This window comes from Ruditapes philippinarum, unplaced genomic scaffold (assembly GCF_026571515.1).
Source record: "Ruditapes philippinarum isolate M1 unplaced genomic scaffold, ASM2657151v2 ctg1806_1_1_1_1, whole genome shotgun sequence".
NCBI classification, from domain to species: Eukaryota; Metazoa; Mollusca; class Bivalvia; order Venerida; family Veneridae; genus Ruditapes; species Ruditapes philippinarum.
Window position 1 is genome coordinate 543683 of NW_026852524.1, and position 144179 is coordinate 687861.

The 144179-nt window shown below is 33.2% G+C and overlaps 3 protein-coding genes across 4 annotated transcripts; all 3 read right to left on the reverse strand.

Annotated features, from left to right (window-relative positions):
• Positions 1 to 614: 614 nt before the first annotated feature.
• On the reverse strand, positions 615 to 5719 carry LOC132716112 (uncharacterized). The gene is made up of 6 exons (XM_060699293.1): positions 5535 to 5719; positions 3279 to 3859; positions 2847 to 3005; positions 2436 to 2534; positions 1206 to 1296; positions 615 to 981 (listed from the first exon to the last, which is right to left on the reverse strand). The coding sequence occupies exons 2-6, from the start codon at positions 3837 to 3839 to the stop codon at positions 617 to 619; spliced, it is 1275 nt and encodes a 424-aa protein (XP_060555276.1). The 5' UTR covers positions 3840 to 3859; positions 5535 to 5719; the 3' UTR covers positions 615 to 616.
• Positions 5720 to 20853: 15134 nt separating this feature from the next.
• Positions 20854 to 24299, reverse strand: LOC132716121 (uncharacterized). The gene is made up of 2 exons (XM_060699303.1): positions 24141 to 24299; positions 20854 to 23417 (listed from the first exon to the last, which is right to left on the reverse strand). Exon 2 carries the CDS (start codon positions 23147 to 23149, stop codon positions 22514 to 22516), a length of 636 nt encoding a protein of 211 aa, XP_060555286.1. The 5' UTR covers positions 23150 to 23417; positions 24141 to 24299; the 3' UTR covers positions 20854 to 22513.
• Positions 24300 to 27363: 3064 nt separating this feature from the next.
• On the reverse strand, positions 27364 to 114213 carry LOC132716131 (uncharacterized). Of its 2 annotated transcripts, XM_060699314.1 has the most exons (34): positions 114068 to 114213; positions 102468 to 102531; positions 102070 to 102135; positions 100749 to 100794; positions 99766 to 99848; positions 98755 to 98800; positions 97209 to 97387; positions 94687 to 94732; positions 92063 to 92151; positions 91552 to 91597; positions 90330 to 90450; positions 86353 to 86448; positions 84656 to 84825; positions 82221 to 82287; positions 80709 to 80903; positions 79650 to 79870; positions 73146 to 73257; positions 70216 to 70416; positions 69427 to 69642; positions 68021 to 68182; positions 67219 to 67286; positions 66014 to 66146; positions 65051 to 65175; positions 63198 to 63330; positions 55401 to 55597; positions 54269 to 54359; positions 52980 to 53184; positions 52238 to 52410; positions 50273 to 50428; positions 42457 to 42602; positions 41697 to 41842; positions 35728 to 35825; positions 28509 to 28680; positions 27364 to 27581 (listed from the first exon to the last, which is right to left on the reverse strand). In XM_060699314.1, the coding sequence occupies exons 2-34, from the start codon at positions 102514 to 102516 to the stop codon at positions 27511 to 27513; spliced, it is 4125 nt and encodes a 1374-aa protein (XP_060555297.1). In that variant the 5' UTR covers positions 102517 to 102531; positions 114068 to 114213; the 3' UTR covers positions 27364 to 27510. The 2 variants fall into 2 exon arrangements, with proteins under 2 accessions (XP_060555297.1, XP_060555306.1); XM_060699323.1 differs by lacking the exons at positions 27364 to 27581; positions 28509 to 28680; positions 35728 to 35825; positions 41697 to 41842 and adding an exon at positions 49360 to 49386 and having other exon boundaries at positions 42502 to 42602.
• Positions 114214 to 144179: the final 29966 nt, after the last annotated feature.

A 144179-nucleotide genomic window follows, 5' to 3' on the forward strand; every position in this document is an offset into this window, starting at 1 on the left:
GACATTTGGTCTGAAGTCATTGTCAAATGGATTCCTCTTTATTGCCCATTCAATCATTAAATCTAACATACTTCTGAAAATGGCACAAGTCGATGTCGACGGTAGCCTGTCATCGAACGACAGACATATCAACTGTTGTAAAATGACTGGGATATTTTTCATTTCTGATAACTGGCTATACATAACAACATTCATGACACTTTCGTAAGATTTGTTTTTTTCCGACACTTTGTTGAGCTCATTTATATATTTCATTGACATATCGGCAATCGCGTCATTGTCAATACCACGTAGTTTAATCACGTGATTCTGCTCCGAATCAGTCAGGTTTAAATGTTCAATCTTCCACGGCCTAGATGTAGTGACAACAGTATATCCTTTAATGTAATTCCTGTCGGGTATACCTTCCATTTGAAACTGGTTTGTCATTTCCTGGTTAGAGGGTTTCGACCATTCGTCGAGCCCATCCATCAGAATCAGACAGGATCGTGAATCCTTTTCAAGTATTTGTTCAAGAATAGGTTCGCCGTACTGCTCCTGTAGCATTGATTGTATACTGCGTTGGTGCGAGTTATGACGCAAAGAAATGAAAAATAGAAAGTCAAAATATTTTAATTCATCTCTTACAACGAGTGCTTGGGGATCGTTTCCATTGCACTGTAAGTGTGCTAAGCACCAAGCGTGTACAATATATTTGCAGAATGCACTTTTTCCTGAGCCTGCTGCCCCTAATATATAAACGTTTTGGATTCTTCGTTCCGTTTTTGTAGAAAATATCATTAGAAGACTTGACTAGAACATCCCTTGACACCGAAACGTTTCTTTCATCTCTATCTAAGTTTTCGTCTATTAATGAAAATGTCATCCAAGGACTGGCATAAAGTTGGCCAATATCTGTGCAGTGCCGATCGGATTGCAGAGGCAACGGAGAAACTTTTACAACTCTTTCCATGTAAAGGTTAATCAAACCTTGTTGAAAAGCTTTAATAAAAATTGTTTACATTACAACATAATTATTAGATATTGATGTCAATAGGGTTTAAAAATGAGATCAAATAAATAACATATAAACAAAAATTAATATATTAACTATTAAGATATTGAATTATAATTCCAACCAAAAAAATATTTGGGATGGACTTTGAAAATATCTTACCATATAAATGCGAATTAATTAAGATTAAATTAGTCTGTAATTTAAATACCTTGTTTTTTGTTCAAATAGCTGATGTGCTCTTGCTGAAAAACACGTGCATTCTTTATTTCTACCAGCTCGTTCTGAATCTCTACCATTTTCTGGAAATTAAGTAAAAATAAATCAAAACTTAATTTAAGAATAACTGTCAGTCCATTCGAAATGGACAGGTATCTATGTATATCACTCTACCTATAGTATTATATAAACATATAGTCCTTATTTTAGATTCAAACATAGATGAGTTTTATTTTTATAAAACATACATAAAACATACTTTAAAGAACTTTCAAAATTTATAAGGGGGAAAACTCAACAGCACACACATGTCTAATGTCTATATGAAAATTGTTGAATTATCTCCCTTAATTACACACACATATAAACAGACGCACAATAATGTTAAACATGTAACACATGGAAACTATTATAAAAAAAATACTTAAAATATACTAAAACCTACTCACTATTCGTGTATCAGCTAAAATCTAGTTTCCATAATGTAGTATTTTTCTTGTAAGAATGTTACATGTACAACACATTTTGCAATAGGAATACCAGTTTATCTGTTTCACTTATAATATCGTAATTGTCATTTATACTCTCAGCTGATTGTGTTAAAACAGCTCTATCAGATTCATACAAGAAGGCATTCTAAAAGAAAATGCTGTTCATTTTCAATGCCGACCTTTCAACACATATCCTCTCTTATTCATTCATAACACAATTAGTTATCTTTTACCACCTTACATTCATTGTACGAAAATACAATATTGACATAATTATGAAGCCGATTGTTTTCTAGTTTTTCATTACACAACAGAAGCCTAATTTTATAATTCGAACCACATTTACTTAAACACCAGTTAAAAAGTTTGTTATTTATCCAGCAATGAAAATGTAAACAAGGCACCGCTCGAATGATTACAAATAGTTCACTAAATGCTAACATCCCATGTCACCTTGCACAGAAGGATTAGGTGAAACATTTTTGTCAACCGAGTCAAACGCCTTGATGAAATTTATGAAGTCATGGAAGGTCACGGTATGTATATTCCGTACATACTACATCATCTAATGAGGCTTGATTCTAATTAATTGGGAATAAATAAGGACTAACATAGAAATAAATGAATCAGATGGGCATTTCTTTTTTTTTTTCTTTCCTTTCTTTATTTTTAGTTGTCTAAAAAGAGTGTGAAGGAGAAAAATAAGATATGTTTATTATTAAATATATCACCTCTTCCATATCTTTCATACGATTTTCCATCGCTGCATTTGCAGATTGAAGAATTTCTCCTTCTGTCTGGGTTGAAAATGATATATCTTGATTTTGAATCTGTGAATATATATATATTTCCTTAGCTATAGTTATAGTATCTTTAATTTAAAATGCATGCGATGTACTGTAATAGCCAAATGAATTTATGCGTAAGATCAATATATAACGTTCGGCAAATTCGATTTTTCAGTTCATAGTCACATTTTATTACCTATTGTATACATTGTATATACTAAATAAAAAATACAATGTATATTAATTTTCTGACATGTCTTGTAGGAAATAAAAAATTACTTTTCATTTGTGCCAAGTCGTCATAGAATTACATCCAAAAATAAATGATTTTTACTTTTTTTTAAATGATAATACCTGAACGAGATTCTCTATTGCCTCAGATGCTTCCTTTCTTGAATTCAGTTGTGTACATTCTTTGAGCACATCGATCATATTTTCAATGTGTTCTTTCACTTCTTCATCACTTAATTCCATTTTTGCAGAATGTAGAATAAAGTTTCTCGATTGGAGAGCCTTTTTGATCAAACAAGCATTATTGTAGAAACACTGGTTGTTTTATTCAAGTAAATTACTATCAAATTATATTGAAAGCGTTTTTAACAGTGTTATGTTTGATATCTATTTAGGATACCACACATTTGTAAATATGATTAAATCAAAGAGCTATTTTTTATTTTTATCTATAAATTTTTGATAAGTAATACATAATGCTTAATTACTAATCCACAGTACTGAATAGATGTTTATTTCGACACATTATTAAAGAAAAGGAAGAGAATTAGGTACCTTAGCAAAAACATTTGGTCCAGTGCTGGAAAATGTTAGTAACGAACGCATTCCTTTGCTATTCAAGAAGACATGAAGTAGACCGGAGCAATCTATTTCTGATGCAGAACTCTTTTCTTCATATCCTGATGCGTTGATGAAACATTTTGCGACTGACCAAGGATCTGTACACCATCGTTTTGAGTTTGTATTCTTCCAGTTTGGACAAGGTGGGTTAGACGCATGTAGTCTAATAATCTCATCGTACATGACACCACAAACATTGTGTGGGCACATTTTATTACCTCCTGGATGCAAACAATTACATTTGATATGAAAGAGAGGACATTTTCCTTTTACTTTAACATGATTAGGTTGTAAAGTGCTGACATTACAGCTGCTGCATTGGATATCGGAGACGTTTATTTTTTCTTCAACAGTTTTCTTCAAATTACGATGTTGTTGCTTCACCATTTCATCACAAAAATCCTCCAATCCATTCTTCAGATATTTCAACCCTAAACCACCCTTGATCCAATTTCGATATCTTTTCTTTCTGTTCTGCTCCTCAACACCGTCCATTTTTAACTAGAATATTTGACCTGAAATGATATTCAAACTATACGATGTATTCACAAAGACATTCTTAAAATACAATCCGTTATAATGTAACAATAAACTTTTTAAAAAAGGTATCAAACAGACTCGTCAGTCACGGGATAATCTCACTGATAATTCAAGCAGCCCATAAAGAAACACTTAAAAGATACTAACATCACTTATATCAGTATAATATTTTTATAACAATGTCCATTTTTATTTAAACAAATACAAAAATATTTGAAAGCATTTTGACTTGTACACATAATGCACCTAAAGTAATAATTGTTCGACTTAATCAAATACCCACACAGACTTTGCAAAACAAAACTAAACAAATCAATGGTTGTTTAAACCACAGAAATACGAATGGAAATGTTTTGTTTTATCAAGAGCTCGCGGTTTAAATCAATTTAAAATACAACTAGTATTATTATTAGGGCTAAAAATAGTTAGTTCATTAATAAATGACAAAGAGTTTAATTTATTCAATAATTATCAACAAGCAAAATAGCATTAATGTTGAATAACATTTTGTCTATTAAAGTCGGTAATACTTTTTATTTTCTTGCCAATGCAAAGCCTTATAAAAGTGATTTTGTGTTTTCTGTGAAACACATATCTAATCCTCCCTTAAAAATTTGTGTTTGGTTTATTTCCGCCAATTCTTTCCTCGTGTATGATATTTTAATATTCAAAATCAAACACCATTTTCAAATTTAAATGTTGAGTTCTGCAAAAACCGGTGCTAGCAGCGTGGACGGTAAGCTCACAAAATTTACTACCGTTCATAAATAGGCTAAATCAAACTTAGCCTGCAAAAGTTTTTTATATATATAATTAGTGTTGAACGACCTTGGCCTCCATGTTAACTACTTTTATAATATATTTTAGTAGGATAATTGCACAAAAATGTGAATTACCGCAATCTTAATAATAATTACCATTTATTATTGCCAATGAAATCTTATACGCATCATTTAGTTTAAGAAATTGGTTTTTGTTTTATTTGAGAATGAAGCTATGGTTGTAAACATGTATTTTCTAAAACAAGTACGCAATAAGATTGTAGTTATCTGCAATTTGACAATGTTATCTCAGAAAACATAAATTTAGTGTACGAGATGATGGAGAAAGTTTTTCCAGTCTCATGTATTTAATTGGTCAGAAACCGACACAAGCTGCAAATTGACCAATGAAATTCCTTAGAATTGAGACAAATTTGAGAGAAAAAATACAAAATCAACCATGACATCCAAAGCCCTCTTAAAGTATTGAGTACTTACCTGATAAGTTAACTTAATAATGATTTCTTTACCAGGATAAAGTGTAACACGAATCTGTCTGTTTGTGTTATAACTCCATGTCCAACTAAATATTCTTTAACATTTGTATTCTTGTCGATTCATTTAAAAAATCTATGTAACTTTCATAATTATAACATCATATTTTCCAGTACTGATCTCTATTTAGAGTGGCCCATGTCGCTCTTACACCTTGACACATTACTCACCTAGAAAATTTTGGTGAAAAACTAAATGAATTAAATAATTTTTATAATGTAACTATTCTATTTCACTTTGCATCATCACAAACTTCAAAATACAAAAGCAACGCATGTGGAACGCCACGTGTAATTCAAAATCAATTCTATTGGTAAAACAAGCAATATAATACCTTTAAACGTGGCGTTCCTCTCCAACAAAGTTGATTTCTATCCATGCATATTACACATATTCATTATATGTGTATAGTCAATGCCGCAAATTCAAAATATTTAGCTAAATATTTTGGTTTTTATCACAACTATCTATCTATTAAGCTGTTGTATGTGTACTGCTTGGTTAAACGTATATTTTCATATGTCGTGCGCATGCCTAAAGTATTAAATATATAACATAATGGTTTCCCGATGATTCATTATAATAACGCATGAGCTTTTCCGATATGAAATTACTGTGTGAGAGCGCTGGGAAAGGTGCAAGGGATGTTAGCTGTAAGTTTCTGAAATTCTGAAAATGTTCCAAATGCATTTATGAGTATATCTTCGCATGAACGAAATGATTTATATGTGTCTAAAAAAATCAAGAATGGAGAAAAAAAATTGCAAAAGCGACGGAATGAATAAAAGTTGAAGTCACACATCGGTTATGTCTTGGCAATCAGAACGCTATTCTAATCCAATGTGTTTTTTCATTAAGTGTATTTCCTTAGACTTTTAATTTTCATCGTATATGACACAATCATGTATTTCTAATATATATACTGACATATATATATTCTCAGAGCCGTCGGGATTCTTCTGTTTAATTATATTTCCTTCATAATGCGGATGCAAAAGGTTTCATTTCCATATTGTTTCAATTGTGAAAATTTTTTGAGTGAAATTGTAATGTAAAGAGTACAAAATACGTTATGTATCGTAACTAATTCAATAAAATGAAACCTCTTTGATCAGATCGGCATGGACATCGTGAGTCTGTTCATGGGAGCAAAAATGTAGATAACATCTATATTTATGTTTCTGATGAGAGATCACGCCCCTTAGCACCGTCTTAAGCAAGATTCCATCTTAAACACTAAATGTGTTAGTATTATTGACTCTGAAGGACCAGAAAACACCTTAAAATATAATTATTTGTGTTTGTGTAGCTTAAGACCAGAAAAACACCTTAAAACATAATCATTTGTGTTTGTGTAGCTTAGGACCAGAAAAACACCTTAAAACATAATTATTTGTGTTTTTGTAGCTTAAGTACAGTAGTGTATTAAATGAGACTAAGTGAAAGCTATTGATGGCCCAAGACCACAGTTATTTTTATTATATTTTCTATACAGACGAAATTGCAAAAGAAAAGAAAAAAAATGCCTCAACTTTGCAGAACTATCCAAGAGAACAAATTATGTGTGCTGAAAATGAGGGGTTGACCGGCTTCTTTTACAATTTTTCACTTTTATGAAGTGCGTATGAAGATGTACCGTCAACACTACCGTAAACACGCTGGCATAAATGATCATTGTCCATATGCCTGTATTCAAATTGTTTTAAACTTCACATTTATCAATCATTCCATATCTCCTCTGTTAAAGCATGCACTTTTGCAATGTCCTTCTTTCAAAATTGCATATATATTCAGAATTAAACATAACTAGGTACTGTTTCTTATTTAACTACATCCGTACTGTGGGCAACCAAGGGCAAATAACGGTAGTCTTCTGTCTGGTCTTGGCATGACCATCTAGCACAGAACTAACGGGTTGTGGTTGTCATGTATATAAGATGAATACTTCTCAAGCTATATTTTCGTTACAGTTTTATTCCGGAAGCGGACATTACAGTGGTAATGTTTATTATAACCGAACAATCAAACATAAGTTTTAAAACCAAATAGATTCATTTGACATGCGATGAGACTTATGCTTCAGTTTCACCGCAAATCCCATGACTTATATTTTGCATAAAAGCTACACGTTTCATTGAAAGTTGATCACTGCATGATATATTGATATACATAGCTACTCATTTATTGTTTTGTTATCGTTTTTTTCAAAGATTTGTTATAATTTAGTAGCCCCAAAGTCTTATATATTATTAAAATATTGTTTTTGTAATGAAAATGTTTGATGGATTTTGAATTCATGGCAAAAAAAACTTAATGTGTGTGTGTTTTTTTTTTGTTGTTGTTCATTATTATAATTATTATTATTATTATTATTATTATATTAATTATTATTATTATTATTATTATTATTATTATTATTTTTTTTTTTTTTTTTTTTTATTTTTTATTAATATTGTCGTGAATTACACGATTTTGTTTTACTCCTAATCATGAGAATTATGTCTGTTTGTATTTGGCGGGAAAAATTATTATTTCTTTTACTCCAAAACTTATGAATTGTGTATGTTTGTATTTGGCGGGAAAATATTATATTTCTTTTTACTCCAAAACTTATGAATTGTGTATTTTGGTATTGGCGGGAATTTATTTCACTTATGAATTACTCCATATCATGATTTTTACATATTTTCAATGATATTCATGACTCTTTAAATTGGCGGGAAGAAACACTATATAAATGAATTACAATCTTTATTGTCGTAGTGTAAAAGTGTAAAAGAGGTAGTAGTGTAAAAGTGTAAAAGAGGTAGAAGTGTAGAAGTGTTTAAAAAGGTCGTTAAAAGGTGATTAAAAAGTATAGTTGGATGTAAAAGTGAAAATAAAATCTGAATTTAAAAGTGAATTTTGTTGTCTTCAATGTAGTAAAAGTTAAAAGGAAATTAAAGGGAAAAAGTTTAGAAAATCTGCTACAATTATTATTATTATTATTATTATTATTATTAAATTTACTTTAAACATATAATAATGGTTATTCTCAGTAATATGCGGCTTGTATTTTATTATAAAAATATTTAAATAATTTAATTATATCAATTTAAATATATTATTTTATGAATTATAGATAGAGCCGTCTAACTATCTACAATATGCAAATACGTCAGTTTTGTCTTTCATTTACTAGGCATCATTCGTCGTAATATCAGACATTTTTTTGCCAACCTATTTTCTTTTCTCTTAATTCTATTATCTTTTTGCGACAATAAAGTAATCATATCTCCTCATTGATTATGTAACACATAGATATCTACGCCATTAGAGACAGTACTTTATTTATTAAACAGCTCTATTCGTACTAATTTTGATATGCTTTCCGCCTCATTAACACCGGCCGGCTGAATAAGTTACCGTACAATCAGATCACTTTAGCTATCGATTTTCTTAACTGACATTTGGCATGTTAGATCACGAACATGGCAATATAGCTTTATATTTAATCCGGGTACAAACTGTCATGTACTTCATATTGATAATGCACATGCGTATATCACAAATCTATTTTTAGCTTTTAACGTTTTGTGGATACACTGTCAACGTTAGAAAAAATGTAAACAAAAGTAAACGAATATATTTCGAAATAGTTCATAACATAGAAAAAATGGAGTTAACGATAAAATGAGATTAACAATATATGTGTCAGGTAAGAAACACGTTTTGATTAAGTTACCCTTTAAACCTTTGCTATAGAAAAAACGGGTTGCTAATTAATTTAATATGGGGTTTAAATGGGTTTTAGCTTTTAAAATTTGTTTCCTATAAATAAAAAACTCCTTTATGGGGAAAAAAAGCCATATAGATACCTACAAAAGAATGAAATTTTTTTTTGTAAAAGGGAAAATTTTAAGGGTTTATAAATGGTTCAAAAACTTAAAAAATTTTTTTAACAAATTTTCCCAAAAAATACACAGGGGGGGTTTTTTGTAAAGAATAATTTACAAAATATTGACCTACTTGTTGAACTTATGGGATATAAAAGAATAACTTTTGTTTTAAAAAAAAAATTTTTCTTAACACATCCAAACAACCCAAACCTCTTTTTTTCATAAAAAACCAATAAGCATTTTTCGGGAAAAATTTTTAAATTTAATTTAAAAATTTTTTTACTGGTTTTCTATAGCGTAAATAATCATGTAACAAAAAAGAAATTAATAATTTTTAACCCAGTTTTGAAAGCAAATCAAACAATAAATTTTTTTTAAAAATTTACACTAAAAGGCGAAAAAAATTTAAATTTCATTAACTTTTAATAATAGGTATTATACACGTTACTATAAAATTATTTAATCAGGGCCCAATTTTTCAATTTCATGGGTTTTTTGGAATAAAAAGGCCTTTACCATTTGATAAAATATAATATTGATTATAGGGGGCCTTTTTTTCTAAACAAAATTAGTTTAACCCCACATTGAAGCGTTCAATCAATACACTGTTTACAGAGTTTATATAAAAAGAATTATGAGATAAAAAAAATCCACACCATTCAGAAAAAAAAATGTATGAAATTTTTAAAGCAGCACGCCTCAAGATTCGTGCTTTATTTTCATGAACATTTTGTAAAAATGTACTTAAGAGTAGAATAAAGTGAAGTGAACAATTGAGGTAATATACACTTAAGCTCATGTAAATTACAAAAAAAAGTCAAAATATGAAAAAAGGACTTACTGGGGATAAATACTGCAAAATCAGTCAATTATCGCACATAACATGCATATATTTTCCCCAGGTTTGATTATCTTGAAATATACTTAAGGACAATGAAAACGCACGGCCGGGATAATTGCATTTTAACAAGGAAAATATATTTCTCTTAAATATTTTTTCACAGTTTCATAAAACCGAATGCATTTTGGGTTATTTAGATACCAAAGTTATGAAAATAGCTGCATTTTGATGAAGTTATTGCCAGATGATAAAGACAAGTAACCAGAAAAATAAAAAAGTAACACTTTTGGCTAATGGTGATAGATCACAACAGATAACAGATTTAACAATTTCATGGTTTCTTTATGAAATTTAAATTTATTTATTTTTTTAAACTGTTAATTATTAAACCTGTTTTTTCACACCTTTCTAGAAATGTTAGACACAATTTAGCAATTTAAATTTTTTAAAAGAAAATGAAAATATTAAACTATAGCAATTGTAATTTTTAGAAAATCGTAAAAAGCTTACATTGAAAATGCATTATATACATCTTTGCCTCTATTAAAGGTGGCTTAATTTCAAAACCAATACTGAAGATTTGCTAGCAAATTTGTATGCAATGGTCTTAACAAAGAATTAACGGCTGGGTAGATTAGGACAATTCATCTGGCAAACTTAAAAATAAAATTTTTGAAATTACCCAAAGGGGGGAAAACCCTTTTTCTGCCATCGGCCCACAATTTCCGGTTTCACCACCCTTCACCACTACACTACGGGCCAAAGGGGCGCCAGTTTCCCGGGGACTACCCACGAAAGGGTCATAGGCACGATTACATTTTAAGAGACCTAAACTAAACGGGGGGTTCGTTTTTTAAAAGACCCTTACGGTACTTTAAACAAAAAAATTTTAACGAGTGTTTTGTTTTGGTTTTTCTTTGGGGGGTTTTTCCTTTTTGAAAATTTTGGGCATTACTATAAAAAAAATGTGTTTTTGGGGGTTTTTTCAAAAAAATTTTTTCGTTTTACGGGGTTACCATTTGTTTTTAAAAATTTTAAAATTTTTTAGCTTTAAAGTTTTTTTGGAAATTAAGTTATGATATATATCAAAAGGGATTCTAAGTTTTTGGTTTCATGAAATTTAGATCATATATCCCGGGCGTGGCGTTTAATTGCCCTTAAGGGAAATTTTTTGGGCTCACCCAAAAATTTATATGCAGCTAATAACTCAAGTTTTTGGGAATAGGTTTTTAAATATTGCTATATATACTTTAAATTGGAAAAGGGAATCTTGTAAATTTTTTCAAGACAGTTTTGGGGAAAAGGTTATCGTTTCAAAATTTATTTTAAACCGTAAAAAGGGCAGAAACCATATACAAAACCCCATTGAAAACCCCTTTTGTAAGAAAAAATTAGGGGATCTTTATTTTTTGGTTATTTTCTTTTTTTTTTAAAATCAATAAATCGTATCGTAACTTAAAAAAAAGGGTTTTTAAATAAATGATTTTTTTTTTACGGGTTCCTAAAAAAATTCAGAAATCATTAGGGGAATGGAAATTTTCTTTGGGGGATATTAAATTAAAAATGACCCCTTTTTTAAAACTTTTCCTTTCCAAAGTATAATTTTAATTTCAATAAAAATTTTCCACATGCGGGGGAATTATTTTTTGGGGTTGTTCTATTGTACTTTTTTTCAAAAACTTTTTTGTTTGTCTTTTTTGCAAAATAAATTTAAAACAACCTTGACAGCTGATGGCTTTAAATTTTCTACATTCCCCGGGGGTACGGGAAGAATGAACAGCATCCGGGCAGAACACCACTACTAAGGAAAATTTTAATTTTTCTGAAAAAAAAAAAATGAAACAATTTTACGCACCGGCCACCCCAAAACCCTACCATTGATAAAAAAAATGGGCAAAATCTCCCCTTCCCTACGGATTTCCTTGGTACTTTTATTATTTTAAACATAGGGGGGTGCGGTAAAAAAATTAAAGGTTTCTAAACCCTTTTTAATTAAAACCGGGCAGGAATCTTTTTTTTTTTTTCAAACTGTATATTTTCCGGGTTTGGGGCCAATGTCCCAAACTAACGTTTTTGGAGACTTTTGATAGGGGAAAAATCCTTTGACCAAACCCCTACCGGGGGTAAAATATGCTGAATTTTAAGGGCCTTTTCGTTTCCGAAAAGACTTATTAAATCTAAAAAAAAAAACCCCCAAAACCACCGAAAACGATTTTAGGGGGAGAAAAGAATTTTTTAAGCACCCCCAAGACATTTTCCGGTTTTTTACTTTTTAGACTCACCGGGAACCCCCCTCCTCCGAAATAGCTTTACCGATCCCCGGGTATAGAAAAAATTGTATTTACAAGGAAATTGGGGGATGAAATTGAAAAAAAAGTCATGAACTTTTTCTAAATTTATTATTTTGATACATGACCCGTCCCCTTTTATTTTTTCCCCTCTCTACATTGGGTTTAAACATTTGGGTTTTTGTAATAAACGGGACTTTTTTTTTATATAATAACCCGGGGATTTGGTTTATTTTAACGCGGGTTTTAAAAATTTTAAATTTGTTTAAATTTAAAATTGTCACTGGGAAATTTTTGTTTAACTCAAATTTTTTTGGCCCCAAACCATTTTGTTCCTAACCATTATATCTCGTAGTCAGGGTTTTTCCAAATTCATTTGAAAGCCCCGTTAAAGGGAATAAGAAGAACCAAGCCCCCTTTGAACAAACTTATTTTTTTATCTTTAAAGGGGACTCCACAAAATTTTTTAAACATGAGGGGCGGCGAAATTTTTCCAAGTTTTATTTTTCCCAAATTTGGGCTGTATTCCCCTAGAACCCCAAAAGGTGTAAAAATTTCAGGAAATTTTGCCATCCTTTTAACTAGAAAAAATTTTTTCCTAATTTAAAACGGGGCCGCTGAAAAACACAAAACGCGTTTTTCTACTTTTTTTGGTAACTTGTTAATTACCGGGGGCTTTTTATTTTTTTTTTTAAATCCCCCATTTTTTCTTTTAAAACCAAAATCAAAATTTTTGGGGCTTTGAAATTTATATTCCCTTTTAATATCAAATTTTTAAATACACGTTTATTTAACAGTTTTTAAAGTTCAAAAATTTCCCAAAAAGGGATTTAAAAACCGAAAAAAAAAACTTTTAAAAATTACTTTAAAATTAAAAAAAATTGTTTAAAAAAAATAAATTTTTATCCCATTTTTTTTTACTTTTTTCAAAAATTTGCGGGCTCCCTAATTTTTATTTTTGGACGAACTGTGTTTGTATATTCTTTAAGTTTTTTATTGTTATTTCCGAGATGTTTCGTTTGTGGTAGATAAATTAATTTATTTGTCCACTTGACAATATATTAACTATTCAAAACATTTTCTTAAATTTGCATTAAAAATCCTGGAGGTGTGCTGCTTTAACAAAAGACCCTAGTGTTTTTGTACTTTCATCGTCGATATGAGATGTCTAGCTTAAAGCTGTAACGAATGCTGGAAAATATTGTCTCCGTCTTAGATATTTTCTGTGCCAAATGAGCCGCGTCATGACAAAACCAACGTAATGCGTTTGCGACCAGCAATGGATCCAGACGCAGCCTGCGCAATCGCGCAAAGGTTGTAGGATCCATGCTGTTTCGCTACCAGTTTCCTTCCTACTTGTAATAGGGTTTGTAAGCGAACAGCATGGATCCTGATCAGACTGCGCGGATGGGCAGGCTGGTCTGGATCCATGCTGGTCGCAAACGCATTACGTTGGTTTTGTCATGACGCGTCTTAAATGTATTTTTTGATCGTTTTGTTTACTATTTACGTTAGCCGCTTGTACATATTTCCTTTTTATTTATTTCTGTAATTATTCATCATTTTTCATGTATGCATTCCACTTTTATGTATATCAACTTATATTAAGTAAATAATCTTAAATCTTGATTCTTTATTGTTTAGAGCTCGATAAAATTGTCCACAATGACTCACTAAAATTACTTACCATGGTTATGACAACTACATTATGTACTGTCAAAAACTTACATTGTTGTTAAAGTGTTTTTGAATACAAGTATGTATTATATTTTACATAATTTATACTATATGCGTTCATTTAAAGTACGAAATGTTTAAATTTTTGTGGGTTTTCTTTTTATAGTTTTAAGGAAACAATCAATATTTTCAACTTCTTTGGCTCTTTATAGAATAAGTCGATATGTTTTGAAATAGTTCTCTTTTTATTTTACTTGACCAAAGGGAGAGAGCGCATGCTTTCCTAATTCCGTTAAACTGTTTCACCGTTAATAAATATGAGTTTTAAACTTGCATTTTTTTTAATTTCAAAATTTGTCCAACATGAATTGATTTCTAGTTTAAATTTCAATAACGCATTGAAAGCCGCCCAATACTTTTTCGGGAAAGACCCGAAATTTGAAAAATGTTTTTTTGGTCGGGGTAAAAAAGGGCCTGATTGAATTTAAGCCCAAAACGGAAACAATCCCTTACAAAAATAAAATTTAAAAATTAAGTGAAGGGTGTAAAAAGGGAAATTTTTTTCGAAAATTTTTTCAAAAAATTTTTAAAAAAACCCAAAAAAACCCTGTTTTAAGAATTTTTTATAAAATTTCTCGGGAAAAAAAAATTTTTTTGGGATCACCCCAAAATTGGGAAAAAAGTATAAAAAAATAATAATAAATAATAAAAAATTTTTTTTTCAGAACACTTTTTTATCTGTTTTAAAAAATAAAATATAATATCGGGACATGTATCAAACATTTACAAAACAACACCCAAATATAATTCTTTTTTAAATTTTTCAGTAAATCCCAAATATTTATCAAAAATATTTATTTATGGAATTAAAACCCTTTCCATTAGCCCAATTCATTTAAATAATCCTTTCACAGCAGCATATCCATCTCGTAAAATTTGGGATAGGGTTTTTTCAATGGTCGGGTTAAAAAAAACCCTTTATAGGGAGACACAAACAAAATTTAGCCGCGCAAAATGACAAACCAAAAGGGGTTTGCATCACTTTAAACCAGACCACCCGGCACCACAAACCTATAAAAAGTAGAAAAATTTGGATGCGAACACAGGGACCCTGAAACTCGGGATCGCAGGCGGGCGGGATTCAGTGCTGGTTCGCAAACCCATTATGTTGGTTTTGTCATGACTCGGCTCATATTTCCTCATGTGACACCGACACTGGTTAGTTTCATTACAATAAAACGAGTCAGCTGTGTCTATAAACTAAGTCGATGTACACGAAAATGATATTATTGAATAAGGTGGGTGTGATATTTTCAACAATCGAACAATTTTTATATGATTATATTTTTTAAACGTTAACTTTGTGTATACATTTTGCATAATGAAGAATGTAATACTAGATTTTGTATTTTGTTTGATCAACATTTTTTGTTTCCATTTTGCATAATAAAAAATAATTGCTAAATTACGTATTTTGTTTGGTTTTTGATCATCATTATCTGTAACGTTTAATACGTTTATAATTGAATAGGAATTTGTCCAAGGAAAACTATTGTATAATAAACCTTTGTGGCTCAGTTCAAGAAAAATGTTATGTACCAAACTTTTCCCAGGGCAAAATTTTTAAAATAAATTTTTCAATTTATTCCGCGGGTTCAATCCAAAAAATAGAAACATGTCTTCAGGCTAAAAAGGCAAAATACAACCCAAAACTGAAATAACACCCTGGGCATGGGGTTTAATTTAAATTTTTTCATGGGCAAAACCACATTATTCCGGAAATTCAATTTTTTAGGAAGATAATTAAAACATTAACTTTTAAAAGGTGTAAAAAAGATTCGGCCCCCTTTCGGGGGGGAAAATTAAAATTCCGGCGGGAAATAACCCCAAAATGCCCAAGGGTCAATTGGGCGTACATATAAAAATTCGGGGGGAATAAGAAAATATTTTGGAAAATTGGATATACATAAACCCTAAAAAAAATTTTTTTAAAACATAAATATAATTATAATTTAAAGGCAAAATAATTTTTAAAAAAAGGAAAAGCAACCGTTTTTTTACGGGAAACATAAAAACCGAAATTTAAAAAGATAAAAACAATTTTTTATGTTATTTATGAAAAGGAAAACCCCGCCTTTAAATTTTTAAATGTAAAAAAGGGTTTAAATTCAAAATTAAATTCAATATAATCAGTCAAAGCAAAGACTAAATGTTTAAGCTCTTAATCCAAAGGTTACTTACAGAAGGCAAAATCTACATGCAGTTGCCACATTGTGCTTTATATAAACTTTGAAAAAAATATTATTTCCGAATTTTGATATTCTTTTTGATATAATTTTGGAGGACATATTGGGATGGAATTTTAAGTCTCAATTTAATTATATAACTCGTTCAAAAAGTTTTTTTTGGGAAAAGCTGGTAAGGAATTTCACAGCATTTTTTGGATATAAAAAATTTTTTTTTGGTAGGGCAATTTTTACCAATGCGCAAACACTGAAATAAAATAAATTATATTTTTTTGTTTTTAAAAAATACGAAAATGTTTTTCCCAAAAAAAACAATTCCCACATCACCTTCATTTAAAAAAAAAACATTTGGGCTTTTTAAATGGGAAATTTTTTTGAAAAGTAAAGAACACATCAGAAAAAAAGCCCAAAATCCAAAAAAAGGAAAAAAACGCCTTTCAGCCTTTAACGTCGATCAGGGCATGCTAAAAAGGGAAAAACAGCCCGTTCAGGGCGCATTTACGGGGCGGTTTGGGGATTTTTTCTTTTATCCCGGGGAAGTGCTTTTTCGCTTTTGGGATTGCATACGATAACCATGATTTCCTGATAATTGGTGGTATATTTGGAGTTGGCGGAGTGATATTTTTCTTCATAGTGTTTGTCGGGCACTGTAGATTATACTTTAGAAATAAACATATTCGTGCAGTAGCCTTTGAAGAAACAAATAATGTTCAGAACAGATATTAAATGTGATAAGACAACAAGCAGCGAAAGAGTTGCAACATCAAAGTGTAGGCAAGGAGTGGGTGAGAGGGTGAAAAAATAATAAGCCAAAATTTGAAGTTTTAGCTTTTGGTGTTCGGTACTTGCAACAATATCAAATTTCTGACAATCAGTCAACGAATTCTTTAATGCAAACCAGCGATAAAATTAAATTTAGAATGACTGATATCTAACTACACATGTATATATGTATGATGTTAACAATTATTTGAGAAAGAAACATTTATGTAAATTATTAGCATCTGAACATGTTGAACTTGATCCGTGCTTTCAGCACTTTTATTATAAACCCCCGGGTTCCCTTTTTACAAGGGACAGCTGAATTTTAAGCTTGCAATAAAAGATACAGTATTCCTTTTCCGGGAAAAAAAACAATTTTTACCGGGCATTCTTAAAGGGTTAAAATTTTTGGGGGCTGCGCAAAAAAAAATTTTTTAAATTTTGGAAAAAAAAAACTATAAAAAAAGATATTTCCCCCAAACTTGATGAAAAAAAATTTAAAAATTCCCCCATAAACCAATAAAGGGATAGTCAAAAATCATTGCTAAAACGGACAGAACCTTTCTTAAAATAAAAAACAGAAACCAAAAAAAAAAAATTTTAATTTTTTTTAACATACAATAATTTAAATACCAAAATAAATTTTCTGGTTTAAAAATATTTTTACAATATTTGGGCTTTTTTTTTTCTTTCTTTTTTAAATCTTATTTTTAAATTTAAAATCAAATATTCCAAAAAACCCGGGGGGTTATTTTAAAAAGTCCGGGGCCCCCATTTTATAACGGGGTTTTTAAAAAAAAACAAATGTTTTGAAAAGTATCCCATACATGTAAAGCGACAAATAAAATAGATATATTTAATTTTTTGGGAAAACTTACAAAATTTAAAATTAAAAAAACTTTGTCATTAAAATTATAAAAGACTATAAACCCCCGCAAAGCATTTTAAAAAGGGGTTTTTTAAAAAACTTTTTAAGAAAAAACCCACGATCATAACAAAATAAAAAATTTTTTTTCATTTTGGGAAAATAAAATTTTTCCAGACAAGGACTTTTTAAAACACGGGCAAGATACACTTAATCGGGTTTGGGTTTTTTTGGGGCCTTAAATTGTAATTTAAAAAATACTGGCCTTTAAAAATATTCAATAAATTTGGGTTTTGTTTTCCCAAAAACTCAGTTTATCATCCACCTTGTTTGGAAATTAAAACGATTTCTTTTTATCAAAAGGATTTTTTAAATTTGATATTTTCAGTTCTTAAAAAAAAAAGAAAGCATTTTGAAATTTCAATGCATTTTTTTTATTATTGCGTATTCTTTAAAAACAATTTCGGGGGCTAAATTAAATCCCAATTTTTTATTTCCCTGACATAGGGTTTTAAGGGCACGGAAAAAGATATTAAAGGTTGTACATTGGAAGTGTATTTTTTGGGAAAATTTTAAATTTATTACACAATTTTTAAAAAGAGATATGGTTTTTCGATTTTTAATCAGTTAAAAATAAGCATTTTTAAACTTTTTTCTTCGTACAAAATCAAAAAATGCAAAGGGAAAGAAAAAAAGTTAAACGTGGGGTATAGCTAAATTGGGAATTTAAATAAAATTTTAAGTAAATGCGCGAGTTAGTGAACCAATCAAAATGTCTGGTCAAAACCAAGCATTGCCAAGAGTAAGGTCAGAAGTGGCAACCAAAGAACACAAGCGTCAACTGGCAATGTACCTGGAACAAAATAAGACAAAATTTTCTACAATTTGTTTAGGAACGCTGGTGTTTGTGTTTTGTCTGGGAGTAGGCGTGACCCTGATCATCATCGGCGTCGTATATTCTAACAAAGGTAGTCTCATCCTCGGAAGTATATTTTCTTTTGGTGGAGTTGTTTTCTCAGTCATTTTTGTCTGCGGACAATGTAAACCTTATTTAAAAAACCGACAGATTTATGCCGAGTATACAAGAGAACTTTATCCGCCAAAGGAAACTAAAACGACAGAAACAGTTGTACAAATAGTTCCGCCGACGTCTACAGACAGCGAAACTAATACAAAAGTAATATTCTTCTAAAGACATTATTAAATTTTTTCAGACCGATTTGGGGAAAAATTACAGTTTTTTTTAACTCATTTTTTAAAACCAAAATTTTTGTTTTAAAAAAAAAATTTTGTATTAAAAATTTTACTTTTTATGAATTGAAAAAGGGATTCTTTTTCCCCAAAAATAAATACATATTATTTAACTTTTCCCCTTTGGGAAAAAAGAAATGGGAAAAAGGGGGAAAAAGCCTTCCCAAAAAACCCAAAATAATGGTTGGGGGACAAGCATAAAACCAACCCCGCCCGCGCATTTTCCCCCCGCATCCGATCAGGGTTCATGCTGTTTGCAAACCCTTTCTTTACTTGTTAATTTTTTAAGCGAAAGCAGGATCCTAAACAACTGGCAGGGTGGTCTGGATCCATCTGGGCGAAACCCCTTTTTTGGTTTCGGGATCTGATCAGGATCCATGGCTTTCAATATTCCAAAGACAAACAACCAAGGCCTTGTCTGCCATACGTCGTCTTTATGTGCTTCACATTTATGCAAAATCATTTTAAGCTACATCCATGTATGACAAATTTATGGAATCAATGAAAAACGGAGAGGGCGAGACTCCGTCCGACTGAATAAAAATTCAAAGCTATCATTGTTTTCAGGTTTATTTTGGTATTCATTTCTTATAATATAAAACATTTACATACGCCTCTATCGCAATGGAAGAAACTACAAAATGCCATAAGGGTATAAAAATTATTTTATAAAAACTTTAATTTACATCATTACAATAACACATTTTAATATTTTTCAAATCTTTTGGCATGATACACAAAACAAATGAAAATTAATAATTGGGGTTGCATATATTCAACTACATTTTTTAAGAAGAAAGATCTATAATTTTATTTTGGCAAAGATGAATAATTTTCATGTGCTTCTAGAAATGGCTTCATGAACATACATAATTTTTTACGTTTTTCTCCCTTTTTTATGTTTTCAACTTTAATTTAATTAACCCAAAAGGGAAAAAAAATAAGGGGGGGTTTTCCCCGGGGGGCTTTTAAGGTTTTTGCCTTTTAAACCAGGGGTTATTTTTCAAAACCCAAATTGTTTACGGATCCCCTTTTTTTTAAATAAACCAGTACGGTTTGGGCCAGGGAGGGGAAAACCCAAAAAGGGTTAAAAGTAATTCAAAAACTTTTTTCCCAAACGAGCAAAAATGAATATGTTTAAACGAAGGAACGTATATGATAGTGATAGATCTGTTAACTATACCCTATATTTGATTAAAATTATTTGTAAAATACACAAACAACAATCAAGGATATCAAACTTTATATACGTTCTGAGGTATACATTATTACTATTGCTAACATTAAAGTTTGATGATTCAGACTAACCAGTATTATAATCCGATTTTACATATACTATTTAAAGGCCAACTACGCCAGCAAGATTCATGTCAAACTCCAAACGTATCAAATAATCGGTTATCAATTTGCCATAGACCTAGATTCTTTTCATATTATTTAACTTATTTTACCAACAGTTTTAGCATCATATTTGAATAAAATTACTTTTGTTCATAGCAGTGTATTCAGAAAACAAGACGGCAGTTAAGTTTAACCATACATGCATTTATGCTCGATTGTGAAACAACATTTTGCAAATTATAATAATCATGTATACAACTAAACAGCATTTATGCTATACAAGAAAACAATGAGACATAAACCCATGAACTATGTGTTGAGAGAAAGACAGTTTACCAGTTATGCCACTGGTCATCTTAAAATGAGGTGACAGTAGATACAACAAAGCCAAAAATACTAAACTTTTGTACCTTACGTTTACATAGGCAGTGATTTCTTTGCGATATCAGAGGGCGAAAAAACCTTTTTCCCAACTGACAAAACAGTTAATGATTCCCAAATAAATTTATGAAATATCTCTCTGAACCTGATAATCTATTAAGCGTATGACATTTTTATGAAAAGCACCATTTAAATGTTGGTTAATTGATGTTTTTAAATTTCTCAGGCCTACAATTCATGCGTTTCGGGTAACCCGACCTAGCCACGTGTAGCCCCGCCACCCTTAAGTTTTAAGGGACAATAATTGTATGGCGTAGTCGTAACGATGGCTGTATCAATAAAGTTTAATCCCTCGCTTATAAAGGCTGTTGCCCGAACGACAAGATTTATTTTTTGCTCTACTAAGCTTAAATCTATTCCTTTAAAATAAAACAATGAATCACGCACTTAAATAGACATTTTCTTAACACGCACTTAAATAGACATTTTCTTAACACGCACTTAAATAGACATTTTCTTAACTTAAGTACACAGAAATGTCCATAAATAAGTAATAAATTATATGCCTAATATCACAGATAATATTTATACATGAAATAAATATAATAAAACTATTTAACAGGAATGATACATAACAAAACTTGCAATGTTTAATCACAGAGCATGTCTTGAAAAACATGTACTGGGGCCTACATGTATTTGATTCATCAATAATTCTTAAAGTTACAAATTCTTTCAATGTATATAAAAAACACTAATTTACTTATAAAAATCAATAAATAAAAAATATCAAAAGCAAAACTACAAATTGTATATTTATGAATGATGTTGTGTAATACCATACAGTTAACTGTAACCTGCTTTTAGCACACTTGTGCTCTTTTAGCACACTTGTGCTCTTTTAGCACACTTGTGCTCTTTTTGCACACTTGTGCTTTTTTAGCACACTTGTGCTAAAATGAGCACCGCGTCTGGTGTTAACGCTCGTCTGTTAAAAAATACACTTGACAAAAATTCTAAGTTCGGTATAACTCCAAAAACATCTTTCAGAATCATGCCCCTTGTTTGCCACGATATATATAATAAAAAGTATTCTAGCTTCTAAATTTCATATCATTACCTTAGAAACTGTTAATGGGCCACTTAAAGTTTTTTGCACGTACGACAACAAGAACGCCGCAGCGATAATAATGATAATAATACGAAACAGACGAGCTAAAATGATTTACATTTGACACCAGTACAGCCCAGATGCAAGTTGCCTAACGTTTGTAGTTCTATATCAAAATTGTTTGGAATTTAAATTATTGCTCCAGTTTAAAACTGGGCAAATCCATAAAACCAATTCAGAAGGTTTACTCAAGCAAATAAAAGTAAGTCTACATAACGAGTATATAAAACATTCAAATAATTTACCATTTTCCCTTAACCAGGCTAGATGTATAATAATATGATAACGAAACAAGTAAAAAAAGGAGAAATACCAACATGAATTAAACAAACAGCATAACAAAGTCGAAATTTTAGAATGTATTAACGCCATTTAATCTTGTACAAAAAGATGACGTTTTAATACTTAGACTAATAATGCCGACACAATCGGCAAGAATAATTATTATATTGCAAAGTAATGTTCAATTGCCAATTGCGCCAATTACCTTAAAATGCAATAATAAGCACCGAGCTATTTCAAAAAAAGAGACAACAGTAGTATAAAAAAAAAATCCTGTAACAAAACCATTTATAAAATGGTTGATAATATTGCCAACAATAACTTTCACAATTATGTTTTATAGAGCACAGAATAATCGGTGTCTTCCAGTTGTTCCCTGGCTTGACATCGCACAACAACTAATGCTATTGCAAACAATACACCACCGAATGAGAAAATACCACCGAGAAGGTACAGATCTTCCATGTTATTTATCCAGCCAAGAACTAGTAAACCTCCCCCTATTCCCAATATAATTAGCATCACTACGACACCACAAACTATTTTCCCAGTGTCTGACCGATGCTTTTTAAGTAACTTCATTGCACGTTTTTGCCTTTCTTGAAATGGTGATGGTGTTTTAGTAAAATTCATTTCTTTCCCGTTGGACGACAATCTGACTGTTGGCATATCAAGCTTCGCTCGACTAGCATTCAGTTCACCTACACTAGTATTTACACTTTCAACACCTGTGTCGGTATAATCTCGAAGCCTCAATTTTCTTCCCGCTCCACTATCATTTGCCAAGAGACGCTTTTCTTCCCCGGAGGCTACATTACCGTCATTTTCATTATCGTCATCATCCTTTCCAAGAGCATTCAACAGAAGTTTAACACAGTCTTCCTCATCTTCGCCTAGGGGCGTTTCTTCATCAGGCTCCTGAAGAAGCTTTTCACTACTGTCATCACCAGAATGTTCTGTCGCCATTTTTTGATTTCTTTAATGCAAAATAAAATTACTTTAAGTGGTTGATTGATTTTAGTGTATCAATCAATATCATTAGTTTATCTTAATGAATAAACTTAATCCAATGAAAATGATGGGAAATGATAACTTTAATTATCACTAATTAAATCTTCATCGAACATTTTTTCTTCTTCCATGATTCAAGTTAATCGAAGACATTTGCACAAATTCATACCAAGTTCTCCATTACTTCTGATTGCCAGAATTCCCAATGGTTTTTATTTTGAATCTGAAATATAAAAATAAGGATACCATTTAAGCATAGCTAATATGATTACAAATCTGTCCTTCATTGCGTGTATATTTCTGAACATACCTAAGATTCATAAAATTATTATTTCTTCATAGCATACTATAAATGCCGAGATTTTGTTATGGTTGGTTCAATATTCTTCACCAACGCGCGCATGCACACATGCACGCACACAGACAGACGATCACCACGAGTTTGAAACGCTGTAGTATAAAAAATATCAAAATTTTCATAATCAACAGCTGATCAACGTTTGAAGTGTTCACATACATGTATACTAACTTAATTAAATTGCTTCCGCTAAATACACGTAAAGTAGGATATTTCAGTTAAAAGTACATGTACGTTTGACTGTCATCCTGTTGTGTTACAGTAATATTCTTTCCTATCAAAAACGTACTTATGTAGTGTGTTAAATCGACCATACATGCGACCGACACAACGAGACGACTATATTAATAGAGGGCATGAACAAGTGTCATAATGCAGAAAATTGTACATGTATATGTCTCACAGTTTAATCGAACCTAGATTTATATTTGCTGAATTCGTGCATTTAACCCTCTCAAACCCCACTGAAACAAGCATCTTACGATCATACAGTGTATACACGATATATATTAAAGGCATTTTGAAATATTATTTTGAATAATATCTAAAGATAAAATGTAAATGAAAAATATTTTGAAATACACTTACCTTAAACTGGTTTACTTCTAATATCCATTTTAACAGTCCATGTATATATGCCGTTATGTGTATTTGTTCTGATAAGATATAGTTTATTTACATATTTACTATATTTTGTATAAAACCTATAATGTACATGCTTATATGGTCGTAATCGGTACACATCGTGTGTGTATAAAGATTTAAGACGTTGTGTACAAAACGACAACTGTGTTTATGCATAATATCGCCGTATTTTCACCTGTGACTCAACTCATTCATTGATTCTATCTATCTATCTTCCATATAGTCAAACCCCTGCTGGGGACCTAGACTTGACGCGCGTCATCTGACAAGAATGTTAGTAAAAGAACTGAAATAAAAGATTATAAAAGTAATGGAAATGAGTAAATTGTTAAAAACAGGTTAAAAATAGAGAAGGTATTTTAGGGAGACGTATGTTCAACCCGGCTTACAGCCAGACTGAACTCGGGGCCAGACAAGTTTATGATTTCAGGTGGTAAAGCATTCCAGTGGACTATTGTTCTTGGGAAAAATGAATATTTATAGTAATAAGTTTTAGTTTGGACTTGTTGGAATGCATGGGGATGGGATGTTCTTGATGATCTTGTAAGAGGGACGATATAATTTGGGAAAGGGATAGCCACCTGGTCATGCAAGATGTTGTGAAACATGACCAGGCGTTGGTCAATACGCCGAAGGTCAAGGCGCCTCCATTGAAGGGAAGTCAACATGTCAGTGACACTCGACATACGGCCAAAGTCATGTTTGACCCACCTAGCAGCTCTTCTCTGGACAGACTCTATCTGGTCAATGAGAGTTCCTGTGTAGGGGGACCAGACCGTGGAGCTATACTCGAGCTGGGGCCTAACAAGTGTCTTGTATGCATTTGACTTTAACCTTTCTGAGTGAACCTTGATATGGATACAGTATAGCATACAAGACAAAGTTTATAACCGAAAGGCGTGAAAATAAATCTGCTGACTCAGATAATTTGTAACTAGGAATTATTGATGAATCAAATTCGACTATCAGTCCGGTAAAAAGTTACTACGTATATCATTAATAAATGGCCATCAAATATATCCGATGATCACGAATATAGACGTTTACATAAATACGCGACAGTATTATCGATTATTGTTATTAGATATCAGTCTGTTAAAATGCGGACGTATTCGCGGTGATTTATATTTAAGATTATCTCCATTTGTAAACACTTCACTTCCTCTCGGAACGTGCACGTCGCCGAGAAGGCACTGGGCTATTGGCAGAAGATTGATAGCGAAAAATAAACAACTGCGGACCAGCTGCCGGTGTCCCGGAGTGGCCCTACAATGTAGGCAGAGACGACGAGGATGGTGTGCTTAGGTGCGTGAGCTCCTGGCACAGGTAGCCGGCTTATAAGGCAGGCCCTTTGCTTGGCACCAACAGCCATTTTAAGGGCTTCCTCCCAGGTTACTGTACATTTAGGTCCTCATTTACTGGTCCGTCTAACAGTGACCTACTTCTGACTCAAAATTAATAGTCCGTGGAAACTGCATGGAGGTAAATTATCACCACTTTGTGCTTCAAAATTAAACCTGTAAGGACATGACTGGTGACATGTACAGGGTCCATACTCGACAGCGAAATCTGCTTTTTTTGCCTTACCGGACGGACAGTCATTAAACATATGAAAATAACTAATTGCTTAATATTGTTCTTGTGAAATGTAACGCTATTCATAGCAAATTTACCACGTTGGGACATGGGTCTTAGATGCGACACATCATCTTGATATGGTAGACATTTTTGCAAAGTTATTTTAAAGCCCTTCAATGCATGACAATGTTACAGTTTGGAAAATAATGTGTACCTTCAAACTCTTCTTATAATCATTAGTATCTTCAAACTTTTAGAGTTACCTTGACGAACATGGGTCTTACACAGTGTCAACACGTCGTCATGATTAGGTTATTTTAAAACTCTTCAATGCATGACAGTCCGGACACAAATATGTATCTTCACTCTTCTTGAGAAAATGAGTACCTTCTAACTGTAAGAATGACCTCGGAGTCTTCTTGATGTAGTAGACATTTTAAAAGCCTTTGATGCATGACATAGTTACAGTCCAGACACAAATGTGTGTTTCTATAATCTCTAATTGTGATAGCGTGAACCTTAAAAATGTAAGTGTGGCCTTGACCTTTGAAAAAGGGAAGGGTTCATGGATGGGACACAACGTAGTGATGTGTTATTGACATTTGTGCCAAGTTATTTCAAAATCCCTCAATGCATAATAGTTACAGTCAGGACACAATTTTATGTTAAGTGGAGACGCACGGACGGACATGAGTCATAGCCGCGACACATCATCTTGATGTGGTAGACATTTATGCCAACCTTTGATGCATGACAAAGTTACAGTCCGTACACAAATGTGTGTGTACCTATTAACTCTTGTGATAACGTGAAACTCCAAAATGTTAATGTAACCTTGACCTTTGAGGTAGGAACTTGATTCTTAAAAGCAACACATCGTGTGGTAGACATTTGTGCCAAGCTATTTCAAAATCCCTCAATAAATGACAAAGTTACAGTCCGTGCACGCATGAAGTGGGGATGCAGACGGACTATGCGACTTTAATATGCCGCCGTTCGAAGGCATAAAATATAATTCGATACACAATTGTGTAGAAATTAATTGTTTTGATTTCTTTCATTTCAATAATCAAGAACCACACAAACGGCGGACTGGACGTTTATGTCCATGTAAGATGGTACGTTTCTAGAAATTCAGCACTAGTAGCAGCATAGATACATGTATTACTATCATTTCAAGAGCTTTTGCCGTCTTTATAGACTTTCTGCTGGATTTTTGTTATCATAAAAGCATCGTATCCTTAACAATAAAACACAAGTTTATGTGCTTGTAAAAATAGTTACAAATACCGTGGGAAGGACCACGATAATGTTGTAAAATCTTATGGCCAAACCCTTTTGTATATTGTGTAGTTATGTTGATGTTAAAGAATTGGTGCATTTTCATATATGCAATAAAATATTACTAATAGACTAACTTATTTTCTAATTTTTATCTCATAAGCACCACAGATATGCTTTAATCTCCACTCTCAAAGTAATTTATTGAATTATTATTCTATCAAGCCGTCTATTAAAACATTTTTAGTTTGCACCATTTCTCCAATGAATTTGATGCTTTCATTAAAATATAACTTCAACAAAACAATTTAAAACAATTAATTTTATTGCAACTAAAAAACTAATACAAATTAAAAAGATGCTAAATCACAATTTAAGAAATAAGAGTACACAGTCACAATTAAAGAAATAGTGTGCCAAGTCACAATTAAAGAAATAGGGTGCCAAGTCACGATTAAAGAAACAGGGTGAAAATAAATGGTAACAGTTGCAGCAACCACCAGAAAATACTTGCAAACACTCGACCTGAAATTAATACAAAAGCAACATTATTCAAGGAAATAAACAAACATAAACCGTATGTGCTTGTTATTGTATAGTTGTAAGTGACCATACAATAATATTATTAGAATAACATCAAAATAGACCAAGCGTTGTAATTATTGCTCCTAAGCTATTTATAAGCGAATGATTTTTTGTCTAACATGAAATTTTTACAAAAAAATTTTCAGCGCGCCAGGCTATTACATGTTATCGTTAGCCGCACGGGTCCAACCACGCCCCCCCCCCCCGTCAGGTCGTTAGGTAACTTTACACTTGTTGCTCTGTACTGTTTGGTTCTAGGAACAGATTCGAATGCGTGTCTATAAGCTTATAGCTTCCTAAACAATCAGACTAAAATGACTTCTGTATTATAAACCAATGTAATCAGAGCTTTTGCAAAGTTAATGATTTTGGTATACTAACCAACCTCAGCTTTCTTAATAAAGTTTTGGCACTTTATAGGGATTGCTAGCCGGCTATAAACTTTTTCCAAACAATGTATCAACTGATCTTTTTAAATATTAAAATAATTTCCTTAAAGGCACATTATATCTAAGCACGGATTAATATTACATGTAATATAAATCCGTGATGGATTTATATTACATGTAATATAAATCCGTGATCTAAGAAACAAATAAATATTTTCTTCTTGGAAAAGACAGAAATTAATTTTATAACCTTTAAACAATGGAATTAGAGCAAGTAACATGCTTATCCTCTGATGAAAGTAGTGCTAATGTGAAATAATGTGTCATAAAAGTAGCAACATGTAAACAAAGTATTATTTTGACTTCCATACAAAATACTAAATCACTATAACTATACTGATCGCTAATAATGCCTTTAATTAATGTTTAACTTATCCATTTAATATCATGAATTTCTTTATCTCTCACTTGAGCTTACCAGAGCTTTCTGCACCACTCACTGCTTCCTTCTGTACCACATGTACTATCTTATGGCCAAGTGCTCCATCAAGATATATATTCTGTTGTTGAGATAGGTAATTCCTCTGAAAAATTGTAACTGCTTCTGCTTGTGCACGTGTGAATGCTCGAAAATGGCCAGTTCTTATATTCTACAAATAAGAAAGTTTTCCATTTTAAGGTATTACCACTCTAATAGGCACTATGAGGAACTAAAAACTTGACATCATAGGTCAGATATATACCTTAAAGTACACATGTTACTGTATGCAAAATTTAAACAAAGTTTACCGTACGGAAATCAAGTTATGGCCACTTTTCTGAACTCAAGCTAGGATGTAATGAGGGACTTTTTTTAGAAATGAGGAACCTTTAAATAATCTGCAATAACATTCTAATGAAAAATATTTCCCATTAATTTTTGGTAAGAAACAAATAGTATCATTCAGCTAACAATCCACATAAGGGGGCAGGGGACCTAAAAATGAAAAATTTTGTATTTCAGTGTGACCAGAAACACAATTCCAAATATTTCAAAATCTGTTTCACAGGCAGATAACCAGTTGCACAGCATTATTCAATGATATATGACATACATTGAAGAAAATAATAGTTTGCATGCATTGCTCCTTCAAAAAATGACTGACAGCAATTTATATTTACCCCCACCCAGCCAAAATCACACCTAAAATATACCAATATGGGCAATCTTCATGAAGGTGCAGCATACTCCAGAATCCACCCGATTCCTTTAAAAATATCGGTAACACGCAGTGCAAGCTATGGCATTTTCAGAAATGACAAATAAAGTGTCTGTCATACGTTTAGATTTTTCACAAAATTTATCTGAAATTTCTTACTTGTTTGGCGCCAACTGTCAAAGCTTGATTTTTAACTTTTTCACCTCCATTCGGAGAGTCAGAAATACATACAAAGCTACCAAAATGCTTAGTTTCGGGTAAAAACCCAAAAATATATCTCATTTCCTACACACAAACAAGAAAGAATTACAATGACAGAGAAATATCAGAAGTTATTAAAAAATTTGACCGGGGCCATCATTCGAATATGTCCCCTGCCCCCTAAGCAAAAGTATGGTTTCTACTTAAAAGTTATGAAATCTGTATAAAAATGTTACGCTACCCCACCCATATTTGCCACATTACTGACCATTTCCCTACTTAGGGAGCCTAATTTAAAAAATCCTTAAAATTTATCCAAATGAGTCCCTGTTTTCAAAGTTTCCCTAAATTTTTAAAGTATATTGGTTGCAGATCTTGTAAAACATGACTAGTTTTGATTTTATTACACTTTGAAAATATCAGGTACCATATTTATTACTAGATTTAGCATAATTTAGCCAAAAAATACCTATATAAATAAAAAAATCAAATTAAACACTTTTTTCTTTCCAAATGGGACATGAGAGATACATAAGTAATGTTAAAAGAAAAAAAGAATGAAAAACAAGAGCCATGTCAACATGGCCATCCCCCACCGAATGTGTTTGCTCATTAGAAGAATGTATATGTAGTAGAAAAGAATAATTCAATTTTAAGAGGTCTTTTGGTAATGAAACCGATGGCTGAAGTGATTACAGATTTGAAACCTATGTGAATACTGATGGCTGAAAATAACAAAGGGCAATAACTAAAAAATTATTCAGGGTAGGTATTCATTCTTGTGTGCTGCACCCCTCCTCAGTAAAATCTATCCACCTATGAAGTTTCAAGTTGATACCTAAAATACTTTTTAAGATAAGCTCCGTACAAAATAGTATGAAAAAGATCAAAGGGCAATAACTCAAAAATTATATAGGGAAGAGTTATCATTCTTGAGCACAGCATTCCGCCATAAGATCTATCCACCTATGACATTTCATGTTGACATCTCAAACACTTTTGAGTTATGCTTCACTCAGGTGAAAAATTAAGTATGAAAAATAACAAAGGGCAATAGCCCAAAAATTATGAAAGGTAAAGTTATCATTCTCGTGCACTGCACACTTCCTGGGTAGATCTATGCACCTATGAAGTTTCGTGTTGATATCTCAAAGGCTTTTTTAGTTATGCTCTGGACAAAAAATTAATTTTGAAAAATAACAAAGGGCAATAACTCAAAAATTATGCAGGGTAGAGTTATCATTCTTGTGTGCTGCACTCCTCCTCAAGGAGATCCATCCATCTATGAAGTTTCAAGTTGATACCTCAAATACTTTTTGAGATAAGCTCCGGACAAAATAGTATGAAAAAGAACAAAGGGCAATAAATAAAAAATTATATAGCGAAGAGTTATCATTCTTGCGCACAGCATTCTTTCTCAATAAGATCTATCCACCTATGACATTTCATGTTGACATCTCAAACACTTTTGAGTTATGCTCCACTCAGGTGAAAAATTAAGTATGAAAAATAACAAAGGGCAATAGCCCAAAAATTATAAAAGGTATAGTTATCATTCTTGTGCACTGCACACCTCCTGAGAGAGATCTATGCACCTATGAAGTTTCATGTTGATATCTCAAAGGCTTTTTGCTCTGGACAAAAATTAATTTTGAAAAATAACAAAGGGCAATAACTCAAAAATTATGCAGGGTAGAGTTATCATTCTTGTGCACTGCACTCCTCCTCAAAGAGATCCATCCATCTATGAAGTTTCAAGTTGATACCTCAAATACTTTTTGAGATATGCTTCGGCGGGGGATAAAAAAGTTGACCCTTCTGGGGATTGAACCCACGGCCCTCATTTTCAATGTAGTTAACAGTAGTTCTAGCCTATTTGAATCCTCTTCAAAGCTGAGGTAATGCATTAGGATGGTAATACCTAAAGTTCTTTTGATTTTAATATGTAATGTTTCTTTTTATCTTTATGTGGAATTTCACCATATAAACCAAGATAAGAAAACTGATGTACATCAGATTACATGGATGACAATCTGATCTAATTTCAAATACTTGTTGATCTTGCCCATCACACCATGAATACAATAACACAACATTTTTTGGGGCCAAAAACACTTGTCTTGATATTTTTGCCTACTGTACTACATTTTACTTTTTTCACTTTATTTCGTAACTAACAGCTTATTAGATTTTCCGGACATCTTACAATCTTATGGACAAAAGTTTGCAAATGTAATAATTTAGAGTTGTTAATTGTGTCACCCTATCAGAATACAACAAAAATAGTATCTAAATTCACAATATTTTGTAACGGATCTTTTGATGCTACATGTGGTTAGGAACCTGGATGCTGTCCTCTATACAATGTGTCATGATGATGATAATTTGTAAAAAGTTATTTAAAAACCTTCCTAACAGTCAAGACACAAAATATGGCCCTCCTAACATCTGTCCTTGAAGTGTGACTTTGACCTTTGTGGTAGCATGATGTTTAGTGTGCTCTGCACATCATATTGTCATAATGGTGAGCTTTTTGTGCAGTTATTTTTTAAAAGTTCAAAAGTTATGGAAGCCCTATGCAAGCAGTCACAAAATGTAGACTATTTACATTTGACGTTTAAGTATGACCTTGACCTCCGGGAACTGGCTCTTGCACTCGGCACATTTTCTCATCAAAGTAGAGTCATTTGTGTTACATGTATTTCAAAATCTTTTCAGCAATATAAATGTTATGGAATGGACATGAAAATGTTACTGACACCAAACCAACAATTTGGGTCTATGGGCTCTATGAGGAATATTTTCACAAAAAAAACAACAACAAAAAAAACAGTGAAAATTACAATGTGGTTTTCTTCTTAAAATCAATGGAAAGGACCTCATCACTGGATGTTTGTCCGGAGAAAGAGAGACATACAAATGTCAATCTTATGATCTTCTCCCCACAGGGTATTTATAAATAAAAATACAGGGCATGAACTCCAAGCAAAAAGCAGAGAAACAGCAAAAGATAAAAACAAGTCACCACCATTTAAAACAGTGATACATGGACAAACAAGATATGTTTGTAAAACATGTATGCCCCCTATCAGCAGCCAATCAGTCATGTGATAAGGTTATTATGCATGACTTCTGACCCAGTGATCAAACAATTAATAAGGGTTATAAAGTATCTACTGGTCATGACCTTGACCTTTGACCCCTTGACCCAAAACTCAATAGGGGTCATCTGCTGGTCACGAACAATCATCAAACAAAGTTTGAATTTCCTAGGCCTAGGCGTTTTTAGTAAATTGATCAGAAACCGTTTTTACCTACAAGGTCAATGTGACCTTGACCTTTGACCCCTTGACCCCAAAATCAATAGGGGTCATCTGCTGGTCATGACCAATCACCATGCCAAGTTTGAAGTTTCTTAGGCCTAAGGGTTCTCTTATTATTGATCGGAAACCGTTTTAACATACAAGGTCAATGTGACCTTGACCTTTGACCCCAAAATCAATAGGGGTCAACTGCTGGTCATGACCAATCACCATGCCAAGTTTGAAGTTTCTAGGCCGAAGCGTTCTTTAGTTATTGATCAGAAACCGTTTTTACTTACAAGGTCATTGTGACCTTGACCTTTGACCCCTTGATCCCAAAATCAATAGGAGTAATCTGCTGGTCATGACAAATCACCATACCAAGTTTGAAGTTCCTAGGCCTAAGCGTTCTTGAATTATTGATCAGAAACCGTTTTTACTTAAAAGGTCAATGTGACCTTGACCTTTGACTCCTTCACCTAGAACTCAATAGGGGTCATCTGCTGGTCATGACCAATCATCACACAAAGTTCGAAGTTCCTAGGCCTAAGCGTTTTAAGTTAATTGATCGGAAACCGTTTTTACCTACAAGGTCAATGTGACCTTGACCTTTGACCCCTTGACCCCAAAATCAATAGGTCATCTGCTGGTCATGACCAATCACCATACCAAGTTAGAAGTTCCTAGGCATAAGGGTTCTTAAGTTATTGATCGGAAAGCATTTTTACGTACAAGGTCAATGTGACCTTGCCCTTTAACCCCTTAACCCCAAAATCAATAGGGGTCATCTGCTGGTCATGACCAATCACCATACCAAGTTTGAAGTTCCTAGGCCTAAGGGTTCTTTAGTTATTGATCGGAAACCGTTTTTTACCTAAGAGGTCAATGTGACCTTGACCTTTGACCCCTAGACCCCAAAATCAATAGGGGTCATCTACTGATCATGACCAATCACCATCTCAAGTTTGAAGTCCCTAGGCCTAAGGGTTCTTTCATTATTGATCGGAAACCATTTTTACCTACAAGGTCAATGTGACCTTGACCTTTGACCCCTTAACGCCAAAATCAATAGGGGTCATCTGATTGGTCATAACCAATCACCATACCAAGTTTGAAGTTCCTAGGCCTAAGGGTTCTTTTGTTATTGATCAGAAACCGTTTATAATTAAAAGGTCAATGTGACCTTGACCTTTCACCCCTTGACCCCAAAATCTATACGGGTCATCTACTGATCATGACCAATCACCATACCAAGTTTGAAGTTCCTAGGCCTTAAGGTTCTTTAGTTATTGATCGATAACCGTTTTTACCTACAAGGTCAATGTGACCTTGACCTTTGACCCCTTGACCCCAAAATCAATAGGGGTCATCTACTGATCATGACCAATCACCATACCAAGTTTGAAGTTCCTAGGCCTAAGGGTTCTTTTGTTATTGATCAGAAACCGTTTTTTAATTAAAAGGTCAATGTGACCTTGACCTTTGACCCCTTGACCCCAAAATCTATACGGGTCATCTACTGATCATGACCAATCACCATACCAAGTTTGAAGTTCCTAGGCCTTAAGGTTCTTCAGTTATTGATCGGAAACCGTTTTTATCTACAAGGTCAATGTGACCTTGACCTTTGACCCCTTGACCCCAAAATTAATAGGGGTCATCTACTGATCATGACCAATCACCATACCAAGTTTGATGTTCCTAAGCCTTAAGGTTCTTTAGGTATTGATCGGAAACCGTTTTTACCTACAAGGACAATGTGACCTTGACCTTTGACCCCTTGACCCCAAAATCAATAGGGGTCATCTACTGATCATGACCAATCACCATACCAAGTTTGAAGTTCCTAGGCCTTAAGGTTCTTTAGTTATTGGTCAGAAACCGTTTTTGCTTACAAGGTCAATGTGACCTTGACCCCTTGACCCCAAAATCAATAGGGGTCATCTACTGATCATGACCAATCACCATACCAAGTTTGAAGTTCCTAGGCCTTAAGGTTCTTTAGTTATTGATTGGAAACCGTTTTTGCTTTTAAGGTCAATGTGACCTTGACCTTTGACCCCTTGACCCCAAAATCAATAGGGGTCATCAACTGGTCATGACTAATCACCATACCAAGTTTGAAGTTCCTAGGCCTTAAGGTTCTTTAGTTATTGATCAGAAACTGTTTTTGCTTTCAAGGTCAATGTGACCTTGACCTTTGACCCCTTGACTCCAAAATCAATAGGGGTCATCTACTGGTCATGACCAATCACCATCTCAAGTTTGAAGTTCCTAGGCCTTAAGGTTCTTTAGTTATTGATCGGAAACCGTTTTTGCTTTCAAGGTCAATGTGACCTTGACCTTTGACCCCTTGACCCCAAAATCAATAGGGGTCATCTACTGGTCATGACCAATCACCATACCAAGTTTGAAGTTACTAGGCCTTAAGGTTCTTTAGTTATTGATCGGAAACCGTTTTTGCTTTCAAGGTCAATGTGACCTTGACCTTTGACCCCTTGACCCCAAAATCAATAGGGGTCATCTACTGGACATGACCAATCACCATACCAAGTTTGAAGTTCCTAGGCCTAAGGGTTCTTTAGTTATCACTCGGAAACCATTTGGTCTACGGACCGACGGACCGACAAGTGCAAAGCAATATACCCCCTTTTTTTCAAAATGGGGGCATAATTATTCATGTTATTCCTGTTGACATACTATAATTCATCAAATTAAACAATCTAGTGTAGTAAAATAGTGAAGCCAACGCTGCTTTTAAGTAAGTTTTTTTTATCTAAATATTAAACTTTGCCATGCTAAAATTGTTATCACTTTTAGGAAAAATTAAAAATATGTACTGACTAAAAAGCATTTACATTACTGACCATGATCAGATGTAACGGATGCGCTGGCTGATCATGGTGTGCTTTGGTTAGGTTGGTATAGACAGTTTCAGCTGTCCGAAGGCCTTGGAAAAAAAAAATTCTTATTTTCATTTCATATCAAATTTTACCTTGAAAACATATCTAGGTATTTTAGGTATAACTGCAGGGTCAAGACCTTGTATTGCACTCTTTGACAGATCTGTAATCTCCGAACTAGAAAGTCCAGCTGAAAACGTAATAGGATATCAACATTTCATTATCACCAATTATGACTAAAGAAAATACAATCAGAAAACGTATCTGTTTTGGTGAACTAAATGAAACGCAAACTAAATGAAATCAATTGCAGTCGATTGCAGTCCAACAGCAATTTGTTTTTGTTAATTTAATAAAAGGCAATTCGAAATTAACCCTTTTTAAGTCTAAACTAAAATTCCAAATTTGTGTGATAAAATTAACTTGTCTTAAATTTGGAATTGCTCCAATACAAATTTAAAGTTGTCTTCATTTGAAAATAAATAAATAAAGCATCTTAAAGTACAGTCAACTTGAATTGCTGCACAGATGTTCAGGTTAGCCTGTATCCAGGCTTCAATTACAGCATGCATGTTACCTAATATGAGCCGCGTCACTACAAAACCAACATAGTGCGTTTGCGACCAGCATGGATCCAGACCAGCCTGCAAATTTGCGCAGTCTGATCAGGATCCATGCTGTTCGCTATCAGTTTCTCTACTTGTAATAGGGTTGGAAAGCCAACAGCATGGATCCTGATCAGACTGCGCAGATGCGCAGGCTGGTCTGGATCCATGCTGGTCGCAAACCCATTACATGACACGGCTCATATTCATTTAGATAATTATACATACAACTGTCTGTATTATTTGTCTGGTATTATTTGTCAGCAATTAATATATAGAGGATATTTGTTTGTTTGTGTGTAAGATGAAATTTTATTTCATCGAGTGGGCTTTAAAAACAGTATTCTCACGAGTGGCGTAGCCATGAGTGAGAATACTGTTTTTAAAGTTCACGAGATGAAATAAAATTACATCTTACACAACAAACAGACAAATTTTCTTTTTATTTTATGCTTAAAAACAAGTTGAAACGAAATTTCCATAATTTCAACGTTACTATTAAAATTTGTTTCCCCCATTGAGAGCCCCATTTAGACGGAATTTCACATTAAAAACAAGAAGTCTTGAGCTGAAAAATAAGTCCGCCAATCAAGGTTAAACGACGGTGATATTTATTCATTTTATTAAAAAAATATGAATGATCGCTTGTTTTAATAATAAAAACAAACAATTCTTGTAGGAGAAAAAGTCCAACCATCCATCCATATTTCTGTTACTTACTGCGAATTTATATTAGACCTGGCTTTGTAAAATGTAAGCGGCAGCCATTTTTTAAAGTTGTGTATTTCATGGGAGGAAAATAATTGTGTAAGATTCAGAGGGATATAATTTGGATTTGTTAGTCATGCACCTTTTTAAAAGAAAGAAAACTTATTTGAGGATTGTAACAGACAAAAACTAGAACTGCCACTATCATGGCGTGAATACCCCCGCATACCACTTTGTCAGAATCTACAGTGGCCATTTAGAGCTCATGGACAACCTCCCTGCCAAATCTGAGGTTACTAAGCCAGTGCATTGCTAAGTTATGTATTCTTCATGCTTCAAATGTGAAAATGTCAAAATCAATACATTGCGGACAGGACATTCTTTAACAATTAAGAAGAAAGGCTTTTTTTTGTCAAGGTCCCTGTGACCTTAACCTTTGACCCAGTGACCTCAAAATCAATAGGGATCACCGTATAGTCATGATCAACATCCATGCCAAATATGAAGACTGCGGGTCATAAATGGGTGGACAAACTTTTTGAAATCAAAGTCCCTGTGACCTTGACCTTTGACCTGGTGACCTCAAAATCAATAGGGGTCATCTACAAATCATGACTAACCTCCATTCCAAATATGAAGACTGTGGGTAAAAGGAATCTTAAGTTATTGGGCGGACAAGCTTTTTGAAGTCAAGGCCCCTGTGACCTTGACCTTTGACCTGGTGACCTCAAAATCAATAGGGGTCATCTACTAATCATGACTAACCTCCATTCCAAATATGAATACTGTGAGTCAAAGGAATCTTAAGTTATTGGGCGGACAAGCTTTTTGGAGTCAAGGCCATTGTGACCTTGACCTTTGACCTGGTGACCTCAAAATCAATAGGCGTCATCTACTAATCATGACTAACCTCCATGCCAAATATGAAGACTGTGGGCCAAAGGAATCTCAAGTTATTGGGCGGACAAGCTTTTTGAAGTCAAGGCCCCTGTGACCTTGACCTTTGACCTGGTGACCTGAAAATCAATAGGGGTCATCTACTAATCATGACTAACCTCCATTCCAAATATGAATACTGTGAGTCAAAGGAATCTTAAGTTATTGGGCGGACAAGCTTTTTGGAGTCAAGGCCCCTGTGACCTTGACCTTTGACCTGGTAACCTCAAAATCAATAGGGGTCACCGTATAGTCATGATCAACATCCATGCCAAATATGAAGACTGCGGGTCATAAATGGGTGGACAAACTTTTTGAAATCAAAGTCCCTGTAACCTTGACCTTTGACCTGGTGACCTCAAAATCAATAGGGGTCATCTACAAATCATGACTAACCTCCATTCCAAATATGAAGACTGTGGGTCAAAGGAATCTTAAGTTATTGGGCGGACAAGCTTTTTGAAGTCAAGGCCCCTGTGACCTTGACCGTTGACCTGGTGACCTCAAAATCAATAGGGGTCATCTACTAATCATGACTAACCTCCATTCCAAATATGAATACTGTGAGTCAAAGGAATCTTAAGTTATTGGGCGGACAAGCTTTTTGGAGTCAAGGCCCCTGTGACCTTGACCTTTGACCTGGTGACCTCAAAATCAATAGGGGTCATCTACTAATCATGACTAACCTCCATGCCAAATATGAAGACTATGGGTCATAGGAATCATAAGTTATGGGGCGGACAAGCTTTTTGAAGTCAAGGCCCCTGTGACCTTGACCTTTGACCTGGTGACCTCAAAATCAATAGGGGTCATCTACAAATCATGACTAACCTCCATTCCAAATATGAAGACTGTGGGTCATAGGAATCTTAAGTTATTGGGCGGACAAGGTTTTTGAAGTCAAGGCCCCTGTGACCTTGACCTTTGACCTGGTGACCTCAAAATCAATAGGGGTCATCTACTAATCATGACTAACCACCATGCAAAATATGAAGACAGTGGGTCATAGGAATCTTAAGTTATTGGGCAGACAAGGTTTTTGAAGTCAAGGCCCCTGTGACCTTGACCTTTGACCTGGTGACCTCAAAAATCAATAGGGGTCATCTACTAATCATGACTAATCACCATGCCAAATATGAAGACAGTGGGTCATAGGAATCTTAAGTTATTGGGCGGACAAGGTTTTTGAAGTCAAGGCCCCTGTGACCTTGACCTTTGACCTGGTGACCTCAAAATAAATAGGGGTCATCTAATAATCATGACTAACCACCATGTCAAATATGAAGACAGTGGGTCTTAGGAATCTTAAGTTATTGGGCGGACAAGGTTTTTGAAGTCAAGGCCCCTGTGACCTTGACCTTTGACCTGGTGACCTCAAAATCAATAGGCGTCATCTACTAATCATGAGTAACCACCATGCCAAATATGAAGGCTGTGGGTCATATGAATCTTAAGTTATTGGGCGGACAAGAAAAAACCGACGGACGGCCGGACGCCGGACGGCCAGACGGACAAGCTGATTCCAGTATACCCCCCTTACAACTTTGTTGTGCGGGGGTATAAAAAAGTGTTGACAGATGTGAAAACATTCAGAAAAGGAGCTAGGAAAATGGAAAACTTGGAAGCTTGCTAAGGAACGCTGGGTTGTTTTACTTATTCTACGAGTGATGGCTGTCAATGCTTTTCAATTTTTCATAAAGCATACGGCAGTTATTGCTCGTAGGATACTTTAATATGCCCAAATGTCATCAAGAGCAGTTTTGCATGGGGAAGGAATGTATTTTTCAGACTGTAAAAACGAAACAAAAAAATTTAGAGACGAAATTTGGTGATTGGAATATGAATGAATAGAAGTAATTAAGTTTTCTCTCTTTATTACTTGTGACATTTAAGTTAATTATCTATTTCAGCTTTGCTATTTCTTTTAACAGCCTGACATTGTCAGAATTGTCAGTAAAAATAAAATTGAGGTACCACATGGGGAAAATCTTAAAAAAGTAGTTTCGTCATTGAAAAAAGTAAAATTATATTTTGATAATTTTCACTGTGAAATTATCAAATATAATTTTCACGGATAAATCAGTAATCCACTGAAAAGCATAAAATAAAAACTAGTAAGATGAAGACAACATTAAATACTTCAATTATAATGCTGCACATGTAGTATATTATATTTATTACTATTACTTCATGCTTTTCTCTTTGTATTTGTACAACTATTGTATACAGTAGAACTTCGATTAGTCGATTTTATCGATGTGTCGAAGAAAAATTAAAGTCCCGACTTCTCCCCCTATATATTCCTTATAAAAACCTCTTTATGAGTCGAGATTTTATGTGTCTAATTTTTCGATGTGTCGAGGTTTTTTCGTGGTCCGTGTTAAGTAAATCTAGTGCAATATACCACAAATAAGTCGAAGTTGTTCGATTATTTTGAGCACCGTCGATCTCGAGACATTTTTCACACCTTTATCTGGCTGCGAAGACGATTTCCAATCAACTTTGGTGTGACAGGTGTTAATTCCACAGCCGTGTGTTCAAGCAGCTTTTTGTTTGTGATAAAAATGTGTGATAAAATGCTTTAATTGTTTACTATTTTAATTGCCGTAGTGGTATTGAAAGTAAACAGTAAGAACTACTTTCAATTGATTACATCCTTTTGACCCGGTGTCGCGTGAGAATAACACGCGAAATATATACTATAAAGTTGGTTTTGTTATCGCCCTTTCGTATTGTTACGCCTTTTGTAACTCTATTGTATACGTCAACGGGTAGTCCAAATAATTAGCCGTGAAAAACGTTATTTAACATGCTATAGTTATCATTGTAAAATGTGAATATCAGATTAATGATGGAAAAAACATGAAATAGGTTTCGTTATAGGCTAGTCACGGGTCGAAATTAGTCATGGAATTAAGAGCAATGCATGAGTCGAAGTCCCGATGTGTCGAAGTTTTTACGCAAGTCCCTTCAACTTCGACTTACCGAAGTTCTACTGTATGTTCTATTTGGCGATGAAAATTTATATGGTTTTGCCGAATATAATGAATTGAAAAAAAAAACAAACTGAAATATGGAACTATTACATTGTATATACTGCTGTAGAAATACTCATTTTGATGAATAATGTGAAGAAAAAGCAAACAACAGTTTTTAGTACATTTCTGTAAGATTATGAGTTGTTATCCCACTCTTTTTTGGTCAAAATGCCCTGCTTTTAAAAGCAAAATCCCCCTATCTCAGGATGGCTGGAAATACAGCATGTATATTATCATTGTACACATGAAAATCTGTTGTATAATTCATAAGATGAGATGACAACATGATTATACATTACAGGATCTGACATTATAAAGATTTTCCCTCGGTTCAAATTCAGAGACGAAGGCATATGATTGGTCAGAATCTGAGACTGAATTTATACTGACCAATAAAAATCCTGAGATTTAAGAGAGTTCTAACCTCAGGGCTTTTCTTGCCAAAATTGTGGAGGGGCCTGGTCATTTTGTGAAAAAATGTTGCGGTAAATAGGACAATTGTGAAAAAGTAATTTTTGAACAAATTAAAGGGAAGTTTGCTCTCAAGATTCAAATTGGTCAAAATTGAGTTACTGCACATTTATCCATATCCTATTTGATTAATAACAATCTAGTATCTAAAATCAAAAGTATGATAATTTGTGAAATCTGCAAGGAATTGTGATTTTTTTTCCGTTTTGTGAAAATAAGTGAAATTTTGGATTGTAATGGAGCCTTTTATATGTGCCCATTATAGAAGGTAAAAAAGCCTTGAACCTTGAGGCAAGGACCTACCTATGATGTATCCGAGTTGAGCAACAACTTCACGATCCCACAAATATATTGATTTAAAGGCATCATCTTGTTCTGCCAAATCAGCAAATGCCGAATGCTGTTCTAGGTCACATTCTATGATACTGCCAATCTCTTTCGCACTTTCACTGATCACAAAAAGAAGAAAAACGTTATATTATAATTAATTTCTAAACAAGAATTTTTCAAGCAGAACTTTGAAGGTATATTAAGAAGTATGGATCCTTGTATTTTTCAATTTTTTGTTTTTACTCTAAATGTTTTGTATATTTGAAAAACCCATAAGAAAGAGTTATCCAGCTTATCTGATTCTAACACAACACATACAAAATTATTACGTGATACATGCAGCTGATGGCCTCATAAGACAGTGATTTTGAGTAAAATGCATGTCATTTTGAAACCAGATCTTGAAACTTTCTATGTTATAATTCTCCTATATTCTAACGGGCTTTAGAACATTTACTCTAGGTTGTAATGATAAAGAGCATACAAATTTTTCTTACTTCAATTACGTACAGTTTTCTTGAAATATAAATTCAATATTTATTAAAATTAATAACAAAATGATAAAAGAACACTTTCAGAAGATCGGTGCCTCACAGTATTTAGATGTAGTTTTCTGAAAAAGGAGTAATTGCTTATGGTTTTTTTTCGGGATTTTTTTCTAAAATTACACGGTCAAAATTCCAAAATCTACTGCCTTTTGTTTGAAGATTACATAGCACTTGTAGAAACAAACCGAAACACTTGAGGTCGTAGAGTAAGAAGTTCATAGGGTTCTAAACCACATAGAATTGGTCCAAGCATTGTCACATTTTCAGCTGTCAGGTTAGCTAAGTCATCAAACTTGGTAAATTCCATGTATCTTGAAGCAATGGCACTTAACTGAAATATATATGAAATATAAACATTCATTGGTGATAATCAGACAAAAATATTTGAAGAATATAAAAATCTTAAAATTTTAAAAAATTGTGGCTGATTTCTGCTCACTTATTGTGTCTCAGCCTTGAACTTTTGAGGGTGCAGACACTAAGACATGATATATTTTTGGCAAAATAACAAAATTCTAACAGACAAAGACACAGAATCTTTTTCTGTAAAATTATCATGTTGGCGGGTAGAAATTTTTATATTGGCGCCCTATTTTTGTTGTGTCTTCACCTCAAAATATACAAATTATACAATAATTTGCTGATAATTTGCTAATTTATCTAGTCTTTTTGTTGGTGTGTCAATGGCCTGAAAGTCATAGACACAATAAATTGACCATTTTGAGGCAAAGACAGGACGCCACCACAAAGTTAGGGCACCGATAGGATCTACCCATTGACATGATAATTCTGCAGAAGAACATCTTGTATCTTTGCCTTTCAATATATCTTGTCTTATTGTGCCTTCGCCTTTGACTTTTGAGGGGCAAAGACACAAAATGGCAGAAATCAGCCACCATATTAAAAGCCCATGAGGCAAACATTATACAAAACTTTATGACAAACAGTTTATTCATGCAACAACTTCCTTGTAGCAATATATCTTATAAATGAAATTGTTACTTTATCAACCTTATTCACCTTTATCAATTGTGACAAATTTTGGACAATATTTCAGTTTAAATCAGTCCAGTTTTAAAGAAAATTTTTTAACGAAACGAAACATAAAGGTGACAGACTGGAGAGAACATTGTCATAATATCAAGATAAGATACATGACCAATATGCTATTTCTATATATGATTAGACTGTATTGATACATAAATGTATGATAGACACCTCAACACAATATAACATTAATATCCATTAAATAAATACAGCAACTGTATTTTATTCTGTAATATATTATATACAAAACTAGAACTGCGCGAGTCGGATGTGTCGCCTTGTGAACAATATACTTTAGGAGAAATGGCCAAGACAAAAATGAAGTATGAAAATAAACAAAAGGCAATAACTCAAAAAATAAGAAATGCAGAGCAGCAGTTTTTGTGCACTGCACTTCTTCTTAATAAGATCTATCATCCTATGAAGTTTCAAGTTTATAGCTTTTATAATTTATGAGAAATGGCCTGGACAAAAATAAAGTATGAAAATTAACAAAGGGCAATAACTCAAAAAATAAGAAATGCAGAGTACCAGTTCTTAAGCACTGCACTTCTTCTTAATGAGATCTATCATCCTATGAAGATTCATGTCCATAGCTTTTACACTTTAGAAGAAATGGCCTGGACAAAAATAAAGTATGAAAATTAACAAAGGGCAATAATTCAAAAAACTAGAACTATCACTAAATGTGATTAATACCCCCACAAGTCTGCTTCGGAAATGAGGATGTTACTAGTAACAGAATACCTTGTAAAAGAATTGAAACATAGAGTTATGGTTGTGGGCAATTAAAGATAATTGTGGTTCATGTATGTTGCATTTCCTTTCAATGTGGTTGGCCATTGATGAAGTTTAATTGAAATACTCTGTAATAAGTCCAGAAAGACAAAGAAAAAGAACAAAGGGCAATAACTCTATAAATACTGAAGATAGAGTTATAGTTCTTGCGCATTGCACTTCCTCTTATTGTGCTTGACCATTGTATGAACTTGTTTTAAATTCCAACCAGTACGTTTTAAGTTATGCTCTGGACAAGGAAAAGTATCAAAGGGCAGTAACTCTGTATTTTGTCAAAATGGAGTTATGGCTCTAGTGCACTGCACTTCCTTTGAATGTCCTTGACAACTGTATGAAGTTGTACTGAATTCCAAACAGTAGTTTTCAAGTTATGCTCTGGACAAGGAAAAGTAACAATGGGCAATAACTCTGTAATTAGTCAAGATGGAGTTATGGTTCTTGTGCACTGCACTTTCCCTTATTGTGCTTGACCATTGTATGAAGTTGTTTTGAATTCCAACCAGTAGTTTTTCAAGTCATGCTCTGGACAAGGAAAGGTAACAAAGGGCAGTAACTCTGTAATTAGTCAAGATGGAGTTATGGTTCTTATGCACTGCACTTCCTCTCAATGTGCTTGACCATTGTATGAAGTTATACTGAATTCCAACAATAAGTCTTCAAGTTATGGTCCGGACAAAAGAAAGCAATGGAAAAGTAACAAAGGGCAATAACTCTGTAATTAGTCAAGATGGAGTTATGGTTCTTGTGCACTGCACTTCCCCTTATTGTGCTTGACCATTGTATGAAGTTGTTTTGAATTCCAACCAGTAGTTTTAAAGTCATGCTCTGGACAAGGAAAAGAATCAAAGGGCAGTAACTCTGTAATAAGTCAAAATGGAGTTATGGTTCTTGTGCACTGCACTTCCTCTCAATGTGCTGGACCATTATATGAAGTTATAATGAATTCCGACAATTAGTCTTCAAGTTATGGTCCAGACAAAAGAAAGCAATGGAAAAGTAATAAAGGGCAATAACTCTGTAATTACTTTAGATAGAGTTATGGTTCTTATGCACTGCACTTCCTCTCAATGTGCTTGACCATTGTATGTAGTTAAATTGAATTCCAACCATTAGTCTTCAAGTTATGCTCCGGACAAAAAAAGAAGGCAATTGAAAAGCAACAAAGGGCAATAACTCTGTAATTACTTTAGATAGAGTTATGGTCCTTGTGCACTGCACTTCCCCTTAATGTGTTTGACAATTGTATGAAGTTGTTTTGAATTCCAACCAGTAGTTTTCAAGTTATGCCACGGACAAGGAAAAGTAACAAAGGACAATAACTCTGTAATTAGTCAAGATAGAGTTATGTTTCTTACGCACTGCACTTCCTCTCAATGTGCTTGACCATTGTATGTAGTTATATTGAATTCCAACCATTAGTCTTCAAGTTATGCTCCGGACAAGGAAAATGCAACGGACAAAAAAAAAAGCAATGGAAAAGCAACAAAGGGCAATAACTCTGTAATTACTTTAGATAGAGTTATGGTTCTTGTGCACTGCACTTCCCCTTATTGTGTTTGACAATTGTATGAAGTTGTTTTGAATTCCAACCAGTAGTTTTCAAGTTATGCCCCGGACAAGGAAAAGTAAAAAAGGGCAATAACTCTGTAATTAGTCAAGATAGAGTTATGGTTCTTGTGCACTGCACTTCCTCTCAATGTGCTTGACCATTGTATGTAGTTATATTGAATTCCAACCATTAGTTTTCAAGTTATGCTCCGGACAAGGAAAATGCAACGGACGTCTGGACCGACCGACCGACCGACCAACCGACCGACCACCGGGTGACTCCTATATACCCCCCCAAACTTCGTTTTTGGGGGTATAATAAATGCAGAGTGGTTCTTGTGCACTGCACTTCTTCTTAATGAGATCTATCATCCTATGATGTTTCAAGTCCATAGCTTTTATACTTTAGGAGAAATGGCCCGGACAAAAATAAAGTATGAAAATTAACAAAGGGCAATAACTAAAAAAATTAGAAGTGCAGAGCACCAAGTTCTTGTGCACTGCACTTTTTCTTAATGAGATCTATCATCCTATGAAGATTCATGTCCATAGCTTTTACACTTTAGAAGAAATGGCCTGGACAAAAATAAAGTATGAAAATTAACAAAGGGCAATAATTCAAAAAATAAATGCAGAGTGGTTCTTGTGCACTGCACTTCTTCTTAATGAGATCTATCATCCTATGATGTTTCAAGTCCATAATAGCTTTTATACTTTAGGAGAAATGGCCCGGACAAAAATAAAGTATGAAAATTAACAAAGGGCAATAACTAAAAAAATTAGAAGTGCAGAGCACCAAGTTCTTGTGCACTGCACTTCTTCTTAATGAGATCTATCATCCTATGATGTTTCAAGTCCATAGCTTTTATACTTTAGGAGAAATGGCCCGGACAAAAATAAAGTATGAAAATTATCAAAAGGGCAATAATTCAAAAAATAAATGCAGAGTGGTTCTTGTGCACTGCACTTTGGGTCATTATAAGAAGCATGCATACCAAGTCTGACGTCAATCCGACTCATATTGACTGACTTATGCTCCGGACAAACTTAAGGGGACACCGACAATGCCAACAAAAGTAACCCTTATATGTGGCCTTTTTTTAAGGCGACACAATAAAAAGTAAACCAAGAAAATTCATGTAAAAATATGAATACTATACAAGGAAAATGGAAATGAATCACTAACTTTTCAATTTAAATTTTTGTATGAAGATTTAATAATAAACAGATTAGATATAAACAATTCCACTTATACATCACTTAAACAGTCATAAAAAAGTTGAGCGTATCAAAAAAAGAATATTGAGGAGAAAGGAAGACTAGTGTACAAAGCAGTAGAGAAATGTGCAACAACATAGGTTAGGTGTTATGTGTTCAAGGAGAGCAACACTATTGTGAGCAAGCAAAGCATTAACAATTGAGTAACAAAATATATGATGTGCAACTATAGCATAAAAGGCTAAAATAGACTACATTATGGACTGGAGTATCTACATTCTATAATGAAAGGCAAGCACTAATCAATGATAATTGTAAATTGCCAGGGCTCTCTCTCATCAATAATATGGGATAAATTTGAATTTTTGCCACAATTAACCCCCATAAAATAGTAAACATTTTATCAAATATAAACTGCCTCCCACTTATGAAAAGAAGAATGAAAACATGCAATTCAGTTAAAATAATATTATCATATTTTATGAAGAACAAGAAGCGCCGCAATGCAACAAAACCAGAATTTCAACTACCAAGTCTTGATGTGACAGGAATTAGGAATGAAATATTGCAGTGAAGAAAAAGTGATGCTGTTTTGTTTTTTTTTGGTTGCATGCAGATAGTGATCTATTTAGGGTAAGTAATTTGGTGTCAATAGGTCTCAAGCAAAGCGGAAACAGAATTTCTATTTTTAGCAACCTTGACCTTCATCACTGACACCTGGGTAGCAATCTCCATTAGCATCTGGATATAAGCTACCCACATACAAAGTTTGGTGTCAATAGGGCTTAGCAAACTGAAATAATTACAAGAAAACTAAATTTCTATTTTTAGCAACAGTGACCTTGCCCTTGATCTCAAACATCTAGGTAGCCATCCCAAGCTGCCTGTTGATATAAGCTACCCAGATACAAAGTTTGGTGTCAATAGGCCAAAGCAAACTCAAGTTATTGAGCGGAAACTGAATTTCTATTTTTAGTAACAGTGACCTTGACCTTTATCACAGAGATCTGGGTAGCAATCCCAAGCTGCCGTTTGATATAAGCTACACACACACACCAAGTTTGGCAAAAATAGGCAAAAGCAAACTCAAGTTATTGATTGGAAACTGAATTTCTATTGAAAACCTGGCTGCCTTGTACCTCATATTTGTATGAACATCCACACAGCTTAACCCATTACCCGATATACACGCCAAAAGATACATCAGGGGGTTGCCAGAAGGGGGATGTGCCAAGAAAATTTTGGACTTGTGAGTGGCTAAAAATGACCCCAGATCGATCATAAGGTAACCTGTAACCAACACTGAAAAGCATTTGACTCTATCTCAATCCATTGAGAAGTTGCAGCACTTTGAAATCAATTTTGATGGAAAAAATCAACGCAAAATAGTGATTTTTGGCAATTTTGAGATGTCCCCTTGTTGCCATGGTAACAGGAAATTTAAGCCTTGGCATGTTGTTACAAAGGCAATGGTCCAGTCAACATTTGTGCCAAGTTTGATTAGTATTGAAGCAGTTTTTATAGTTTTATAGCAATTTGAACTTGTAACAGGAGACTTTTCAATGAAAACAGCCATTTTTTCACAAAATGCTCATGAAGTAATGGGTTAATAGTCAATAGTCATTAACCTGCTGGTGCACCAAGTGATAGACCTCTGCCACCTGTATAAAGCCAGGTTACCCTGCAAATCTGTGCAGTCTGACCAGTATACTTTTGGCTGAACAACTTCAAATATTAAATATTTACATCCCGAAATTTATAAAAAGATTAAAGCTCAGAGAAAGCCCATATGAGCCGTGTCATGACAAAACCAACATAATGGGTTTGCAACCAGCATGGATCCAGACCAGCCTGCCCATCCGCGCAGTCTGATCAGGAGCCATGCTGTTCGCTTACCAACTTTTAAAAGTACAGTAAAGAAACTGATAGTGAACAGCATGGATCCTGATCAGACTGCGCGGATGCGCAGGCTGGTCTGGATCCATGCTGGTCGCAAACGCATTATGTTGGTTTTGTCGTGACACTGCTCATTTAAGAAATTCAGCAGATTAAGGATTAAACTCTGTAAGCAACATTATAATGATAGGATTGTATATGTTGACAGGGCTTTTTTTCCTTCTATAACAGTGGCCATTTATAATAGGGCTGCTTCCCAAAAGAAAAATTCTTTAAAATCATGCAGTTTTCCCGCAAAATTGAATTTACATCAAGTTTTTCTTCCCCTTTTGCAAATATACCGTGTAATTTTCCCCCAAAATTAAGGGCAGGGCTGATTCAATCCCAACATGTGAAAAAAAAGCCCTGGTTGAACTTTTATATTTTAATCAATGATAGTACGTCTCAAATAGTTAGACAGTTTGGGTATTTATCTTCTTTTTTTTTAATTTTTTTTTTTTTTTTTTTTTTTTTTTTAAAATAAGCTAATTACTCAAAGATTATAAATGAGAAGGCCCTGACTACAATACCATGTTGTATACCTTTATCACTTTCACATACATTTAACCCTGTAAATAAAATATATACATCTACAACAAAATAAATACAATATATAAAGTAAATAAAATGCCAAGTGACACAATATTTTTTTACACACACAGTTGTGATCCAAGGGCCAGTAACCCTCTCTATTTTCTTTTTTTTCCCCCCAGAATTGCGTCAACATATTGAAATAAAACACCAACTTTACTTTGACAATCTTAATAGCTTTCTCACATTACAGGATACAGAATTTTTGCTGAAGCAGACAATGTCCAAAACTTTTTAGTAAGCATCCTTAATTCCTTTGATATCACTACTAACTCATACATGCCAAAACGTCCCTGAAGTCCGGGAAAATCCAAGAAATAAGTTGTCTGTCCCGGAGGCGTCCTGAAGATGATTAGTCTAACTGATATACATATTACAGCGTTTTTTTTCTCTACTTTGGGAATGGTGCCGTTACCAGACTGATTGGGAAAAAATGTGTTATTTTGACTAAAATTGGGAATTTTTTTAATGCATTTTTTCAGCTACAAATGAGATTAGACATCATGAATAAAGATAGCTAACAGCTTCTATTGTCTAGATAGAACTATTGAGTGGTGATTTATATGAATATGTTGGATTTAAATGATTTTAGAAAAATCACTTTGCCTTGTGGGCATTTTGAACAGCCAATTTGGAAATTTAACATTGGAAATTGGGAATTTTAATGTCTATTTTCTATTGGGAATGGTACCGTTTTAGGGTAGTAGTTATATAAAGAAAAAAAACACTGTATTATATAGGAATTCCTTTGAATAACTTGACTGTTCCAAATTAAGAGCAGCAAAATCAATTTTACAAAATTCCACACAGTAAAGGTTAATATACAATATGGTATTTATACTAATTTACATATTTTATACAGACCTGATGTATGTCCCAATCTTCCTGGCTACCAAAGAATGCAAATAGTTCTAAATCATATGGAACACACTGAAGGTCACGAACATAAAAAGCATTGACTATTTTCCCAAACTCTTCAATTTCATCTTTGGACATTGAACATACATTTTTTCCTTTTGCCTGAAAAAAAGGCAACAAATTATTAGTGTCAAGACTTAGTGTTCTTCCATCAAAAATATGTCTACTTTTTTTTAAAAAATGTTTAAGGGTAGCATTGGCTAGTAATGATTAATAAAATTGTCTGTCAACTTAGGATTGTGGGCTCAAGCCAATATTACTGGATTCACAATTATGATTCCCAGCACCAGTACTGGTTTAGTTTAAAGTGGACACAACAGTTGTTCAAGTAGGTTACAAGATTTCTTTGCACTTGAGCATAAATCAAATGTATAAAAGCTACACATTCCTTTAAAAACTTCTTTAATAGAAATCTGCTTGCAAATTTTAAGTGACACTTCTTTATAAACTGAAAAGTTGCTTCTAAACTTAACCTTTGTAGAGAATATCTTTTAATGGCTCTACAAACAAGAACACTGCATGCGGTGCTTTAACACACATTTGTTAAGGGCAACAACTATTAATAACCAATTTTGACAAAATACTAAGTTAAAAAGGGGCATAACTCCAAAAATATAGCTTTCAAAATTATGCCCATTTTCTAACAACTGCACCTTGTTATGATAAGCAAGTATCCCAAGTTTCATGTTGAAAACTTTTAAAAATTTAAATAAATTGACTACAGCTATTGCCAACATTGACAAAGACAACCAGAGATCATAATAGATTGACTTTTTCTTTGAAACAGACCAACTTAAAATACAGCACTAAACTAGAAATGTGTCAATAGGACACGGATGCCCCCACACGCCACTGTTCTGTCAATCTTATGACTCTAGGTCAAATATTTTTTGGACTACATGTGCCACAAGTTGAAAACTAAAAATCAACAAAGGGCCATAATTCTCTTAAATTTGGTCGCAGCAAAAATTCCTTCCTTTACTACCATCTACACATTAAGGTTGTTAATCCCTGGAAGTTTAAGCAAAATCTGCCATCCGGTTTAAGAGGAGTTGCGTTCACAAAATTTCTACATAGTATATATAGTGAAAAAATCAACAAAGGGCCATAATTCTGTTAAATTTGGTCGCAGCAAAAATTCCTTCTTTTACTACCATCTACACATTAAGGTTGTTCATCCCTGTAAGTTTAAGCAAAATCTGCCATCCGGTTTAAGAGGAGTTGCGTTCACAAAATTTCTACATGGTATATAGTGAAAAAATCAACAAAGGGCCATAATTCTGTTAAATTTGGTCGCAGCAAAAATTCCTTCCTTTACTACCATCTACACATTAAGGTTGTTCATCCCTGTAAGTTTAAGCAAAATCTGCCATCCTGTTTAAGAGGAGTTGCATTCACAAAATTTCTACATAGTATATAGTGAAAATATCAACAAAGGGCCATAATTGTGTTAAATTTGGTCGCAGCAAAAATTCCTTCCTTAACTACCATTTACACATTAAGGTTGTTCATCCCTGTAAGTTTAAGCAAAATCTGCCATCCTGTTTGAGATGGTTCACAAGAGTTGCGTTCACAAGATTTCGAGACGTACGGACGGACAGACACACGGACGGACGGGCAAGTGCAACGCTATATGCTCCCACATTGTGGGGGCATAAAAATTTACTCTACGACAAAATCAAAATACATAATGAGACTGCGTTCTTCAATTGTATCTAATTAAAGATTTAAATTTTTTTTACCTTTAATGAGTCAGTATATATATATATCTATATATACACTTATTTCACATAATTTCATTATAAATCAAAGCTCATACATATGCTCATTTTACCCATTTTCAAAAATTTGAGGTCTGTTTATAAGGGATGTACCAAATTTTACAAAAAAGTAGTCAATCAATATAAATACCTTTACTGCCTTTAAATACAACCTTTTATGTTGCCAGCGATGCATGTTACTTATATTACCAATGATTTCTAAGCAGTCAAGGAATTCATTGTCATCCATAATGTCTATTTCCTTCGCAGAAGCTGTTCTGAACAGTATCGGATTCGGGCGTATCTGACGACATGTCCAATTGACTGGAATATGAACAAGATACGTCTCCAGTTGATATTTCATACAAAGTTAATGAAATGAAAATGACACAAAATATCACTATAAAAAGCTGTTATGCTATCTATTAAGAGTTTAACACAAGGAGGAATGGTATGAATTATGATATTCCAAAATCAGTCGTCACAACTTAAGGTAATAGACCTAGCTGTAACATAAACAAAATGTTACAAAAAAAAAGAAAGAGGAAGCCTTTGCATACATTCAAATTGTGATATAAACTTTGTGACACTAACTGTATTATCAAGATTAACAAAATCAATACTTTTTATGTTGTTCTCTTTTGAAATTTTGTGAGGTCACAAAATTAAAATTTCAAGTTGAGGTTTACCATTTATTTATTTTCCAATACAATATATATCATTTTTGATATTTTCTTTAAATATTATTCAGCAGTAAGTGTGAAAAATTTAATTGACAAACATCTATAACTTTTTGCATAACCGCACATGTAAAGTTGACAATTTGGTTAAGAGTATATTTATAATAATGTGATAAGTAACATTAAAAAAAATCACCACAAAAATGGACCTACATGCAGCTCTCTTGCTCCTATTAGATTCAACATTAGCAAAGAAAGCATCTTTTACTGTGAGCATAAGATTAAAGTTCTGTTCCTTTAGGTTGTCCAGGTCAGCAGTATCCAGCCATTTCTCACAGCATTTCTGAAGGCTAATCTCCTCGTCTGTCTCCGGAATCAAATCTCTCATCAGTTCTGACTGCATCTCAGCTATCACTGACTGTAATATGAAAATTATTATAAATAGATAGCATTAGAGCTTGTCTTAAGACAGTGTGTTTGACTCTTCTTGGTGCTTGACTTTAAGAAAAGGGGCATAACTCTGCTCATCATGTTACATAGATAACCACAGAGGACAAGTGTGTGAAGTTTCAACCTATTGCCTTCAGTAGTTCGACTATTCCCAGAGCTTGACATTAAGAAAATAGGCATAACTCTGACCATCATGTAACATACTCATAGTGAACAAGTGTGTGAAGTATTCCCAGAGCTTGACATTAAGAAAATAGGCATAGCTCTGACCATCCTGTAACATACTCATAGTGAACAAGTGTGTGAAGTATTCCCAGAGCTTGACATTAAGAAAATAGGCATAGCTCTGACCATCATGTAACATACTCATAGTGAACAAGTGTTTGAACTATTCCCAGAGCTTGACATTAAGAAAATGGGCATAACTCTACCCATCCTGTTACATACATATAGTGAACAAGTGTGTGAAGTTTTCAGTAGTTTGACTATTCCCAGAGCTTGACATTAAGAAAATGGGCATAACTCTACCCACCCTGTTACATACTCATAGTGGACAAGTGTGTGAAGTATTCTCAGAGCTTGACATTAAGAAAATAGGCATAACACTGACCATCATGTAACATACTCATAGAAGGCATGTGTGTGAAGTTAAACAACCTATTGCCTTCAGTAGTTTTGGAGATACAAACTTACCAAAAGTGTGACGGCAACGCCAATCCCTATTCTTCAATTAATCAACCTCAAAATGTCCTAAACCTACCTCAATGCTGATTTTATAGATAACAACTTTGAAGTACTATAACATACATGTATGTTAGACATTCACTTTCATAAAAGAGAATCAATTCATTAATGCAGTCAATTACTTTTTGAACAACATTTTTTTTTAAATAAAATCTTTATGTAAAGCACATTAATTAGTTAATCATAGATATAAAGCACAATGATATATCAACTTCTGATTTCATTAATTGGCAATTCATAAATCACTTGAAATAGTTTTGATTTCTTACATTGACACCAGAGTTCTATTATTACCACTCATTATTTACCTTGTTCAGTTCTTGTTGTAATGTCCTTGGTAAAACTTTAATAGCACTACCAAGTAGTGATAAAGTGTTGGCATCATAATCAGAACCAGAACTGAAACAATATTCAAAAACATTTTTTTTTGTCTTGAAATTAAAACAAGGGCAAAATTACGCAATATACGCCCCCAAATGGTCCCAATACACATTTTCATATTTTTATCTAAACTTTGACCCTATGTGTGACCTTGATCTTGACCACAGGGACCTAAATTTGGTGCACGACACTCTGCCTCACAATAGTGAACATTTGTGCCAAGTTATATTAAAATCCCTCAATGCATGTAGAAGTTTTGCTCCGGACAAACGTTTTTCAATGACTGTTAGTGTGACCTTGACCTTTGACCTTAAGCGGCCTAGTGCATGCTTGGGACATGGCTTCTCATAGTTGTGAACATTTCTATAAAGGTTCATTAAAATTCCTCCATTGGTGAAGAAGGTAGGCTCCTGCCAAAAATTTGAAGCTGCCCGCCATAGGGGAAACTTATAATAATACGACCTTTTTTTCAAATGGGCTTATAGAAAGGGTTAACCTTAAGAGAAAATGCAGTTTAGTTGAAAATAAATTAAATTTCTATAAAACATGTTTAACAGCCATTAGGTAATATCTTAATTATATTTCAATTAAAGTTATTTTTTCCTTAATCTGTAAGTTGAGGTACAAAAATAAATAAATAGTTCAAACTGAAATCTGTTAACTAAAAGCATTTTTCAATTGCTTTTTGAGGACTATTTTGTATATGAGTGGAAAACTGATTGTCTCTCTAATTTTAAATAAAAAAGGTTTAAATTTCTTAGAGAATAAGCAATAATTCAAGGATATTTTAAAAATCAAGCATGTTTGAAGGGAACAACCTTGATTCAAGCGATTTTTTAGATTGTAAAAAAAAGATCACCCTTTTATAAGACTAGTAAAACCCGTATTATAAATACTACATTTTAAAATAGAAGTAAGTTCTTAAAATCCACATCAGTTCTATATTACATAGATATTTCTCATACTTATATGAGTCGTTTAAACTGAGCATATGAAATAAAATTTTGGCTTTTTATGATAAATTGCTTTTTCTTCAAAACTTTATAAAAGACAATTCACCTTCCAATGACTTTCAACAAAGCTTCAGAAAGAGCCTTCCTCAGATTCTGGTCCATGCATATATCTTTAAAGAACTGAATATGTGTTTTTAACACTTGTGCTGGCACAAGGTCAAGCTGGGTCTTGGACATCTGTGATATAAGGTTTGGTCCAAGTTCTTCAAAATCTGTGTTAGTTATTGTATGGCTTCCCAAACCCTGAAAGTTATGGATAAACACTAAAAAAACAATAAGTTAAAGGAACTGTTATTTCCAAGTTTTAATGTGTAATATTTAAACTTATATGAAAGTTAATCATCATAGGCTTCATTGTCTAGTCAAAGTCTATTGTCCAAGTCTAGTCCAAGTCATTGTCTGCTTTCTATGAGACTACAAAGTCAAACCTACTCCACTTTATATGTTTACACACCAGTACCCTTTTTCCACACCTGTTCCCAAAATGGTCAGAATAGAAGAAAAAATACATACTTGACAATATTTGTGACAACTCAATCTTGGAACAGCTTGATTACACAAACATGTTATGAATGATTAACTAATATCAAGTTTTCTTTTGAAATACTGCATAATTCCACACAGGTATAGATATAGAAATACCCATAATTTAATATAGAAATGTACAACAATTAAATATAATTATTTCCCAATATTGTTTGCTAGAATATTTGACATTAACTAGGCCATCCTTAAAAAATTGTTTGTTTGTAGTGCTCCGATCCTAAGTTCAAGAGGTGGGTAGGTAGGTAGGGGATTTTTTTTTTTTTTTTTTTTGAAACTGTTACAAAATTGGAGCGTACTGAGTATAGCAATACACAGTATAAAGTCTCCCATGATATACTGTGCATTGTATTTAGACAAATTAAAATATGTAGGCAAATGTATTTCTGTTGATATTTTCTTTGTTTATTATTTCAAAAATAATAACAGACATACAATGTAACACTTTTGTTGTTGTTTATTTTACATTTATTTCATCTTTAAACAAAATAATTGAAATTGTTCTTTATTTACTGAAATTAACAATGTCTGGAAAAAGGTGACAATACCTGTAATAAAACAAGTGGTCTGAGAAAAATATGTACAATATGATTACTTGTCAGATCTAGCCCTTTGAGAAAATAGAACAGAATTAGTCTCAATACCTATATTTCAGTGTTATTTGAAAATGCAATTTACACTGCAGGTATAGGTGTTTTGTTTGTAAAATCAATGATTACCACCTGCTTTGATGACCACCTAAGATTTCATTTACTGGTCAGATTCTAAATGCACAAAGAAGGGAGGGGTGTAGCAAATCCATTTCTCAGTACTATTGAATAAAAGGAATTATCCTGCAAATAATATTAATCTGGTTAGAATACAAATATTTGAAATTAAATGACTTGCAGCAGAACTTTTTAGCTTTGATTTTTTTGTTATTGTTTGTTTGTTTTTTCTTTTTTGTTTGTTTGTTTTTTGTTAAATTTTAGGGGTACACTTGAAAATTTAGATTACCTTGCTACCAACAAACCATACTGTATTAACCCAGTTAATTAACTCCATTCACTAGCCAGCATAATAATAGATCATTATGTAAGTTACACCTGTCACACTGTCGTGTGTACTTACCATATATGGCAGTGTAGCATGTAGAAAAATCTACGTCACCTGCTGTATACATGTATAGTGTGTAATCAACAGGTCCTGGAGCCTGGAGTTTGTTTTGAAAGTTGGATTAAAGAGAGCAACAATTTATAAACCCATTTGGGTGTTTAAAAGGGAATATAGTACGGACAATTACAAAGGAGAAAAAAGGAAAAAAAACGAAAGAAAAAAATAAACAGTGCATGATTTGTAAAATTGTTTGCATCAAAGATTAAAAAATACGGCTATTAAATTAAAATTTAGGAAAAGGTAAAATTAATGAATAATTATCATTCTTATAAAACAAGAGGGCCATGATGGCCCTGGGGTCGCTCACCTGAACATAGGCCCCCAGGGCCGGGCCAGTTTAAACCAAAGGGCATTTATTTCAACAAACTTGGAAGACACCCATTAGAAGATATTTCATGATGTTAAGTTTTTACTATACACAAATAATGAATAACAATGACTTTTGCCCCCCCCCCTCTCCCTGGCAGGGCCAATTTTGACCCAAGGGCTTTTATTTGAACAAACTTGGTAAACATCCATTAGAACATGTTTCATGCTAAATATCTTAGCTCTAGCTCTTTTGGTTCTTTAATAGAAGATTTTTAACTTTTTACTCTATGTATATAGGGAAAATCAATAACCCCTGGGACAGGGCCAATTTTGACCCCAGGGCTTTTATTTGAACAAATTTGGTAGACACCCATTAGAACATGTTTCATGCTAAATATCTTAGGTCTAGCTCTTTGGGTTCTTTAAAAGAATTTTTTTAAAGTTTTTACTATATGCATATAGGGAAAATCAATGACCCCCTGGGGCGGGGCCAATTTTGACCCCAGGGCTTTTATTTGAACAAACTTGGTAGACACTGATAAGAAGATGTTTCATGCTTAATATCTTAGCTCTAGCTCTTTGGGTTCTTTAAGAGAAGATTTTTTTAAGTTTTTACTATATGCATATAGGGAAAATCAATAACCCCTGGGACAGGGCCAATTTTGACCCCAGGGCTTTTATTTGAACAAACTTGGTAGACATCCATTAGAACATGTTTTACGCCAAATATCTAAGCTCTAGCTCTTTGGGTTTTTTAGAAGAAGATTTTTTTAAGTTTTTACTATATGCATATAGGGAAAATCAAAGACCCCCTGGGACGGGGCCAATTTTGACCCCAGGGCTTTTATTTGAACAATCTTGGTAGACACTTACAGTGTTCAATCTAGAACAAATTCCCAGGGGGCCCTTCGGGCCCATAAACTTTTCAAAAGGGGGTCATTTGAGAAAAAAGGGGGCCCGCACTTAAAAGAACATCAAATTAAAATAAGGTATTGTATCTTTTAAGTTACTTGTTCACGTACCATATATAGACTAAAAACGGTTGCAAAATTCCAAAACAATCAACTCACTAAAAAAATGACATTATTTTGACCATTTTTGAGAGTTCTGTTAGCGTTGATACAGGCTCAATTTTAAGAACTGATTGGTAAAGAAACGATGACATAATGTTCAAAGAAACATATTAATCTTATTTTAATGTTACCATGGATATTTGATAATAATGTTCAGTTTTTTAATCAGCGCCCGATACAAAATGTATATAAAAGAAAATCATATTTCCCAATTAGCTTTGTTGATGAAGACTATAAACTTACAATAGTCGCTAAAAACATTTACCCTTCTCAATATATCCAAACGAAAAACTAAGTGTCAACAGGTGCTAAGACAATGTATATTGACATACCGGTACCTTTGATCTTTTGTCAGGGCAGCAGTTCTTACGTCACGTGTATTGATTAATGATATGCACAATGTTTTAGCGCCGACCAGCCAAAGACCAATCAAAGTTTATTTACTCAATTGTCAGACACCCCCTAGCCAATCGTGTTTGATTAGCTCCATCTTTAAGACTTTTTAATTGGATGAAGGCGTGTTCGTAATAATTTATGCACACTTCTCTATAACTATCTCGCACTTTACACAAATATATAGTTTTTTTTCCACCGGAAAGTTATGACATATTTATTTGTTTTGACCGTGAAAAAACTATAACTACGCGCACGTATTGGATTATCTGTGACGATTTGTTTTGTTTATATAAACTGTGACTCAAAAGTAAGTAATAGTTACGGTACGAAGAAAAAGTCAAGATAGTATTTACAGACCCCGGCCGAGGGAGCGTAGCGAAGGTTACCAAGTGCGGTAACTATCTTACCAACATGCTCCTGTTTTTCTATACAAACTTCAGTTTTGAATTCAGTATTTATTAATATTATCACGGATGTAATATAAATCTGTGATATTATTCACAAGAAACTTTTTTTATGTACTTAAATTCAGGTTTAAGAAAGCATTCTAATGTCATTTAGGGCATTTTCTATGAGTGCGCCCATCGGGCCCACAGTTGAATTTTTTTGCGCCGGCGGTCTTTTCAGGGGGTCAATGGCGCAATGGCGCGCTCTAGATTGAACACTGACTTATTAGAAGATGTTTTATGCTTAATATCTTAGGTCTAGCTCTTTGGGTTCTTTAAAAGAAGATTTTTTAAAGTTTTTACTATATGCATATAGGAAAAATCAATGACCCCCTGGGGCGGAGCCAATTTTGACCCCAGGGCTTTTATTTGAACAATCTTGGTAGACACTTATTAGAAGATGTTTCATGCTTAATATCTTAGGTCTAGCTCTTTTGGTTCTTTAAAAGACGATTTTTTTAAGTTTTTACTATATGCATATAGGGAAAATCAATTACCCCCTGGGGCGGGGCCAATTTTGACCCCAGGGCTTTTATTTGAACAAACTTGGTAGACATCCATTAGAACATGTTTCATGCCAAATATCTAAGCTCTAGCTCTTTGGGTTTTTTAGAAGAAGATTTTTTTAAGTTTTTACTATATGCATATAAGGAAAATCAATGACCCCCTGGGGCGGGGCCAATTTTGACCCCAGGGCTTTTATTTGAACAATCTTGGTAGACACTCATTAGAAGATGTTTCATGCTTAATATCTTAGGTCTAGCTCTTTGGGTTCTTTAAAAGAAGATTTTTTTAAGTTTTTACTATATGCATATAGGGAAAATCAATGACCCCCTGGGGCGGGGCCAATTTTGACCCCAGGGCTTTTATTTGAACAAACTTGGTAGACATCCATTAGAACATGTTTAATGCCAAATATCTAAGCTCTAGCTCTTTGGGTTTTTTAGAAGAAGATTTTTTTAAGTTTTTACTATATGCATATAAGGAAAATCAATGACCCCCTGGGGCGGGGCCAATTTTGACCCCAGGGCTTTTATTTGAACAATCTTGGTAGACACTCATTAGAAGATGTTTCATGCTTAATATCTTAGGTCTAGCTCTTTGGGTTCTTTAAAAGAAGATTTTTTAAAGTTTTTACTATATGCATATAGGGAAAATCAATGACCCCCTGGGGCGGGGCCAATTTTGACCCCAGGGCTTTTATTTGAACAATCTTGGTAGACACTCACTAGAAGATGTTTCATACCAAATATCTAAGCTCTAGCTCTTTGGGTTTTCTAGAAGAAGATGTTTAAAGTTTTTTCTTTTGGTTGCCATGGCAACCAGAGTTCTGCATGGAATGGAATTCTTTGAACAACTTTGTTAAGGCTTCACACAAGGAACATCCCTGTGAAGTTTCATTATGATCTGCCTTATGGTTTCAGAGGAGATGTCGTTTGAAAAGTGTGAACGGACAACGGACGACGTACGACGGACACCGGACGACGGACGAAGAGTGATCCTAATAGCTCACCCTGAGCATATGCTCAGGTGAGCTAAAAACCCAGGTATACTGTATTTAACTTATTTAAAAGTATCGGGAAAAGACCCATAAATTTCCAGCGATTTTCCCGCGAAAATTTTATCAATTAACTTGTTTTTTCAACAAGTTTTAGTGTAACCTCATTTTTTGACAATCATGAATGGCAAAATGATTTAAATTAATTTATGTCAACAATAAAGTTCTTCTCGTATTATTTTGTGTAAAAATATATGTATGCAGTGGTGGCCTATGGTTACGGAGGGTAATCCATTTTAACATTCATTAATGTACATGTATGTATATTATCTTTGAAGCAAGGTTGCATTTTTTTTTCACTTTTATACCAAAAAAAAAAATCAAATTGTATTCAAGTTAGATTTGTCAACTCATGTAAAAAAAACTTTCATGAGGGTACCATTTCTGTCCATTTTCACATAACAAAGTTGCAATCCTTTTTTTACTTTTATACTAAAAATAAATCGAATTTTAGTCTGGTTTAATATGTCCAGACGAAAACTTTATATTTGTAAAAATACCTTGAAGAGGGCATCATTTCCATAAACTGTACCATGTACGTATATATATGCAGCATTTAGTGGAATGAATAGGAAAATCGAGTACAGCTAAATTCACACAGTGTGTAAGAGATTCATCCGATCGGCAATTATTTTAGCTAATATCTTCAAAACGGGATCGACTTTTATAGATATAATGTTAAATAATTAACAAAAGATTTATTCATGCACATGTTTGGCTTGGAAACTGAGAATTTGTATGCCCTTCGCGAATTTTAAGGTTTCTGGCGAATGTGAAATCGCCGATGTTAGGGGTCAAAGTTTGGCAAAATATCCATGAAAAGCGTGCGTTTATTTTGGTTTTGGAATAGAATTATTTTACTCTTCTAGTTCTCAGTTCAAAATTTGTCTGAAAAGTTATTGGAGAAAGTTCTTTTTAACAGAATGGGCACATAATGATCTCAAAAAAAAAAAAAAAAATCCTCGAAGGTATAAAAAAATTTTAGAGTCCGGGCCATTTTCATGGGTCGGTCGGAGCACTACAAACAAGCAATTATCATAGTATTGCAAGCAATCCATAAGTCCCCTACCGGTAAGAGCCCAAGCAACATTCTGAAGGGCCATTGGCCATTCACTTATGTTCCTATTTTAAGTAAATTTGTTGAAAAAGTTCTTTAAAAGTAATCACAGGAAACAGTTTTTATGAACAGACAGACGGACTGAAGGGCACTCTAAAGTTATTTTTTAAACATCCCTGTTATCAAAATATAACATTTTTTTAAATCCTATCATGATTGAAGAAGTTGGAGTAAAAATTACCAATTTCTCAAGTTCAAAAGGGGCATAATTCTGGAAATAGTCTTGCTAGAGTATTGAACACTCACAAATGTTGAGTGATAATAAGAAACATTTATATGAAGTTTGAAGTAGATACATTCAGAAAAAGAAGTTATTAAAAAAAAACAATGTTTTTTTCATGAAAATTTTAAGTTCAAGGGAGGTAATTCTGATAAATTTTGTGCTAGAGTTGTAAACCTGGTCACATATGATATGGTTGATGACAAGCAACTTATATTTAAAGTTTGAAGAAAATACCTTAAGAAATAAAGAACTTATAGTGAAAAAAATTAAAAAATAGAATCAGAAATCTTGAAATTCAGACTATTTGTTGCCATAGCAACCAGAATTTTCAACATAGGAAGATAAGAAAAGGATGTGCATAATTTCCATACTGCCATCTACCCATATGTCAAATTTCAAAAAAATATTTTCAGTACTTTTTGTGTTATCACTGGATCCAGGTTATGTGTAAAATTTGCCATATTTTCAGTCTATTTGTTGCCATAGCAACCAGAATTTTCAACATAGGAAGAAAAGAAAAAAACGTGCATAATCTCCATACTGCCATCTATCCATATATCAAGTTTCATAAAAATATTTTCAGTACTTTTTGCGTTATCGCGGGATCCAGGTTATGTGTAAAATTTGCCATATTTTCAGTCTATTTGTTGCCATAGCAACCAGAATTTTCAACATAGGAAGAAAAGAAAAAGACTTGCATAATCTCCATACTGCCATCTATCCATATACCAAGTTTCATTAAAATATTTTAAGTACTTTTTGCGTTATTGCGGATCCAGTTTTGTGGACGGACGGACTGACGGACGGACGGAGGGTAAACCTAAAGTCCCCTCCGGTAAACCGGTAGGGGACTAACAAACAATTTTTTATGGATGGCCCTAGACATGTTTGAGAAACCATATGATTCACAGATGAATCTCACACTTAAGGATACAAAAAAAAAAATCTCTTGCATGCATATATTATTATCTATATAGAGTATAATCAAGGATCATATAATAAAGCAATTTTTCTGGATTGTACCTTGCATTTTAAACAAGCCTGCAGCACATTGTTCCTCCTTATAGGATTCAAACATCTGAATGCATCACAATAGCCGATCTTCATACACACAGCTGAGCACACTTCCTTGTCCATATTCTCATACTCTGATGTACTATAATATAGTAAGCAATATTTCAATAATCACTGTAACATTTTATGAATAAAAAACAAGAGCACCGCTAGGCGGAGCATTATATGCCCGAAAGTGTTTTTTTTTTTTAGTAAAGATGAAGCATTTGTAAGACATGGGACTAAAATAAAGTATTACCTCCTTCAAATAACAATCCTCCTTTGCAGTTTCAATATTGTGGTCCAAATGGAACTTTTAAGTTATGTCCCAGAAACTGTTTTCAATTCTAAGGTAAAAGTGACCTTGACCTTTGACCTTGTGACCCCAAAATCATGAGGGGTCTTTAACCCAATATGGACAATCATACTTTGAAGTTTAAACATAGTAGGCCAAATGATACTTAAGTTATATTCCGAAAACTGTTTTCAGTTTTAAGGTAATAGTGGCCTTGACCTTGTGACCCCAAAATCAATAGGGTCTTCTACCCAATATGGACAATCATCCTATGAAGTTTGAATATTGTGGGCTAAATGGAACTAAAGTTATGCTCAAGAAACTGTTTTCAATTTCTAAGTAATAGTGACCTTGACCTTTGACCTTGTGACCCCAAAATCAATAGGGGTCTTCTACCAATATGGACAATAATCCTATGAAGTTTGAACACTGTGGGCCAAATAGAACTTAAGTTATGCTCCGGAAAACTGTTTTCAGTTCTAAGGTAATAGTGACCTTGACCTTTGACCTTGTGAACCCAAAATCAAATAGGGGTCTTCTACCCAATATCGTCAATCATCCTATTGAAGTTTGAACTACTGTGTGCCAAATGGAACTTAAGTTATGCTCCGGAAAACTGTTTTCAGTTTTAAGGTCATAGTGACCTTGACCTTTGACCTGTGACCTAAAATCTAAAGGGGTCTTCTTCCCAAATATGGACAATCATCCTATGAAGTTTGAACACTGTAGGACAAATGGAACTTAAGTTATGCTCCGGAAACTGTTTTCAGTTTTAAGGTCATAGTGACCTTGACCTTTGACCTTGTGGACCCCAAAAATCAATAGGGGTCTTCTTACCAAATATGGACAATCATCCTATGATGTTTGAACACTGTGGGCCAAAATGGAACTTAAAAGTTATGCTCCGGAAACTGTTTTCAGTTTTAAAGGTCATAGTGACCTTGACCTTTGACCTTATGACCCCAAAATCAATAGGGGTCTTCTACCCCATATGGACAATCATCCTATGAAGTTTGAATATTGTGGGCCAAATGGAACTTAAGTTATGCTCCGGAAACCAAATTGCTAAACGTTTTCAGTTTTAAGGGGTCATAGTGACCTTGACCTTTGACCTTATGACCCCAAAATCAATAGAGGTCTTCTACTCAATATGGACAATCATCCTATGAAGTTTGAATATTGTGGGCCAAATGGAACTTAAGTTATGCTCCGGAAACCAAATTGCTAACGGACGGACGGACGGACGGACGCCAGGGGGTATAACATAATATGTCGAAATTCTTTCGGGCATATAAAAAGGAAAAATAATGTATTACTCAAAAGCTTTATCAAAACCTGAAGTTACATAAAAATGTGATTTCCGCAGTGAACAAATCAGGGTAGAATCACAGATGTCCTGTATAACAATGAAAATGATTGGTCAAAAAAGAATGCTTTCTAGAAGAACTTGAAGAACTTGAAGGCAGATTATGTTTTCAAAAATTAACTGTGTGACTTAAAATACAGTCAAAGTTAAAAACAGACTTACTTCAAGTTTAACAAACACTGGCAGCCAAGACTTTGCACCTCAACATTAGTCAAGGTAGACATTGGGTCAGCAGCATTTCGTACTTCCAGGCTTGTCTGTATAAGATACTTGCTTATAGCTTCCAACTGAAATGTACGAATTATATATTCATTACAATTTAGTCATGCTCAATACTTAAAACTGTTTAAAAAACTGTGCACTTTAGGGATGTGTGCCCATTCTGTGAAGTCCAATGACCTTGTACATGTATTTTTAAATGTATATCTTCACAATGCAGGAGCATAACATTATTTACACCAATCAATGGCAGTCTCTGAGATGACAATTTTCAAACTGCCATCTAAGCAACTATAATTTTTGTTCAAACTTCATAATTTTAACAAGAGATGCTTGTAAACCATGCAATTCCCTCTAAAATTACACAGATGATAACTGTGTAACATGGGCGTCTCTTAACTAACCTATTACCTAGTGATAAGCATAATAAGCCATTTGCATAAGCCAGCTGTACATCTGTATAGTCTGACCAGGCTCTAATAATGAAATCCCTTCAACTTTGAATGGACTGGTCCAAGTTCAAAGAAAATCTAAAACACAATTTCAGCAGTCCAATGTTTAAAATTGTCAGGTCCAGATCAAGCTTCCCACCAATTAGTACGACTGTAGACCAGTGGTTCCTCAAGTTATCAAATGGACAAACTATTTATGATCAAAGTCTCCCTGGCCTCAAAATCTAAAGGGGTTATCTGCTAGTCATGACCAACATCTATGCCAAATCTAAGAATGGTAAGTCAAAGCATAGTCAAACAGGATCTGTACAATGGACTGACCAAGGGGCATGAAAGGTAGTATGTTATAATCTCCACTTCTTTGTGCCTTCCATTTATCTCATTTCTTTGATACAATTAAGAATTTAGAATCATGGACATTTAATCAGTTTGATATATACTCTTAAGAACATACTGATTTTCTTGGCCAATTAGAGTAAGCACACATTGCTACAGCAAATGTCATTCCCTGGGTATCCTCACTATGGGCCTCACCAATCTTCTTGATATGTGATGACAAAAGCCCCGTCACAAGTGATTTCATTTCCCTACAAAATCAAAACTTACATTTTGTTCTCTTCTTGTGAAACAAGTTGATAACATTTTTTAAGATAAACTTCTAATTCTTAATTACATCAGAAGTTATATGGCAATCAGATTATGATTTATTAACATTTTCAAACTACATCATTTTATCTACAGCCTTTAGTTGTTACCATCAAAGCCCTGAAATAATTGCTCTCAACTGTTAGTCTGCTAGCGAGAAATGAATCTACCAATGCGACCAAAAAAGACCACGCTCAGCTGGAAAAAATGTGCCGTGTGATCATGGTAAATACTGTTTCTGCTATTCAGGCAATACTTCTCATGAAAAGTTCCTTTAAAATGTTAGGGGGTAATTTTTCAGCTTGTAAAATTGACAAATCTATTTAAGATACTTGGTACCATAAAGATTAAAGAAAGACTGACACAGGTTATATCATAATTAATTTTATCCTTTCTTTGTCCTAAACACTGTTATGTGTAACCTTCAGTGCTCAAATCTCACAAAATGCAAGTTAAAATTCAAAAATAAGTTTTTTCTAAATATAACTTCTGCAAGTGTAAAAAATCTAAATATGTAATGTTAGTAATTTTAAAAAAAAAATACTGTGAAAAAGTAGAGAGGAGTTATTTTTTCATAAGTCATAAATAAGCTCATGCATACCAGACTTCTATCTGATAAAAAGGCCTATATTCATCTAAGTTTACATAAAAAAATGATGACAAAAAAAACTTATGCTTAAGAAATAACATCGGCCTGAGAGGTGTATATCGGCTATTTAACACCAGTTTGGAGTTTTGATACATAGGAATTGACCACGAAGGCCATAGGCCAGTGTTTATTGGCAGTTTAACACCGGTTTTTGCCTTCTTTGTCTAGTGACAAAATCACGTGGAGTGATAGAATAATACTTATACTGGTACTCCAGCAGTCTGAAAAAGTACCAAGAGTAAACTTAGAAATTAACATAAAAGAAAACTAGCAAAAAGCAGGGGCACTTTTAATAAACAAGTAAAACTATTATAGGCATTGAAAATTATAGAAAAAAATAAGATAATAATAATTAAAGTTTTTACTGTATATCTTCCAATGTGAAACCACTTGCTTGTTTTTTCTTCACAACTTGTTTCACCACCCATTTTTTCTGAAGAACAAAAAGAAAAAAATCTGAAGAACAAAAAGTGAAAAAAGATAAATATGGCACAAAATTAAATATCTGAATGAATGATTAAAAAGAAATACTCTTTTTTTTTGCATTAAAAAGTATAAAGTTCTTATGTAAAGGGTTTCTAATGCTCCTCAATGCACAAAGGCAAAAAACTCAATTCACACAAATAAACCTTTAAATTTGTGTGTAACCCTAATCGTCTTTTGTATATGCTCATGATGCAGTATAGACTAACAGCTTGAATTACAATGCTTGACTTGACAAGAAACACACACCAGGATCCAAGGTTGTTTATTAAGAATGTTCCAAGCTCAAACTCAAATCTTGGGTATTTGATTGGTCAGAAACCTGTACATAAAGTTCATTGACCAATGAAGTCCTGAGATTTGATTTAGAGCTGACATAAATGTTAAGGCCAATAAAGAGTTGAAAATACATTATTGAAAGTATATAGTTAAATCTACATAGGTAATATACAGGTGTTCTAAATAAAATTATATGAACCCACACCTGCCAGTACTAGAGCCTTGAATAGAATTTTTTTTATTCCAAGTTAATAATTGTGAGGAATCATAATAAAAATACTGAGCAATTGAGAAAATCATTATAATAAAGCCTGGCCATACTTTACTCAAGCCAAACTTTTAACTAGTAAAATAGGTTTTTTATTATTGCCCCTTTCACTTTAAGAGAAAATTAACATACTATACCTGTGCATTAGTAAATCCCAAACTGTCTTGTGTTTTGTTAATGCCAAGAGCTTCAATAATATTGTCGGACTGTGAGAGAGAAGTCTTTAAATCTTTCAGAGAAATCTCCTTCATAATTTCCTTTGAATCAATCAAATTTGAAAGTTTTCCATCATCTATCATCTGAAAAAGCGAAGTACAACAATAGCTAGGCTATATTTCATCATAATAGCCTGCTGGAACCTAAAGTGGTTAGCTGTTGCCACAAGGATAGACCAGGCTCTTTCTACAGTACTGATAATATTGTAACCATGATAAAAACCTATAAAATGTTTCACTGCATATATTAAACCTTTATATACATTTAGTAAAATATAACAAGAATAAGCAGAATACCTAGAACAGACTATCATCCAACAAAGGTACGGAGCAAGTTTTTTTTTAACTATATAATCAATTCCAATGTTTGTGACAATTAGAATATGAAGAATAAAATCATCTAAAATGTAACAGAACAGTACAGTGTAACTTCCGAATTCCGGAACTTCTGAAATCCGGAAACTTCTAGAAACCGAACATTTTTTTCGGTCCCGATTTTTTCCCTTCTATTTTCTATTTATATAATACTTCTGAATTCCGGAACTTCTAAATTCTGAATTCCGGACGATATTTTTGTAAAATTAGAGTCAAATCAATGCAATTTCACCTCCAAAATCCGGAAATATCGAAAGGTGTGAAATACATTGTAAATCGAGAATGTTTACCCTGCAGGAAGATTTAATTTCCCTATCGATTGTTTACTAATTAGCGGTGATCGTGTAATTTGACACGCGTTAAAATCACAAACTGTGAAATGATATGTTTGAAGTGATGCGGTCAAGTAAAGAAATTGACGGCGGTCAGTTAATTTGAAGTGTTTATCAGCGGATTAAATGACAATTAATTGGGACAATGGGTGCATCAAACGTCTTTAGGGATTTTATTGCATTTGATGTACTTATTAATTTAACTAGCATCGGGACAATTTATGTAAGTTAAATAAAGTGTTAAATATAAATGGTGTTTCTTTTCCTTCTTTATCTTTATCTTAATTAAAAGACTATATATATAATGGTCCACATTTATTACATTTAGTGGGCTTACGTGCTTGGCCACATTATCCTCCTGAATTGAACCTTTAGTGGAACTTTTTTGACAAGACCCATGGGTCGTGTCGGTTTTCCAGAAAGTACACACATCAGGATAATGCTAGCAATCTAGTGTTGAGCAACGTTGTTCTGACATGAATAAACGTTGCAGATATATCTGACACTCTGAACACACTAAGGTTATTATAAATGTATGCAAAAACTGTCTTAATAACCCGCATATCATTATAACATCACATTATGTCAAAAGCAGTCTCATCAGAATAAAATGCTACAAACCTTTTTGGCAAGTTTTTTCAACACAGCCTTTCTACCACGTTGTTTTTTCCCAGCTTTCAAGTCTGTTTTGATTGATTTTATATTTGTTTCAAGATCAGCAGCATTGATCTGGTTAAATTTGGCTAAAGGTAGGTCTGTGATTGAACCTCCCAAGTTTTTAACATCATCACTAGAGATTGTGCTATCTTTAAAACATGTCTTTATGATATACTTCATCTATTCATGAAAAAACAAGCAAAAAAAACCCAAATGATAGCAATGTAAAAATGCTTTACTTTCATATATGTAAAAATATAATGAAATATTCCTTTTAACAAAATATACCAAAAACTTTTAAACATACATCAAAAAAGAATATTTGAGCCGCGCCATGACCAAACCAACATAATGGGTTTGCGACCAGCATGGATCCAGACTGCTGCCTACGCATCCGCGCAGTCTAATCAGGATCCATGCTGTTCGCTTACAAACCCTATAACAAGTAGAGAAACTGATAGCAAACAGCATGGATCCTGATCAGACTGTGCAGATGCGCAGGCTGGTCTGGATCCATGCTGGTCGCAAAACCCATTATGTTGGTTTTGTCATGGTGCGGTTCATTTATCATAATGTCACTGGACCTAGTTAAAATCTACCACATAATTTAAGAGATGTTTGAAAGAAATTATGAATACTGACAAATGACATGCAATCACTTATCCTCATTTCTGCGCATTTTGTGTGAAGATATTTTTTTAGCTAAAAACATTGCCAATGTAATTTTTAACTATTATATATGAAGTTTCTTACGACATCTTTGGGAAACTCTGCTATTGATTTAAACAGCTCCATACATTTTGCATCACACATAACTCCTTGTGGAAGTCGTTTGAAAAAACTTCTTTTCATTTGTGTCAGATAAGGTCCATAGTCGGATTCTAGACTTGCACATGTGACCTGGTCAGGTTCAGGAGGTGTTGACAAGCATTTTTTTGAAGAGTATTGCACAAGCTAGAAATTAGAAAACAAAATAACATGATTTTTTTTCTCCAAATTTTTTTTTTCATCAAATATCCTTTGTTAGTAATTTTTATTCATCAAAATAAAACAATGATTAATACCATATCAGAAAACTGAAACATCGATTTGGACTTGATAAAAGGGAAAAGGCAGAGGTCAAAGAAAGAAATTGCCAGGTTGCATTTGTATATCAAATATCATGAGGCTGTGATGTTATGAAAATTTACTTCCACTCACCATTAATGTAGAAAATTAAACAAAGTTAACTAAACAAGAAGTGGATGAGGGGAAGTCCTGAAATTGAATCCAACAGTATGGGACCACATGTTATTGCTGTATACCAATATCACAAATCACAAGAGGCTGTGATAATTAGTTGCTGAGAAAAATGTTATGAAAAGATTTTCTCCACCCATGCGCCACCCATCATTCACCATATTAATACCTTAGTTTGCACCTGTGCAACACGATGAATTAGATTTCTTTGATGATCATTGTTTATTCAAAAAGATATTGTAGTGCCATACATTGTACATATAAAGACATTTTTGAAAATATTATTAAAACTTTCCATCTTGATACACTGTGGCCAAGTTTACTATGAATCTAAAAAAAAACTGTCTTGCCAGGGAATATCATGAGGAAAACAAGAGCACCGCTAGGCAGAGCATTATATGCCCGAAAGTTCTTTTTCTTTTTTTTAAATAAAGCAATTGTAAGACATTGGAATTAAATAAAGTATTACCTCCTTCAAATAACAATCCTCCTTTGAAGTTTCAATATTGTGGTCCAAATGGAACTTAAGTTATACCCCAGAAACTGTTTTCAGTTCTAAGGTAATAGTCCCCTTGACCTTTGACCTTGTGACCCAAAAATCATTAAGGGTCTTCTACCCAATATGGACAATCATACTATGAAGTTTAAACACATAAGGCCAAATGATACTTAAGTTATGTTCCGAAAACTGTTTTTAGTTTTAAGGTAAAGGTGACCTTGACCTTGTGACCCAAAAATCAATAGGGGTCTTCTATCCAATATGGACAATCATCCTATGAAGTTTGAATATTGTGGGCTAAATGGAACTTAAGTTATGCTCAAGAAACTGTTTTCAATTTCAAAGTAAGTGACCTTGACCTTTGACCTTATGACCCCAAAATCGATAGGGGTCTTTTTCCCAATATGGACAATCATCCTATGAAGTTTGAACACTGTGGGCCAAATAGAACTTAAGTTATGCTCAAGAAACTGTTTTCAATTTCTAATTAATAGTGGCCTTGACCTTTGACCTTGTGATCCCAAAATCACTAGGGGTCTTCTACCCAATATGGACCATCATCCTATGAAGTTTGAACACTGTAGGCCAAATAGAACTTAAGTTATGCTCCGGAACTTGTTTTCAGTTTTAAGGTCATAGTGACCTTCCCCTTTGACCTTATGACCCCAAAATCAAAGGGGTCTTCTTCCCAATATGGACAATCATCCTATGAAGTTTGAATATTGTGGGCCAAATGAAACTTAAGTTATGTTCAGGAAACCAAATTGCTAATGGATGGACAAGCAAACAGTTGATTATTATGAGCTTCATTCCGTAGTTAAATAAAGAACAAAAACTCACAAAATTCAAATTAAGAGCTATTTCTTTTGTTTTTTATGAGCTTATTTTGCTTATGGACGTTGGTCCAGGTGGTTTTGCTTATGGACGTTGGTCCAGGTGGTGTTTATGAGCTGATTTGCCTCATAAACATCAAAAGTTGGTACAAAAAAATAGCTCTTAATTTGAATTTTATGAGTTTTTGTTCTTTATTTAACTATGGAAGAAGCTCATAATAATCATATGTTTGCTCTGACGGACGGACAGATGGAGGGTACTGACGGACGACAGATGGAGGGTATAACAGAAATTCTTTCGGGCATATAAAAAGGAATATGTTTGTGAGATGAAGGATTTCCAGTGACCTTTAATGACATGACATGATGAAACTGGAAATACCATTTGTAGGATCTGCATACCATTTGATGAAGGTCTATACCAATAATTTATGTGTAAAATTTCAGATCATTTCTCAGCATGTTTATCCAGAATAATCTGTATTGTGCATGCAGAAAGTTCTAAAATTGAAAAGTGCATTAAATGCTGCTATCTTGGATTGGGCTAAGAATTAGTAACTAAATACAGGATTCCAAGTATTATTTCCATGCTATCTTTTTCATATTTTCTGTTTTAAGTGCTCTAGTTTATCTATGTAAGATTTTCAAAGTTTATATTTTTAGGCTTTTAATTGACCTCAGTCAGGAGCTCCTTTATATAGAAAAACTCAGTAGTTAATTCATAGGCAAACTGCTTTCAATTTTTTTTTCTAAATACAAATGAGCCGCGTCAACACAAAACCAACATAATGGGTGTGCGACCAGCATGGATCTAGACCAGCTTGCGCATCCGTGCAGTCTGATCAGGATCCATGCTGTTCTCATTAGTTTCTCTACTTGTTATAGGGTTTGTAAGCCAACAGCATGGATCCTGATCAGACTGCGCCGATGCACAGGCTGGTCTTGATCCATGCTGGTGGCAAACCCATTATGTTGGTTTTGTCGTGACATGGCTCAAATAATTTATAAAATGCAACTGTAACAGAATGGAAAAGTGTCCTTTTAACTGTTTAAACAATCATGCCAGAACTGAAAGCTTAACATCATTGTGAATATTGGCCATTCATTCTTACCCTTTGACTCAAAACACCTGTCTTATACAATTCTCCAGCAAATTCACAGCCAACTTCATCAATTGCTTCTTTTATAACAGAATCTGGTAGGCAAGTTGTCATGAACCTCAACCTGCATAATAAAAAGTTCATCTTTATTTAAAGAAGCATGCCTTTAGATTCATGCTAATTAATTTACGAAAAATCAGCATGGCTTTTATGAAAAACAGGACAGATTCAGGCCTGTTTTGAACCAGAATTGGCAAAATCAGGGTGAAATAGACATGGACCCTGAATTTTCAAGAAATCTCACATGGGAATTCAAGTTTTTCTACCCTGACACCGTCTTCATTTTGGTAAAAGTCAGGGTGGAAGCAGGAATATTTGCACTTTGAAAAAATTTGACACAGATTTTACTGACTTGGAGAAATATAAGCAAAATCTACCCAGATATTTCAATGTTAGAAAATTTTCAAGAACCAGTTTCAATACATTCTTTAAAGTTCTTTATTTCCTGCCTGATTTTTCTGACTTAGAGTTATTAGAAATGAATATTGCAATACACTAATAATACAGTTTACATTGCTGTTCAGACAAAATTGAATTTTAAATTCAGAAGAAAAATGTTTTATAATATTTATTTCTAGACAGTATCACTTGATGTATGGTAAACTTCATTTAACAAAAATTATTTTCATTTACTGAATTTTTTTTTTTTTTTTGAAATTAATATGTGGATTATTTAGATCAACATGATTTATTGTTATCTATGAAATTGATAACTGTTACTAGTAATTGATTGTATCTATATTTAACTTATGACAAACATTTTTTTATTTAATGCATAAATTGGTCAGCTGAATAAGTAATGTTCAAGATTTTTAGTTTTTATCCGCCACCTCACAATCTGCACAGAATCTCATAATGTCTAAGGTCAGCTTTCAGTTTATATAAACAAATAACCTTCAAGTGGAACTTTATTCAGTATTTCAAAATACTTTATGTTAAACTGGGCTATCTGGTAGATGAAAATAGAGAAGTTAGCACAGATTGACCGAAAGCAGTTTAAAATCCAGAGCAAATATCACACCCTGAAAATTGTTTCCAGCTTGGTCATTTTATTTAGAAAGATTGGAGGCTTAAGTTGTGATTTTGAATCAAATAAATCATCTTACACTTATATATTAATATATAAATGAGTTTTGGTAATTATATGGATAATGAGATTTAAGAATTCAACTACCCTAGCTATTCAGAACTTTCTTGGAAAAATTATTGTGAAACTTAAAACATATATATAACATGGAGCATAATAGATGTGTTAAACTACGTTATTCGGTTTGAAAAAAATGGAGGGAAATTAGCAGCCAATTGTGACCGATAAATGGTAAGTTATAATTATATTACAGTTCTTGATATTTTTAATTTTTCATATAATAATGAATTTTGTAAGCCCAGTATTCTGAAAAGATTTTAAATAAATTTCCAGGAAACCTGTTTTAAAATATGGAGGGAAAATAGAAATCATTCTTAATTTTTCTAAATAAACCATACATTTTGATCATTCCATTCTAGAAAAAAAACCCACTGAAGTCTTAAAATGAAATAACAAGAAACATGGCAATGCCATGAAACCAGGTTTTCAATTATCACCATTGTAGATAAATATGTTGTATTTGAAATACAAATACAAGCAACAAACAATGTAACTATGTGCAATGTAAAACATGAATAATGTAGGAGGAATTGCCACTGAAGAAGTGTTCACTATAATATTATGTATAAGGAAAAAAACAAAGGGCCATAATTAGGTCAAAAACTATCCAATCACAAAACCCCGACAATATGTGCCAGGGTGCTTGATGACAAAGCTTCTGTGAAAGTTTGAACAAAAATCCGTTGAGAAATGTAGGACGAGTTCAGCACAGAAGAAGTTACAAAGTAGACATGAAATAATATATCATATCTTTTTTAAATTACCTCCAAAGATGATATGACCTTTGACTGCCAAATCAAGTTAAAATCATGTAAACAGGATTTTCAATGTTAATGTCACTGTGACCTTGACCTTGGAGCCAGCCATGCGGAACATGCGTTCTGCACGTCATCTTGATGTGGTAAACATTTGTCTGAAGTTTCATCAAAATTCTTCAAAGGGTTGAAGAGTTACAGAGCGGACAGGATTTTCAATGTTAATGTCACTGTGACCTTGACCTTGGAGCCAGCCATGCGGAACATGCGTTCTGCACGTCATCTTGATGTGGTAAACATTTGTCTGAAGTTTCATCAAAATTCTTCAAAGGGTTGAAGAGTTACAGAGCGGACACAATTTCGTTTGACGTTTCAATGTAAATGTTCACTGTGACCTTGACCTTGGAGCCAGCCATGCGGAACATGCGTTCTGCACGTCATCTTGATGTGGTAAACATTTGTCTGAAGTTTCATCAAAATTCTTCAAAGGGTTGAAGAGTTACAGAGCGGACAGGATTTTTCCATGTTAATGTCACTGTGACCTTGACCTTGGAGCCAGCCATGCGGAACATGCGTTCTGCACGTCATCTTGATGTGGTAAACATTTGTCTGAAGTTTCATCAAAATTCTTCAAAGGGTTGAAGAGTTACAGAGCGGACAGGATTTTCAATGTTAATGTCACTGTGACCTTGACCTTGGAGCCAGCCATGCGGAACATGCGTTCTGCACGTCATCTTGATGTGGTAAACATTTGTCTGAAGTTTCATCAAAATTCTTCAAAGGGTTGAAGAGTTACAGAGCGGACAGGATTTTTCCATGTTAATGTCACTGTGACCTTGACCTTGGAGCCAGCCATGCGGAACATGCGTTCTGCACGTCATCTTGATGTGGTAAACATTTGTCTGAAGTTTCATCAAAATTCTTCAAAGGGTTGAAGAGTTACAGAGCGGACAGGATTTTCAATGTTAATGTCACTGTGACCTTGACCTTGGAGCCAGCCATGCGGAACATGCGTTCTGCACGTCATCTTGATGTGGTAAACATTTGTCTGAAGTTTCATCAAAATTCTTCAAAGGGTTGAAGAGTTACAGAGCGGACACAATTTCGTTTGACGTTTCAATGTTAATGTCACTGTGACCTTGACCTTGGAGCCAGCCATGCGGAACATGCGTTCTGCACGTCATCTTGATGTGGTAAACATTTGTCTGAAGTTTCATCAAAATTCTTCAAAGGGTTGAAGAGTTACAGAGCGGACAGGATTTTCAATGTTAATGTCACTGTGACCTTGACCTTGGAGCCAGCCATGCGGAACATGCGTTCTGCACGTCATCTTGATGTGGTAAACATTTGTCTGAAGTTTCATCAAAATTCTTCAAAGGGTTGAAGAGTTACAGAGCGGACACAATTTCGTTTGACGCCCGCCCATCCGCCCATCCGCCCAGCCGCCCATCCGCCCATCCGCCCGCCATACCCCAATCTAATAACCAGGATTTTCAAAATTGAAAACCTGGTTAAAAATTATAACATGATTGTATATTTGTTTTTTTTTCTACATGCAAAATTTAGGTTGAAGCCAAATTATAATTTCAGTAACATATGACAAGAGGATGAATGAGAAGAAAATGGTGTAGTTGCAGAACAAAAGAATACAGTGGAAGAATAATTTACTGGTAATTTTTATTTTCTTCATTTAATTCTATCAAAATTAGTTTCAGTTTTAATTATCAAAAGCATTCATCCCAGCAAATTTCATAGAATTAATGACTTCATAAAGTCAGTACATATATCAGTGTTTCTGCCAGCTCTGATTTTCTGAGGGTCTTTTATGACCCCATGTATGATATTTTAGGGGTCATTTCAAATTCATAAGGGTCATGCCAATAAATTTAACAAAAATGTAAAAAAAAAAAACAGGTAACACTTTATAAGTTTTATTTACAATATTTTGTATATTTTTCGTGAAGAAATTGGTCAATCTCTGCTATTTTGGATTATTTGTCATCCAATAATAACGCTGTATTTCTTAAAAATTATGTGTGTTAATTTTCATAGAAGAAAGAAAGTCGATACTATATTGAAATTCGTTCATAGTCGCCTTCTATTTTTCATAGTGCTTCATAGTACCGCCTAGTGACGTAATCAAGGGCCAAATAAAGCTTGACACTAAATATGTTAGTGTTCATCCTTAGCTGTTTTACAGAAATTAGAAACATTCTCCTGTCGCTATCGCTCCCTTCGAAGTTTCTAATTTCTGTAGAACAGCACAGATGAACACTAACATCAGGGCCAAAACACCATTTTTGGGGAAGGGGCCTCAGCCTTTTTTGGGGGGGGGAAAATATGCGTCATTTTGGCATACTTTGGGAAGAAGGGTCTTAAATTTAACACAAACTTTTAACAAGGTCTTCAAAATAGAAAAGCAAAAAGCACTGGGAAATACAAATAAGGCAGTCAAAGACATTAATTCAACACCATCATTTAACTTTATTCTAAATTCTATGGGAAATTTCAAAAGACTGGGGAATTTTGAGTACCAAACTGGGGAAAAAAGAGGCTAGTTTATGGTTGGGGAAGTAGCCTATATTCGGCCTCTATAAAGAAGGGTTTTTTGGCCCTGAACATATACGCAGACTGCATTTTCCAGCAGACAGTTATTCGTTCGCAGAATATGACGACAACAAAATAAATAATTTTGTCTGGGCGCTTTCAATATATGCAGTAACGTATAAATGCAAGCTTTTATTAACTAGTTGAAATTGGCTAAATGCCGGACCACGGACCTGGTAAATTTCATTTCTCATTAAAATTATAGTGGAGCCCACGGTAAACATTCCGTACATTTTTATACTGAATTGACGCTTTATAGTCTGTATATCTGACTTGTGTTGAAATCAGCGACGGTGAAATTCTTGCGTCACAAAATACGCACTAACTAAATTTCATTGCGTCATGGCTGAAAATAGTGCGCCAAAAACGCAAAAACGCGCTCTGGCAGAAACACTGATATATGTCTATAATGCTGTAGCTCCTTAAAAAATAATTTCATCAATCATTTGTTCTTTTGATGTTTTGATTGCAATTAATGCAATATACCTTTAAAACTACACTGTATGGACATATTGCTCTATATTAAGTTGTTACATTTTCTTATAGATTAATGTATTATAAATTGAAAGTTGTCTATAGCATATTCCTTAAACACTGCTTTCATATATTTATTTATTTATTTTATATGTTTACAGATTGTGTAGCCCAGATACTATAGAGTGGAATTATGGGATACAGCTGGTAGATATCTAGTGGAAATATCAAACAAGAATGACTTTTGAAACGTATTTAATTGTATGAAAATCAAATACAGAACAGTGAAACAAAATTCTGAATTAATTATTATTTTGTCAAATATCATGGATGAAAATTTATAAACAAATAGCCACCACTGCATTGTGAAGATGATCAATTCAGCATTATGTTCATCAAATTAATTTGTTTGTTTGTTATGAGCTACTTTTTATCACCTATTATTCTAAAATACATAATGCTCAGAATATGATGGAATTTATTTAAGAATATTTTCTTCGGCTGGTTCTAAAAAGATCAGGAATCTGGGTGGATTTTTATTTTAATTTCAGGGTGGGATTTGCAAAATTTTAGGGCGGGATAATAACAGGAGGAAAAAAGTCGGCCTGACTTTTTAAACAGAAATCAGGGTGAATTATGGCTCATTTAAATATTTCAAATTTATCCCACCCTGAAATTGCTCTAAATTTAACTAGAAGTAAATCTATTTTTAGAAATCTGTGTGAGTGAAAATTCTGCCCTGGATTTCCATTTCAGGGTGGTATTTTTTCTGGCTCATTTAAATATTTCGTTAAATCCACCCTGAAAACACTATATATTGTATACTAAAAAATTTAAAAATAGATTTCTGTCTTCTCTATAGTCAACTGAATAGCTTAAAAAAACCTGGCTGGGAATAAATGTCTTATCCCATGTCAAATCAGGGTGTAGTCAGGGTAGGCATTTTCGTACAGGTAAATTCATAAAAATTTTGAAAATACAGCCACATTAGTCTTTAATTGTGAAAAACATGTAAATTAATACTGAAATCCTGAATCTTTTTACTTTTCTTATATTCTTAGTACATTTTTCTCAAGTTTTATTTTCTTTAAATATTTTGGCTCTCATGGAGGCATGCTGTTTAAGACAAATATACACGATTCTAGTTACTTAACAAGAAAATTGAGCTCACATATTTTTGCCTATCATAAAAAGTTGTCTAGAACATGTACATTAAATATAATGCCAGATGCTATGTCAATACCAGCCATTTTGCAAGATGACTATGGTTTCAGCCACATCAATAATTTCTACTGAAGAAATAGACTGTAAACAAAAAATTTAAACAATAAAATTACACTGAATTTTATCTCTTGAAAGCCCCTGTAAATTAGTAGTTGGATCACATTTTAAATTTTTATTTTACATGTGTCCATCAACATTGTGTATGTGGACATAAAAAGTAGAGCCTGCAAACAAGTTATATCATTTTACCTTCCAGCAGCTTCCCTGGAATTAAACTGAAAAGGTGATGTTCCACCAGTGACAGCTTTAGCTGCTAGCATTTTACCACAAGGTTTATTGCTTGGGAATAATTTTTTTGTCTGATATAACAAATGTTGGAGAATTTTATTGAACGGATTATCTTCCCCAATAAGATTAAACGGTTTGCACACCCATGGTTGAAAGCCAAATGCATTTATATCTTTCTGGATCTGTAAAAGAATAAGAGATGAAATTTAAGAACAAAAACACTTCTGACATCTCATTATCATTACCATTTGAAAATTACATTTTTTAGTTAAATGTTCTTAGCTAAATGTCATGCTGAAGAAAAATGTAAAGCTATACTGTCATGATAGAGTGAATGTTGCGGTAGTGTAACACTTAGTGTTTCCTTAAGAAAAGAATAAACAAACACATTTGAAATGAGAATGTCTGGAATAAAGGTAACATTTACAAATAAACCTTTAAGTCAATATTTCTTTCCTTTTGTGAATAATAATGGAGTGCCATTAGTTATAGTTATAGTTCCAGCATGGAAATAATTGTGCTCCAAAACTGAGGTAAGGGTTTTTGCCTTGATGCTTACCTCAGTTTTGGAGCACAATTACTTCCATGCTGGAACTATAACTGATTAGCCTTAGTTACCTGAGAGCTAGTAAAGAGCTAGACCAGCCAGCGCCTCCGTGTTGTCTGACCAGGTTCTATACAGTTGATAGGCTACAGTATCTCATATTTTGCATTTTGACATTGAAATCTCTGTTTGACTAGTAAAGATTAGAATGCAGTGCAAATCGCCATTACATTATTAAGGACGGTTAATCGTTAATTCTGCAATACCACCTAGCTACTACACTGTTTGCCTCTCAACATTTAAACCTTTCAAATCTAACAATAGGCATTTTAGTTTCATTAAAGAACAAGGTCCACTTGTGTGAAGGTGAACATATTTGAAATAAACTATATGTGCAGAGAACACAGAAGCTCTAACATCCTAGCTACTGTTTCTTAAATGTATGTACACAGTTTTTAATTAAATTCAATAATCACCAAATCGTTGTCGACATTTTTGCAGACACTGGGAGGTGCACAAAACATCAGAAACTTGATATTGTTCCATCCTTGATTCATCTGTCTTGCAGTCTTGTACAGTCGAAATGCCCTACCACAGAGAGCTTTTATTCTGGCACTATTTGGGTCCATCAGTATTTGAGTAGACACTGCTCCTCTGTAAATTTCTGGAACCTATCAAATAAATTGAGATCACAGTGGAGCCTTTTGGAGGCCATATTATAAAGAGGTCACATCACTGGGGACAAGGCGGGGGGAGGGGGTCATTATATTTAGCCTTATTGAAACCAGCAAGTTAGGTGGGTTTTTTTCACAAGAAGGGGAAGGGGCCCTTAGTAACCCTTAGATTTGGGGAAAAAAACATAGTACTTTTGCAAAAGGGCAAGAAAAAACTTGATTAAATTTTAGGGGATAATAAACTGCAAGATTTTAAAGATTTTGTTATGCCCCATATTTTACATCAAATTCTTTAGAGTAAAGAATTTATTATTGTAAAAATAGCTTGTATGTATATAGTTGATTATATTTGTATTTTCATTTTTTTGTATGTTTATAAATGGTTTTATGTATTTTTTGTTAAATAAATATAAACTGTTAAATAACAATTATGATTTCTTTTCAAAAACCCTAAACTTTGGAAGCCAGTTTAAGGAAATTATTAATCTAATGGTTTAAGACCTTATTAATTAAATAAACATGTCATACTCTAGTAAAAACTGTCATAATCTCAAGTCTGTCTAGAGTAATAAATTCATAATATCTTTTTGAGAAACTTGTTAATCTTTCATCCCCTTCTATGTTAAATAATAATGACATTTCCTCTATATGTATTAAAAAGTAATCAGATGTGTGAAACTTATCAGAAAGTCTATTTTTCTAAAATCCTTTGGCTTTCAGCTTGTTTGTCACCTGGAATCAGCATTTTCCTATTTAAACAACTGAAATCCATCCAACTTCATCATTCGAAGTTCGGAATTGGATATTAATAAAATAAAAAGTTAAATTTATTTTCAACTCTTGATTCCAGCCAGGCACCTTCCATTTCCTAAGTCCCTTAGACGTCCAATAAGTATCATAGTGTAATATCAACAACAGAGAATTCTTGTGCATATCAACTTTTCCTGAGGGGAAGCCACAAAGAAACAGCCCCTACTATAGAAGATTAAAAGTCCTGAAACTAAAAGCATTCAGCTTATACACTGGTGGCTGATTTTGAGTTCCCTATTATGTTAGAAATTACACCACACCTCCCTGAAGAGTGTGTAGAGTAAGAAATTGTATTACTTATACAACATTCAAAATATAAGGTACCGGTACTGAAAAATAGTTTAAAAAAACTTTCAGTTTAGTGGGCAATTTGTTTTAACAGCTACATATTGGCTTTGTAAAATCAATATTTTAAGGTGAGATGCTCTTAGATAAGAATTATAGTTGAATCTGTCTGTGTGAATTAGATTTTACTTTTTTAAAGGAACAACCCTGAACACTTACTTCTGTCTGCTTATCATCAAATTGATTTTGCACAGCTTTTGTAGTTTCAAGGTAAATCTGATTTAAGCTGAAATTACATTAAAAATGTGGCATTTTGATAAGAAAAATAGAAGCTATAAAATTATAAATACAGTCGAACTTCGTCCCCTCGAACTCGGAGGGTCTGTGCAAATTTGTTCGAGAGATAGGTAGTTTGAGCCAACCAAGGTTGAACTATTATCACGTAGGACATAGGCCTTAACGTTCTCCAGCTTACAACGGCCAAATGATAAATACGTCAGTATAATTGTTTGTTAGTACATCAGTTCGTCAAATACATCATTTCTTTTAAATAATACGAATTATTATCCAAGTGTTTTCAAATGAGTATTAACATTTAGAACATGCTTACTCGTAACTTTTGTTGTCTTTTTGTGTTTGACTGAAAAGATGTGATGTTAACTATATTTCTGCCAAAGAGACCAGCGATGAGGTACGAGAGTTCAAGGGATCAGTGTTCGAGCGATCCGAGGTAGAACATTATATATTGTATAGGAATTTTGCTGGGACTGGGCGCTGAGTTCAAGCGAAGGGATGTATTTGAGCGATCCAAGTTCGAGCGAACGAAGTTTAACTGTAGGTAAATGAATCTCCATTTTCCTTCTTGATGTGAACGATTAAGTTTACCTGCATCTACTTTATAGGCTAGAGGTATAAAAACATAACAATATTTTAAATAGAAATATTTTAAATTAATGAAAAATTCTACTGGAAAAGCATGACGAGACCATTGAGAAAATATGTTTGCAAACTTGATAGACCATTTATAAATATTATGCTGGCATACCTTTAAATATATCACTTATAATATGTGCTTAATATGCTATTGTGTTTAAATATGACTCTTATTGCGACGGACGCGCCCTCAGGCGCGTTCAGAGCCAAGTCATCTACACATGGGATTTCGTCTGCTACAATCGCGCAAAGTGTCCTCAACCGATTAACAGCCCAAGAAATAGTACATGAATTTGATCCTTAAAAACTCCCATACTTTGTCAGGATATCTTAAAATCTTCAATATTTAGCCTTTTCAATTTCAAATTAAGTTATCCAAGTTAAAATATGAACGTATATGATTGATAAAAACGTTGTAGTTCCGTAGTATTATTGCGCAATATGCAAATTACTGCCGAAACGATTTACCGCTGTCGAAAAAGTAGGACAACAAATTATACTATAATACAGGTGTAAGCTCTGAGTTCCAAGAAATTATTAGTAGGAAAAAAATATTTCTACATTATACAAAACATTATTATTAACAAATCAAAAGTTTTTCGTGACTCTAGAATAACTCGCGCATTAATAAAAGAAGAACTATTTTCGTGACTCATACCGCGGGTTTAGCTGAATATTCAGCAGTTATTAATGAATTAGATACAGTACAATGGTTAGTATAAATATCTATTTTTGAAAATGCATGTAACAAGAGAGTTTGTCAACACTTTAGCACCATGTAGTCTTTCATGATAATCTTTATTGAAGGAAGTTATGATATCAGTTCTACTTCCGATTCTTGTGGTTTGTTTACATATTTTTCTAGGTCACGATATGAGTTGACCTTCGCTATTCTAAAAATAGATTCTGATTCACCTGATTTTCGGACAGGCGATTAGGGAGTACACATTATACATGTAGTAAACCAGCGGATACTTACTTTGTTTACATGCAATACTTTCAATACAATTGTAAGAAGCAAACAAGTTGAAAATGGAATTTAGTGTGAAAATGAAAAGGACAACTAAACACTGTAGTGCTTAAGTGACATTTAGATTAAAATAAAAACGATGTGCTCTGGCCCTTGTAAATAAAAAATTCTAAAAAACATTATTAATTGCTGACGATTTTAACCAAAAATATTTTTAATGAGACATATCCAAGAGAAATAAAAATACAAATGACTTATATTTTATTGTCTATATGCCCACTATGTTATACTAAATACATTCTAATACATACTAATACATTCTCACATGTATAATGTATTATGCTTGAAGTTTATTTTGCATGGTTTTATTTTAGAAATATTTTGTTGACAGTTTTTTTTTTCTATTTACATATCATTTCTTGGAATAAATCGATAAGGACACAGTGATTTACAAGTTTGACCAGAGTTTTTAGGCATAAATTTCATTCTGTATTTAAATGCTTGAAAGTAGAAAATCTGAATTATATCAGATTGGGACACAAAATATATTGCTCTACAAATCTCGAACTTGTATGGAACAAATTTTCTCTGTTATATATTTTGTGTTTTATTTGTGTTTTTTTTTGTTTTTTCTAAAAAAGCCTAAATGTCTCCACGGTTGCATGTCTGCAGCACTTTGATATATATATATTTCATAATTATTCACATGTTCATGTACACACCCACACACAGATGTATTTATTATACCTACATATATTCAAAGACGTCATTAGAGAGATATTTGTATTCCCCTGGGAGAAAGATTGTCACTACTGCCGGCCCTATGTTTTCCACTTCAGCCAAAGTCACTCCCTTCACACCTCCCAGCTTCTTCACCAGTTCTTGTCCAAGAGCTACCATTTCACCTGATGAAAATGATCCCTGCAACAATGTATTTAACGTCATCAACCTGTACTCTGCTGATTCCAAAAATGTTGAGTCTTTGCCACCAGTACAGAGCCAGGCTTGCCTAAACATTTGTGCACTCTGATAAGGCTCTATCTACTTTTAACTTTCATCTTGATATCCCTAAATCAGATATTGAACAGTCCCAAAAATGGAAACTGGGCAAGTTCATTTAGGAAATTCAGCAGCTCAAGGGTTAACCTTTAGATCGTTTAGTGGCAATTCTGACATACCTCACAAGGTGTCAGTTTAAAGCATTAAAACTCTGCATATCTTTTCAGTATGACAACACTCAAGTTATTGACAACAAGGCCATTACACAATCTTATAAAGGGTTGAGATTAAAATGCTCCATCCTTTGATATTGTTACAGTCTTTTTTATCTAACTGTAATCATACATAATACTTAACTAAGGTCCTTAAACCCCAAGGTGCATAAGTACATGGTTGACCAACATTCTTGTAAACTTTCAGAGTTATGCATGAACAAGTTGAAAACTGCAAATTTATACTAAAGCAAGGGCAATAACTCTAACAAAACTGAAAAAAAATCCACATGCAAAACCCATAGCTTCACAGTGATGACTTGATCATTATTCCTTAAAGTTGGTTGATTCTAACTCAAGCACTCAAGGAACAAATAACACAACATAATGGAACAGTTTTCACTAAGTCAAAGGCAATAAATCTGACAAAACAGAATAAATCCATAAGCGAAACCCCAGGTGCACAACTACACATGCTGAGCAAAATTCCGGTAAGGTTTCTTGACTCTAGGTCAAATACTTTTCTAGGTCAAACTAACTTTGTATGAAAAACATATTCTGAAATAAAATGCTTGTTGGGCTTACGATCTTTGTTATTTTGCAGGCCCGAATTGGCTTTTACTCACCAGACAGACATTGGGCATGTGCATGCCTTATTTCACTGATTGTCAGTGTGCCTAAAAATTTATGAAATGCCGAGGTAAAATTTATGTTACATACCAGACTTCCCGAAATATGTCGGTCTGACGGACATGTCCGATAAATTTTGATAAGGTCCGACAATTTTTTATTCTGGATCGGTCCGACTGTCCAGCTTTTATCCAAGTTGCATGTATACAAAATGGCGTCGCTAAATGTGCCAAACGTGGGGAAAAATGAAAATCTACGACAGCAGAGTGCGCAGTTCAGCAGTAAAAGGATGAAAAGAATAGATCTGAGACAAAATTTAATGAAAAAAATGGAAGCAGGACCGTGAATCGTTGGTGTAAGACAGGGAGGAGATGAAAATGAGCTGTACGGACTGTGCTGATTTTTACGGCTAAAAATTAAAACCTAAAAGTGTCTTAGAAATACAAACAAAAGTTTTCCTTTGATTTTGATGAATTTTATTCGGTCCGACAGATTTCGTTTCGGTCTGGCAGATTTTCATGGTTTGTCAGACCAAATGTCTGACACTTTTTTTTAAAACTTTTGGGAAGACTGACATACCAATGTGAAAGAGAAAATAAATACATACTGACATATTTTTTGCTTTTATCATTTCTATCAAAGCATTAGCATCAAGCTTTTTTAGAGAGTCCGAGAATTGTTCCATATCATTTTTTGGTATGACCTGAAAAATGTAAAGAAATTTCTTTGTACACAAAACATTTTCTGGTATATCCTGAAAAATAACATCATTCCGTAGAATGTCCCGAAAATATAAAATATTTCCTGGTGGTATTTCCTGAAAAATGTTAAATATTTTCTAGTATCTTCAAAAAAACTATAAAGCATTTCCTATTATGTCCTGAAAAATAAATAGGACCTTGTGTCCTGAAAAAAATATAAAACATGAAATATTTTAGGCAAGCATGTCATGGAAACAAAACATTTTCCTGTCCAGAAAAAATATCAAACATTTCCTAGTAATATAGTAAGAGCAGAAAAATATAAAACCTTTCCTGCAAGATACAAAAATATTTCCCTGAAAAATATACATTTACGAGGGGTGATCCAAAAATTCGTGGACACCCTGCATAAAACAAAAAGTAATAAAGCAAATCACATCAAATTCTAGTATCTTATTAAGTGAGCATATGTCGGCAAATTCTTAAAATATTGTAAAGATTGTACAAGAATTAACGATTCTGCACAAGTTTATATACATAGACATGACAAAACGCGGCGCAGCTCAAGACGTCACAAACAACGTTATGCTATCATAGGAAGTTATTATTAATCTAGTTGTTACCATTTTGCCTTATCACTTTTCAAAGTATTCCCTTTTAACCCGCACAAATTTTCATGGCGGCGGACCCTGTCTCTAAAAGTACTCGCATACCATTCCTGGCTGAATGATGACAGTATGCATCGGGTGGCTCCTCTCAACTCGTCCAGATTGTCAAAACGTCTCCGTATCAACTCTTTCTTTAACCTGAGAAACAAGGCGAAGTCACACGGGGAAAGATCAGGCGAATATGGTGGCTGACTGAGTACTTCTGCTCCAAGCTGGATTTGAATGGTCAGTTGTGTGTCCCGGGCACGGTGAGCAGGTGCATTGTCTCGCCAGGCGTCTTCCCAAGATTTACACAGAACTGTATAACTGTCCGAAGTTTTGCTGGATCCGTGGTAAAGCTGTTTTTAGCACCTGTTCTTTAAAGCACGAGTGTAAAATAACCGCAACTTCAAAATGTCTTCTGATACTGACAGAATAATGTCATACACATCAAAACAACGTTATTATAATGTTTCCCGCAATTTTCTTTGTTTGCACAGGTTTTACATGTGTTTAAATGCGATGAAAATGTTTACATCACAGAGAAAAAGTAAGCTGCGCCGCGATTTTGATACTTAATGTTTTGATGTTGTCATATATAGATAAAAAATGCAATTGGTGTTTTAAAATTTGGTCAATTTATTAAAAAGGCATTGATTAATAATATCGAAAGAGTTCACCTCGGTAGGACGTCACGTTATGGAGATACACACATTGTCCACGAATTTTTGGATCACCCCTCGTATTTAGATGAACATGTACAATATTCTTTAGATAGAATTGTGTAAAATTCACGTGAAAATCATAAATGCAATTGAATTCTTGGCTGTTTTTAAACAAGTAATAATAGACCTGTGTGGCTTTGAATTTATGTAAACTATGGGCAGATTTTTTTTTCCGCATTAAATGTGTATTTTGTGAATTTCTGTATCAACTTTATGCTGACTGTATTAATATACTGTAGGCTGGATACTGTCATGACCAGACCTGTCTCACTGATTTTTTTTAGCAACATCCAAAAAAATATAAAAATTATTGCTCTTTTGCAATTTACTTCTTAAGATGTCTCTTTTTTTAAATTTGCAGTCTTCGACTTAACCCACTCGACCGACGACTGAGTCGAGTAAATTTGCGGGTGGTCGAGTGAAAATTCCAAGCTGGTAGCCGTCTGGTCGAGGGCTTTTTTCATATCCAAATTAAGAAAATGTTTGAAATATGCAGAGCTCCAGATAGCAATGTTTTGGCTTTATGAAAATACAATATATTTCTGCTGAATTGGATGGAAAACTAAAAGTACTATTGTCAACACTGCTGTAAGTTGAAAACGAAAGTAGCAGGAAGTGACATCGAGTAAAAAGGGAAGGTAACTCTTGGGAGTTTCTGAAATGAAATTATTGATAAAGTTAAATTTGGTGTAATCATCGTAGGACTGAACCTAATATTCAATTTGTTTAGACATATATTATAATGTTTTTGCTACAAAATAAAGAAAAATGTTGTACTTGCCACTTTAGTTATTGGAAAACATATTTCTCCCTTGCCTGATCTGCAGTTTTGTACTCAATATTTTCATACCAAGTTTTCAGATACGGACAATTTCCTCAAAGACTAATTCTTTGTGTATAAAAGTTTTAATTACAGTATGTAAAGAAAGGAACTTTTTAGAAGGCAATGAAATTTGATAACAAAACAATGCAAATTCTTTTTATAAATTTTACCCCAGAATTTTCATTTTACTCTAGATTTTGATGGGTAAAACCACCTTGGCCCTAAAAATTATTTGCAGCTTTATTGAACTTTAAACACTTATGAAATATTATTGATTGTTAGACATTTATTAGGCGTCATCTCATGCTTCACAATATGTCTTTTCTCTTGTATTTTGAAGGCACTAAGCCAAAAAGGAACACACCAAAAAAAATAAAAGTAATACGAAAAGGAATATAAATAAGTTGTCAATGCATGTATCAGCCGACATGGTTACAGTTAACGAGGAGAAGAGTATTTTCAGTTTTTTAAACAATTTTTTTCAGTGTCTGTGGACAATGCCACAGAAATATCAAAATATCTTCTTTTCATATGTAGTTTAAACTCTTCTTATTTAAATAATGAAAGGAAGAAAAGTTGATTAGTTGATATTTTAATAATGTTCAATGGTATATAAAACATATAGAAAGTGTTATTTTTGTACAAAATGTATGCAAAGAATACCATTTTGGTTCGGGCTAGTTAAAATGTGTTCGGGCTAGTGAAATTTGTAAGCTGCTAGCCCGACTGGGCTAGTGCTGATAAAAAATTAAGGCGAAGACTGAATTTGTGGTCGTAAATGCTTAAAATAATCATATTTAACATTAAAAATATTGTTATATTCTATGTGAGAAAGGGGCATAACTCTTGAAATACTGATCACTTAGTTATGAACCCTGTCCTACAGATGTATCAATTACAATATCTTTGGGAGTTTACCTAATTTTCCATCAACAATTATTAAAGTCAATCAAAAAATATTCTTAGTGACAAAGGACTAGAGGCATTACTCCAATAATATAGCTTTAAGAATAATACTCCTTGTTCACTAGTCTACAATTGCACCTTAGAGTCCTGAATAGCTTTTTTGAGGAAAACTATTGCTAAAATTGTTAATTTGCTAAGTAAAGAAAACTTGACCATCTTTTTATGAAAATTTCCTTCCATTCAGAACAGGCCTTATATGGGCTTCTGTTATATAAGGTTAAAACACACTTCTAAGTATCATGCTGATACCGTTGATTCTTCTGAAATCATTGTATTTATTGAGCAATTTGTCAAGGGGCACAACTCCAAATGCATTGCTTTAAGAGTAATGCCCCTCTTTCTTCAACTGGAGCAAGTATCCTTAGTTTCAAGTTGACACTTGATAAAGTTTTAAAGTCATTCTACTTACCAAGCAATTTTTTGAAAATTGAAGTTAAAATATGGCATGTCTCCAAAAATATAGTCCTTTGTCTAAAATTTGTTCCTTAGTCATGATTCAAGTATTCCAAGTTCCCTGTTGGTATCATTAAAAAAATCATTATGTGATTAAGTGTGATTTTTTTTCACAATGCCACGATGATCACAATATCTTGGATTTTTTCTCCAAAACAGACAACCTAAAAAATTGTACAAAATAGCATGAATTAAATACCTGTATACTAATATTTTTTTCTTAAGATATTTCTGACATTGACATGAAGACCTAAGACTGAAATACTAACTTGAATAGTGCCTCCATCATTTGGATCACAGAGTTCATGTAGAACTGGGAATTGAGCTTCTATTTTTTGCTTTAAAGTATCGATAACACTCTGTTGTGGATTTCTCAGTTTGCTTAATTCCCTGTATAAGAAAGTATATGTATTGTCATATATATAACACACTATGTAAACCAACCGTATCATTGTAATAGAATTATGCATATCTAATTAAGTCTGATGGATAAAGTACATGGGTAGTGATGGAAAAGTAAAATATGCAAGCTTATTTTCTTTAGCATTTTAAGTTACAATCAGCATGAAAGTGTTTTGTGATAAGCACATTTCTAGATTGTCCATCACTGGTTATATCTTTTTACAAAAAATTGCAATTAATAAGATAAATAAAATTTGAAACCTAAAAACAGTCATATTTAAAATTTATGAAATATAGCAGCTGCAAAACTGTCTACATTATAATATTTGATTATTACAGTACTGTTTTTCATCTTTTTTTTTGTTTGTAAAGGTGCAGGAACTCACATGGTATGATCTGGATACAAATACCGGCTATAGAATAGCTAATTGTTAGTCTGTTTTATGGTGGACCAACACAATCCAGGTCATATGGTGCCAAAACAGGAAAAAATGATTTTTGCTAATCTTGGGTGTTACAAACGTAAAGCAACACCAGGGGTCAAAACCATCTCAACTGCTGGAGCTATTAGAGATACAATTAGACTTTAGTAGTTTGAACCCATTTCGTCCCCTCTTACAATCACACAGGGATAAATGGTGGCTGCAATTCTGATGCCTCAACCCTTAAAGGCAACCCGTCAGCCACAAGGGGGATAGAATGGTTAAAATGTGCTGTCTAATTATTCCAATGAATAAGCAATTTATACCTATATGCAGTTATCAGAAATAAATGCCCATATACAGTTACCAGAAGTAAATAGATAATTTTTGACCATCAAACAATCAAATGCTGATCATAACTGGAAAGCATAATTACTTTGCTTAAATAACATCAAATGAAAATAAAAGTTTTAAAAGTAAATCTATTTCTAATACCAGAAAAAAACACACCTTGCAATTTTAATTGTGCCAATTGTGAAATAATTGCATAACAGAACAAAAGAAATGCACCAGAGTTGCAACACTGGATATATAACTTGTCAAATGACCCCACACTGGAATAAGCTCTTAAATGAGGTGAAAAGTCCTGTCTGAAAAAGATACTTACACTGCTAATTCTTTTTTTACTTGAGCTCTTATCTGACCACATATCTCTACATTAAAGATAAATGAAAACACATTTTTTGTTATGACATTTAATAAGGAAAACAACAAAGCAAACAATTTAATGCACCAAAATCAAATGGTTGCATCAAATTACAGTACAATTTACTTATTTATAAGTTAGATCAGATCTTAAAAAGTCTTAAAGAACTTTTAAATGGCATTTGGTTGCATCAAATTACAGTACAATTTACTTATTTATAAGTTAGATCAGATCTTAAAAAGTCTTAAAGAACTTTTAAATGACATAAGAATCTAAAAAAAACGATGTGCAAATAGAAAAGTAGTTAGAATTTTAAAATACTGCTGCTATATAATGTATATAAATATTGGCTCTTTTTGCCAATCAGTATTTTTGCTAAATTCTGGTAGCAGGTGCTTGTGATGTCATCAGTCAACTTGTCTACACAGACTGGATTTGATCCAGAAATTGCCAGTCCAAAAAGGGTACTTACCATCACTATTACAGCCCTTAGCATGTTCATTTACATAATTTTTTTCAATTTCCTCTTTTTCCTCCTTTGTGCCTGCCTTCTCTATTGCACTGTAGAAAACATGATTCAACTTAAGATGAGTATTCAAAAATAAAACTGAGTAAAAATAAAACATTTTGCTATATATACAGCGGTTTTTTTTCTCTACTTTGGGAATGGTGCCGGTACCAGACTGATTGGGAAAAAATGCGTTATTTTGACTAAAATTGGGAATTTTTTTAATGCATTTTTTCAGCTTCAAATGAGATTAGACATCATGAATAAAGATAGCTAACAGCTTCTACTGTCAAAATAGAACTATTGAGTGGTGTTTTATATGAATATGTTGGATTTAAATGATTTTAGAAAAATCACTTGGCCTTGTGGGCATTTTGAACAGCCATTTTGGGAATTTAACATTGGAAATTGGGAATTTTAATGTCTATTTTCAATTGGGAATGGTACCGTTTTAGGGTAGTAGTTATATAAAGAAAAAAAAACACTGATATATAATCTAAACGCTCAAGGTCTTATTTTTAATAATATAATAAACAAAAACTGATTGGTCAAATGAATTGCATTTGTTTCTGAAAAAAAAATCATACTACTTTTATTTTATTTAAAGATTTTTAAATATTTTCAGAAATCTGAGCTTGTCATATTTTTTTTAATACATCAAACAGGTGAACAAGCTGAAGATTTGGCAAAATTTCAAAGACATGCTGCTGAATTTAAGAAGACCAAGTTTGCTTCCTGAGACACTGGCAATTTAATGTTATAAAGAATTAACACACAAGCAAACAAAACAAAAAAATATTTTTCTGATGGGGGTCAAAAATTTTCAGTCACATCTACACTTTTAAGATCATATGGGGACATTCAAGCCTTACTGGTAAACAGTTATATGGAAACTTTCCAGCTTTGCTGGTACAGGGTTATATGAGGACTTTCCAGCTTTACTGGTAAAGGGTTATATGAAGACTTTCCAGTTTTACTGGTACAGGGTTATATGGGGACTTTCCAGCTTTACTGGTAAAGGGTTATATGAAGACTTTCCAGTTTTACTGGTACAGGGTTATATGGGGACTTTCCAGCCTTACTGGTAAAGGGTTATATGAAGACTTTCCAGTTTTACTGGTACAGGGTTATATGGGGACTTTCCAGCTTTACTGGTAAAGGGTTATATGAAGACTTTCCAGTTTTACTGGTACAGGGTTATATGGGGACTTTCCAGCCTTACTGGTAAAGGGTTATACTGGGATTTTCCAACTTTGCTGGTAAAGAGTTATATGGACTTACCAGCTTTGCTGGTAAAGGGTTATATAAGGAATTTCCAGCTTTACTGGTAGGGTTATATGGGGACTTTTCAGCTTTACTGGTAAAGGGTTATATGGGGACTTTCCAGCTTTACTGGTAAAGGGTTATATAGAAACTTTCCAGCTTTGCTGGAATATGGTTATATGAGGACTTTCCAGCTTAACTGGTAGGGTGATATGGGGACTTTCCAGCTTTACTGGAAAAGGGTTATATGGAAACTTTCCAGCTTTGCTGGTAAAGGGTTATATAAGGAATTTCCAGCTTTACTGGTAGGGTTATATGGGGACTTTTCAGCTTTACTGGTAAAGGGTTATATGGAAACTTTCCAGCTTTGCTGGTAAAGGGTTATATGAGGGCTTTCCAGCTTTACTGGTAAAGGGTTATATAGAAACTTTCCAGCTGTGCTGGAATATGGTTATATGAGGACTTTCCAGCTTTACTGGTTAAGGGTTATATGAGGACTTTCCAGCTTTGCTGGTAAAAGGTTATATTGAGACTTTCCAGCTGTGCTGGAATAGGGTTATATGAGGACTTTCCAGCTTTACTGGTAAAGGGTTATATAGAAACTTTCCAGCTTTGCTGGTAAAGGGTTATATAAGTAATTTCCAGCTTTACTGGTAAAGGGTTATATAGAAACTTTCCAGCTGTGCTGGAATAGGGTTATATGAGGACTTTCCAGCTTTACTGGTAAAGGGTTATATAGAGACATTCCAGCTTTACTGATACAGTGTTATATGAGGACTTTCTAAACTTACTGGTAATGGGTTATATGGGGATTTTCCAGCTTTACTGGTAAAGGGTTATAGGAGGACTTTCCAGCTTTGCTAGTACAGGGTTATATGAGGACTTTCCAGCTTTGCTGGTAAAGGGTTATATGAGGACTTTCCAGCTTTACTGAGTCTGTAAAGGGTTTAATGGGGATTTTCAGGCTTTATAGGTAAATGGTTATATGAGCACTTTCCAGCTCTACTGGTAAAGGGTTATTAAAGGACTTTTCAGCTTTACTAGCAAAGGGTTATAAAGGATGACCTCAGTTGCCCCTTTTTGCAGGAATCTAAGTAGAACCACCAATAAAGCTTGCATGAAAGCTTCCTGACCTGAAATAAGTCCTTTGTTGGATTTGAACCCACAGTGGTTGAATCCACAGTGGTCAAGGGCCAGTGATTTGAAGTAGGCGACATTTACAATTTGGCCATGGAGGCCGCGTATAAAATGACAAAAACTCCTTGGTTTGATGAACTTGATGAATTTAGAAAGTAAACTTATCTAATACAAAAATAATGACTCACGCCTTCATTTCTTCTTCCAATTTCTCAATTAATGCCTTGCAGGTTTCTAAAAATAAAGATAATTGATAGTGATAATGTATTAAGCAACATTAATATACATGTATCATGGATTCAAAATAGATCATGTATGATATAATTTGCTCTTTATTTAAAAGTAAAACTGCACTGTTGTAAAATTTTACCAAAAAATCTTTATTGTATTGTCTGCATGTAACTGAATAATCAGTGAATTTAACAGCTGACATAAAACTCAAACTTGCAAATTGCAAATATTAAATTATGTTGATTAACCCTTTCGCTGCCAGAGGGTTATTGTTTTATTGATCACCTATTTGCCAGAGGTTTTCCTAAAAAAATACTATATTATTAATTAATATAACTAGAACTGCCACTATCATGGCGTGAATACCCCCGCATACCACTTTGTCAGAATCAACAATGGCCATTTAGAGCTCAAGGACAACCTCCCTGTCTGAGGTTACTAAGCCAGTGCATTGCTAAGTTATGTATTCTACATGCTTCAAATGTGAAAATGTCAAAATCAATACATTGCAGACAGGACATTCTTTAGCAATTGAGAAGAAAAGCTTTTTTTTGTCAAGGTCCCTGTGACCTTGACCTTTGACCCAGTGACCTCAAAATCAATAGGGGTCACCTTATAGTCATGATCAACATCCATGCCAAATATGAAGACTGTGGGTCAAAGGAATCTTAAGTTAATGGGTGGACAAACTTTTTGAAGTCAAAGTCCCTATGACCTTGACCTTTGATCCAGTGACCTCAAAATCAAAAGGGGTCATCTACTAACAGGGCTTTTTTTCCTTCTATAGCAGGGGCTGGTATAGGGCTGCTTCCCCAAAGAAAAATTCTTTAAAATCATGCAGTTTTCCCCAAAAATTGAATTTACATCAAGTTTTTTCTTCCCCTTTTGCAAATATACAGTGTATTTTTTCCCCAAAATTAAGGGCTGGGCTGCTTTCCCAACCTGTGAAAAAAAGCCCTGACTAATCATGATCAACATCCATGCCAAATATGAAGACTGTGGGTCAAAGGAATCTAAAGTTATTGGGCAGACAAACTTTTCGAAGTCAAAGTCCCTGTGACCTTGACCTTTGACCTCAAAATCAATAGGGGTCATCTACTAATCATGACTAACCTCCATTCCAAGTATGAAGACTGTGGGTCAAAGGAATCTTAAGTTATTGGGCGGACAAGCTTTTTGAAGTCAAGGCCCCTGTGACCTTGACCTTTGACCCAGTGACCTCAAAATCAATAGGGGTCATCTACTAATCATGACTAATCTCCATGCCAAATATGAAGACTGTAGGTCAAAGGAATCTTAAGTTTTTGGGCGGACAAGCTTTTTGAAGTCAAGGCCCCTGTGAGCTTGACCTTTAACCTGGTGACCTCAAAATCAATAGGGGTCATCTACTAATCATGACTAACCTCCATGCCAAATATGAAGACTGTAGGTCAAAGGAATCTTAAGTTATTGGGCGGACAAGCTTTTTGAAGTCAAAACCCCTGTGACCTTGACCTTTGACCTAGTGACCTCAAAATCAATAGGGGTCATCTACTAATCATGACTAACCTCCATGCCAAATATGAAGACTGTAGGTCAAAAGAATCTTAAGTTATTGGGCGGACAAGCTTTTTGAAGTCAAGGCCACTGTGACCTTGACCTTTGACCTACTAACCTCAAAATCAATAGGGGTCATCTACTAATCATGACTAACCTCCATGCCAAATACGAAGACTGTAGGTCAAAGGAATCTTAAGTTATTGGGCGGACAAGCTTTTTGAAGTCAAGGCCCCTGTGACCTTGACCTTTGACCTAGTAACCTGAAAATCAATAGGGGTCATCTACTAATCATGACTAACCTCCATGCCAAATATGAAGACTGTAGGTCAAAGGAATCTTAAGTTATTGGGCGGACAAGCTTTTTGAAGTCAAGGCCCCTGTGACCTTGACCTTAGACCCAGTGACCTCAAAATCAATAGGGGTCATCTACTAATCATGACTAACCTCCATGCCAAATATGAAGACTAAGGGTCAAAGGAATCTTAAGTTATTGGGCGGTCAAGAAAAAACCGACGGACAGCCGGACGGACAAGCTGATTCCAGTTTACCCCCCTTACAACTTTGTTGTGCGGGGGTATAATTATTATTATTATTATTTGTTATTAGTATTATAATAATTATATATGTTTCCAAATATGCTAGTATAATAATAATTATTGTCGATGGTATAATTTTCTTTATATTTATTATTATTTTTATTATTATAATTATTATTAATTTGTTATTATTATTATGATTATTATAGAAACGGCAAAAGCCGTCCATATGGCAAATACGCCGAAAATGACAGGGACGGCATAAGCTTTGTTGTCCCTATTGCAGTGAAAGGGTTAAAAAGATCATTTCATTTCTTTTCTTCATAATTTTTTGCTACAAATTTATAATACTATAATTAGCACTTAATCGGTTTAACCGCTCTAATTCACTAAATAAAACCTACCTATTTTTTCCAATAATTCATCCTTTGATATTTCAGGGTATGTAGGACTTCCGTTAGTATCGCTTCCTCCATTAGGTCCATCAGAACCGCATGCTTCTTTTACAGGGTACTGAGCTTCTATTTGTTGCTTTATACGATCAATTTCACTTTGTTGTGGGTTTGACATTTTTCCTAATGCCCTGTGTAACAAAGTTTAAAATTGTGATTTAATATTTTCAAAAATTACAAAAGATTATCATTAATTATCATTATTTATATTACTGCTGTAGTCACAACTGTTAGTCCTATTTATAAGCCATGAAATTCCAGCTATATTCCGTTTGTACAGTGCAATTTATTGTACAGTTCATTATTGCATGGTCTGTAAAGATTTCATAAGCTTTAAATATTAATTGGCTTTATATACTGGTCTTAAAATCCTTTGAACTATAAATACAGTAGAACTTCGGTAAGTCGAAGTTGAAGGAACTTGGGTAAAAACTTCGACACATCGGGACTTCGACTCATGAATCGCTCTCAATTCCATGACAAAATTTCGACCCGTGACTAGTGCTAATCATAAGATCTCAAGTGCTAATCATAAGATCTATAACGAAACCTTGTTCATGTTTTTCAATCATTAATCAGATATTTTACATTTAACTATGATAAAAATAGCATGTTAGATAACGTTTTTCACGGCTTATTATTTTGACTACCCGTTGACGTATACAATAGAGTTACAAAAGGCGTAACAGTAAGAAAGGGCGATAACTAAACCGGCTTAAAGTAAATATTTCGCGTGTTATTCTTACGCAACACCGGGTCATAGATGTTTTCAAATGAAAGTAGTTCTTACTGTTTACTTTCAAATACCACTACGGCAATTAAAATAGTAACGATTAAAGCATTTTATCACACATTTTATCGCAAACAAAGGCTGTTTGAACACACGGATGTGTTGTTGACACCTGTCACACAAGTTGATTGGAAATCGTCTTCTCAGCCAGATAAGGTGTGAAAAATGTCTTGAGATCGAAGGTGTCAAAATAATCGAAAGACTTCGACTTATTTGTGGTAAATTGCACTAGATTTACTTTATACGGACCACGAAAAAACTTCGACACATCGAAAAATTCGACACATAAAATCTCGACTCATAAGTAGGTTTTTATAAGGAATATATAGGGAGAAAAATCGGGACTTTCATTTTTCTTCGACACATCGAGAAAATCGACTAATCGAAGTTCGACTCATAGAAGTTCTACTGTATACAGATAGCCTTTGCAATAATTCACCATGAAAGATTGTTTAATGTTATGATAATTACTGCATTTAGAACATTTAAAAAATAATAAGATATGGTGTTTAAACATAAATTGAATTAATTTTAGTACTTTTAGTACTTCTCATAGTAATATCAGGGGTTAATGAGGTCAACCTAAACAAGAAATGTTAGAGTATTCAGTGAAATATAGCCATATTTTGAATTCTGACATCACTTTTGGGAGGGAAAAATTCAGCACATTTCAGTGAAGTTGGACATCTTGTCTAGATAAATACTTACTCTGCTAATTCTTTATTTACTTGTGCTGTTATCAATTCACACATGTCTATATTAAAGGAAAAAGAAAATATATACAGTGAAAGAAAACATAAAATTGAAAAATTTGATGCCATCAAAAGTTATAACTCAATACACTTATGCAGTCAAGTTTAAATTTCTATTAAATTTTCAGCTCTACAGATATTTAAGTTTGTTTCATGAGGTTGGGTTTTCTAGGCTGGTCACACATTTGCAGAAGTCATGCTATAACATGTGCGTGTAAGTGAAAATCCCGCATCTGAATAGAAGAACTTTATCAAAAAGCACAATATTTTCAATACATAAACACTGGAAACTGAAGGGAGATATTATGTCAAGCTTAACCAAAGAGCACCAGGAATACTGTGGTAACACTTGTCTGTAAAGGGGCATAACTCCAAAAAAATATAGCTTTCACAATGATCGATGGCTTTGTTTTACAACTGCAAGCTATTGTTAATGATATATCAATGATATTCAACATTTGATCCAACGTACATTCATAATTTAGAATATCAATACAATTTAACACCCATTTCTGCAAATACCTAATTTTTCTTAATCCTGTGCTTGCTGGAATCAGTATAACCTAGTTGTGAGGCAGACTATAATGTTGTCAGATCAACTTTTGTATTTTGTTACTCAGAAATCCCTTACAAATTTTGTAGCCAGAGACACTCACTGAACATTATTTCATGTGTTCTTTTATATTGACTGCAAAACAGCCATGACACATATAAATTTATTATGTCAGATATAAATTATTTAAATAATTTTCCGCTGCAAAAGCTATTTAATTTGATATATCACCAATATTTGGCATTTGATATACATGATATCAAAATTTCTTCAATGGCAGTCCTATATTAATATACCTTTTTGGGTCTAATTATTATCTAACATTCTTACATAAACAAGGTTTCAACTTAAAAAAGCAGAAAAATACATTTTAAAAATATAGTCGGGGAAAATGTTTAAAGGGTCAGTACTCACTTTCACATTCTGAAGGTGCGTTAGCACTGTATTTATTTGCGATTTCCGCTTTTTCCTGTTCAGTACTGGCTTGATTTATTGCCCTGGTGAAATAAAAAAATGTTACATAAAGTATCAAATATTGTAATTCCATACAGTATTTAGGTCATTTACCTATCATGTTAACTATTTTAAGCGTAACTTACAAATTGAAATAAAATAGCACATTTATGCATGAAATGGCATTTCAAGTAATATTATTAGAGGACATGTATATGAAGTTCAGATGAAACAACAACATTTGAGCCGCGTCACGACAAAACCAACATAATGGGTTTGCGACCAGCATGGATCCAGACCAGCCTGCGCATCCGTGCAGTCTGATCAGGATCCATGCTGTTCCCTTACAGACCCTATAACAAGTAAAGAAACTGGTAGCAAACAGTATGGATCCTGATTAGACTGCGCAGATGCGCAGGCTTGTCTGGATCCATGCTGGTTGCAAACCCATTATGTTGGTTTTGTCATGACGCGGCTCATTTTTTCTCTTGTTATGAGTCAGTGTGATGATATGATTATATTAGTATGTTGCAAGCATCTACCTGTATTTTTGTGTGCAGTTCTGCTGTAATCTACAGTTGTTTAATTCAAATGCTCATTATATGCTTTAAATTTCAAATGAAAAAAAAAAATGCATGTAAATATTAAGTGGATCAGATGCAAGAGTGTAAACCAAGGGGGTCAGACATGAAAAAGAAATGACTTTTAACATTTCCAAGTTATTGCTGTAAAACATAAGAAGGAAAGTCAGGTTTTATTGACTTACAACATGTTTCATGGAGTAAAAATACTTTTCAAGTGTTGACAAGAAAGTCAATGAGTAATTTTAGATACCCAGTGAAGAAACAAATTACTTTGAATGCTGTTTTATGCATAGACTAAAATCCTCAGTTTGATCAACTGGTTGAACTTAAAACTTATTGAATATAAAAATGGTGACTCACTCATACATTTCTGCTTGCCATTTCTGAATTGCTTCCTGGCAGATTTCTAGAAATAAAAATTATTGATAAAGACTAATGTTACTTTTATCCTAATAACCTGCTGCATTTGTGTAATGGATCAGGCTTTTTTTGCTTTTTTGTTGTTGAAAAGTCCATTTGTATTATAAGAGGTTTCATTAACAAACTATACAAAAGTTGAGAGAGTCTGGTCATACAGTATGCAAATGCAGGCCAGTCTAGCTCTATCACTGACGCAAAGGGTTAGTTAACACTTTCAGTTCTAGGAGGTTACGTTTAATTCAAAATGTATCATACATACTGGTTATCATCAATAGAAACAATATCAATTTTTCTGTTGATCAATAATAGATCAATACGCATTTCAAAAAATAAAAATTTTGACTAATCAATTAAATGTCTAGAAATTTAAAAAATTCACCCTGAACAATATGCAGAAGCAGGTGTCTATGTCTAACTTAATGCTGTTGTTACGTAATGGAAATATTTCATAGCTATGATGACAAAAAATGGTCAGGAAAAAAAACTTGCAATGAACATTTATAAACAAGACACTGAACAGAACATGTATTTTACTGAAATCATTTAAATTGGTATGAAAGTGAATCACAGACAATTATAGGTAATTATCGATATATCAATGTTTCATTGATATTTGTAAATATAGAAAATGTTCTGTTCTGTTCTGTTCATTTTACTCCTTTTTCCAACAGTATATCAGTCTTTTAGGCGGGTAGTTTCCTAACCATGGTTCCTGGAGAGTTACATCAGTATTAGACTACCTTCCTCCGCGCTAAACTACCAAAGCATCTCCCGGGGATCGAACCCATGCCAGAGAGGTAACTGGATTAGAAGTCATCGACTCTAACCCCTCGACCACGGAGGCGGTAACTATAGAAAATATTCCGGAAATAAAATAATACTTAAATGCCCAAATATAGAACTTTTTACATGTTCATACCCACTTTTTTTCAATTATGTGGAAATCAAAATGCAAAAAGTAATAATTAAATGCCTTGCACAACCCAATATATCATACTTAGATAGCATCCAATAAAGTAAATGTTATCATGTTTGACTTATAAATATATCTTCTATTTTACAGTTGCCATCAATATTGAAACAATCCATTTGAAATTTTTTGGGCACTTTTTTAGAGAAATCTTGATTGTAATGTCTGTTGTTTTTTAATGTTTTTTTTTTATATTTGACAAGTGACTGTAACAGCTGTAAGACTTTAATATCATGTTGGAAAAAAAACATTTTTGATTAATGTAAAATAGTCTCTTAAAATTAAACTTACTTATTTTTGCCAATAATTCATCTTTTGTTATTTCTGTACATTTACAAAGGCCAATCAAAAGAAAACCTGAAAAAGATAAAGGATAAAAGATTAATTTGTATGATGAAGTCTTTAAACATCACAGATTTAGAACTCTAGCATACTTTTTTAGCATATGTTAAACTATGAATGATTTGCCCATCAAATAAAAATATAAAAAGGTCAATTTCAAAACCTCCATCATAGATCTAAGGGTTTTGTAAAACTATCAAGGCACTGTAAGTCATTAATTAAAGCACACAGAGCAAAATATTTTATTTTCATTATTTACAAATATAACAATATCTCCAGTTATCACAATGGTAAATATTTGATCTGCATCAATTTATCAATTATTGAATGTTGTTAAAATGACCTACATATGAATACATTCTTCCAATGTTGACAAACGAAGTCTGTCCCAGCCATTGTTTCTCTATTTCGCTGCAAAAAAAGATAAAGAAATTCCATAATGTTTTATGTTTTGAATACTTTTTTATGATTCAAGTACAATACAACTAATAAAGACACTACATTATATTCTAATGTATCCATGTAGCATCTTGCTAAGAATTTACAAATAAATTGGAGCAAATAGAGCTCTATAGTACTACTGCAAACCATGTGGGACATAATACAAATCTATAATAGATCTAAGATCAGTTGAGTGACATGTGATGACGTAATCAGAACATTAACTAAGCATGGTGGGATTTTACAAAAATCATCAACTATTTGTATTCTGCATTTTTTTTGGGGGGGGGGGGGGGGGGGGCGGTTGGTGGGTTGGGGTGTTTGGTGGGGATTACCAACACATATAGGCCATATGGGTCTCAGGCCTCGACAAATCCAAAATTGATCAAACTCGGGCGAGTAAGATTCTCCAGATCCAAATGATTTTTCTCAGAATATTCAACAGAAATGAATATATTCGGTAAATTATCAAACAGTCACCATTTCAATCGTTATACAGTCAACCAAAAACCGGAAACTGACCTTATGATTTAAAGTATAAAACTTTACCGAATGCTAAGATGAATTGTTTCCATAACGCCAGCAACATTCCACAATGTTTTTTACATACTCATTCAGTAATATTTTATACTTAGCCATGAGAATAAGAGTATTATATTAATAAAACAATGATTATTGAACAATATGTAATTGAATAAAGCCAATTATACCAATATAGACCGGTAAGTAGTAAATTTGCTTTTTTGTTTGATTTTTACAAATTTTGTCCGTCAAAATGCAGGGCAAGTGCATTTTATGAAGGGCAAGTAAATTTGGAGGGTCACTTGCAACACAGAGCTAGTGGCCCGAAAAAAATTCATCGAGGTCTGGACTTTCCAGCTTTACTTGTGGAGACCTCATGTACCCTTCTGTGCATTATTTCAGCCACAAACGGACACCTGAGTAAAACCAATGACGTTCCCTTAGCTAGCTGGATAGCTTTCTGAGGTTCTCACATGAAAGAATTCAAGACCCTTGTATGGTTTAAACCTACACAAGTGACAGGAAAGTTTGAAGTCAACAACCTTAACCACTCGGGTCCACTGTACAGTGTTCAATCTAGAGCACGCCATTGCGCTATTGACCCCCTGAAAAGACCGCCGGCGCAAAACAATTTCAACTGTGGGCCCGACGGGCGCACTAAAAAAAAATGCCATTAATGATCTTAAACCTGATTAAGTACATAAAAAGTTTCTTGTGAATAACATTAATAAATACTGAATTCAAAACTGAAGTTTGTATAGAAAAACAAGAGCATATTGGTATTAGATAGTTACCGCACTCGAGTGCGGTAGCCGGTAACCCTTTTAAAACCTTGATCGCTACGCTCTCTCTGTCCGGGTCTGTAAATACTATGCAGACCTATTCTTCATACCGTAACTATTACTTACTTTTGAGTCACAGTTTTTATAAACAAAACAAATTGTCACAGATAATCCAATGTGTGCGTGTAGTTATAGTTTTTTAACGGTCAAAACAAATTAATATGCAGTAACTTTCCAGAGGAAAAAAAACTATATATTTGTGAAAAAGTGCGAGTTAATTATTAAGGTGTGCATAAATTATTACGAACACTCCTTCAACCAATTAAAAAAAAGTCTTAAAGATGGAGCTAATCAAACACGATTGGCTAGGGAGTGTCTGACAATTTAGTAAATAAAATTTGATTGGTCTTTGGCTGGTCGGCGCTAAAACATATCATTAATCAATACAGACATCTTAAGCGAGACGTAAGAACTGCTGTCCTGACAAAAGATCAAAGGTACCGGTATGTCAATATACATTGTCTTAGCACCTGTTGACACTTTGTTTTTAGCTTGGATATATTGAGAAGGGTAAATGTTTTGAGCGACTATTGTAAGTTTATACGCTAATTGCAAAATATGATTTTCCTTTATATATCAGGCGCCGATTAAAAAACTGAACATTGTTATCAAATATCCCTGGTAACATTTAAATAAGATTCATGTTTTTTTCAACATCTTAAAATTGAGCCTGCATCAACGCTAACAGAACTCTCGAAAAAGGTCCAAATAATGTCATTTTTTAGCTCGACTATTCGATAAGAATAAGTAGAGCTATTGCAGTCACCTGAGCGTCGGCGTCTGCGTCGGCGTAACCACTTATGTTTTTGTAATAGTTCAAATATTTTCAAAGTCCATTGACATATGGCTTTGAAACTTTGCACACTTGTTCACCATCATGACCCCAACTTGTAGACAGGAGGAGGTAACTCTATCAAGCATTTTGACAGAATTATGCCCCTTTTTCGACTTAGAATTTATGTTAAAGTTTTTGTAATACCTCAAATATTTTCAAAGTTCATTGACATATGGCTTTGAAACTTTGCACACTTGTTCACCATCATTACCCCAACCTGTAAACAGGAGGAGGTAACTGTATCAAGCATTTTTTTTTTACTATCAAGCACTTAGAATAGTCGAGCGTTGCTGTCCTACCGACAGCTCTTGTTTAGTTGAGTTGATTGTTATGGAATTTTGCAACCGTTTTTGGTCTATATATGGTGCGTGAACAAGTAACTAAAAAAGATACAATACCTTATTTGAATTTGATGTTCATTTTAAGTGTTGGCCCCCTTTTTTCTCAAATGACCCCCTTTTGAAAAGTTTATGGGCCCAAAGGGCCTGCTGGAAATATATTCTAGATTGAACACTGACTGTATTCTGCTCTATTATTATCTTTTATGCAACTCTTATACGACTGATGATTTCAAATTATTTGACATATTTTAATTATATAAGTATCATTTTGCATTTACAAGCATTTAAGGTGGCTGGGATATTTGCCAAATTATAAATATGTTTTGTAAATTAATTGATAAAACTAAACAATTTCAAATCAAGTTATTAAACATCATTTATAAAAGTAGTGCATCCTTTTTGTATAAGAAATGGTTAATTCAGTTAGTACCTAAAAGTACTTAATATCATCTAGAAGAGTATGTTAAGAGACTAGAATAACAATAGTAGCTTAAGGTCTTCAGTGTAATGGGTCCAGTGTTCAATCTAGTGCGAGATAATCATAGAGAAGTGTGCATAAATTATTACGAACACGCCTTCATCCAATTAAAAAAGTCTTAAAGATGGAGCTAATCAAACACGATTGGCTAGGGGGTGTCTGACAATTGAGTAAATAAACTTTGATTGGTCTTTGGCTGGTCGGCGCTAAAACATTGTGCATATCATTAATCAATACACGTGACGTAAGAACTGCTGCCCTGACAAAAAATCAAAGGTACCGGTATGTCAATATACATTGTCTTAGCACCTGTTGACACTTAGTTTTTCGTTTGGATACAGGGCACTCGTTTGGCCATTTTTGGGGCCGAATATCGACCCCATTCCCCTCTCAAAATCATATGCTTTTTTCCCCTATTTCAGCAGAAAATTCCCCTAAAAAAAATTGTAGTATAAATGTTTGATATTAAAAAAAAAAATGATGTTTTGATTTCTGTTTAACTTTCAATGGATTGAAAACTAAATTACAGTTGTCAACAACGCTGTATGTTAAAACCGAAAGTAGTAGGAAGTGAGAAATGTACAAGGGAGGTAACTCTCGTAAAATTATTGACAAAATTAATGTGGCAGATAATCATCGTAGGAGTTTACCTTATATTCAATTTGTTTAGAGAATAGACATACATTGTTATATTCTGCTAGTAAATAAACAAAACTATTTTAATTTCTGTCAGTTGTTGTTGGAAAAAACGTATTTCTCTTGCAGTTTTGTACTCAAATATTTTCGTACCAAATATTTTCATACCCAGTTTTACAATTACAGACAATTTTCTCTGAAACCAAAACCTTTTTTAGAAAAGGCATTAAACTTTCTTGTTTATTTTTATTTAATTCTTATTTCAATTCTCATTGTTATAATTGTTTCAATCTAAAGAACAGGCAGAAATATGTAGAAAATAGATTAAGAACTGACCAGTGCAGATCGCAAAATAGTGTGATACATTTTTATCTTTAAAAATAAAGAAACAGTTATGACTATAATAGGAAATAATTTTCCTGTGTTTTTACAGAACTTGGATACAACATACCCTTGCCTAGGAAAGTCTGCCTTTCCAGAGCTTGTTGCACTGATTCAATTTTTGTTGTACAAGTTTTTTTTTTTAAAAAAAACAACAACAAAAACAACTGTCAGTTTATTTTTTTTATTATAAACAAAAATGCATTATGCTTGTTATAGATTTTAATATAACCCCAACGTTTTTCAGAATTTGCATTTTACCCCTCACTTTAGAATTTGAGGGGTATAAAACCCTTGGCCAAAAACATATCTGAAGCTCTGATTGATGTCTGAGCCAGTCAAGTGCAATAAGAAAGCAATAAAGAAAACAATGAGATAGCCTATCTCAAGAAAAACTTCATGTCATATGTTTTATTTGTTAGGTCTATAGTAATAAATATACTAGCTATTGTAAGTAATGGTAGGAAATTGTGCCAAGAGTTAGTGTAAAACCTAAATTTAAAGAACTCATATATGGCTTGAAATTCCCCTTTTTGTCTTAAAATGATGCAAAATTCCCCTTCCTGAGGGTATGGGTACCTGTCCCCAAAAGTTGTCTAGTGCCCTGGGATATATTGAGAAGGGTAAATGTTTTTAGCGACTATTGTAAGTTTATAGTCTTAAATGTCATCGTTTCTTTACCAATCAGTTCTTAAAATTGAGCCTGTATGAACGCTAACAGAACTCTCAAAAATGGTCAAAATAATGTCATTTTTGGGGAGGCTATGCCGACCCAATGTTAATAACTGTTCGTCAAATCTTACTGCCGCGGTAATCAGGTCAAAAAATAGTACCTTGATCTTTTCTAAGCTGACTCATCAGTCATCACAGACATTTACAATATGAAAATATTTTCATTCTTTAATTTCATATCTGCAATTTGTAAAGATAATAATTCTCTGAAAAATTCTTGATTTTTGTTTAAATCACTACTCCGTGACGTCATACTGCCGCGGTAATCAGGTTTGGCATACGTACGTCTGTAATAAATAGTTCTGGTATGAAAACCCTTCAAAATAATAACTTTATCAATATTTTTTTAACAAAAAGCATAAATGAAAATTTGTAAGTAAATGCTTTAATTCAGTGGCAAATATTCTTTATTATTCTTGATAACAATTTTCCAATTACTACGCAGCGACCAACTGTTTATGACGGGTCATTAACTAGAACGTTCCAACACCGTATTCTCCATTGTTTACACCGGTCTTACTGACGATATTTGAGACCGGTGTATATACAATGCCGTATTCTCAATATCATGCATGTTCTTTTGTTGTTATAAACCATTAAAAGTCCTTAATATTTTTTAAAGACAAATAATTGTAAACTGTCGCTTACATCAGAGACATGGATCATGCTTGCGTGATAACTAAGGAAAACTAACTTATTAGTACACCCCAGGAGGCTGTACGCGGAAAACGGTCATAAACCGCTATATCATAGCTGTTAGTAAATATTTTACATACATTTAACTAAAAATTCACTGATGGTGATGAGCATATAGTTTGAAACATTATATTCTTGAACCATTATCGCCGAAAAAAAAACTATTTAACTACAAAACCCCTATAAGGACCTTCCGACAAAATTCCAGCACAATATTACATTTTACATTAGCAAAATAAAAAAAGCAATTTCTTATATTTTCATCTTACATAATTCATTAATCAAACTTTTAACATAAAAGTATATTTGGCAATTGACAGATCCCTACTCTGATCTTTTATTTGTATAGGAATAAATTTAAACATGTGCTCTTTTGTTTAGGAATATTTTGTAGTGAAAGTCTTATATATTCACTGATCTCATAATTAGAATTAGACAGGTCAGGGATTTATACAACCAGTTGTTTACTTAACTATGCTCATTTTAATCCCAATAGAAACATTCAAATATTTGGGGTAAAAAACATGACCAAAGTACCTAGTAGTCGTTTACCCCGGTGGTGATCCCATTAAAACTGATTATAGATTGGAATTGATTAGAAAACACAAATAGAAACATGTGTTTCCGTACAACAAAAATCGGAAGTAAAGTGAACAGTTAATTGACAGAAATATGTGGTCAAATATGTTTTAACAAAGAAATAATTATTTCAGAGAAAGACGCAAAGATCAGTATGACCCCGTATTGTGTAATTAGAAAGTTTATTCAATTCTAGGGCATACATCATAATTTGATAGTCCATGTGTAATAAAATTCAAATTTTCAATACAGATTATGAGATACATAAAAAATATTAAAGAATAAGAAGCTTTAATTAAAAAAAAAAAAAAAAAAAAAAAAAAAAAAAAACCGCATACATATACAAATTACTTACAGTCGAGCATCGGGAAGTCATTAACATATCTTACGAAACTTTAATTTGAAAACGATATTTGTGCGCGCTGAAGTGATTAATGTTTATTTGAAAAATAAAAAAAGAACTTTTATGTTTGTGTTCTAAAAATAATCGGCGGCATAAGAGGAATTTCTTTTTCATTTTACAACACTTGAAAAAATTACTACAGAAAATGTGTTGTTTTTTTTTTGTTTTGTTTTCAACAAAAGTGAGTGTGTTTTAAGTTTATTTATACTCGGCGCCGGAATAAACCATATGTCCGAGATTATAGCATCTGGGACGTCTTTTTCAAGCAGATTCTTCCTGGAAGCCCATTCTTCGTTCTTTGATGGTAAAGGAGACGACAATACCGTCAAGGCATCAACTTTCTGACTGACGACAACAAAAACGGCATCTATTAGCGCCAAACCTCCAGAGTAAGTCACGACAGGTCAACCAATCACCTCTGGTACTTATGATGACTTGACTATGTCCTTCCGTGTGCCTTCTCCGCGACGTGCACGCCTCTGGAGGAAATTGGAGAAGTTTCAACAAAAACTTCCAAAACACGCCATTTATAACATCATTCATAGCACTGACGGCTTCGATGTTCTCATCTATTTGCGGGAAATGGTCGACAGGGAAAACCCTACGTAATAACCGCACACCCTGTTAACAACAGATTTTCCGCAGTATATATTTCAAGCTAGTGAGGTTTAAAAATACACAAGCTATCGATTAACTACCATTAGTTGGTTGAGTGTTGGCGGTAAAAAAGAAGATATAACTTCCTGATCAATTTTCACTTAGGTTGATTCAGTTTTGAATAAGCTTTGCAGATATGTATTTTTTCAAGAAATATTTAGCTTTAATATTATCCGATGCCGTCAGTAATGAAATGGGAATAATTTTCTGAAACGTGATTTTATTTGAGATTTGCTTCTGGAGAAGACAACCTTCTGTCCGTAGAGCATGAATATTAATACTCATCACAAGACAGTATCTTATTGATCTCAATTATGGTACATCTAAACGTGTATAATTTTTATGTTCAATAAAAATGTTGCATCACTTGCAGTTGTTATTATCATTCAATAATATTAAAATGACATAAAGTATTTATGATGAACAGTCCTAGAATATTTTGACAAAGGAACTTGAAATTCTATCAAATAATCAATATTAATTATAATATCCAAATATACCCCCTATATACTATAAATTTTTTTTATAGTATATAGGGGGTATATTTGGATATTATAATTAATATTGGTTATTTGATAGAATTTCAAGTTCCTGTGTTTGTGTTTTTTTATAGTATATAGGGGGTATATTTGGATATTATAATTAATATTGGTTATTTGATAGAATTTCAAGTTCCTGTGATTTTGATAAGGAACCGTCAGTTGTAAAATGTTATTGTTATCTGATAATGAACAGTCGTCATACTTGCTGGTATGTCATTTATTATTGACAGTTTAGGTTTTTCAAAATTTGTATGATTAACAGTCCGAATGTAGACCTCAATGAAATGTTCTGGAATATTAACAAAATGAATAGTCAACCACATTAACCATATATATCAGGGCTTGACACTAACTTTTTTTAGGGGTAGTCAGAAGGACTACCTACTTTGAGGATCAGGTAGTCCTTGGCAAATCTAGGTAGTCCTCATTGTAAAACATAAAAAATGTTTCTTATTCTATTTAAATGCATTTTGGGTGTATGTATCTGAAGATAAGAAAACAATAGCATGAGATCTCTTCAAATCTATTGGAAAAAATCACCAATAGATAATCATATAAGATCTAGTAAAAGTTTGTAAGCTTTATTCTGCATGAGATTCCGGCTAGCCTCTGAGCTCTTCAAAGTCATCATCAACAATTTTTTTACATATTTTTGTTATAAAATATGGCAGTGTGACACACAAAAGTCAATAGGTTTTGAAAGGCCAGACATTACCTACAGGTACAGGGTTCTAGCCAGGAATTACTAAGGTGTGTTGCAAATAAAATTGCTAGGCAATCAGCTCAGCTTATATTATTGACAACTTATAAGGAAGGGGAGAATATATTGGCAAAATGAGCTAAATAAGTATGTCAGTTTTAAATTTATGTAATACCTTTTTGTATTAAAAAAAAATTCAATAGAGCTTACAAATCTACTTCCAGGTATAGATAATGTATGACCTTTTAGATGTGTTTTTAAATTCAAAACAGAAGTAAAAAGCTTGGACAAGAACAAAATGTGTTTGTCTTTACTCTAATCGATTTATTCTACAAACTTATTTTGTCAGACATAAAACAACAATATATCAGAATAACAAACTTAAAATTACTAGTGCTAGTAATTCAGTTATTTAACTGTCAGAAGATTTAAATAGGGACATTAGATTAATATCTGTTATCCCTGATTTAAACACGAAATTAGAAATGTAAAGCCATTTTTAATCAAACTATATTGCCTTAGTTTTTTATGCCTAGGGTATAAGTATTTGTTAACAATTTTTTTCTTCATATACATGTATTTGCATTATTGCTTACATTTGCTTGTACATGATTAAGAAGTGCTTACAACATTGTGAAGTTATGGCAAAGACAATTACAAATACTTTAGAATATTTCTTTTCTCTTTTTTAAAGAGATTTAAACATTTTTCTTCTCTTTTTTTATAAAGAGATTTTTTCCCAATCAATAATTTCATGTCCGAATAAATTACATCCGAAATCAGATCTATTTCAGACAACACGTTTATTTTGGTTATCATTGTCAGTGTGATTTACATCAATCAACAAATCATATTCTTTTAAGTTAAAACCCTTGAATAGGTTCCAAAATGAGCAAATATTTTCATTGAAATGTTTAATAGACAAAGAATTCTATTGAAGTAGGCTGGAAAAATCGGCAATTAAGTTGGACTTCCGGTTTCACTTTTCGCAACTTTATAGAGATTAAATAGAATCTATTATGCGTCTGACACTAGTGACCCAAGTGGCAACGGCTAATTATTTACAAGTAAGATGAATTTATCTTTCGTTTTGAATCATATCCTAAAAAATGTTATTTTATTAATTATTTTTAGTGAATTTAGAGACATCAGGTCACTGAAATTTTGAGTAGCCCGACGGGATACCCAGCTTGGAAACTCGGGTAGTCCTTGGGGGAAAATTGGTAGCCTCGGGCTAACGGACCATCGTAAGTGTCGAGCCCTGTATATGAATGTTTGAACACAACAGTAAGGATAAATAGCGCAATGTGCATATCTTTTTATTTTGGTAGCATATTTTAAGCAAAAAGAAAAGACACTATAAGTCTGAAACATTCTCTCATAGCCTCCCCATCAGTACATTCAGTGCTTTGATTTTAGTGAGTTGATTGTTTTGGAATTTTGCAACCGTTTTTAGTCTATATATGGTACGTCAACAAGTAACTTAAAAGATACAATACCTTATTTTAATTTGATGTTCTTTTAAGTGTGGGCCCCCTTTTTTCTCAAATGACCCCCTTTTGAAAAGTTTATGGGCCCGAAGGCCCCCCTGGGAATTTGTTCTAGATTGAACACTGTGGGTCCCATTTATATACTGTGACATGACATGAACGCTGAAGACAGACCTGTCCACCAATAATTATGCCAGGAATCTGACACACTCAAATTAATTAATCTAGCATGCCATGTAGTAAAGCAGTCATCAAATTTAGAACTGACACGGTGGCCCATGGCCAGTAAAAGTTAGTTCGGGCCAATGAAAATTTTAAGAAAATTTAGTTAAATATAATTATAGTAGAATAAATTCAAAACTGGAATTCGGGCTAGTAAATTTAAAATCTTAAATTCATTGACTGGTAAAGTGAAGTATATCCAGATAAAACTACATTTAATCTGTTGATAAGCCAAGTATTGACAGATAAAAAAAAACGTATTACAAACATAAACTACCTAATAGTTTCCGATAGATAAAAAATTCAGCACATATTGGCCGCCATCTTGTCAAAATGTTTGACCATGTGATTATGTCATCCATTTATTATTTATTTAAAAACTGAATCTTGAAATATCGAAAATATGGGTCAAAGGCATATTTGGTATATTAATTTTTGTTTGTCATATTTTAAGTATGGAGGAATAGTTTCCATGGAATTATAAAGTGTAAATAAGAATACAATTGACTATAAACTGCCTAGCAAATAGGTTGTAAAATTTTTAATATACAACAAAAAACATCTATTTGACACTCTTAATTGAATTTTAATTTGATATTAGTTAACATGTTGTGACAAATTTTTGTTGTGCATTATACAAGACAAAGTGTTCACTGCAATGGCACTTGCAAGGTCAACAACTGTGGCAGCTTGAGGATGGGAAAATTCAACACAAATAATTGTCTGTTCTTTGTATTTTGGGGGCAATACTACAAATTAACAATAATATAAGAGCTATATTATAAATATTATCTTAATTTCATGTGTGTTTGTATGTTAAGAACGCACTCTAACAGTTGTAATTAGTAGAAACAAGTGTCAGCTAAAAGTTGACTGCTTTTTGGATAGTTACATCAATCGCACGAGCTGTCATTTGCAATGCCACGAAAATATGAGAACCCATGATTAAGGATTTAAGGATCAAGATCAGGATCAAATTTTAAACCTCAAATATTATCCTTTTTATACTCATACTGTAGATTAAATATTAACTTGATAGAATTGGACTTGAAAAGGCATGTTTATAAAATCTTGGAATAAATTTATTGCTATTTTTGCAAGACATTTTACCGTTGATCCAAATATTGATCTTGATCCAAAAATTGACCCTATTTTAATCTGATTATTTCTTATTTTGTTTTGTTATTCATAAATTTTATCCCAAACTACTTTGAATAAGTATCATTTAATTCTAGCAAAACAGGATAATTTTATTTTTTAAAAACAATGACTATAAAATCAGGATCATTTGGTCCTGATATTTTCTTAGTGAACACAGAACTCCTCAGTGATTACCTCCCTTGACAGATCTGGAGTCTGCGTAGGAGATTGGGCATATAGTGGAGTCTAAACTAATGACTTATGTCTTTCTTATTAGTGAATATGAATAATAGCATCAAACAGCATTTACCTCCTTTTCAACGCAAAACGATTTCTCGATTTCAACCACGTATGTTTTCAATAACCTTTATGTTTTGTATTTTCCATCTGATTCTGAATCTTGTGGCGCGAAAATATTAACTCGCTAATTGCTGCGTTCACGGTACTGTACAATCCGGTCTGGCGAAATACTGAAAAGAGATTCTTGAGCGGAACGAACTTAAAATGACCCAATAGTCATAAATCGCAATTAAATCTAAATATATCTTTCGAAAAGTGACAAAAACTAAAGAATGAATATTCATGTTATTAATTCTGCCAATCCATCAAATTATATTTTTATGTAAATCAATTGCAATGAAGCCTGTTTGGCATCCACAATGTCAAATTAAAGGTCTCTAAAGAAATCATATTGCTCCGGTCTATTGAGTATCTACTTGACAGAAGATTAAGTATAATCTAAAAGTGAATCTTTTCAAAAAGCTTAAGGCTTTAGGTATAAAGCAGCTGTCATTTTCCTCTACCAGTTAAGCTGAAAATTGCCATATATAACAGTGATGTTGCGACGTGAAACGAATTACTGCCGGGGAGTTATTTAAATTTAACATAGTCTCATACAGGAACAGTTTTACCGAAGCTTAAATATTTGGACTGAATTATTGCCTAATGGTTAAAAAGTCTGCATAAATTAAGATTCTGGAGTTAAAATTGGCCCCACCTTGGGATCACTTAATTTCACATAGAGACATTTGTATACCCAAATGCCTCATCTTAGATATTTGGTTCGAAGCATGTGCTTTTTGGACCTTATAAACATGTTTGCTAAATCATGATCTAAATCTGGCCCACATAATCTTACATGTATAGACTTATATACAACGATCAACAATGAAGAGCGCCTTTCATCAAATGTAAAAGCATGCGATTTGGCTCCAATCGCATAGGCATGGCAATTTAGGCCTGAATACAAATTGTTTTTAAGAGAATAAAATTTAAAGTTATCAAAAAAAAGTAAACAAAGAGGATACCTATTTATTACATTTGTTCACAATATTTTTATTTCAATTACATTTTGTATCAATATTAAGATATACATTGATACATGCCAAAGCGCTATGCTCTTGTCTCGTGATTACTTAGTGACAATTATATATGCCGCAGCTTTCGCTGTGGGACACCCCAGACATATCACCAGCCATGCACTTTATATAAAGGCTTATTACGAAGCACAGAGTGATGATTATTTACCTCCATGAAATTGTCACGGAGATATACATGTATACTTAGTAAAAAAAACAACAATAATGATCGTTTTATGTTGGTTTTTAATGATAACGCAAAATATAAGCCTAATGATAATCAAGATAGTCAACTGTGCGAAACCAATCCATCCCCCAACCAACCCACTGGACATAGCCATTTTGTAATATCAGGGAAATGATTTTTGAAACACTTTGCAAGGTTTTCCTATGTAATGATACATGCCAAAGATTTAAAACTTTACATAATCTTGAAATAACACATGCTTGAAAATAAGTTTTTCTATCTATGTGACGCCTGGGGCAGGGCCAATATTTACCCCTTGAGCATGATTTATATAAATGCTGTTTATGTCGATAAGGCATGCTTCATGCAAAATATCTAAGCTTTTACATAAATATAATATTTTTTGTGCATATGAAAATGTGTTATTATTACCTCCCCTGATTTAAAGCTTTTAAATTTTAGCAATTAAAAAATGCAGTAGTAGTCATGGGCTAAACTTTCTCGACTTATCATAATTGTATTTCTTCCTTTAAAACATATACAAGAATGTATTTTGTTTTAATGTATAATAAAACAGGTGCAGCCACTTTACATCAGCCCTTCAACCCATATCGGTCTTTCAATTTGAGAAAGACTGCCAATATGGCAAAACGGAGGTAGCATTGTAAATTAACAACTGGGGGTATTTTTATTTCTTTCTTTTTCATACTGCCGGTACGGTAATTCAGTCAAAAGTTTGATAATATTGCCTTAAAAAATCGACATTTATATGTATCATTTACAACTTATTGTTATTTATGCGATTTACATATTTTAAGTAACATCAGTTTCAATCATAAGATTGTCTTAATTTCAAATAATTTAATCATATAAACCTATAATCTTCTCAATTATTAAAATCTAAACATAAAAAAAATCTAAAACTGTTTGATTAAAAGAGCATTAAAAGTAATAGATTTTGGAAAATGAAGGGAGTAACTATACTCACTGTATATATTGGAGGAACATATTAATGAATTCATACATTGTAAATCACCCTTTGTATAAATACACTTATATTGTATAATATACACTTATATAAGAATTTTGAGCGCGAGTCATTGTGACCTTGAACGAGGTAGTCAAAAAACTGCGCTCTGCACATCATCTCAGTTATATATAAATATCCTCTTGCGAATACCTTTAATTTCCTACAATCTTCTTAAAAGAAACAAAGCGAACACAAAATTTGATATTGCTACAAAATAAGTAAGTATAAACCTTGACCTGAAGGAAGGTCAAAACGCCACTCTGCACATCGTCTCATAATGATTAACATTTCTTCCAAGTACGTAGTTTCAATCTCTTTCCACCAGTTCAAAAGATACAGACTGGACACGAAAACTCGTAGAAAAAGTCTATATATTTTCAATTAATCCACGAGGTGGGGCCAATTTTGATCTTAGGCCGTCCGAACTTGTGTTCTGCACACCGTCTCAATATAAGTAATATTTCTGCAAAAAAAGTTTTAATCTCTTTTTACCTGTTCAAAGATACAGAGCGGACACAACATTTTGATATTGATACAAAAATGACCTAAGTGTGACCATGAGAAAGGTCCAAACCTGCGCTTTGTGTATCATCTGATTATGGTTAACATTTTTGAAACCGAAAACAAAAACCTGCTAACAGACGGACGGACGGAACAACCAGGTGCATAACAATATACCCGAAATTTGTTCGGGTGTATAATTAAACGTATATAATGCATTTTTCTGTACGAAATCTGCTGTGGTCATAGTTCCCTGCGGTCTGGAGACCGCAGGGTATTGGTACGCGTTTTAACTTTTTGAGGCATGGAGGAGCACGTGACCTGTTTTCGGTAAATGGAGGAGCATGTGATCTGTAAACCGTACACGATTGGTTAATTGACCTTTTCGAAAAACCTGGCTAAATACCGTTTGTCGGTACGTTACAGAATAACCTCTAGGTAATTAGTCAGAATTACACCTAATTAAGAACAAAAACTTATTACGTCACGCCGTTTAACCTCACAACGAGTGAAAAATGTCCATCGGTAAAAATGTTGTGAGCAACTTCCGTTCCTCGTTGTGAGCACCCATCTTTGGACGTGTGACACGATAAACAAGGTGAGTGTTTTTTCATAATTTTGAAGATTACAGACATTTATGTAACAATATCGAAATGCAGTTAGCTAGCGATGTGTTTTCCGAGTATGCCACATGTAGAGATATTGCCTGTTGGTGGACAATTTGATGGAAATACCGTGGCGACGCAGTCACTCGGGGTAGCTAGAAAACTGGAGACAACTTCTCTTTGGACCTAATTAACATTGAAAAACGTCGATTCTGGTGACGTTTCTGTGCAGTTAACCTAAACACAGATGCCAACAAGTCTTCAGCGTAATTATTATCTGGAAGGTCTCCATAGTAGAAACGAATATATACCCTTTTTTGCCTTTAATCCTTCGTTGTGAGCACCATAACCTCGTTGTGAGCAAGACAAGCCGCAGTGCGTGTTTATGGTTTTAATATGTAATTCAGATGCGTGAAAATATAAGTTTTCAATCTTACCAACAGCCAATTAAAAACGTTTTTGCACAGCAACATTTTCTTTGCAAGACGTTGTCATAACCCCAAAGGGAGGCATATTAGTGCTTGAAAACTGTCCGTCTTGCCAGTCCGTCAAATCTGTCCGAAAAAACTTTAACATTGGCCATAATTTCCTTATAAGTAAACGGATTTTGATTTCATATTTGAACACAACATCCCTTAGCACCTTTTCTACGGACCTGTATTTTTACCTTGACCCCTGAATGGCCTTTACCTTGAAGGTCAAATTGTCCAAAAACATTTAAGATTGGCCATACTGTCCTGGCATAATGTGTAGACAACAACAGCATACTTTGGACAAGACCTTTCAAACTATCCTATTATTCTTTTGACCTTGACCCCTGAATGACCTTCACCTTACAGGCTCCAAAATTGTCCAAAAAGCTTTAAAAATTTGGTCATAACTTCTTTATAGTATACGGATTCTTTACTCATATTTTTGAAACAAATCACCCCTTTAGGCAAGACCTTCAAACTGAATGCTGTATTTTTTATTTACCTTGCTACCGTGAATGACCTTTCTAGAACATCCAAAACCTTAACATTGGTCATAACTTCTTTATAAGTAAGTGGAATTAATTCATATTTGGACACAATGCCCCTTTGGACAAGACCTTTTCCAAACTGACCTATTATTTTCACCTTGACCTTTGAATTTACCTTCACATTTGAAGATCTAATTGTCCAAAAACAAATAATCTATCTGGTCCATATATCAAAGGACAAAGCACCACTTCAGGGCATGTCCAACCTTACCGTGAACAGTTGTCTTGTATGTTACATAACTTTGGTCAGTCTTCAGCTCAGGATAAAACACATGTATGTGTGGTATCCTACAGATTGTGAAAATTGTTGAAATATTCATAAACACCCCCGTTGATGTTCACTCGAGCCATCACTGCGAGCGTATACGAAATAAAATAAACCTGATTTACCTCGGACTGAATTAGTTCTTCTGTTAATCTGATGACTTTGAATATGAAGAATAATTTTCAATAAAAGAAAAAGTAAGAACTATTGCAAGAAAAACTATTGTTAAAAAACGTTTTGATTTGCTTTTGGGTAGATTGAAAATTGTATTCTTTGCCATTTGAATTACATATTAAAACCAGACAAAAAAGCACTGCGCTTGGTCTTGCCTCACAACGCCAGTTATGGTGCTCACAACGAGTATTAAAGCCAAAAAGAGTATATCTTCGTTTCTACGAAACTTTCAGCTAATAATTTACGCTTGAAAGACTTGTTGGCATCTGTTTTAGGTTAAAATGCCCACAAAAACGTCACCAGGAATCGACGTTTTTCAATTGTTAAATTAGGTTCCCAAAGAGAAGTTGTCTCCAGTTTTTCCAGCTACCCCGACAGTGGACTGCGTCGCACGGATTTCCAATCAAATTGTCCACCAACAGGCAATATTCCTTAAATGTGCATACTCGGAAAACACATCGCTAGCTAACTGCATTCCGATATTTTTACTTAAATGTATATAATCTTCAAAAAATTATGAAAAAACTCACCTTGTTTATCGTGTCACTCGTCATAGATGCGGTGCTCACAACGAGGAACGGAAGTTGCTCACAACATTTTTACCGCATGGACATTTTTCACTCGTTGTGAGTTAAACGGGCGTTTACGCTGATATTTTCTAATTTTTTCCTATATTTATTTTACCGTTTAAGGTGGAAAAACTTGAATGATGTATTTGAAAATTATCATTGTATCGTCCAAATTTACAAACAATAAATAGGTTATTACTGACAAAATCTACAAAATTAAAATATTTCGTAGTGGCATTCTGCCATAATAAATAGAGATATTTTCTGCAAACTTGTTGTGTTACTTTATTCATTTTTTTGACTTGGAATTAAAATTCATAAAATATTATCATTTTCTAAAAAGAAATAATTGTTTATGTTTCGACCTTTCTCCGTCAATCCAACGTCACCAGTTTCCAACAGACCTCTATTTGATCGATTATTGTCAACTATATTCTGATACAAAACGCTTATTTATTTCCCTCTCCAAAACAATGTTGAAAATAGTTAAATTGAAATATCTTATATCATTCCCCGAGGAAAACCATTTTACTTGTATTATGTTACAATAGCTTTAGCTCTTACATTTGGTTTGCTATTGCTGATCATGGTCATGCAACTACAATAGGTTAGGGGGTTAGGCTAAAAGAAGCAGACGCTTGTTTTTGGTTGGGGGGGAACTCTATTTATGTTTTGTTTAAGGGAGTAGTTGTCATACACAAAATTTACAATTATATGCATTTTATTTCCAATGATTTATTATTATCTTAAATGCTGTCTGGAGGATTCGTGTTTATCAATTCATTGTAAATAACATTGTTAATGTTCTATTAACGGAAAATAATTTAATGAACACAAATTAGTTCACACCTTTATGTGCATTGATTAACGTGATGGTTTAAGCCAATGAAAACACATCAATTATTATTACAATCACTGCAGAGGAAAAAGTTTGACAAAGAGTTAAATCGATAATCTTTATGTAGCAAAACAAACTTGAATTGCAAGTATTTTTTCATATCTTTTCGGCAGGATAAACTGTCCGAGGAGGGCATCGTAAAATGGCTGCCATTTTACATTATTCAAAAGATTATCCCAAGCACCATCGCGACTAAGCGCGGGAATTATAAATATAGCTAACCTCGGCGGCGTCGCATAGGATGGAAAATACCTGTCTTCATATTATTGTACATTAATAAATTATTTTACCAAACCTGGTGTTTTTTCTGGCTGCAGCATTTGCTTTTTTTTATTCTAGACTAATATTTATTAATATTAGCGTACTAACTGATGATTAATATGAAAATAAATTATATTCCAATGTATTATCTCAAATGTGCTGTTGACATTGACTTACAATTGAATATATTACACTACCGTTTAGTGTTTGATTCTTAAAGAAAGTTTTTAATGTTCATCATGTAATTTTGAATTATTCTGTGATTAATAATTCAAAGCAGGTCGAAATTGGTACACCTTGTGCGATTATGTAAATTTTTCAACAATGTTGATATAATGCAAGTTTTTTGACGCATCCCTTGAACACAATCTACTTGTTCTCTATCAAATACATTAAAGGCAAAAACTATGCATACTTTAATATTTCGTTGAAAACTAAATAAATATGAGTGGATAAACACCACACTTACAAAAACTTGATGACATTGATGCGTTATTAAACCTATGAAATATTGCATCTCGTCATGCCACAATGTTTTTGTTCTATTTCACAAATTATAAACACCTGTGAAATTGGCAGCAAATGTACCAATTAAAAAGCTTTTGCAGCAGAGAAAGAAGATAATGAACAGAAACTGAGTATTTAGACCATTATTCTCATCCTTTTATAATCCTTCAAACGTCTCAAACTCAGCCACAGTCAAGTGCATAATATTCATTTCTTCTGTCACTCAAAAATTATTCTATTCAATCAATTTGAGACACAAAATGCCTGAAAACTACTACAATTCTGATAATTGCTTAACCTTGGCCCGCCAATGCATTCTGCTTTATAATATCCATATCGTCAAAGTGTTGACGAAATTTTTCGATGTGTAATACTTTATTTGTGTGATCAACATAACATAATTGCAATATATCTGTAGAGACTTGAAAAAATATATAACAATGATTGTATCTCTTTCCAAATTGATATAGGTTACTCAATGGGCATTCAATAGACTATGACTGAATCCCAAAAATATTCATTCTAGATACCAAATGACAGTCACAAATTTCTAAACAACAAAAAAATCTTTGATAACACCGTCCGTCTTGACAATCTCTCAATATTTGAGAAACACCTAAGGGACAAATCCATTAATATACAAAAATCGTTAATATGTTTTAATGAGAGAAATGTCATATACTTTATGGTGATTCATTCTTAAATATGATATCAGAAGATCCTAGCATTCCACTCTATTCTAAAATAATATTTTTTCAATATGCTGAAAAGGTTGGCATAACTCTAGCCAATATAATCACATCCAAAAAAACACAAATTTGAACCAAATAATCATTCTGCGTTAATGGCACCGACTTCTCAGCATTTTCTGGTACTTTTACCTTAAAAAATAGTCCATAGATTCTTGATTTTGAAACATTGGATTTTCACGGTAGGTGAGTGATTCGATCAACGTGCTGAATTGTCGGCGCTGTAATCAAAAAAAGTCTGGTCCTAATCCCGAAGATAAATTTCGATGATTTTGTTTATTGTCACAAACACTAAACTCGTAACGTTCTGTTCAAAAATCTTATCGTCATCCATTAAACAGAGCCTGTTCTAAAGCATAAATAAATCTTCTAGTAAGAATGCCCATCGTTTAATAATCATATATATTACCCATATTTGAGTGGAATACATACGCGCATAGCCACATGTCCTGCTTCATCGTTTTAGCTCAATGAGCGAATAATCTGCAACCTGGTAGCTGATACCCTCATACTCCTTATACACCCACAAGAAAGTTATACTGCTTGCGACTGTGGGGCATTCGCAGAATAGTTGTGTTAGAACAAAAGTAAATCTATTGGTCATAAAATGTCATTTTGTTTATAATAATAATGCCTTTGTATATTTCCTATATTTCTCTATAATTTATTGTATAATTTATATTTATACTAATATACATATCTAATTCAAAATCATCATCGTAATCACCTTGATTTCTTTCCTTTAATACTATTTAACTCAATATAGTCTTTTAAGAAATTATTCTTTTTATCTATCCCTTATTTTCTTGATTCTACTTATATTAAGTCATAACACACCCAATAAGAGAAAATTAAAAATATCCATTATAATCATAATCCAAAAAAACAATAAGAAAATAACTCATTTGCGATGGGCCACTCTTTTGACTTTTGATCATTAATCTCTCGCTATCTAATATCTATCAAAACACTAGCTCCAGAGCGAGAATCTTCATCAAATCTTTCAAATACTTTTAAAGACCCTCACAAGTCCAAGGTCATTGAAGAACAGGCCATCTACTTGAATAATTTAAAATAGAGGAGAATTTTGCCCGATCATTAGTTCATAAGTGTTTATAAGTTGTCCAAGCATTAAATGAAATCATAAAGAGAGAAAATCAAGAATTATTGTTTGCATCTTCTAAACAATGAGTATGTTTTCCCCCTAAATCAGCAGCCAATTGTCATGTGATTGCAGGTATCTTATTATGCATGATCTGTTCTAGACCCATGTGAAAACAAAAAATTAATCATAGGGTTCACTCACCCTTCCATGACTCTAGTTTACGACAACAGTAAAGGGGTTGGCGGAAAACCGCTATTCTACGACGTAATAAATTATTGTTGACACACATTGGTTGCTAGAACGTTGTGCCGCGGCACTAGATTAAATTATAAATTACAAAATTCTTACTCACATAACAATCACATTATTGCATAAATTTAGGTAGACACTCAATTCTGAGGCCTCATTAAGACACCAAAAATGTTGTTGCCTCAATAATAACAATCAAGGACCTCGTCATAATGTATGAGTGTAATAGTCTCTGAGAGAGAAATACATCTTTCTATAGTTAATCATGCTAATATTTGCTGAATTAATATAAGTATTCAAAACTATAAAAATATCAATCCAATGCAACTTAACAGTGTGTTTATGAGTCATACATGAAGCTGCAGGACAAAACCGTTTTTTTTCCGTCAACCAATGGTCAATGTGAGTCTTTGCGACAGTTCTGAACCCGTCAATCGCATCTCGCACAAAACTCAATCCTAATAGGAAGGATCGATTTGCGTGACTCGGTCGCTATCATATAAGATAAATTTGGACTATACATCAAGTTTAAGCAATTTGAATAAAACGTTGATATTATTATTGTAAGTTTTGATCATGTCACAAGATTTATCAAAACATTTGTCCCTTGATAGACATGATGAGCGATATATATATTATCCCAACATGACCCTCTTATTCAGTTATCTAATGCTGGGTTTTCCTTTTTCTTCCCCCCTTTTTAAAACCCCAAAAAAAAAAAAAAAATTAAAAAAAAAATAGAAATAACCATAATAATATTGAAAAATACATTGTATGACCAATCACCATACCAACGTTTGAAGCTCCTAGGCCAAGCGTTCTTAAGTTATGACTGAAACGCGTTTTTACTTACAAGGTTCAATGTACCTTGAACTTTGCATACCCTTGACCCCAAAATCAAATTAGGGGTCATCTACTGGCATGACCAATCAATGCATACCAAGTTTTGAAGTACCTAGGTCTAAGCATTCCTTTAGTTAATTGCATCAGGGAAACCGTTTTTACTTACAAGGTCAAGTGACCCTTCCTGACCTTTTGACCCCTAGACCCCAAAATCAAAAGGAATCATCTAACTGGTCATGACCAATCCACCATACTAAGTTTGAATCTTAGTCCTAAGCGTTCTTTAAGCTATTGATTAGAAACTTTTTTACCTACGATCAATGTGACCTTGACCTTTGACCCCTTGACCCCAAAACCAATAGGTGTCATCGTCTACTGGTCAATGATTTCAATCACTCTACCACAAAGTTTGAAGTCCAACCTTATGGAGCTAAGAACAAACTACCGCCTTTGCCTCTTAAAGAGTTAATGATTTCAGATAAAATCACTTTTTTTATATTTATATATCTGACAAAGGTCAATGGTGAACCTTGACCTTTGAAGCCTAAGTTGACCCTGCTTTTGCAGTTTCCTAGGCCTATGTGTTTCAATTTAGAGTTATGGTTTATCAAACAACAGGTTTTATCTCACTTACACGCAGAAACCTTATTTTGTGATCCTAAAAACCGGACCGCATACTTATGATTTTTCCGGATCCGAACATGAAACATAGATTATAGTGAGTTCTTATTAAAAAAATAAAATCTAATAGATCTCTGATAAGGTTGACTATGTACTTTTCTGATTCAAGCCTTAATACAGTACAAATGTGAAGAGATAAGATACTATATAGCAATATATCTGGTAATAAGAATTTTTAAGAAATCCTTTGTAACTTTAAGAAACCAAAGGAACTATTTAGAGTGTTAAAATAACATTCTTTTAGCAATGAAAGCAATTAGGTAACATAATAATGCTGGATGCTGACGGTCAATAAACAATGTATACATATTCAGTGAGCATTTAAAAATATTTACGGAGTAACGCTTACCTTGAAAACCCATTCCTTTTCTGGCCGAGTAACCTCCTATGAAACTAACTTTTAGTAGGAAGATATTGCAAAGGAAACAGATAGTTGATTTACACTCTGTTAACAGTCAAAGACCATGGAGAGTTTTAACACATATAATATACCATAGGGCTGATTGCTTTTGATGTTTTGCTATTATGGATAGGTTATTTTAGGATAAATTCTGTCATTCATATCACACATTTACATGTAAGTATTAAGAGAACATATTTGTTTAGAACCCAAGAGTACAAGTATTATAAAGGGTGTATAGGAAGAAGATTGAAGTTCTGGTGTAATGTTTACAGAGACAAAGAGTGAGTGTCGATGTAAATTTTGTGGTTGTAGAGTGCAGAGTGGACTTTTTCAATAGAAAACATTGTCGTGGCGGGTTGCGCTCTTTTCTTATTCCCGAGATAGAGGTAGTGGGTTATGTATTGTTGAAATAATACATTATTTGATTGTGACCATTCTCGTGTTTACATAACATAGGGAAGGAATCGGATTAAACATCAATTGGTTCATGAACCTATTACTCTGCGTTCAATGAGGCCGATAATTAAAATGCTGAAAACCATTTGGTTGTCTTTCTGTTCATGTGCCCGATATTTTGTTTGAATTACATAAGCAGAAAAATTCATTGGAAAAACCATCTGGAAACTTGCCTTTAATTCTTCATAATTTCTGTTCATATATATTTGACGAAGAGATATTCCCTGGTCATGGTGCCCTTTTTTGTGTCATAGGTGCTGTTACATATTGGTTCTAGCTTTGTTCTCAAATTGACGCCAGATCATTAATTTTGTGTGTTATGATAAAACATAGTGTCAACTTTTTAAGAATAGTAAGATATGCTGACAAAATAGAATAAGTGGAAAGGAAGTTCAAAAACATTAAGTTTTTTACAAAAAGGCAGATACTCTGCCGAAAAAAATAAGGATTAACTATACTGGCTTTACATTTTTTAGAAGTTAGTGTATGCGACATAATATTTTGCCATAACTCACTAAGAACAGGATGATCTACAAGGTGAGTTTCCCTGAGTTAATTTGGTCTCGCTCTTTAGTAGCGGAAATCCCAACATGACTCCGAGATTTCGGATCGATTGAAGGTAGATTATACCAAAACATTTTTTTGCGAAGCAGAATATTTAAAGAAAGCAAAAAAAAACACTGCCACTATTTCACGAGCTCAGATATTTGTAGAGGAAAACATAAGGTTAAAAATATAATGTTAAGATGACTGTACTATTAAGCTGAAGTATTTAGGTATAAGTTCTAAATTAATAATACAATTATAAGAAAATATTGTTGGCTTTTGTTCTAATATGGCAGCAGAATATTCTAGAGTTGGTTCTAAATAATTGTATTCTCACTCTGCGTGAGTTTCAAAGAGAGCAATTACTTTGTAAGTATTACACTTAGAGAAAAATATCACTGTTTTTATTTTTGTTCGCAAAGGCAGAATATTCAGAAATAAAGAACATTGTTTTAATATTTGCCTTTGTATGCATTATTTAAAGAACAAACAATGGTTGGGTGTATCTGTAAAATTTAGCTCCTACAATAGGATTGACTTTCTGTTTTACTATGGGCAAAGCATATGGCTGTTTAATATTATGTATTTAGTAGCAGATATTTACATGAAAACTCAGTGCTGAGAGAGCGCAGGTGAGCATTATTGAGCAAATACCTGCAGAAATACAACACAATGGTGATTTATAGACCATTTACCATGTGTTATTGATTTAGAACAAATCTCATAAGCAACCAAACAACCCAAAGCGTTGATTGTATAAGCTGCACATGATACATCAACAGAATTATAAAGTATGTTTTCTATATGCAACCCATCATTAAGATAAGGCGAAATTGACTTTAGCTTGATATATCTATGTCTTGGCCGGGCTAGAGTACAAGGTTAATGTAAAAATATTGGGCCATATACAAATAGGGTTTACATCTGTTGGAGCTTTTTTATTGAGACATTTAGGTTATATATTCCATAATGGCAAACTATGTGTTAGACTTACCTGATTTACCGCACGACAGATATTTTAGTAGAAAAAACTCTAATATGTAGTCTCCTCATTTAAGGGTTTTTTAGACACCTTAGTTGACAAAGCGAAACCCATCTTCATAGGACAACAATGAGCATAATTTTTTATTAGTTAAACATAAATGCAGTACATAAGTAGAATAGCTAGGAAATTTAACGAGTTTATTTGAAAGAGTTATTAAGAGTCCTTTGGTTGACTGTTTTACAAATTGAAAAACACCCGTGCCAGGTATTTAAAAGACAAGTCACATTTAAGTTCTATTTCTTGCTGACCAATAAATAAACTAAATCACAAGGCATTTTTTGAATGACTGAATATTAAATACAAAAGAAAAATGGAGAAAAGTATACGGAAGCTGTCCTAGAGAATCGATTAGTCAGCCGTCCCAAAGTATAGAAAATATAACTGGTCTAAAACAACCTTTCTGAGATAGAGCAGATTATTGGAAGAAAAGACAACAAGAAGATGGACTGTTGATCCAAATTTTCCAAGTGTTAGGCACAATCGTAGACACTAGAGTTATAATTCAACGCAATATACTTTCTTCTAAAATATTTAATTTGAGAATTTCTCTTCTAACACAAGTAGCTTGATGCCTTCGACTACTCTTACAAATCACCTTCATCAGACGCTAGTATATAGCTTAATAGATCGACAAGTGAGTACGCGCGTGATGTTTTCCTACAATTTAACAGCAGGAACATAATAATCTCTAAAGTAATGTATAAAGTTGTCTTACTCCATCACTGATTATTGTAGTCTGTACCGTCTTCTTGCTAGTAGTTCAATTAAGTGCGTATTATTATGAAAATATCATTCTTTAGTCTCTCTTGTAATCTTCCTTACAATTAATGCGATTGGTCTAATATAGTTCCCATACAACCAATGTATCGTATTGCTGATGACAAAAAAAAACACATTGATAATTTCCTTTCAAAGCAGTCTAGTATCCATCCATTATTAAACCTTATCTTGCTGTGACCAGTCTGACAGTGTCTGACACACAAATAACTATAGATATTCAAATATGAATTGAAATATAAATTAGTTTTTATTTACTGAGAATAATAACAGATGGTTAGGTTTCAGAATTTTTTTTTATCAAAGTAAAAAGTACTAGTGTTAAGGAATATTAAATCAATGTGGAAGTTTTTATTAAAGATTTAAATTTTAGACAGCTTTGCACTTCAACATGCAATGATGCTCTAGAAGAACATTAAGCAATACGCGTATCAGTGCAACAGTGTTTTGTTTTGTTTGTTTGTTTGTTTTGGGTTTTACATCACATCAACCACAGTATATAGGTCATTTCATGACATTGCAGCTTTACAGGTGCCCTTCCATGCATTATTTCAGGCACGAACAGGCACCCGAGTAGAACCACCGACGTTCCGTAAGCTAGCTGAATAGCTTCCTCACATGAAAGAATCCAAAGTCCCTGTCGGGATTCTAACCAACAGCGGTGAGGAGGGCAAGTCGTTTGAAGTCAACGACCTTAACCACTCGGCACCAGACGCCCCACACAGTTTCAGGTAAATCCTTTAGGAGGGAAGGGATTTTATAGAGCTTAAATTCAGGACATTTGACTTTCAAGGGTGACCCTTCAAAACTTTGAGCAAGCAAATCATAGGCATGGGTTCTGCATATTGATTTGTTGAGGTGAACAACTGAGCCAAGTTTATAGCAAATCATTGAAGGGGTATATATATATGTTTTATATTTTAGAGAAAGGACACAAAATTGTAAGGCATTCGAATTTCAAGGGTGACCTTGACCTTGAACCAGCGAACCTGTGGCATAGGTTCTGCACAATCATTGCCTTTTTGAGGGAAACTTTTCAGCCAAATTAAAAGCAAATGCTTTTTTGTGGTACTGAATATATAGAGCGGTCACAAAATTTAAGACATCTGACCTTAAAGAGTCAGTATAAGTATATTTTGTTCTAAAAAAAAAAACAGTAAAACATTTTATCTAAGTTTAAAAGCGTAAAGACACAACAAGTACTGAATTTTGAGTTTCTGTGGTAGCCTTAAAGTCGGAGGTGTTTTTTCTGCAACTTGTTGTGTTGTGATGATTATTTAAACCACATAAAATGAAAATCCTTCAAGGGATATAGGACTTATATAGCGGAAATTGAATTTGGCTTCAAGAATGCTTTAATTTTCAACTGGCACAGTAGCGCCATGGGTTTTACACTTAAAGCCAAGTTTGAAGAAAATCTTTCAAGGGGATGAGTGTTTGTACAGCAACAAGGTGGCTGATTGAAAAACTGACAGAAATGACAGTATGATTGCAATATCATTTCTGGTTGGGGTATAAATATAGGAATGACTTTTTCTTTCAGAGACAAATATTTAGGAATAGCATTAGGCTAATTTTTGTGTATATGCAGATAATTAAAAAAAAAACTTGGGGGTTGAGTGTGCTGTGTTAGGAATTGTCATTTACAGAAAAATAATGTTTGCCTTCTGTTTAATATGGCATATAATAAGAGTAAACACTGTGTTTACAGTTTTAAAAGCAGATATTTGTACTGCTGAAAGGCAGATTAACATACTGAAGAACCAGAAATATTTAGAACAATGTTCAATAACAAAGTATTCTCTAATTTGTTTCAAATTAATTGTTTAAGGACAGGGTTGACATAATTGTTTAAGAGTTAAATATTTAGAAAAAGGGTTTATATTTTCTTTAAGGTGCTGATAATAAAAAACAAGAGGACCATGATGGCCTTAATCGCACACCTGAGTCAGAATACAAAGTCATGTAAATTTGGGTTTTTCAAAGAAAGATTTCTTTTTGTTTTTACTATATACATATAAGGAAAATTAATGACCTCCGGATGGGGCCAATTTTGACCCCAGGGCTTTTTTTTTAACAAACTTGGTAGACACCCACTAGAAGCTAAGCTCTTGCTCTTTAGGTTTTTTAAAAGAAGCCTTTTTTTAATTTTACTATAAACATATAAGGAAAATCAATGACCCCCTGGGTTGGTGCCCATTTTGACCCCAAGGCTTTAACTTGTTAGACACCCATAAGACGATGTTTCATGCTAAATATCAAAGCTCTAGCTCTTTGGGTTTTTTTTTAAAGAAGACTTTTAAGTTTTTAATAGATGCATATAAGGAAAACCAACAACCCCCCCTGGGGTGGGGCCAACTTGACCCCAGGGCTGCTATTTGAACAAACAAGGTAGACACTCACCAGAAGATATTTCATGCTTAATATGTAAGCTCTAGCTATTTGGGTTTTTTAAAAGAAGATTTTATAATTTTTACTATATACGAGTCCCACTATAAACATATAAGGAAAAACAATGACCCCCAGGGCAGGACAAATTTTGACCCCAGGGCTTTTATTTGAATAAACTTTGTAGACTCTCACTAGAAGATTTTCATGCAAGATATCTAAGTTCTAGCTCTTTGCGTTTCTTAAAAGAGGATATTTTAAGTTTTTACTTTTGGTTGCCATGGCAACCAGAGTTTTACATAGAATTAAATTCTTTGAGCAATTTTTAAAGATGACCACCAAAAGAACATTCCTGTGAAGTTTGGATAGAATGGGTATAGTCTATAGCATTTTTTTAAGTAAATTCTGGTTGGCTGTAATTTGACCAATCAGATAAGTTTTTACATACAGTGTATGTAAATGCTAGCTCCCTCTGGGATGCAGAAGCCAGGCATATCAGGAAATTTGACATTCTGCTGCTAATTTTTTTAAAAGTAACATCGCTTAAAGCTCTCTTAGGTTAATCAATTAATTATTTAATTTATTTAGGCACTTTGGCATATAAATGAACCTTAGAGATTATCTAAATTCACTGAAATATTTTTGATTAATTTGTAAGTAATTTTAGTAATTTCTTAAGATTAATTAAGTAATATCTTTTCTTTGTTTAAAGTGGCAGCCATCTTGAATTATTAGATCCTTATTTTTGTTGATATATTAAAACAGGGCTTGCTACTATTCAGATTTATTAGTTTAACAGCACAGAATCATTAAGGTTATTTTTCTGAAGCGATTCTGGGGGCAAATTAGGCGTTTTAGGAAAAGTAAATAAATTTACCTTAACAAGATGTTTAGTTTTTGGTGTTTAAATAACTTTATAATTTAACTTTTTCATGATTAATTACTAGAAAATATTTTTAGTTAATAAATTGTATTAAATCCAGTTAGTGAACTACTGAAGTGAGAGAGAGCCTGCACAAGTCATGGAGCTTTTTATGTTAGACCCACTTGGAATTGACCAATGGGCAGTATTTTTAATTTATTAATAACTTTGACAGGTTATTTACTGATTAAGCAATAGATAAAAGAGAGTGGAAGTACATGGTAGTATATACATGGTTTAAACCTAATTAATACAAGAAAAGTTACTTTTTGAAATGAAAAGTATTAAGACAATTACAATTATATTGTAATTACAAACTTTGATATTAAATACTGACAACAAATAACTAAGGTCGTTGCATTGCCCCCCTCAAAATAAGGTTTGGACCCTAAATGAGTGCTACAGTATGACAAATATTGTAAGTTTGATTTTGGTTATGATATGTTTTTTAAACAAAAACATTCACTTGCTTGATTTTGGTAGCAATTGCTTTTATGAAATCCTGTAACTAATAATATTTTGCTTTATAAAACAGTTTGTACAAAATTCATTATATGGGAGAGTGTGTATATATGTATATATTAAATGAATTTGTCCTAAGGTAATTTAAAAGATATTTTAACATTGTTGGATTTTTGTCCAGAAAATATGGGCCATTAATAAGTTGTGCTTTAACATGCCAGCTAGCTAGTAGACTTGTAGAGATTTTTTTAACACTGAATTTTGTAAATTTAGTTTTGTTACGTTTTAAATAGAGTTTCACCTACATTGATTGCTATTTTTTTAATTTAGCCCTAGCCCGTTTTGAAGGCCCTTTTTTTGCTGCGCATTTAATACATTTATTACACCAATTCATTACATGCTTTTTTATTGAATACAACATAATTTTTTTTTTGACTGTAAAAATAAAGTTTTTCTTATACCCATATGTTTAGCTACAGGGATATTATGTAACTTATACAAAACTTTATGTACCAATATTTTTGGTGGGGGCCGCGCCGAAAAAGAGGTCATTTTTTTTAACAACATTTCTCAAACAAAAACAAGAGTTTGGGGCCTAAATAAGGCATTTTTTCATCATTTGAGACAACAAAAAGGGGGGGGGGGTGAAAAAGGCATTAAAAGGCGTGTATATGACGTAATGGGTTAAGATGAGTGTGGTTAACCACTTTAATCAGAACATACAGGATCTTTAATTTTAAAATTATATGTGGGCAAAAATTTAAGCCACCTGGCTATTTTTCCTTTTGGGCTTTTAAAGTAGTTAACCACCTTAGAGCCCCATGATCACTTTTAACAATAAAGTGATTACCGAATAGATAATGGTGAAAGTACTTCTAGTTACACAATACCTTCTTTTATGTTTAGAAAAACATTTACTATAATAAGCAACCATTTTTTTTTCCATTTTGAAGTTGTAACAAGACAGTTTTGCAGCATTTTGATTTGCACTACAATTAATTATAAATGTTTTATTTGACATTGGATATTTTTTTTTTTTAATTTTATATAATAATTTTTATATTTATTTTCATACTTAAGCAATATATTTTTAATTATATATTTTTGATTACATATTAAATTTTGTGAACAATTTTTATGTAAAACCTTTAAATGCTTTGGAATAGCTTGGTTATTTAATTTGACTAATTTTTTACACTTTTACAGTCATTTTCTTGTGGGACATTTACTTTTTTAACATAACCTATGACCGTATTTTTATAAACTGTGTATGCTTTATTATTTAAATTACTTGAATAGGCAAGACATTTGTTGCACATTTAACTTTTTTTTTCCGCCAAATGACCGCTCTTTTTAGTGTAAGTTACAATTGGTTTAATGACACAATTATGGTTTACTAAATTTACAGAAGATTTACAGAAGATTTTTTAGGAATAATTATTTTTGTTGCTGGTGGTATAATTACATTTTTGGTAACCGCAGCACTTTATTACATTGTTTATTAGTTTTTTTTCTTTACTTGTAGAACATTTTATAATACTGTAACCAATTTTAAACTTTTTTTTTGTGTAAATGAATTTTACAATTATATAATTAAAGGAAATTTATTTCTAAAATGCCATTATTTTTATGTATGCTTGTAAAATATTATGATTAAACATTTGTTTTTTAAGTGAGATTTTTGCAGTTATTTTACCATAAAAAGAAGCAATATCCCACAGTTGCAGTGAGCATATTTAAATTTATTTTTTTTATGGTAAGTTTAAAAATTATTTATCAAAAACACTTTTATTTAATATGCTTACATTAGAACCTGTATCAATTAAAAATGAGACTGGCCTTCCATGAACATTGATTATAACAAAAAGTTCATGATTATTGGTATTATTTTTTTGGAGTGGACCTTGGAATGCCTGCTGAGTTTCGGTTCTTAAACCCACGCTTTGAGCGTTTCCCAAAATGACTAAATTATTGGTATTATGAATATTAGCCTTTATGCTTAACTTAAGCATTTTACCTTTACGCTTTTTTTGCATTATATTACTAAGTGTTACTTTAGTATTAATATTCGACATATTGACTTTCTATATTACTGGTACTATAAATTACAACTACATTAAACTTAATACAATTTACATAGCACTATTTTAATTAAACATGATTCAAATGAATAAAGAATAAAGAAAGTCGTTGCATTTCATGCTTTCAGTTATTACAATTTAACAACTTTCAACTGGTTTGTTAGTTTGTTTCATTTTACGCCTTTTTCCAACAGTATTTCAGTCATATAGGCGGGTAGTTTCCTTACCAACGTTTCTGGAGAGTTGCACCAGTACTAGACTACCTTCCTCCGCACTAAACTACCAAAGCATCTCCCGGGGATCTTTTTAAATAGTTAATTCTGATAATCACATTTTTGGTTTAAATATTAACAGTTAAATATTACAGTAACTATTGTCAACTTGTTTAGCTTTAAGTAACTTTTAGTTAAGTGTAAGTAATAGATATACAATTGCTGGGTTGACGATTTCTGGGTTTGCGTAAATTATACCATAATCACGTGACCTTTCTTATGCAACCTCACTCGACTACCTTTCTTATGCCTTGACCTCACGAGACGAAGTCGAGTGAGGTTGCATAAGAAAGGTCACGTGATTATGTAATAATTTACGCAAACCCAGAAATCGCCAACGCACCAATGGTGTATCTGTTTTAACCTATAGCTCCGCCCAGAAACACTTACTCCTTCGATCTTAATTTGCATAGCAGAAATGACATAAAATGAGCAGTCAATCAAAATAACATGACGCTACTGTTTTAACCTATTGCTCCGCCCAGAAAAACTGAAAATTATACCATAGTCTGGGTATGGTATAATTTACGGTTATTGGAAATTATACTTGGAAGAATTTTTCATAAGAAGCGCTGAAGAGCTATAGGTTAAATAAAATCTAAGTTCATTATAAATTTGGTTGATTTAAATTTATTCAACATTTGTGTTTTATTTCCCTTTGAATTCAAAGGGTGGTGTCATCCTGACGATTAGATTTATCCCATTAAAGAGTACTGACCTGAGCAAACTAAGAAAATCAAAAAATAAGTAACTAAATTCTATTTATAGAAGACTAAAAGCTTTCAATTTTTCAACACCACAACAATGGTGCCAAGTGGGAAAGAGGCCTGCTTCTATTTTTAGAAACACTTAATATATTTTTAAGCACCACAACAAAGTAATAGTATATGGACAGAAGACAGAAGCCTGACATAAAGTGATATGTCACTTTGTGACAGGTGAGCTAAAAAAAAATGGGGTTAGACAACACTGTTTTAAATTTTGTTAATTACAGGAAACATAGTGTTGATTGTTTTTATTATTATATGGCAGACATTTAGAGTAAAACATAGGGTTGACAAAATGCTGAGTTGATAAGTTTTGTTTAGACACAAATTAAATATATAAATGTTGTCAGTTTTGGAGAACATAGGGTTGACAAAATACTGAATTGATAACTTTTGTTTAGACACAAATTACATATATAAATGTTGTCAGTTTTGGAGGAAGATATACTGAAAGCACATGATTGACTGCATTGTTTTTGTAGCAGAAACTTTGAAAACCAATCAGAATTTACTATACTGTAAGTTTACCAGTAAAGGAAGACACTACAAACAAAACCGGATTCAAAGCATTTAGAGGAAGAAATCATATGGTTGTCAGAATAGAAAACACAGGGGTGACAGCATAACTTATAAAGTTTAGTGCAAAAAACACAGTGTTCACTGTTATAATTGCTTTAGAGGCAGATTTTACATGAAGATAAAGCATATTGTTGACTGCTAAGATTATTTAGAGAAAGCAGAAGGTTGACTTTTAGGGGCACACACTTTGTAAAAATACTTTAAAAGCCAGATATACATTAAAGGAAATGATGTAATTGACTGCTTGTCAACTGCAATTTTTCTGCAAGATACACAAATTTACAGAAAACATACTGTTGGCTTTTTGATTTGTATGGTACATAATCAGAGATAAAAGTCATTAGGTTAACTGTTCTCTTTAACAAGAGCTGTCGGTAGGACAGCACGCTCGACTATTCTAAGTACTTGACAGTAAAAGAGCCTTGATAATGTTAAATATTTTGAGTTCACAAAAGGGCTAATTTTTTTTTATAAATTCATGTTATAGGCCTTAGAGAGAGTAATTATACATATATTGGCTTGACTATTTGGAAGGTAATGTCACAAGGGTGTTTTATTGAGTATAATAATACTAATTACCTATGAATACATAAATTTGAAAGAAAAGGTATAAAGACTTGTTATTAAGATGTTTTATCAAGTAAATCACTGCTTTATTATTATGAATGCATAAAATTGTCCCAAAAATGCACAAACCCTTCCGTAGTTATGGAGATAACAGCTTACAAGCAAAACTTTACCATGAATTTCTAAGTTGAAAAAGGGGAGAAAAATCAGCCTAAATGCAAGATAGAATTATGGATCTTTGTCAGTGACCTACAATTATGACCCAAAATGCATATGTGAAGTTTTAAATAAATATCTTTAATAGTTATTGAGATGTGTAAAACTTGCATGTAAACATTAACCAAGAGACTAAGTAGAAAAGGGGATATGAATCAGCCTTAATGCAAGATAGAGTTATGGAACTTGGTCAGTGACATACAATTATGACCATCAAATTATGACCCTAAGTACATGTGTAAAGTTTCAAGTAAATATCTTTGAAGACCATTAACCTTTAACCAAAATTTCTAAGTTTCAAAGGGGCAAATAATTCTGCAAATATTGCAGGCAAAGTTATGCAATTTTGCAAACTGATGAACATTGTTACTATGAAAAAAGTATTTTAAATTTCAATTGAATATCTCAAGCAATAATCGAGATATTTGACTTTACAAAAAAACTTTAACCAAAATTTCTAAGTTCCAAAGGGGCATAATTCTGTCAATATTGTAGGCAGAGTTATCCAACTTGTCAATCTGATGAACATTGTTACTATAAATAAGTATTTTAAGTTTCAATTGAATATCTCAAGCAATAATTGAGATATTTGACTTTACAAAAAACTTTAACCAAACTTTCTAAGTTAAAAAGGGGCATAATTCTGTCAATATTGTAGGCAGAGTTATCCAACTTGTCAATCTGATGTACCTTGTCACTATAAATAAGTATTGTAAGTTTCAATTGAATATCTCAAACAATAAATAAGATATTTGACTTTACAAAAAACTTTAACCAAAATTTCTAAGTTAAAAAGGGGCATAATTCTGTCAATATTGTAGGCAGAGTTATCCAACTTGTCAATGTGATGTACCTTGTTACTATAAATAAGTATTGTAAGTTTCAATTGAATATCTCAAGCAATAATTGAGATATTTGACTTTACAAAAAACTTTAACCAACGCAGACGCGGACGCGGACGCCGGGGCGACTACAATAGCTCTCATATTCTTCGAATAGTCGAGCTAAAAATGCAGATACTTTTGAATTCATTAATTTTTTTTTTGTTCTCATGAAATTTTGTGGTATTATCACAAAGGAGATTTTGTGGGTCCTTAAATTTGTGGACTGACCTAGCCAAGAAAATTTGTGCCCCATGAATAATAATGATTTGCTGTATTTTAAGTGTCTCCTAGAAAAACCAAAGTTGACTTTTGACTTGTTTTTAGAGACTGATGTTTTGTAAAAAGGCTGACAGTGTTATTTAGAGGAAGGTATTAAAAGAACACACAGGGTTGACAATGCTATTTTTCAAAGATATAATTATATAGAGACATAGATTTGGCTGAATTATTTATGTGGCAGATATTACAAAACACAAAGCTGACTGTATTATTTCAAAGGCAAATAAACAACAAGAGAAAGCAAATATTTGCAGACATTGTAATTGGTTTAAAAGATAGCAAAGGTAGACTGTAATGTTTAAATGGGTATTTGGTTTTTACAGTAGACACAATATTGCAAGACATTTGACCTCCACCTAGAGTTGGCAAAGCAGTGACATTGGTTCTGCATAATGCATTGTTACGGTCAAGTTATAGCAAATCCAACAAGGGGTATAAGATTTATAGAGTAGACAAAATTGTAAGACTTTTGAATTTCAAGGGTGACCTTGACCTTGCACAGCAGCATTGCCTTGTTAAAAAGCATTCTTGAGCTAAATCAAAGCAATTATAGAAAAGAACATTTGACCTTCAAGGGTAATTTTGATTTTGAACTGACAAACAGAGGCATGAATGAGTTCTGCAATTCTTGTTCAAGTGAATATTTGAGCCAATTTTAAAGCAAATCTTTCAATGGGTATATAGGATTTTATAAGAGGCACAAAATAATAAGACATACTTTCAAGAGTGACTTTGATCTTCAGCTGGCAAAGCCATGATATTGTTGCCTTGTTAGGGTGAAGATTTCAGCAAATCCTTAAGTGGTATAGGATTTAAAGCAGGTATAAAAAATGGAAAACATTTGATCTTCAAGGGTGACCTTGACCTTCAGCTAGCAAAGCAGAAGTAGTAAAGCCTTCAAGGGGTTTAAGATTTATATATTAGACAAATCTGATGTTTTACCTTCATAGATGATCTTGACCTTGGCCACCTTGGTTTTGCATTGTAAAGGTGAACATGTAAGCCAAGCTTAAAGCAAGTCCTTTAAGGGGTATACATTTTATAGAGGGTACATAAACTTATCAGACATTTAAACATGGTACCTTTGATACATTTCCTTGTGGGGGGTAAACACATAACTTAAGTTTAAAACAAATTCTTGAAGGGAGTTAGAATTTATATAGAGGATACAAAATTGAAAGAGATTTTCCATCAAATGTAACCTTGACCTTGAGCTTTCAAATAGGTGTCCTCGGTTCTGCAGATTGCCTTGCTAAAGTGAATTTGTGCCAAGTTTGAGGAAGGGGGTATAGGATTTATAGAGTGGATAATGGTGGTGACAGACTGACCAATTAATGGGACATCACTCCAGTATAGTCCTGTCCACATTATGTTGTGAGGGTATAATATTAATATTAAATAGCTTCTTTTTTAATATTTTCTTGTAGGAGTATAATTATGTTATTTCAAAGGATTCCTTTAAAAATAAGAAAACATTTTCTAAGATAATCAACAACAATATTAATGCACACTGACAATTGGGGCATTTATTTTTCTCAATGGGGACAAAAAACATTTTTCAGCATTAGGAATGCCTCTGTTAACTGGCGGTACATATATAAGAAAAGAAAGCCTATATTTGAAATTAAAGACTTATATTTATAGAAAATATTCCGTTGACTGCAAATTATAAAGGCAGATACCTTGAGAAAGCACATGATTTACTTATTGTTAATGAAGTAGATACTTAGACAAAACAAATCAAGGTCGAGAATTTTTTTCAGAGGCATATATTTTAATAAAAGACATTGACAGCTCTGTTTTAGAGGCAGAAATTAAGAGGAAATACATGTGGCAATACTGTTTAAAAGACAACTATTTAATTTAATTTAAGTTTTTACTATATACACCTAAGGAAAATCAATAACCCCCTGGGGCGGGGCCAATTTTGATCCCAGGGCTTTTATTTGCACAAACTTGGTAGACACTGACAAGACAATGTTTCATGCCATAGATTTAAGCTCTAGCTCTTTCTGTTTTTTAAAAGAAGATTTTTAAAGTTTTTTTTCTTTCGGTTGCCATGGCAACCAGAGTTCATAGAATTAAATTCTTTGAACAATTTTTAAAGTTGACTACCAAAGGAACATTCCTTTGAAATTTGGATGAAATTGGCTTAGCAGTTTATGAGAAGATGTGGTTTAAAGTAAAAGTTTACTAGTTTGACAGATTATCGCATAAAAAAAATTCACAATTTCAGGGGTAGGCCTATGGGTTATTGCGAAAAAAAGAAATCACTGATAATGAGAGAGTCACAGGTTTAATTTTGATGATATGATAAGCAGATATCTAGAAGGAAAAAAAAACATGTTTTCTGGTTTTTGTAGGGTTTTTTGTTGCTTTTTTTTTGGGGGGGGGAGGGGGGGTGCGTGGGCGTTGACACATATTTTGTATTTTGAGGACATAACTGTTTGACTATCCTTGTTTGGATAAAGACGGGTTTTTTTTCATGTATGTACTGATTCAAAAACACGTATTTTGTACTGTTTGTAATGTGAATCCCTTGTGTCTGTGGTAAGTTGAACTGCTAACTATATATCCACAACACAGCAAACATCAGAGCAGAGAGACTAAGTGAAACAAGAGCCATGTTAGCCGATATGTTTGCTCATTGGAAGAATGTATATAATGCAGGGTAATAACTCAAAAATTATAAAGGGAAGAGTTTTCTTTGCTCCAGACTATAGATATATATATCTCTTCAATAAAAAGAAACTAACTTTGAACCAAGCATAAATCATTGTTATTGTTATATTATATTATTTTTCTGGTAATATTAAATCTATTTCAAAAGTGCAAAAAAGATACAAAACTCATGGAAAATGTTGCCAAACACAAAATAACTTAACAAACCTATATTAATAGTGTAACAAAGAGAGATAACTCATGGAAAATTGATGCAACAGTTTCATGTCTTGCCATGATTATGGCTTTAATGTATTGGTAAAAAAATATAGGTACAAACTGAGCATTTTAAATTACAATATATTACTTACACAATATCCATACCTTTGAGATAAATAAAGGGGTGATAAATGGGGAAAATTGATGCGGGAGATCAGGGCCAAAATACCATTTTCGGGGAAGGGGCCTCTGCCTTTTTCTTGGGGAAAATATGCATGATTTTGGCATAATTTGGGAAAAGGGGTCTCAAATTTAACACAAAATTTTAACAAGTTCTTCAAAATAGAAAAGCAAAAACCAGTGGGAAATAATAATAAGGCAGTTAAAGACCTTAATTCAACACCATCATTTAATTTTGTTCTAAATTCTATGGGAAATTTCAAAAGACTGGAGAATTTTAAGGACCAAACTGGGGAAAAAAAGAGGCTAGTTTGGTTGGGGGAGCAGCCTATATTCGGCCTCTACAAAGAAAGGATTTTGGCCCTAGAGATAACTATCAGTTCAGGAACATGAATTTATGTTAGATATGTGTAATATGAAGTCATTTGTCATGTATAAGTAAACATAATCACTGATTCTCATAAGAATTGTGAAATTGACATATCGAAATTCGAAAAAAATCGATCTTCTTAATAGGACATAATTTCGATAATTTCGAAAAGTAGAACCCTTATACGAGACAATTGTTAAATATTTTGAACATCAACCAAATACTTTGCGTGTACTACTCCCTGAAAGAAGCAACCCTGGTTGTGAAATTTATCCTATTGTAATGTACGCTACTACCAGTTTATTAATTAAAACATTACAAATTTCATAAGAAATATTAAACATATCCACTTCAAGAAACTTAATTTTTACCATTTATTCATTGCATTTATCAAAAAACAAAATATTTTACTATAAAACACTTGAAATATTTTTTTCTTGAGCTTGCAAAATAATCGCAATAAAACGCAATTCTACAAAAGTACTTTTATCTAAAATGCGGAATTTTCAATGATTGATATCAATTCTATGATTCCATTGATTTATTCTTATGTTTTGTTTAAACCTTACTTCAATTATAATAGATGAAAACAAACTTTGCAAACAAATAACTGATTAAAGTTTTGTGGTAGAGTCTTTTTGACAGAACATCAATTGTCTTGGACATTACCATGATTACGGAATCCTGTAGAAATATTTGTTGTGGGTAATAATAGTAATAGTTATAATTATTATCATTTTATCATATAATCCATTTTTAAGTTTAAACTTTATTTTATTAGGTGTGTTCATTAGGCTTGATTTAATAGCATGGGTAAATAATATCGCACCAACAAAGTAACTCACCAGTATAACTATGTATCCGACATACAAAAGAAGTTATATACCTGTACTTTATATTAATATCAATGTAATAAAACATATTTACTCAGACCGTGGGTATATATGAAGTGTGCAGAATAACAACACATAATATATTACAATTCATGCCTTTGATATTATTAAAGCTACATCAAATTATAAGGTTTGAACAGAACATTTCAAGAAAGAGCATCATTATACTAGCCCATATATAGATAAAAATGTATTTAAATTGTCAATTATTATGTGCTTCCTACATAATTTACAAGAGCGATCAGTGATCACATGTGTCGCCTCATGATGGCCAATTTCATGTTGGGGACAAGTTTTGTGACAGACGGACAGACAGACAGTGCACAACTAGACTTGGTACTGATCATTCCTGTAAAGTTTGGATAAAATTGCACCAGTAGTTTATGAGGAGTAGTCCGGACAAACTTTTGTGTATCTGGCAACACACAGAAAAAAACACCTTTTTATCAAAGGGCCATAACTCGACCAAAAATCATTCAACCAGAAAACCCGGAGTAGTCCGGACAAGCTTTTGTGTATCTGGCAACACACAGAAAAAAACACCTTTTTATCAAAGGGCCATAACTCGGCCAAAAATCATTCAACCGGAAAACCCTTGCAATATGCACAAGGACTTGAGCTACAGATCAATCCTGTAAACTTTCATTGAAATTGCATTAGTGGTATAAGAGAAGTAGTCCGGACAAACTTTAAAAATAAAAATTATTAAAGGGCCATAACTCTGACAAAAATCATTGAACCGGAAAATGCTGACAATATTTACAACTAGACTTGGTACTGATCATTCTTGTAAAGTTTGGATGAAATTGCACCAGTAGTTTATGAGGAGTAGTCAGGACAAGTTTTGTGACTGACGGACAGACGTCCAGACAGACGACTGAAAAGTGATCCCTATATGTCGCCACTACTCCGTCGAGGCGACACAAAAATGCTTCAATTACCAAGAGCCAACATTGTATTTTCCCTTTCTACACTTGTCAGTGCAATTGCTACATTTTTCTAATAGAGCGAGTGTGGATAATACCGAACACTTAAGGTGAAATAAGTAGCATTCGGTGATACAAGAAGTACTCACGATTTTCAATTGACATGTGATGAATATGAGTTTTCTTTTACATTTACATGCAAGAAACACATATCTACACACATTATATAAATAGTTATGACATTTCATATATTAGACCTACTTCTATTACCGACCATATGTGTGTAATACCGAACACACATGTGTGTATTTCCGAACACTGCCAACTTTTTAAAAAAATGTAAATCTTCACTTGAAATATAGATCGATTTATAACAATATCATCTTATTATTGTGCAAGAAATATATATTTCACAAGTATTCACTATTGAACAATGTACTACGTGTTCAAATGTGTAAACATTAAATGATTTAAAGATCAATTAATTTTTATTCAATAACAGTTGACCATAAGATCGTAACAATACTTGTACTCAAAAGGAATTCCAGCTATACTTCTGTACTTGTACCTACTAGAGCTATTTATTTATTAATTTATCTACTTATTCATTTATTTATTTATCTTTCTATCTATTTGTAAAATGATTGGTTGAATGAAAGAATGAATGAATCAATTAACAGCAAATACACATACATTGACAGACTTAACAGAAATACACATACATTGACAGACTTAACAGAAATACACATACATTGACAGATTTAACAGAAATGGACATACATGGACAGACTTAAAGGAAATGAATAGAAATACACAGACCTGGACAGTCTTAACAGAAATACACATAGTTAACAGAAATACACATATATTGACAGACTTAACAGAAATACACATACAATGACAGACTTAACAGAAATACACATACAATGACAGACTTAACAGAAATACACATACATGGACAGACTTAACAGAAATGGACAAACATGGACAGTCTTAAAGGAAATTAATAGAAATACACAGACCTGGACAGTCTTAACAGAAATACACATAGTTAACAGAAATACACATATATTGACAGACTTAACAGAAATACACATACAATGACAGACTTAACAGAAATACACATACATGGACATACTTAACAGAAATACACATACATGGACAGACTTAACAGAAATGGACATACATGGACAATCTTAACCGAAATAAACAGAAATACACAGACCTGGACAGTCTTAACAGAAATACTTATACATGTTTATTTTAATCAATTGATTAATAATTGATTAAGTTATTTCATTTATTTATTAATTATTATTTCATTTATTTATTTATTTATTTAGATGTATAAAATTATCTATTTTACTACTATAATTGTTTTTAGATAAATTTATAACATAACTGTGTTGTTTTAATCATAATGTAAGAACTGTGTTCAGTAAGTCACACATGACAAAATTAAACTGTCATGCAAATAACTCAGTAAATGAATATCTAAGTGACATATAGAGGATATTTGTTTGTTT

Coding starts and splice junctions, on each gene's coding strand:
- LOC132716112 (XM_060699293.1), bottom strand. CDS start 3,839: ATGGACGGTGTTGAGGAGCAGAACAGAAAGAAAAGATATCGAAATTGG. Junction 2,535..2,846: donor CAATAGAGAATCTCGTTCAG/GTATTATCATTT, acceptor ATATATTCACAG/ATTCAAAATCAAGATATATC. Junction 1,297..2,435: donor GTATGAAAGATATGGAAGAG/GTGATATATTTA, acceptor CTTAATTTCCAG/AAAATGGTAGAGATTCAGAA.
- LOC132716121 (XM_060699303.1), bottom strand. CDS start 23,149: ATGGCGACAGAACATTCTGGTGATGACAGTAGTGAAAAGCTTCTTCAG.
- LOC132716131 (XM_060699314.1), bottom strand. CDS start 102,516: ATGGCTGGGACAGACTTCGTTTGTCAACATTGGAAGAATGTATTCATA. Junction 100,795..102,069: donor TGAATTATTGGCAAAAATAA/GTAAGTTTAATT, acceptor TTTTATTTCTAG/AAATCTGCCAGGAAGCAATT. Junction 99,849..100,748: donor TGGCAAGCAGAAATGTATGA/GTGAGTCACCAT, acceptor TTATTTCACCAG/GGCAATAAATCAAGCCAGTA.